General features: G+C 39.2%; 4 protein-coding genes across 7 annotated transcripts; 2 read left to right on the forward strand and 2 right to left on the reverse strand.

Annotated features, from left to right (window-relative positions):
- Positions 1-3,851: 3,851 nt before the first annotated feature.
- LOC130914660 (protein Aster-A-like) lies at positions 3,852-72,224 on the reverse strand. 2 transcript variants are annotated; one of them, XM_057834071.1, is made up of 21 exons: positions 72,128-72,223; positions 72,003-72,045; positions 59,548-60,099; positions 48,255-48,474; positions 46,171-46,191; positions 46,005-46,089; positions 45,797-45,900; positions 41,641-41,736; positions 41,429-41,509; positions 41,228-41,346; positions 40,867-41,149; positions 29,226-29,379; positions 28,997-29,143; positions 26,431-26,552; positions 22,876-23,018; positions 17,478-17,581; positions 17,166-17,387; positions 17,000-17,084; positions 14,635-14,742; positions 7,554-7,674; positions 3,852-4,809 (listed from the first exon to the last, which is right to left on the reverse strand). In XM_057834071.1, exons 3-21 carry the CDS (start codon positions 59,919-59,921, stop codon positions 4,726-4,728), a joined length of 2,673 nt encoding a protein of 890 aa, XP_057690054.1. In that variant the 5' UTR covers positions 59,922-60,099; positions 72,003-72,045; positions 72,128-72,223; the 3' UTR covers positions 3,852-4,725. The 2 variants fall into 2 exon arrangements, 1 of the variants encoding a protein (XP_057690054.1); XR_009062980.1 differs by lacking the exons at positions 3,852-4,809; positions 7,554-7,674 and having other exon boundaries at positions 14,896-17,084; positions 72,128-72,224.
- LOC130914662 (sodium channel subunit beta-1-like) lies at positions 64,368-86,712 on the forward strand. 2 transcript variants are annotated; one of them, XM_057834075.1, is made up of 5 exons: positions 74,720-74,916; positions 77,905-78,071; positions 82,851-83,085; positions 85,045-85,204; positions 86,670-86,712. In XM_057834075.1, the coding sequence occupies exons 1-5, from the start codon at positions 74,847-74,849 to the stop codon at positions 86,710-86,712; spliced, it is 675 nt and encodes a 224-aa protein (XP_057690058.1). In that variant the 5' UTR covers positions 74,720-74,846. The 2 variants fall into 2 exon arrangements, with proteins under 2 accessions (XP_057690059.1, XP_057690058.1); XM_057834076.1 differs by lacking the exons at positions 74,720-74,916; positions 85,045-85,204; positions 86,670-86,712 and adding an exon at positions 64,368-64,494 and having other exon boundaries at positions 82,851-83,716.
- Positions 86,713-87,410: 698 nt separating this feature from the next.
- Positions 87,411-90,177, forward strand: LOC130914663 (potassium voltage-gated channel subfamily E member 1-like). Its single transcript, XM_057834077.1, has 2 exons — positions 87,411-87,421; positions 89,601-90,177. Exon 2 carries the CDS (start codon positions 89,629-89,631, stop codon positions 89,980-89,982), a length of 354 nt encoding a protein of 117 aa, XP_057690060.1. The 5' UTR covers positions 87,411-87,421; positions 89,601-89,628; the 3' UTR covers positions 89,983-90,177.
- A 332-nt stretch (positions 90,178-90,509) lies between these two features.
- Positions 90,510-102,934, reverse strand: LOC130914661 (dnaJ homolog subfamily C member 28-like). Of its 2 annotated transcripts, none has more exons than XM_057834074.1 (2): positions 102,888-102,934; positions 90,510-94,526 (listed from the first exon to the last, which is right to left on the reverse strand). In XM_057834074.1, the coding sequence occupies exon 2, from the start codon at positions 94,508-94,510 to the stop codon at positions 93,377-93,379; it is 1,134 nt and encodes a 377-aa protein (XP_057690057.1). In that variant the 5' UTR covers positions 94,511-94,526; positions 102,888-102,934; the 3' UTR covers positions 90,510-93,376. The 2 variants fall into 2 exon arrangements, with proteins under 2 accessions (XP_057690057.1, XP_057690055.1); XM_057834072.1 differs by lacking the exon at positions 102,888-102,934 and adding an exon at positions 99,772-99,826.
- Between the last annotated feature and the right edge of the window lie 41,245 nt (positions 102,935-144,179).

Here is a 144,179-nt window from a genome sequence, read left to right on the forward strand (position 1 = left end):
TACCAAAAAAAAAAAAAAAAATACAATTAAGCGATAATTATGAGGTAGATATCCATGACTTTTTTACAGACGGCAAATTTTTCATTGTGACGTAATTCATTTAAAATTTTAAAATATGTGAGTGAATAATTTTTTTAAGTCTTTTTTTTTTTTCAAACTAAAATTTAGACATCAATTAATGATTCAAAGCTAAAAATGACAGACATTTTGAATAATAAATATAATTACCTTTTTATGGCTAGGTTGAAACAAAAGCGGTTGCGCGACGTCTGTAAACGGGGGTTTTCAGGGTAAAACGGACAAACTAAAAATATTTTGGTGGCTTAATGCACCATCAATCTGCGATGACAGCATATAGACATATTGTTCTATAAAACACAACAGTTCTTTTGGCTTAAAATACTGCAGTTTCTTTTAAAGAGGAGTGCAAGAGCAGAAACTGCTTTTTTAGTCTTGTCACAGGCTGTTTACAAAAATATATATATTTTAAAATGCCTTCCTGTTCAAAATTTTTTTTCCCCCAGAAAATTGAGATTTTAAGCCTTCCAATGATGTATCACATGTGCATACAGGACAATTTTGATATTTGGCCAAATTGGGGGTCTCAGAGACAAGACTGAAAAGCAGTTTCTGCTTTTGCACTCCTCTTTAAAATAAAACTGCTGTATTTTAAGCCAAAAGAACTGTTGTTTGATAGAACAATATGTATATATGCTGCCATAGCAGATCCCCAAACTATTTTTAATTTGTGCGTTTTACCCTGGAAACCCCCGTTTACAGACGTCGCACAACCGCTTTCGTTTTAACTCAGCCACAAAATGAAGGTAATTAATGAGATTATTCAAAATGTCTGCCATTTTTAGCTTAGATTCATGAATTGAGGTCTAATATTTCATTTAAAAAGAAATAACGACTTTAAAAAATAATTCAATCGCGTATTTTAAACTTTTAAACAAATGACATCACAATGGAAAAAAAAAATTGTGTCTGTAAATAAGTCACGGATATCTACCTCATAACTATCGCTTGTTTTGTTTTTTTATTACTGTCGCATTTTCCCCGATATGTTAGATGATAATCGATCCAAACAAAGAAAAAAAAACATTTAAAAGGGTAAATATATGAAAAAGAACATCTCGACCACTCTTTAATGTCTGCGATTTCTGCAACACGACCCTTGTTATATTACCATGATTCACCCATAAAATCCCCCCAAAAATCCGGCTGTGGCCATTTACAGCTGTAACTTGACACTCAGTGAAGCATGCTGTATGGAGGTTTTGAATTGAAACAAGGTAAGTACGCAGTAATATCTTGTTAAAGTCATGGCGTCTTTAATTCCGCTCTTTCATGCTCTCACCTCCAGATAGTGTTTTGCGGTTTTTCTGTGTTTCTGCCAAAAAGTTCCATTTTGGTTTCATCTGACCATAACACATTCTCCCAGTCCACTTCTGGATCATCCAAATGCTCTCTAGCGAACCGCAGATGGGCCTGGACGTGTACTTTCTTCAGCAGGGGGACACTTCTGGCAGTGCAGGATTTAAGTCCCTGGCGGTGCATTGTGTTACTGACTTTGTTACTGTGGTCCCAGCTCTCTGTAGGTCATTCACTAGGTCCCCCTGTGTGGTTTTGAGATTTTTGCTCACAGTTCTTGTTATCGTTTTGACGCCACGGCGTGAGATCTTGCATGGAGCAACAGATCGAGGGAGATTATCAGTGGTCTTGTATTTCTTCCAATTTCTAATAATTGCTCCCACAGTTGATTTCTTTACGCCAAGTGTTTTACCTATTGCAGATTCTGTCTTCCCAGCCTCCTCTGGTGTCCTTCGACAGCTCTTTGGTCTTGGCCATAATGGAGTTTGGAGGGTGACTGACTGAGATTGTGAACAGGTGTCTTTTATACCAATAATGAGTTAAAACAGGTGCCATTAATACAGCTAACGAGTAAAGCCTCGTTAGACCACGTTAAAAGAAGTTCGACATCTTTGACAGCCTTGCTTGTTTGTAGGTGACCAAATACTTATTTTCCCACTCTAATTTCCTTAAAAATCAAACAATGTGTTTTCTGTTGACGTTTACCCATGTTGACAATTACAGGCCTCTCTAATCTTTTCAAGTAGGAGAACTTGCAAAATTGGTGGTTGACTAAATACTTATTTGCCCCACTGTATATATGTGTGTGTGTGTGTGTGTGTGTGTGTACACAGTATATATAATAGGCCAGCACTGTGCATTTTACAAAAAGCACAATTAGAACGTTGAAAAAAAAAAAAATCATGTTATATATTACGATATTATAATCAGGGGTGCACATAAGTGGTCCGCATGCACGCATGCGTAATGGACATAGACAAACGCGCTGGCCCTCAACGGCTTCCATACGCTTTTGCATACCGATGGCTGACCACTGTATTTGCGGTGGACACGAGAAAATAACTTCTCAAAATGTCGAAGAGGCAGGCCACACTGAGTAATTACTTCCGTGTTCCCCCACCCCAGTCAAAAGACAGACAGACGACAGAGACGTCACCGGAGCTACCGAAAAAAAGGACTTTTGCTGAAAAGTGGCTACAGGAGGTACCATGGCTAGAAGCAAATGATACTCGCACGGAAATGCGGTACAAAATGTGCCGTGAGAATCCCAATGTCGCCGATAAGAGCAGCGCATTTTATGTAGGGTCAAAGAATTTCAGCCATCCAAACTTTGAATAGCACGAAAAAAACAGAGAGCATGTGGCAATTAAGCAAACTATCGATGTCAAACAGGACCCCACTCGCCCTATGGACAAGTGGCGGAATAGGGTGGAATAAAGGTAATGAACAGCGACATGCACTGACAAACGTGTTTTTGCTCGCATTTTACAAAGCTAAACATGCACGTTCAATGAGGTCTTATGAGGAGGACATCCCACTTTTAAAAAGGCTTGGAGTTAATGTGGGAGCCGCATAATGCCCTTTATTTTGAATTGGTGCTTTTTATTTCTTTACATTTCACTTCAAAGTAATGGCAATTTTGTTGTGCCAGTTGATGTTAATCAAGCATTAATTGTTAATATAATTAATTAAAGTTAATTGGCTCTAAGTAAAGTTTGTCATAAATTTATCGCATCAGGCGGGTCGGCTCTCAAGCTCAATGAGGACCAAGTCAAAAAAAAATATGTGCACCCCTGATTATAATATATACTGTACATAAAACTCACTCATACAGTAAGTCAGAATATACAACCCCTAGCAAAAAGTATGGAATCACCAGTTTCGGACAAGCACTCACTGAGACATTTTATCATGTAGAACAAACTCAGATAAAAAGCTTGAATTTTTGGGGGGAATTTTTTCAAAAATGCAACTCTTTAGCATTCAGAAACACTAAAATAAATGAATAAAAAACATTGTGGTAGTCAGTAAATGTTACTTTTACAGAGCAAGAGCAGGGAAATAAATATGGAATCACTCCATATTTACGGTCATTGGCAGTGTATCAAATACTTGTTCTGTTTTTCAAATACTGTATGTTTTTTTAATCCAATATAGCTCTTTCAACATTTTGGGCTGCAGACCCCTGATCTAACCTATAAAATGAGCTTCCACAGCTATGTAATTGTATTTTTTTAATATTACTTTTCTACTATTTGTTTTTTTTTTGTTGTTGCATAAAATGTATTGTTCAATATTTAATTAAATACTACTAGAATATATATCTGTTCAATCTACATTCATTTATTTCATAGTGTGTCATTCTATAGTACTGTCTACCATTTATCTACTCACTTCCAAGCAAATTTTAATCATATCTTTGATAAATATAGTAAAGAAACAAGCACACAAAGATGAGTCAAAACTTGTTTTGGGGGGATATTTTTCTTCATTTTTTTCCATTTCTGTCCGTGTGCACAATCAAATCTTCACAGTACATTCTCGTCTCCGCGCCCCTCGCTAAATAAATAATACACCCCTTTTGTTGTCGTGTGCGGGTGGCCTTGCACAGCAGGGCCGTAACAAACGGGGGGATGCGGCAGGGTGAAGTGGTGAAGGTGGGCGGGATTAAATGATTTGGTGAAGAAATGAAACATTTTTTTTTCTAAAAAAGGTGGAAGAAATGTATTACATACAAGATATTCCCTTTCTTTCCTGGTCACAAAAGTCGGATTGGTCCTTTTTGATTGGCAAGCGAATGAGGTCTCAGAGAGAGAGAAAAAAAAAAGGCTAACAATACGAAACATCGGAAATGTAACGTGGACTCTTCGTGAACACGCACACACTAGCTCACTCATTCATTCGCACATCATCATAATTATTATTATTGACATTATATTCTACTATGAAACATTCAAGAACGATCACTACAGTCCGCGTTGGCTGGTTCGCAACAGCCAATCAGAGCGTGAGGAGAGCGGGCCTTGAGGAATAAATACTGTAACGGTCCCGACTAAGTTGTCTTCTTGTCCCATTTTTTTTTCTTTAAAAACACCAAAAGATTGACGCCGTCTCGGAAGGATGAGAAGCGGCGTGAGAAAACGTCGGAGGGAAAAAAGTTGATGGTTCGGCTTTTGGGAGGCCCCACCTGTGGGCCGCCGTCCGGCTGTTATTGCTGGGTTTCAAGTCAAACAGGCGAGAGAGGGATCGTGGGTAATGTGGTTCCCTGGTGTGTATTTTGATGGAATTGTTTTCTTATAGCGGGCCGTCCGAGTGGGCGTGAAGGGGTGGACGGTACCGTACAGATTGGGCTCAGGTGTCCGTCTCGGCTGACTGGTCCTGGTGGACATCCGGGACGGTGATGCCTTGGTGGAGTTTCTCAAGCGATTGCTTCATCTGTGAAAATGGGGGAAAGAGAAGACGATAATTTTTTTTAATGCTTTTCACAAGTTCAAGTTTTTTCTTTAAACTTGATTTGAGTTCTTACACCCTTTTAAATGTCAAATTGAATGCCTTTTAAGATTTGTTTTAAGACCTTAAAGTGCATGTGACACGAAAAAGCATGTTTATTTCATAATACACGCGGTATTCTGTGCTCCTGAATGATATGGACCGCTTGGATGTGTGTGGAAGCGATCGCTATATTTATTTAGTTTTTTTAATCCCGCGCCATGAAAATGAGTGACTTCCGGCTTTGGTCTTGCATTGAGGAGGAGGGCGCTGTGACGTGTACGGGTGAAGGCGTCCTCTTCACTAAACAGCCGTACTGTTGTGTATGAGGACGAAGGATTCAGCTGATTTTGCGGATTAATATGTTTATTTTTCGCATCACGCCAGCCAAACGGCTGCAGAAAAATCTTGCTTTATGAGGGAGAGGCGTGTGCGCCTTTTTGGAGTTTCAAAAGGTACCCATTTACCGTGGATATTGGCCAAAACAAGCCTTACTACTGTGGGACCATTGGACTAACGAGGAAGTGAGTAAACATCTTGTTTTGTATTATGTCAAATATTAATACAGCGATTACAAAGTAAACATTACAAACTTTCTTTAAATAAAGGACTACTTACGTTTGATCATTGATAGGCATGTAAAAACCTCTCCTCGTGCACATTAGCTGCACGTTAGCTGCACAACAACTGCAGCCGCCCTCTTCCGGGGAACGAACTGTAAACTGCTCTCCGCCGGGCGGTTTGCCGAGCCACGAAGACAATCGACAACCCAGTCGTCATGTCAAATAATCCGGGCTAGTTATGTGTGATTTTCCGCTTCGAAGACTTTGAAACATCACTCGGTTCGGGTTATCATGTCGGCTAGCTGTCACGCCTCTTGGTTTGTTTACATTCTCCGAAGCCGGGGAAGGGAAATGACATACGTCCGATTTAGGTGTCATAAAATATCGTTCGGGAGTTGCGAGAATAAAGGTAAAGTCGACAGTTTTGACCATTATGGAGTAATTTTGCCATTTCGTCCTGAATAAGTGCATTTTTATCATTTCATATTCCATTTAGCAAAAGACTGTTATTTGTCATGACCATGCCATTTATTTAGCAATTGGGGAAAATACTTGGATAAAAAGAATATCCTGTAAAAATATTGAAGTAAAGAGACAGAAACAATGACATTTTGCAGCTCTCTTTATCACGTTTTCCTCGTTCTGAATAATTCCCCCTCAATGGGCTGAAAAGTAAAACCGATTGCTGGATAAAACACCAAGTAGCACTGGTCCCTAATGTGCTCCAATACAGCCTGTATCATACATTTATTTTGAAATCTGCAAAAACTCAAAATCCTATCAGGACTTACAGTTTAGACTAACTTAAAACTTAACTAGAACTTAAAAATGGCTTGACACAAATAGAAATTCAACTGAAACACATGGGAAAAAAATCCTTACTTTAAAGTGAAGTGTGTTATCAAGCGTAACAGCTTTTTTAGGTATATATATATATATATATATATATATATATATATATATATATTAGGGCTGTCAAAATTATCGCGTTAACGGGCGTTAATTATTTTTTTAAATTAATCAGGTTAAAATATTTGACGTAATTAACGCAAATGTCCCGCTCAGACAGATTTAAATGACAGTACAGTGAAACGCTCACTTGTGTTTTATGGAGTTTTGCTGCCCTCTGCTGGCGTTTGGGTGCGACTGATTTTATAGGCTTCAGCACCCATTACATTTAGTAAGTAATTATTGACATCAACAATGGCTGGCTACTAGTTTATTTTTTGATTGAAAATTTTACAAATTTTATTAAAACGAAAACAATAAGAGGGGTTTTAGTATAAAATTTCTATAACTTGTACTAACATTTTTCTTTTAAGAACTACAAGTCCCTCTATCCATGGATCGCTTTAACAGAATGTTAATAATGTTAATGCCATCTTGTTGATTTATTGTATAATAAACAAATACAGTCCCGTACTGTACCATACCGTATGTTGAATGTTTATATCCATCTTGTGTCTTATCTTGCCATTCCAACAATAATTTACAGAAAAATATGGCATATTTTATAAATGGTTTGAATTGCGATTAATTACGATTAATTTTTAAGCTGTAATTAATTCGATTAAAAATTTTATTCATTTGACAGCCCTAATAATATATATATATATATATATATATATATATATATATATACTTCTTAATAGGACTAGTTGTTATAGATCCCAAAGTAAATTAATCAGCACATATATATATATATATATACATACACACGTATATATATATTTTTTTATTAAGATCTAAAAATTTTTGAGTGAAAGCAGTGAATTAGTCTTTTTTTAAAAATTCTAGTTCATCTGAGATGCAATTGTTGGCTGTTTTCAACAATATACCTCGAAAATAAAGACATTGATTGACTGAAAATGGTTCAAGATTAGATGAAATGTCTTGCTTTCTCATGTATATTTATAATTGCTCTTCACCTAAAAATACATTTGTTTTATCCGATTAATCGATAGAATTTTCAGTCGATTACTCGATTACTAAAATATACGATAGCTGCAGCCCTAACTGATATACACAAATGTGAGAACTGGACATACCTAATTGAAATTGAACAGTTTGGACAAACCCGGCCTAAGGAATCAGTCCAAATGATCAACATCATTGACAGACACAAACCTGGTCTAGAAGAGCCACGGACGACTGCAAAATCTGCTGCCACTTGCTAAGTTGCGCCTGGTGAAACTGTCTCTGCAGCTGTAACACCTGAGCCCACTCCCCTGCTGTCTGTGGAAGAGGACTGAGAGTGGAAGAGATTTTCATTTTATTTTTTGCCAGGTCTCATGTTTTAAGTATAATGCATAATCAGTTAAGATGAGGAATGACCTATTTCACTGCACATGCAAAGAGGCTAACAAAGTCTGCCACGCTCGTGCATATACTCACATATAGGTCACACGCCTAGTTCTTGGTTAAAAAAAAAAAAAAAAAAAAAAGTATTTTAAGTTGACCTGCGTATAGGTCGCACCGCAATATGGGGGATAAATAAAACATGGCACATTTTATTATTTATTGGATGTATTTTTATTTAGTAACAACTTACATAGGTAATAACTAAGTCCATAATACAAACTAGGCCTGAACGATATATCGTTTAAACATCGCCATCGCGATGTGCGCATGCGCAATAGTCCCATCGCAAGGACGTGCGATAGTTTTTTTCATTTCATTTTTTTAAATCCACAAACGTTTGTTTTGAGGAAGGAGCGCGAAGGAGAGCGCACAGCCTCTCATCTCATTCCCTCCAACTCGCAGTCATCGGCTCCTCCCCCTCCCCTGCTACAGCGGAGTGGAGGGAGGAGGGGCCGAACAGCAGAGCGGAGGGAGGAGGGGCCGTTTTCAAAGTGAAAGCAAGCAACACGTTGAATAGGGAAGACTGTCTCCAAAAGGAGTTTTGGAAGTATTTTGGCTATCGACAAGAATATAAGGAACAAAAAACAGCCCTGTTGAGAGTGCCTCGCCATGGTTGCCTCAACAAGAAGTAATCCGTCGAACATGTGGGACCATTTAAAACGCAGGTATCTATGCATTCCTGCTACGAGCTTCCCATCGGAGGCTTTTTAGTACAGGTGGGAACATTGTTACGTGCCAACGTTGTTGTCTCAAGCCTGCAATGGTGGATAAACTAGTAGTCTTGGCCAAAAACCTATGAGACCCAGTTGAGAATTGCTGAGCAAGGAAGGTGCAGGAATATGCAGACAAATACATAACACAGCTGCAGGAATGTCTTTTCTTCTTTTTATTCATGTGACAGCTAACAGGAAGGCAGGAAATTTGGGAGTTAAAATGGTTCTGTTATTCATCAGTTATTTGCTGTTATTCAGTTCAATTATTTACAAGTTCAATTGAGTTTCTGTTTCTTTTATATTTAAATTAATTGTAAATCGTATTTTTCAAATAACTATAGTACAGCTGCACATAAAGTTTTGATACTTAATATTTTTTAAATATTTTTACAACTTTGTTGCAGTTTTGCAGTTTTATATTGTTATATTTTGTGTAAACAACTCAGGGGACTAATGCACTTGCACTTTTATTTGACAGATTTAATATTTAAGTTCAAATATGTTGACAACTTTATTGTTTTACTTAGGTTTTTATTTATTGTTATAGTTTGTGAACAACTCTTATTTGTCATATTTAATATTTTTGTTCAACTATGTTTACAACTTTGTTGTTATTTTACAGAAGTTTTTATTTATTGTTACATTTTGTCAAAAACTTAGGGGACGAATGCACCTGCTCTTTTATTTGTCATTTAATGTATTTGCTGCTGTTGAAGTGTCAAATATTGTGTTCAATAAATTATCTATTTTGTGCAGACATTGCTTCCTGGATCCCTTCATAATAATACAGCAATCTTAATCATTCACAAATGAAACGGTATTATATGAATACACTGTGGTCACGGTGTGTCATGCAAAGTATTTCCAAACAGCTATTCAAGTCATCTAGTGAAAATTTCTTTAAAAAAAAAAAAAATATATATATATATATATATATATATATATATTCTTACTATCGCAATATAATATCGCAATATATTGCACACCTCAAAAAAATCGCAACAATAGTTTTTTCCAATATCGTTCAGGCCTAATACAAACAATGCCAGTGTGGTAAATATAAAGTTTCTAGTTTTTGATTCTTAACCGTCTTACGGTAACTCTTTCTTATCATGTATGGAAGCCTTAAAAAAACCTGAGCATTTCTACCACTTTCAAAAAATGTTCTCATCTCATCAGTAACAGTCATTTGTGTCAAAACCACGTTTTTTTGCTCCATCCGAGAGCACCCTCTTGAGGTCGCTTGGCAACATTGTTGTGAAAGCCAAGATGGCTCCACAAAGTACACAGATGCACCTATGGCCGTGATCTTGGTCTATATTTCTGAAGTACTGTTTGTCTAAAGTACAGTGCATATTTTTTTAACTGTACGAAATGTTTTTTTTTAAATTTTATATTAGGCATTTGTAGATTATTTTGAGCGTAACCCATCTGTAAAGTTCGCATTTGTAGCAAATGCTAAGTTGTATGCTTTTTCAGCTTTACGACAACCGTATCGGGCTATTTGTCGCACCCGTATTTTTGGGCAAAAATTTTGGTGACAAAATTGCGACCTAACCGTGAGTATATCACGTAATGCAATGTTAAGTGAACATTTAACACTTACCGTTACCGTAAATACTCTTCCAAAAAAATTGAGAATTTTGAAAAATTCATTGCTTGAACATTTTAGATATTTAAATTAGGGCTGTCAAAATGATCGCGTTAGCGGGCGGTAATTAATTTTTTTAACTGATCACCTTAAAATATTTCGCGCAATTAATGCACATGCCCCGCTCAAACAGATTAAAATGACAGCGCAGTGTCATGTCCACTTGTTACTTGTGTTTTTTGGTGTTTTGTCGCCGTCTGCTGGCGCTTGGTTGCGCCAGCACCATGAGCAATGTGTAATTACTGATATCAACAATGGCGAGCTACTAGTATATTTTTTTAATGAAAATTTTACAAATTTTATTAAAACGAAAACATTAAGAGGGGTTTTAATATAAAATTACTATAACTTGTATTAACATTCATCTTTTAAGAACTACAAGTCCTTCTATCCATGGATCGCTTTAACAGAATGTGAATGTTAATGCCATCTTGTTGATTTATAATCGTTTGACAGCCCTAATTTAAATCAAAACCTTTGATTTGTACAAAAATAAAGACCTGTTCTGTGCTTTACTGTTAAAGCGCTACATTTTTCTTGCTAGTTAACATTAAGGGCACACTTTTTACTTGAAATTTATTTGAAGCTATATAATATACCCATATTTGTTTCACCACCTAGACTTTCCGTGGTTCACGGCTCGGTTTTAAACATTTTTATAAACTTTTTTCTTTAATCTGTCTAAAGAACTACAACTCTGTAAAAAGTTTCACAGATTCAGTGTCATAGTAGTTGTATGCTATTTGTAGTGTGTATATAAACATTACATTGTATCTTAAGAGTTAATTTACTGTATAGTGAAAATATAATGAATGATAGCTATTCACTACAACTGTCCATCCGTCTGTAGTTATCATGACTTTTAATGCGTCCGTGAACTTCCGTTTAATTACTTTTCACTTGCTCTTGCCTTGAAAAACAAGTAGGCAGTTGTTATATTAATTGCCCGTTTGAGTTTCTGCACTGTGTTGCGAAAGCAGCTGGATTCATGGAAATGCAAGCGCTAGCAGGAATGTTCAAAATCCTGTATGTTTTTAGGTGCCCGACCTAGTTAGTCATTTTTCTCTAGTATTTCATCTCGTAATGTCAAGATGACCCAATCCTTCCTGCGAAATCCAAAATGTCACCACAAGTTGACTTACTCACAAGAGGAATGTGAAACCTGCCTTCCTCTTTAGCTAACATTTGATGTTACCTTTCACTTGTTCTTGACTTGACATAAAAAAATTGGCAGATATTATAATTATGTCTTGTTTGGAGTTGGCGTTAAGACTTTTATGGAAGAAAAATAGTGTTGCGCAAGTGTGTCATTTCTGGCAATGCTAATGCTAGCATGTGGTTTGTCTTATTTGAAGATTATCTTATCTTTTAACGACATGCTAACGCATCTTTCCTGCAAAATCCAAAATGTTGCCTCACAGACCACTTACAAGAGGAGTGTGAATTCCTCCCCATCAGCTAGCGTTACTTTGACGCGCACTTTAGCATAAACCGTCACACGGGTACCTGGGTGAAATGTAAAACAAAAGTATATCATATTTTTCAAACTACAAGTCGCACCAGCCATAAAATGCGCAATGAAGAGGTAAAAAACAAGTCGTATTCTTGGGGGAAATTTATTTGATAAAACAGGTGACAACAGGCTGAATAAGTGTACAGTATGCTAATGTTACGTGACGCATAAACAACGAACTGAAAACGTGCCCGGTATGTTAACGTAACATAGCTATTTAAAGGGAAGTTCAGAATTTTTGACACTAGGCCTGATTTCAGGTTTTTCTTCGAGGGGTTTAATTAGTCGGAGTTGATTTCAACAAATTCCTTTAAGTTTGTCAGTTATTTGTTAGTTTCAGGGCTGTCAAAGTGGCTAAGCTAGCGCGAGTCAATGGTGCCTGCTAGGCATGCCAATAAAAAAATGATATTAACAGATCTAACACTGTCAAATACATTCAAAATGCAGATCATTGCTCGAAATACCCATGCGGCCAAAACAGTGTCACACCAAACTGCCGCAATTCAATTCATTCTGCAGGACTTTTTTTTTTTTTTTTTAGATGCGTAATGCAACCTTAATAGGGAAGAGTGCTTTAGCCACTCGTGCTCAATCTGCTAGGCAGTCCCGTTTTCCCCTCAACAAAAAAAATATATATACAGTATACGTATATCGGTGAAAAAACCAATGTGATATCAGTCCGCCCAGCTTGACCAGACAGCCTGTGCCCTGCAGAGCTGCTGGATTACAAAGGTTGCTGTTTATACTACAATTATTCTGAAAACATCGCCAACACTATTGATTGCATGGGTCATCAGTGATTCCCATGCATGCATATGTTGTTTTTCATTGGTATGCCAAGCAGGCACCACTGACTTGTGCAAGCTTAGCCACTCCAGAGCCATGACACTACCAAATAACTGCATGGAATCTAAGTTTTTTAAATTTGTTTCTAAGATTAAGCCTAATGTCAAAAATTTTAAACGTCCCCTTTAAGAGTTTAGGTAACTATAGTAGTGATGCAACGATTAATTGATTAACTCAAGTACAGTGATACCTCAGCTCACGAACATAATTGGTTCCCAGAAAGTGTGTGTAAGGCGAAAAGTTCGTCTTCCGAACATTTATTTCCCATAAGAAACCATTAAAATGAGAATAATCCGTTCCCGGGTCCCCATAAAACATAATTTTCTACTAAATAAGCCTTAAAACTACACAAAAATATACCTTATTTTATGTATAATAAATGTGCTATTGTATTATAATTAAAGAAATAAACTGTACTGTATAATAAAGTCGTTTTATTTACCTTTGTGATGGTAGTTGATGGCTTGATGGAATGGAGTGGGAGGAGGAGGGAGGGAGGGAGTTACTGTTTGGAAGGAGAGTGTTACCGGCAAAGTGCGCAGTTAGCGTAGACTCCAGTGCTGTGCCCCCCACGTGCTTTTGGTTGTTAATAAAAGTGCCCACAAAAAGCCATCCGACGCCTCTGGGTGTTTGTATGCACGCCGCCACCTTTCTGGAGAGGAAATCGGGCGAACCGAAGACAAACGACGACAACGAGCCAACGTGACTCGCCAGTCCACTTCTCACTACGGTGGGAAGCTGCAAGCGCCGCCAATTACCAGTCGAGGGCGAATTGGTAACACGAGTCACCTTCCATAAGGACTGTAGGTAACTCTTTTTCGGTCCCATAATAGCAAAAGTACACTCAATATGGTCCAAAATGTCTATCAAACACAAACCACGTCCGCACTCAACGAAAGGGAGGGGACGAACTGGGACGCCGTGAGCGTGCGTCAGCTTCTCGTGGCGCTTTTCGACCGCGTGGTTTGGTTTGTCCGCCGAAAACTAGTTCGTCAGCAGAGACTATATGCTCGCGAATTTAATGTTCTTGAGGCGAAAAGTTCGTGAGCTTAAGCGTTCGTGAGCTGAGGTATCACTGTAATTTGATTAGAAAAAAAGATTCAAGTATTCCTTTAATTAAAGTGGCGTTGTAATGGTTTGTTTTAAATGTTTGCATTTAGTTTTATTGATTTGAGTGGATACACTGCCCTCTAGTGGCGACAGTGAATATGACATAACTCATTCCACATGGCTGAATCCAGCTGCTCCCTGTTAAGACCAACAAAAGCTAAGTTTTTGTTTGAGCTAATGTTTTAATGCACTCGTAATTCCGTTTATAGGTATATTTACCCTTTTTTGTGGGAATATGTGTTTTAGCCATTTGTTAAGAGCATTGTAAGAAAAAAAAAAAAGTTATCATTTTATAGCATTTAGGCTAGCGGACCTTTGCTATGTAAGTTAGTCAATTGTTCCTTTGTTGTACTTCGATCCTCATATATCTATTTTTTTTTCTACCATTTGAGGCTCAGCTCAGCTATTTTAATTTTTTTTGTTCCTTATCCGATTACTTGTTCCTAGTTCATCGATTAATCGACTACTAAAATAATCGTAAACTGAATCTGTAAACTATGGCATAAAGAACATGCTAACAAGTTTATTAAACCGACAGCATCACTCCATTAACGATAAGCTATTTTTTGTTTTCTTCATTTCAGTAAGACCAACTTCCGCATTTCTTGCCAACTCCAAACTTTCATTCTGCTGCTCGATTACAGTTTTCGACTGCATAGTTCAATACATATGATTTGGTTTTCGGTGCCATTTTGTCCAGCCTTTCTCAGTTGTTTTTACAAGTTACCGCCATTGTTGAAAAACAGGCTTTGAGCGCCCTTTTGCAGTTTAGTGTGAAAATAACACGTGAAATGATAAAATAATGTGATAATAATTTCACACATAAATTGCTCCAGAGTATAAGTCACACCCCAAGCCAAACTATGGGGGAAAAAAACGACTTGTAGTCTGAAAAATATGGTAAATAAATATCTTACAGATGACAATGTCAATCGATGCTTTGCGTTTCCATTGGTTGATTGTTTAACCTATCAATTAGATTGATGATTCACGCCACAAAAAGATCACTCTCACCTGTCTGCCACTGAAAACGAGTGCCACGTCTCCAGTGTGTGTGCGGCCCGCTCCAGAGAATACAGTTTGTAGAATAGCAGCATGTTGAGCGCCACCAGCACCACCAGACTGGTAAGAAATACACACACGTTAGCTTAAAATTGCTAGCAGCTGTCAATGTTTACAGTAAATGCCAATGAAAGCAGGGTTTTTGGTGTATTTACATGGTGAGAAACAATCTGCACAAGGAAGTGGCCCACAAACATTTCAGTGTTCACTCACATCACAGTGGAACTTCCTTACAGGAAAATTGAGTACGTTTGGGTTTAATTGCACAATGAGTCCAATTATTTCAGTAAGACGTTTCCTGTAACAAAGCGTGGCTTGAGGAAGTAAAAATCCTTTATTCCGTACCTGATACAGATCCTACACACAAAGTGGAGCCCGAGGAGAGACAAAGGGAGAAACTCATGAGGCTGTTAGTACGCACAAGAGCTAAAAATGCTAGTTGTGATATTCATTTGTATATTTTCTGATGAATTGCGTCTCTTCAATTTAAAGTAGACGGAGTAAAAAATGATATACGACAATATGTACTAATCTAGAGTTATTACATTTCCGCTTATTGGCTGCAAATGACGACAATAGACGTTAATCCATTTATGCTGGGAGGGCTGTGAATGGTCTCCCATTTAAAATGGGTTGGACAGTCATTAACAGTAATAACAGTGAATGAGTTACTTGAATTTTATCTATACTAGGGATGTCCCGATCGCATATTTTTGCACCCAAGTCAGAGTCACCATTATTTTGAGAATCTGACAATACTAAGTCCCCATCCTGGATAAAAAGTTCTAAACATGTTACTGTCCCCCACCGTGCCGCCTTCATATTTTAATTATTTTTAAAGCAATAATAAAGTAGAAAAATGTTTGCCTTTATTAAATGCTTCATTGAACGAGTCCACTCAAACCCACTCACGCTGCTGAGAACAGTCTCTCACTTACACAATGAGTTGCCACAGCACACGTATGCAAGTTTAACGATGATTGACACATTAGTGCCTTTGATCGTAGAGCTACTAAGCTTCTATAGCAAGATCAAAGCTATAAACCTGTCAATCATCATTACTTTAAGTACCAAACGGAAACTGGACAGTTTGGCCGCACTGCTTAGCAGGAGGGAGGGTGACAGGCTGTGGCAAGCATGAAGCAGAAAAACAAATATATTTCTTGAATTAAAAACGATCCCTTTCACCCGATTCTGATGCTCTGGAAAAATGGCGTGATCACATGAACGGATCGAGACATCCCTAATCTATACTTTTACAGGTACTCCCCGGATTACGAATGAATTCCGTTCCTACGCTGGTGACGTAACCAGAATTTCCACGCGAGACAGAATTAACCCTTTAAGCACTCCTAAATAACCCTTATATCTCAAAATAACCATCCAGAAACATACGTCATTTTACTGCCCTCGCCAAGACGTTGGAGCTAAATCCTTGCTAGCCAGCGAGCTAAACTCCGAAATGACGATGTCAGACGTCCGTGTGGTTTGCTGACATGACATCAGCTATTACAGAATGAAACTAAAATAAAAACTGAATTAAATCAGTTTCATCTTCAATAACAGCAACTCAAATTGGCATTCATAACTAGCTGCTGATACAGCGATAACATTCCACACAAACATTTAGCATTTATCAGTTAGCATCCACACATCATCAAAAACAATCACATGAACTCTCTCCAAGTATTAGACCACAATTGAAAACACAATAAACAGTACAAAAGGTGTTGCTTCTGTGGTTGCTTCACAAGCAATAAATGGGCGCGCAGGCTTGCAGCTCTCTCCCCTTCTTCGTGGGAGCAAATGGCTCTTCCTTGTGTGTACACTCTTCCTTGTGTGTGCGCAATTACGTTCTTTGTGTGTACGTGCACTCTTCTTTGTGTACGCAATTAAGTTCTTCGTGTGTACGTGCACTCTTCTTTGTGTACGCGATTACGTTCTTCGCGTGTAGATGTTCCTTTACTCGTGTGCGGAAGTACTACCTGCTCTACCCTCCCTGCGCCAAAATAAAAGCATGCATCACAATACCAAAAAAGTCAACATTTATAAAAAGTCGAAATCACGTAAGTCGGGTACGTTGTAACCCGGGGACTACCTGTATATAAATGGAACTGTCTGTGTGTGTAGTGTCTGCGTGTGTTTGTTCCCTATAGACTCCGAAACGGCTGGACTGATTTTGGCACAAGTTTACACAGTTGAACTTTTTTCCTGGGAGTGTTCTTAGATGGCTTTGATCTCTTAAGGCCTCTATTTAGTGTGGAAAATTAATTCATAACTCCAAAAATTAGCGTACTCAATCCTTTCTGATACTTACATGAAACTGACGATGAGTAGGATAGTAGAGACGCTGTTCTGCGCTGCACCACGTGCACGCTCTCCCAGCTTCATGTACTGAGCACCTTTTGGAAAAAAAAAACAACACTTAAAAAAAACTTTAAAAAGAATTTCAAAATTCAGTAAAAATAAATTACCACACTGACCGGCGTCCCTGCGCTCTCGCTCCTCCCCGATACTCCTGTCTCCGCGCTCGTTGGCGGCCCCTCCGTCCCGCTCGCGGTCCCCTTGGCGGCGTGAGCAGGTGCGCTTGCGTCGTCGCAAGGCCGTCGGTGTCTTAGCGGCCTCGGCAGCGCTGGTGCCGTCTCCTGCCGACACCACGGTCACCTCGGACTGAAGCAGCGTTTCTAATTTGCACACCTCGCTTTCTGTTGTTTGAATGGAAAAGAAATGTGATGCTTTTAAAAAAACAGGGTTGTTCCTGCTTCAAATAGAGAAATACTCATATTATCCCTTACCCATGTGGCGGTAGTACTCCTCGATACCGCTCCATGTGTTCTTCTCAATCAGAGTTTTGACCAAACTCCATGGTTGCTTCCTATAGCAAATGTCGGAGGAAACTCTGGGGCGAGAGCAGTAGAGAAACTGTTAACCCTTTGAAGTCTTGGGCTGGTTTTGTCCGATTTTGCATGTCTTTAATGTTGCCTAATGGTGGACAATTATTCGCGGGTCTCTCCAGAAAACTGGCAAACCAGTATATGGCGGAAAACACAGACAAGACTGAAAAAGCTGTTTCTGCTCTTGCACTCCTCTTTAAAAGAAACTGCTGCATTTTAAGCCAAAACAACTATTGCGTTTGATAGAACAATATGTCTATATGCTGCCATAGCAGATTCGTGGCGCAGCAAGCCCCCGAACTATTTTTAATTTGTCCGTTTTACCCTAAAAACCCCCGTTTACGGACGTCACGCAACCGCTTTTGTTTCAACCCAGCCATAAAACGAAGGTAATTAACGATATCTATTATTCAAAATGTCTGTCGTTTTTAGCTTAGAATCATTCATTGACGTCTCATATTTTGCTAAAAAAAAAAAAAAAAAACTTTAAAAAAATATTCACTCACATATTTTAAACTTATAAACAAATTACGTCACACAGAAAAAAATGGCGTCTGTAAAAAAGTCACAGATATCTACCTCATAACTATCGCTTAATTGTATTTTTTTTGTTACAGTGGCATTTTCTCCGATGTTAGATGATAATCGATCCAAACAAGGAAAAATTGGAAGAAAAAAAAAAACGTTTAAAAGGGTAAATATATGAAAAAGAAAATCTCGACCACTCCTTGATGTCTGCGATTTCTGCATCGCGACCCTTGTTTTATTACCATGTTTCACCCATAAAATCCCTCAAAAATCCAGCTGTGGCCATTAGAGGTGTGCAAAATTTCCAATTCTTAGATTATTCGCGATTCGGCCGTGGAAGATTCGAGAACGATTCACAAACATCCAAATTCCGATTATTGAAATATGCCAAGTAAAGCGGAAGTACAACACACTCAGCGCGCCGCACGGTCTTCGGGACAATGAGGAACGGAGCGACAGTAGCTAAACATCATGCTTCTCATTACCTGGCCCCTCGGGTAATGCCAATGCTCAACTCACGGCTCTAGCTCAACTCATGCCACGAGATAAAAAAACACAACAACATACCTGACTGCTGCCGAAAAGCTGCTACAAAGTACATCCACATAATGTTACGGTAGATATCATTTATATAGGACTAGTTGCAATATAGATTTGGTAGTGTTAGCAGCACATCTACAAAAAGCTAGATGCGGGCTTTAGTAGACGGCCGCCATCTTAAAGCAGTACACTTCCCTGCAAGACTGTTGTAGCGAACCTTCCAAGCGAACCTAATTAACTTTTTATCTAAAATACTCCTAAATCGGTAAAATATTGACTTGAATCCATCTTTAAAATAGTTTTAAAACTTTCACATGTCGAAAGTAGACAAAAGAGAAATGATGGAATAACGGGAGCAATTTTAACAACTTTAACGGTTGATTGATTCACAACATTAAATTAATTGAATGTAGTTTAAAGCTGCTGATACAGAATGGGGGACTTCAGTTTTTTATTTACTGTTATTTTTGTATATTTTTTTTACTGCTATTGTTAACTTGATACTGAAATAGTGGTTTGGTTTAGCCTGAGAGTATTTTTGAACAATTTTGGAACTAATGTACAAAACATTTTAAAAAATAAATAAATAAATAAAAAATAAATAAATAAAAAAAAGGGGGGGGGTGCATCAATAATCGTTTTATAATCGAATCGGAGCCTCTAAATCGTAATCGTAATCGAATTGTTAGGTGCCCAAAGATTCCAGGCTCTAGTGGCCATTCACAGCTGTGTCTTGACACTTGGTGATACATGCTACATGGAGTTTTTGGATCGAAACAAAGTAAGTATGCGATAGTATCTCATCAAAGTCATGGCGTATGTAATTCTGCTCTCGCGTGCTCTCACTTCCAGATAGGGTTTTGCTGTTTGAAAAACATTTTTCTTTTTTGCCCTCCTGTTCAAAGTTTTTCTTCCCCCAGAAAATTGGATATCGGACAATTTTGAAAGTTGGCTAAATTGGGGGTCTCAGAGCGGAACTTCAAGTCACTTTAGTGCGTTCCGCCACATATTAACGATATTTTAACACTTAAACACTATATTACATCTCCACGCATCATCTTACCTTTCTATTTGACCCTCCCCCCACCAAACCACTCTCGTTTACAGGCATGCAAACTGGTTAGGGGTGAAAAAGGTGACAAAGTAACATGGACACACGGCATGAGCGGAAAAGTGCATTTCATAGTGCAACCAGAGACATCTCGAATTAAACACAGTACATAAAAATTTAACATATACAAGTCTAAATCTCTCAGCCTGAAATCAGAACATATAAGACACATTAAGTAGCAAATTATACAAAATCTAAATTATAAAATATACAGTATGTCCCATTTGCATTAAGCAGAGAACAACTGTACTCCCGTCTCTCACTTTTGTCAGTCATTTGTTGTCACGAGAAGAGAGTGGCGGTGATAGGTCTGGGTCATCGGACTAGAGCAGGGGTCCCCAACCTTTTTTGCACCACGGACCGGTGTTATTTGGGTCTTTTTTTCACGGACCGGTGTTCCGACAAATTTTGAACCCCATCAAAAATTGCAACGACGTGGTTATGCGCACGTTAAACATACCTGCAAAATGCGCAAATGCAGCGATTCCAAAGTAAACACTACAAACTTTCTTGAAAGAAAGGAATATTAACTTACGTTTGATCATGGAAGGACTTGTAGAAAAGTTCTCCTCAGATTCATCCTGCCATGTAAGCTGCACACAACAGCTGCACACCGCGCTCACCATTAACAACTTCGCCTTGTCATTAAACATTGCTTAAGAAGCCCGCTTCACAAAGATACGATGTTGGACATTGTAGCAAGGTTTTCAAAGCTCTTGTCGCGATGTCAGGATATTCCAGAATGACTTTAATCCAGAACCTCGGCAGAGTTGTTGTCTCAAATGTACGTTTAATAAGGTCGCCGTCATTTGCGATCTCTCTGTTTATTCACAAACGGGTCACGAATCCACTTCTTCGCAGTTCGTGGGTCTTCGAGGTTGTAGGCTCGTCAGGTGTCCTTTCCGCCGTAAAAATATCCTTTTCGTCGTAAAAATATCTCCAAAGACGTCCGTTTTCCAGTTATCTTCGCTCGTGTGGGGGCTAATTATTTCCGGGAACAAATGTGCTGCGCCCGCGGCTAAGCCTGTCGCAATATGCAATAATTCCATTTATCGCGCGATATATAAAAATGAAGGCGGTAATTTTTTCCGCTGCGATTTATCGCCTCGCGTGCACGTGTGTGCGCGCGTGCGGCAGACGTGCTGTTAAAAGTACGTTACCAACTGCGCAAAATGCATCTTCGTTCCAGGTCCGGCAAAAACTAGCGCCAGAGCCAATCGTTCCCATTATAGCCTGTTGTTCAACGTATACCGGCCGCGTCAGTGCTCCGGAGTGACTGTAGACCATCTATGGCGCGCCGGTGTTGTTGACGTGTGGGCGCTCCCGTCAGGAGTGACATTTCACGCGGGGCGGCTATTTTTCGGCACAACGCTGGATATTTACAACGAAGTCCTCCAAAACATTGTTACCGACTTGGCTGCTACGAATAACCTCACTTTGACAATGAACAGCTGAATGAAATTAAAAGCGCTGTGCTTCAAACTCGTCCTGTTTATGAAAGCCGTCATATGCTGGTGTAGTAATGAGCAGACGTGACTCCAGCGGCGCTTGCTAACTTTTTTAATGCGCGGTTGCGCGCACGGACACACTAGATATCATGTCCCATGCCATTGGCTACGTGAGCCCAGAGTGATTATGGGACATGTAGTCCATATACTACATCGATGAATTCTAAACTGTCATTTGTCACATGAGGTTAAGAAGGCCAAATCAATCCATAACAGTGACTATAGATAATGTTGCAAATATCGTGAATTCAGTACGTGACACAGATGGATTCGGACCATAAATAGGATGTCTTGCTCATGTTGTAAACCTGGCTGCTAAGAGAGCTGTAGCAATCAACGGTGTGCCCTGCCTCACTTTACAAACAGTAAAGATTGTTCTCAGCACTTTAATACAAATTTTTTTCATATCTGTAAGAAGTAAGCACGTAAATATTATGCACTAAAATGCATGTTTATATGATGGCAATTTAATTTTTGCTCGATAGCAAGAAAAAAAAAAAAAAAAAAGAAACAAAAAATACAATTGTTATTTTTTTTGCAGAGCATTAAATGTATTGAATCGGATCGAAAATCGTGTCCCCCGTATCAAAATTCGTACCGAACCATGACTTAACTGTATCGTTGCATCCCTGTGGAACACCATTGCAGAAGCTATGATGGGAAATGTTTTCATTTTCCTAAATGCTTAAGTTATTAAGTGCAATTTTTTTTTTTTTTTAAACACATTTTATTTATTCTGTGTTTCTGTGCGGTATCAATATTGTTGTTTTTTACTTAAGAGGCAGGGTCTATTGTTTTTAGTTGTGATTTCTTAAAAAGTATATTTGAATTTAAGAGTTAATATTTATCGTGTTTAAATGGGTGTACTTGATCGATTAATATATACTGTATTCGCACTGTGTTATTGTAAATTGGTTAAAAAAAATTGGGGGGGGGGGCGCAATAATATCGCATATCGCAATAATTTATGAGAATAATTATCGCACACTAAAATTTGTTATCGCGACAGGCCTACCCGCGGCCTAGTAATACGTTATTATCGAGGACAAGCGCACATAGATATATTGTATACACAAACAAGATGTACTGCCTGCTGTCCAATCAATGGATTTCTGTGACGACATTTTAATCTATTCCGTAGTATTATATCTAGAGTAGACAGGGATATTGGTGTGTTAAGCAGGGGCACAGGGTTAGTTCGGCCAGAATGCGGTCGTTATTAGATTATTATTTCTGTGCGGCCCGGTGGCAAATGCGCACCGGAACCGGTCCGCGGCCCGGCAGAAGGGGACCCTTGGACTAGAGTGTAGTTTTGAGCATGGACTACGGTTTTGAAGTTAACGGTTTCACTCGCTCGTTGACAGAACCCCCCCCCCCCCCCATCGCCCCATTTTTTTCTCCTCGGATCTACGTGATTCAGAAAAATGACCCATTTTGATTTCAAAACGGCGAAATTTCGCCGAAAGGTGGCAAGTTTGCATGCCTGGTTTAATGCCCGCAAACTGGGACTCTAAACCCAGGTGCGTTCGAACCCCCAGCACCCCCCTCTCTGGCCACACTTACAAGCTGCTTTAATCAAAACAGCATGACCAAAACAACAAAACAAAGGCACCTGAGGCGGCTCTTGTTCTTGTTGATGGCAGTGAGGCAGTATCTATGCACGGTGTAGAAGTAGTCTTGGTATGGAATGCCCGACGTGATCACCTCCGAGTCCACCACATAGCATTCACCCTGAGCGCTGTTCTTGTGCAGTGTCTAGAAAGAGGATGAGAACAAATCAATACTCAGGGTAAGGCGAGTCAGTTGGGAAAATGAATGACATTAGTCGTAGGAACCTCTGGGGAGCTCATGATACGTTAAGGTTTGCGATACAAGGATTACGATGAGGACTGCAGATATCGATTATTTTAGTTGGTTGGTTGGTTGGTGTTGGTAGTCGATTAATATATGAACTAGTTCGAATAATCGAGTAATCGGATAAGGAACATAAAAAAATAAAATACCTGAGCTGAGCCTCAAACGGTATAAAAAAAATAATAAATAAGAATCTAAGTACAACAAAAAGAACCATTGGCTAAATTACATAGCAAAAGTCCGCTAGCTTAAATGCTATAAAATGCTAACGTCTATTTCACATTGCTCTTAAATGGTTAAAATCCATATTCCCATAAAAAAAAAAAAAAAAAAAGACTAAATATTTCAATAAACTAAATTATGAATGCATTAAAAAACAAGCTCAAACAAAAACTTGGCTTATGTTAGTCTTAACAGGGAGCAGCTGCATTCAGCCATGTGAAAAGAGTTATATTCACTGTTGCCACTAGAGGGCAGTGTATCCAACCAAATCAATAAAACTAAATGCAAACACTTTCAAAACAAACCATAACAACACCACTTAAACAAATTCTCGAAGCAGCAAAATTTAATTTGAATCTTTTTTCTAATCAAACTACTCAAGTTAATCGATTATTCCTTGCAGCACTACTTACGATACCGATCTCAGTATATTGCGATACAACAATTATCGATACACGGGTCAGGAGGTCATTCTAGGTTGTTCTACAAAACAACAAATAAATACAAAAAAGCTAATTTAAATCTTTCTGCTGTGGTTTGGAATGGGTTTATCCCTAGTAGAGGTCCAATCCATTTGAACTGGGAGGGTGGCAACCAATAAACAAAGTTCAATTGCTGCCATCCCTCCCACTTCAAACTGATTGGACATTAGTTTATTTTGGGGCATTTCACGTCATTTCCTGTTGATTTTTGGTCACTTCCCTTTCTTTTTGGGGCATTTTAAGGTCACTTCCGATTGATTTTGGGTCACTGAAAAGGAAGTGACTCAAGAATGTCCCAAAATGAATAGGAAGTGACCTGTAAAAGCCCAAAAAGGAAAAAGAAGTGACCAAAAATCAACAGGAAATGACATTAATGCCCCAAAGTGAACTCATTGCCTCGGTATTGGGTGCCACTGACGGCCATAGACGTCCAATCCATCCAAATCCAATCCAAATCCAAATTGGATGTCTACGAGTGATAAACTCATTCCAATTAAAAGCAAAAGCAAATTTCACTACGTGTTGATTTTGGCTTACTGAAAAGGAAGTGACTCTATAATGTCCTCAAATGAATAGGAAGTGACTCAAAATCAACAAGGAAGTAACCTGTAAATGCCCACTTAAAGACTGGTTGTGAAGGCTCTATTTCCAGTGCCATTGACTGCGCTAGACGTCCTATCTAGTCAAAAAGAATTGGATGTTTGGCGCCGTCAATGGTAGCGAGTGAGCTAACGTAGACACTATTCTGATGGAAAGATTTTGGTTGCAACATTCTTTTTTGTTTTAAACAGTGACCCTTTAAAAAAAAAAAAAAAACGATACACTGGTACAAAATTACATGGTTAATTAACTGGTTCTAGAAGTAGTATCTTAAACTGAAAATTCCGTAAGTGACGCATTTTCCATGAAAATGCCCTAATCTGTTCCAAACGCCCGCAAAATTCAGACTTACAGTGGGGCAAATAAGTATTGAGTCAACCACCAATTGTGCAAGTTTTCCTACTTAAAAAGATTAGAGAGGCCTGTAATTGTCAACATGGGTAAACCTCAACCATGAGAGACAGAATGTGGAGAAAGAAAAACAGAAAATCACATTATTTGATTTTTAAAGAATTTATTTGCAAATCATGGTGAAAAATAAATATTTGGTCACCTATAAACAAGCAAGATTTCTGGCTGTCAAAGAGGTCTAACTTCTTCTAACGAGGTCTAACGAGACTCCACTTGTTAGCTGTATTAATGGCACCTGTTTTAACTCATTATCGGTATAAAAGACACCTTTCCACAACCTCAGTCAGTCACACTCCAAATTCCACTATGGCCAAGACCAAAGAGCTGTCGAAGGACAGCAGAGACAAAATTGTAGACCTGCACCAGGCTGGGAATAGGTAAAACACTTGGTGCAAAGAAATAAACTGTGGGAGCAATTATTAGAAAACGGAAGACATACAACACCACTGATAATCTCCCTCGATCTGGGGCTCTATGCAAGATCTCACCCTGTGGCGTCAAAATGATAACAAGAACGGTGAGCAAAAATCCCAGAACCACACGGGGGGACCTAGTGAATGACCTACAGAGAGTTGGGACCACAGTAACAAAGGCTACTATCAGTAACACAATGTGCCACCAGGGACTCAAAACCTGCACTGCCAGACGTATCCCCCTGCTGAAGCCAGTACACGTCCAGGCCCGTCTGCCCTTCGCTAGAGAGCATTTGGATGATCCAGAAGAGGACTGGGGGAATGTGTTGTTGTCAGATGAAACCAAAATAGAACTTTTTGGTAGAAACACAGGTTCCCGTGTTTGGAGGAGAAAGAATACTAAATTGCATCCGAAGAACACCATACCCACTGTGAAGCATGGGGGTGGAAACATCATGCTTTGGGGCTGTTTTTCTGCAAAGGGACCAGGACGACTGATCTGTGTAAAGGAAAGAATGAATGGGGCCATGTATCGAGAGATTTTGAGTGAAAATCCCCTTGCATCAGCAAGGGCATTGAAGATGAGACTTGGCTGGGTCTTTCAGCATGGCAATGATCCCAAACACACAGCCGGGGCAACAAAGGAGTGGCTTCGCAAGACGCATTTCAAAGGTCCCGGAGTGGCCTAGCCTGTCTCCAGATCTCAACCCCATAGAAAAACTGTGGAGGGAGTTGAAAGTCCGTGTTGCCCAACGACAACCCCAAAACATCACTGCTCTAGAGGAGATCTGCATGGAGGAATGGGCCAAAATACCAGCAACAGTGTGTGAAAAGCTTGTGAAGAGTTACAGAAAAGGTTTGGCCTCCGTTATTGCCAACAAAGGGTACATTAAGTATTGAAATGAACTTTTGGTATTGACCAAATACTTATTTTCCACCATGATTTGCAAATATATTCTTTAAAAATCAAACAATGTGATTTTCTGGTTTTTATTTCCCACATTCTGTCTCTCATGGTTGAGGTTTACCTATGTTGACAATTAACGTCTCTCTAATATTTTCAAGTGGGAGAACTTGCACAATTAGTGGTTGACTAAATACTTATTAGCCCCACAATATATCACCTTCTCGATACATTGTCACACTCCTAATTAACATAGCAAAGATTGGCAGACTTATAGTCACCTGTGTCTCCACCACGGGGGCGGTCTTAGGTCCGAGCGGGTTGTTGAGTGCGATGGTGTAGCTGAGCACACGGCTGGTAGTCCCGCTGCTGCCGTCTCGCTGCCATTCACCCACTGTGAGGTCTGAAAGAATTGGACAGCGAGATGTTGCAGAAAAATCACGTTTTGGAACGAAAGACGGAGGAGGGCCTCCAGGGGCGAAAAAAAAAAACGGGGTCGCTCTCCATAAAGAAAACAGTCGCCAATTAGTGTGACACAATGTTGCCTACTGGCCAAATTCACTCATGTTGTCCTCATTTGAAAGAACACTAAACAAGTGGCAACGGAGGGAGGTTAATATCGCGTGACATGCTCGTCAGTCAAACATCTCATGCATTTAAAATTTATATCAAAGTTAGAACTGGAAATTTAGGTGATTTTTTTTACTTCTCAAACAAGAAATACTGTTGTTGAATTAGATTTAATTTTTCAATGGGTTCCCTAAAAAATCTCTCATTTCTCTGACAAAATTATGGGAAAATTGTCTCCCCTAAAATGTACACATCTTACACATTCATTACTTTATTTCAATAAAAAAAACTATCATAATAGTGTCCTTATGGTCTGAACAGCTTTATCGTATGAAATAGTTTGATATACGCCCATTGTGTTTAGTCATGATGTTTTAATTAGGAAAAAGAAGCGAATAGGAAGGGGTTACGAGGGGACAGAAAGGAAGGAAGCAGACGGAAGAGGAGAAGAACCACCAACAACAACAACAACACATACATTACACGCCTATGAACATATTGGTGCTACCATTAGCTAATTGCTATTACAGCTCTAAAATGTGTTACTTTGAGAGTGAGAGTGAGGATTTCTATTTTTCAAAACATATTACCAAATTGGAATATTAGTATAATTTTAAGTTAAAAAAAAAAAAAATAATAATAATAATAACTAAAATATTCTTAATAAAATTAAAATAAATGCAGTCCTTTAGGTGAACCTAATCTTACAGCAACAGCTCAACATTATTACCATCAGAACAAAAATAATGGAATTATTTTCCATAAAAAGCATGTATGACTCAAAAGTAAAAGTATGACTCGTATTGTGTTTACATTATACACACATACTCTTTCTCAACACAGTTACCAGAGAGAAAAAAACACCACGATTTACCACCGCTAGACAAACTAAACACGCTGGAGTGTTTACTAACCTTTAATTTTGTACAAACGCTAAATTATATTGGAGGTAATATTGCCTCCCCGGCAGCCACCCTCCGCAAACATGTTTTACATATCGTTTGGCCCTCCTCCTATAAACCACGGCCGTCTAACTTTTCTGTAGCTGAATTATTCCCATACCAGCGATTTCGTTTTCTTAGATTGGGGGAAAAAGTTCAGGAGTTTCACCTCCTCCAGCCATTGTGTAGCACAGCTGACTCAATGACAATGAGCAACAACCTATGGGGGAGGGTTAAGCCTTGCAGCTGAAAGCGAGGGATTTCTCCCTGCAGTTTGGGACAAAAAAAATAGCCAACACCGTAGGGATGGTATGATGGAATTTTTTTGCGGTTTTTAAACAGTGATTTTCATACCACGGTATACCTTGAAACCGGTAATCGGCACATGTCTAGTGAGGTGGGGAACCTAGTATGTAATGTGTTATGTCAATCACTTGTAAGTGTGGATATGTTCACATCCTATTCTATGCTACCTGATCGCTAATCCTGGCACCGTGACGTTTTCATACCACGGTAAACCTTGTAACTGGTAATCGGCACATGCAAGGAATCCAGTAGTAGTGTGTTGTGTCAATTACCTGTGGATATGTTCACATCCTATTCTATGCTACCTGATCGCTAATCCTGGGACCAACAATCTGAGTGTTTCTAATTGCACCCAGTCAGATAGTCCTGCAGAGAAGTGGAAATGCTGCGCGGGGGCCGACCCAGCCAATAAGGAGGGGGGTGCCGAGCACAGCCCCCCCCCCCCTCCCGCAGCTCCACAAAAGGGGCCACTGTCATCCCCCGGTACCCAAGACGGTCCCCCGGAGCATCTGCTCCATTAACCAGCCCTCATGGAATGGATGAAGCGATGCATCACAACCATCCACGCTCATTCCCACCACAGCCTGCCTAGCCGGAACCCCAGCCACCGCCACAATCCTCAAACCGACACGGCACACCGAGGGACCCCCACGGCTCACTAAGCACAGAGCAGGAAAGGATCCCCACCCGGAGTGGGCGACACCACGGCGAGGCCCAAGGTTTATGCCCAGGTAGAAAAGAGAGAGGAGGCGGGAGCAGGAGAATCCCTCCACCCTCCAACCCCCGCACTCAACAGCCCACACGAAGAGGAGGCCCCGCACCGGGAGCCCTTCCATATAGAAAAGTAAGACCCACCTACCGCTCTATTACTGTGGCTTCTCAAAATACTTGAGGTAAGTCTCATAACATAATAAATTGTTGCCCTCTTTCTGAGAACAAAATCTGGAACTAAAGGCCAAAAGAATCATATTCAGCAAATGTATTCAGCAACTGTTGATGTTTTGCCCTGGATTTATTTGTGTGTTTGTACCAGTAAAGTGCCGCTGCGAGAAGAGGTGCTGAATAAAGTGTGTGTCAGCAGAGAAGAGCAGGTCGTGTAGCTTGTCCACGCTCATTCTCACGGCAGCGTTGACGTGCAGCCGCCCGTTCAGGTCGGCGCAGAACGACTCCACCTCACCTGAAGATTGTGAGGATATAATGTTTATATTTTTTTGGACAGTTCTGATTGTTGTGATAAAGAATGATGACGCAACACTCACTCTCCTCCTGTGTGTCGGACGAGTTGCTCGGGTCGGTCGGCAGGTCCTCGTCGTTGGTGATGTCCAATGAGGAGAGATTTCCCAGGCTGGTGTTAGGCAGGGGCGCCAAGTGATTGGCCGACTCGGACAGACTGTCCCCGCCCTCCTCTGGGTTCTGATGGGAAAGGGAATCAGGCCACCGTCATATGACTTTTAAGAGGATGTGAGTTGTAGTTGGGACACCACACTGCGATGAGGGTGAGTGAGTTCACATGTATACAAAAGCACAGTGGATGCTTGCAGGCAAATTTCTGAACAGATTATTTTGGTCTTGCTGTTTACTTTTACATACATACATAAAAAAAGAAACAAAAACAATGGCTTACACATTTCTTAGTTCTAGCATGCATAAGGTCATTCAAAATAAACACATATACACTGCTGGCCAAAAGTATTGCTATTCTGTCAGATAATGCTCAATTTCTCCCAGAAAATAATTGCAATTACAAATGCTTTGGTAGTAATATCTTCATTTATTTTGCTTGCAATGAAAAAACTCAAAAGAGAATTGAAAAAAAAAAAAAATCAATATCATTTTACACACAACACCAAAAATGGGCCGAATAAAAGACTTGGCACTCTTTGAAAAATCATGTGATGCTTCTCTAATTTGTGTAATTAACAGCACCTGTTACTTACCTGTTGCACATAACAGGTGGTGGCAATAACGAAATCACACTTGCAGTTAAAATACATTGAAGTGTCCTTGTGGGTGACACATTGCGCATGGAGAAAAGAAAGAAGACCATAGAACTGTCTGAGAATTTGAGAAGCAAAATTGTGAAGAAGCATGGGCAATCTCCAGGCTACAAGTCCATCTCCAAAGACCTGAATGTTCCTGTGTCTACCGTGCGCAGTGTCATCAATAAGTGTAAAACCCATAGCACTGTGGCTAACCTCCCAAGATGTGGACGGAAAGGAAAAATTGACGAGGGATTTCAACGAAAGATTGTGCGGATGGTGGATAAAGAACCTCAACTAACATCCAAACAAGTTCAAGCTGTCCCGCAGTCTGAGGGTACAACAGTGTCAACCCATATTTTCCGTCGGCATATGAATGAAAAGGGACTCCATGGTAGGGTACCCAGGAAGACCCAGAGACATAAAAAAGCCAGGCTGGAGTTTGCCAAAACTTACCTGAGAAAGCCAAAAACATTTTGGAAGAATGTTCTCTGGTCAGATGAGACAAAAGTAGAGCTTTTGGGGAAAAGGCATCAACAAAGAGTTTATGGGGAAAAAAAACGAAGCCTTTAAAGCAGACATGTCCAAAGTCCGGCCCTGGGGCCAAATGCGGCCCGTGGTCAAATTTCATCCGGCCCCCAGCCTCTGTCATAAAATCAATAACGTCTGGCCCACTTTACCCACTAAAAGGCAGCAGAACTTTAACCCTTTACTGCCAAATGTATCACATTTGATACACCTAAAATATCATGATTTTGAGATTAATTTAGAATTTTGACATTTCTTTTTGAAAAAAAAATTGATGGTTGCAAGTCAACACATGCATCTGCAGGTTCCATGAGAAAAAAACATGATTTAGCATGGGTTATAGATATTAGAGCACTTATTACACATATTCATTTTGACATTTCGTTTTACAAATTTGAAAAAAAGGTTTCATTAGGACCTTATTTTTCAAATTTTGGGATTCTCTGATAATTGCTTCATGTTGCAGGTATTTAAGGGCTAAGCAACATTACTCCGTGTGACCCATTACTTCCATTTTCTAAAATGGCGACAATCAACAAAAAAAAGAAAGTTGTGACGGCCGACGCTTCAAGGATAGGTGGAAATTGGACTATTTCATCACTAAAATACGCAACAACTGTGTCTTGCCTCATTTGCAAAGAGACAGTTGCTGTTTTTAAAGATTTCAATGTGAGGCCATATTACCAAACAAGACACGCTGACATGTACGACAAGATTAAAGGAAAGATACTAGGGCTGTCCCAAACGACTAATTTTCTCCCGATTAGTCAGCCGACTATTTTTACGATTAGTCGACTAATCTAATAATAATAAAAAAATTTATATATATATATATATATATTTTTTTTTTTTTTTACTAATTTAGCAATGAAATTTTTGTTGACGCTTATCAATTCACAAAAACATATTGGAACACTCAAATTATTTATTAAAGTACAAATAAACACGTACATAACAATAATAAATCACAAATAAACAATGAGTTGAAATGCTAATAGAATTAACTAGTGTAGCATCCCGATTGAAAAGATGGTCTCTTAAACTGATGGTTTACAACTTTTATTCCATCCTTGATGTAAACACACTGTAAGAGCTACGGTGCACACAAATAAAGCAACACAATTAGAAATTAACAAAAACTTTTCACCTTTTTCCTTTTAAACCTTATTTATATATCAATGAATTGCCTATATGAATTGCCTTTACCTTAATTTATTACCTTATCATTGACAATCTCTCCCTTGAGTGCAATCACTGTATATACTGTATATATTTATGACCTTTTAACCTTATATAATTTTCTATGCCATAAAATATACCTTTCAATTAGCATTAAGAACAATACTAATAGCACTTATAGGCCCGTTGTCAATGAAACATTATTATTTAGTAAGGCGACAGCACCCTCTGGTGTACAAAAAATGAAGAAAAAAAATTACAAACCGCGTGAAGGCGCTTGAGGTGTTTATTCACGGCCGACGTGCAGCCAAGCTTTGCATTGAAGAGACAGGACAGAAGAGTGTACTCTCCTTTGTTTCTTTGAAATAAGTCAATGTTTTGGACACTCTGGTGCGCTTTTTTTGGCTTTGTGCCGCTTTCCCCGCTTGCAAACAGCATCCGACATTCTAACTTTCCACGCATATATATTTTTAACCCTTCATTAACCGTCGACGGGATGTTGTGCTCGTCGACGGATTTACGTCATCGATGACGTCGACTATGTCGACTAGTCGGGACAGCTCTAAAAGATACGCAGTGAGAAATTGAAGCAACTTGAAGTTAGTTTAATTTCACAGCAGTAGTATTTCGCAAGAGCCTGAGAGTCGAAAGAGAACGCCACAAAGGCTAGTTGGGAGATTGTTGAAATTATTTATTTAAAAAAAATAATAAAGCAAATGAGACACACTGAATGACTAGCTAAATTTTGCTTAGATATATTGTTCTACGTAAAGGACGTCAGCCAAGGTCGGCCCCCCACATTTTTACCACGCCAAATCTGGCCCCCTTTGCAAAAAGTTTGGACACCCCTGCTTTAAAGAAAAGAACATGGTCCCCACAGTCAAACATGGCGGAGGTTCCCTGATGTTTTGGGGTTGCTTTGCTACCTCTGGCACTGGACTGCTTGACTCTGTGCATGGCATTATGAAGTCTGAAGACTACCAACAAATTTTGCAGCATAATGTAGGGCCTAGTGTGAGAAAGCTGGGTCTCCCCTAGAGGTCATGGGTCATCCAGCAGGACAATGACCCAAAACACACTTCAAAAAGCACTAGAAAATGGTTGGAGAGAAAGCACTGGAGACTTGATACTTGAATCCAATAAAACACCTTTGGAGAGATCTGAAAATGGCAGTTTGGAGAAGGCACCCTTCAAATCTCAGAGACCTAGAGCAGTTGGCCAAAGAAGAATGGTCTAAAATTCCAGCAGAGCATTGTAAGAAACTCATTGATGGATACCGCAAGTGGTTGTTCGCAGTTATTTTGTCTGAAGGTTGTGCTACCAAGTATTTGGCAGAGGGTGCCATTACTTTTGTCCGGCCCATTGTTGGAGTTTTATGTAAAATGATAATGATTTCATTTTTTCTTTTTACCCCATTCTGTTTTGTGTTTTTTTATTGCAAGCCAAACATACGAAGGTATTACTACCATAGCATTTGTAATTGCAATCATTTTCTGGGAGAAATTGAGCATTATCTGACGGAATTGCAGGTGTGCCAATACTTCTGGCCAGCACTGTATACCAACCATCACAGCAAAGCAACCATCGCAATTTCTCCAGAAATTGCCTTTTTTTAGCTTGATTTTAAAAGTTGTGTCAATTTTTAGACCACCCAAAGAGAGGGCTCAAAATCTCACTCGCTTTGTTGTTGTTTTTCTTGGTGAGGATACTCACTAATATGACTATTTCTCTGTTATTCATGGACTGATCAGAATAAAATTTGGTCAGTCTTTTCTAGGGTTAGGAATCGCACGCATGATGCATCGATCATTGGAGCAAGATTTTCAATTTTTTGTCTCAAGACTGATTATAATGTCTCTGGATGTTTGGAAAGCGATCGTAGTTCATTGATTGTAGCTTTGCATGTAATGCAAAAGCTACTATCTATATTTTTTTATTATTTTTTTTCCCCCCCAATTACGTTTTTCGGCATACCGCCCAGCCGAAATGTTTTGACTGACAGACGCCGTTCAAACACCAAAATGACCAGAATTCTCGCGTGGCACAGGCTCTTTAGTTTGACACCTTCGAAATTTCTGATTGTCCAAAAACACAGGTTTTTTAAAGTGATTGTTTATCCAAATCATATCATTTGATCATATCAAATCAAAAAATTCAGGACGCTAGGGGGCACAAAAGCTGTATTAAGTTTTTGTCAAAAAAAATACCCATTAATTTATAATGAGCAAAATTTCCCATTCATTTCCAATAGCCCATTTGCTATTCATTTCAATGGCACAAAAACTTCCATTCAATCCTATTGATTTCCAACGCAAGTGACTCAATGTCAAGAGGAGGTTTCCCCTTAATGCCGCAAAACCAATAGAAAATGACCAGATATCATTAGAAAGTCACCCTGAAATGACCTCAAATTAACAGGAAGTGACCCAATATGAACAAAAAGTGAAATGATGAAATGATTCCAAATCAACATGAGGTGAGCAAAAATCAATATGAACAAAAAATGACCCCGAAACGCCTCCATATCAATAGGTGAACCAATATGAACAGGAAGTGACCTGGAAATGCATCAAAATCAGCAGATAGGGACCAGTTACACCAACCACCACAAAATACAGTTCCTATTTTACACTTGTTATTTTGAAGAGAAACTAATAATTAAAAAAAAAAAAAAAAAGAAAAAAGTGGTGTCATTAAAAAAAAAAAAACCCCAAAAAAACGAGTAACTATTCCTTTTTATTTTTCATTTCTCTAATGGAAACAAGTAATAAAGAAAATTATTTCATGTTTCCTATATGTGGAGTGGCATACAGCTAAAGAGCTTAAAGTGCATGTGACACGAAAAAGCATGTTTATTTCATAATACACGCGGTATTTTATGCTCCTGAAAGATATGGACCGCTTGGATGTGTGTGGAAGCGATCGCTATATTTATTTAGTTTTTTGAATCCCGCGCCATGAAAATGAGTGACTTCCGGCTTCGGTCTTGCATTGAGGAGGAGGGCGCTGTGACGTGTATGGTAGAAGACGTCCTCTTCACTATACAGCGTACTGTTGTGTATGAGGACGAAGGATTCAGCTGATTTTGCGGATTAATTCGTTTATTTTTCGCATCAAGCCAGCCAAACGGCTGCAGAAAAATCATTCTGTATGAGGGAGAGGCGTATGCGCCTTTTTGGAGTTTCAAAAGGTTCCCATTCACCGTGGATATTTACTGTGGGACCATTGGACTTACGAGGAAGTGAGTAAACATCTTGTTTTGTACCATGTCAAATACGAATACAGTGATTACAAAGTAAACACTACAAACTTTCTTTAAATAAAGGACTACTTATGTTTGATCATTGATAGGCATGTAAAAAGCTGTCCTCATGCACATTAGCAGCACGTTAGCTGCACAACAACTGCAGCCAACCTCCTCCGGGGAACGAACTGTAAATTGCTCTCCGCCGGGCGGTTTGCCGATACGCGAAGACAATCGACAACCCAGTCGTCATGTCAATAAATCCAGGCTAGTTATGTGTGATTTCCCGCTTCGAAGACTTTGAAACATCACTCGGTTCGGGTTAGCATGTCGGCTAGCTGTCACGCCTTTTGGTTTGTTTACATTCTCCGAAGCCGGGGAAGGGAAATGACATATGTCCGATTTAGGTGTCATAAAATATCGTTCGGGAGGTGCGACAGTAAAGGTGAAGTCGACATTTTTGACCATTATGGAGTAATTTTGCCATGTCGTCCTGAATAAATGCATTCTTATTATTTCATATTCCATTTAGCACAAGACTGTTATTTGTCATGACCATGCCATTTATTTAGCAATTGGGGAAAATACTTGGATAAATAGAATATCCTGTAAAAATATTGAAGTAAAGAGACAGAAACAATGACATTTTGCCGCTTTCTTCGTCGCGTTTTCCTCGTTGTGAATAGTTCCCCCTCGACGGGCTGACTGGTCTTTCTCAAGCCATTTATATAGCTATTGGGGAAAAATACTCTGATAAAAAAAATATCGTGTAAAAATATTGGAGTAGAGAGACTGAAACAATGACATTTTGCGGCTCTCTTCGTCGCGTTTTCCTTGTTCTGAATAATTCCCCCTCAATCGGCTGAATAGTAAAACCGATGAGCCCAGTCTACCGCTGACGTCATCCACCTGTTGGGGACGCTAAAGACCTATAATGGTAGGCGTGGCTAACCGGCAGATTAAATGACTAATTTCTCGTCATCTGCGCTTTGCTAAATTGTTGTATATAGTCGAATCGTCTCAAAATATGATTCTAATTCGCATAATAATGCCATTTAAGACTTTTTTTCTCCTGTCGTATGCTCTTTAAAGCAGGGGTCCCCAAACTTTTTCCTGTGAGGGCCACATAACTCTTCCCTTCTCTGATGAGGAGCTGGGTTAGTTTGTAACAGAAAAAGTGTGACGATTGCAGGAGTGCCTAAATGAAAAAAATTATTGTTTTTCAGAAAGCCACAATCAAAAACAAAAGTAAACTAGAAACTGCAATTTCGGGAGAAATTACACACCTTGGTCTTTCCTCTGTGGAGATACAAATCTTAGCCCCACTCAGGTCTATCAATAGAATGGACCATAATGCCAGTCATTGGCACTAAACAAAGTTAAAGCCATTAGAAAAGATTGGGAGAATTGGACGTCCATGTCCGTCAATGGCAGCACCCTCCATAATTGTTAATGGAATCGGGGAAGTTTGGGGGACACGTCCTATTGATATCTAGTCATTTTCTGTTGATTTGGGAAAAAAAAAAAAAAATCCCATTGAAAATGAATGGGAAAAATTTTGGACGTCCATGGACGTAAATGGTATCAACTTACATAAGCGTCAATGGAATCCAAGTACATTGGCATCAATAGAATGAACAAACATGAAGAAATGCCTTTGGAAATGAATGGGAAGTTTGGACGTCCATGGACGTCAATGGCATCACCCCCCATAAGCGACAATGCAATCGGGGACATTTGGGGGACACGTCCTAATGATATCTAGTCATTTTCTGTTGATTTGGGGAAAAAAAAAAAATTCCCATTGAAAATGAATGGGAAAAATTTTGGACGTCCATGGACGTCAATGGTATCAACTTACATAAGCGTCAATGGAATCCAAGTACATTGGCATCAATAGAATGAACAAACATGAAGAAATGCCATTGGAAATGAATGGGAAGTTTGGACGTCCCTGGACGTCAATCGCATCACCCTCCATAAGCAGCAATGCAATCAGGGACATTTGGGGGACACATCCTATTGATATCTAGTCATTTTCTGTTGATTTGGGGGGAAAAAAAAATTTCTCATTGAAAATGAATGGGAAAAATTTTGGACGTCCATGGACGTCAATGGCAGCACCCCCCATAAGCGTCAATGGAGTTGGGGACGTTTGGGGTATACGTCCTATTGATATCTGGTCATTTTCTGTTGATTTGGAGAAATTTAGTTTTTTCCCCATTGAAAATGAATGGGAAAATTTTTGGACGTCCATGGAAGTCAATGGCGGCACCCTTCATAAGCGTCAATGGAATTGGGGAAGTTTGGGGGACACGTCCTATTGATATCTGGTCATTTTCTGTTGATTTGGGGAAATTTTGTTTTTTCCCCATTGAAAATGAATAGGAAAAATTTTGGACGTCCATGGCCGTCAATGGCATCGACATCCATATAGTCAATTGAATCCAAGTACATTGGCATCAGTAGATTCGACATGCATGGCCGTCAATGGCATCAATGCAATGTAAATTCCATTGGAAATCCCATTTTAGTGAATGGGAACTTTTCCCATTCGAAATGAATGGGATAGTTTTTGGCAAATTTCCGAGGAAGCGTAATTTTTTTCCAAATTCTGTATACAACTTTTATGCCCCTCACCGTCCCGGAATTTTTGATGCCCAAATTATGTGATTTGGTCAAAAATTGTAGGACTAGATACATTTTGAAACTTTTTTTTTTTTCACGGAAAATTGCCGTTTACGGACGAACGGAAAAATTTTCGGGGCTATTTGTAAAGTTTCCTGTGTCACGCGAAAATTCCGGTCGTGCCGATACTTGAACGGTGCCGATCGGTCAAACGGTTCGGGCTGTGAAGCGCGCATTTTTTTTCCATTCAAAATGAATAGGAAAGTTTTTGGCAAATTTCCGGGGAACCGTAAATTTTTGCCAAATTCTGTATACAACTTTTATGCCCCTCACCGTCCCGGAATTTTTGATACCCAAATTACGTGATTTGGTCAAAAATTGTAGGACTAGATACATTTTGAAACTTTTTTTTTTTTTCGGAAAATTGCCGTTTACGGGCGAACGGAAAATTTTTCGGGGCCGTTTGAAAAATTCCCATCGTCGCGCGAAAATTCCGGTCGTGCCGATACTTGAACGGTACCGATCGGAGCTACGGTTTGGGCTGCGCGGCGCGCCGAAAAAAACGTCAACAATTATTGAATAATAATAATAAAGAAAAAAAATAATAATAAAAAGTACAATAAAGTTGTACAACAACATAACCTTGTTCTTTCCCTTGGAAAGACCAAGGTAATAATATAATCAGGGGTGCACATAATGGGTCCGCATGCGCGCCGGACATAGACAAACGCGCTGGCCCTCAACGGCTTCCATACGCTTTTGCGTACCAATGGCTGACCATAAGACTGTCGCAATATGCAATAATTCCATTTATCGCGTGATATATAAAAATGAAGGCGGTAATTTTTCCGCTGCGACTTATCACCTCGCGTGCACGTGCGTGCGCGCGTGCGGCAGACGTGCTGTTAAAAGTTCGGATTCCTCGTTACCAACTGCGCAAAATGCATCTTCGTTCCAAGTCCGGCAAAAACTAGCGCCGGAGCCAATCGTTCCGATTATATCCTGTTGTTCAACGTATACCGGCCGCATCAGTGCTCCGGAGTGACTGTGGACCATCTACAGCGCGCCGGTGTTGTTGACGTGTAGGCGCTCCCGTCAGGAGTGACATTTCACGCGGGTGGCTGTTTTTCGGCACAACGCCGGATATTTACAACGAAGTCCGCCAAAACATTGTTACCGACGAGGCTGCTACGAACAACCTCGCTTTGACAATAAACAGCTGAATGAAATTAAGAGCCCTGTGTCATATGCTGGTGTTGTGTAGTAATGAGCAGACGTGACTTCAGCGGCGCTTGTTAACTTTTTTATGCGCGCACACACTAGATATCATGAAATGGCACACTAGATGTGCTACGTCCCATGCCATTGGAGCACAGAGTCATTATGGGTTACGTAGTCAATATACTACATCGATGAATTCTAAACTGTCATGACTGAATGGAAGTTAAGAAGGCCAAATCATTCCATACCAGTGACTACAGATAATGTTGCAAATATTGTTATTTCAGTACATGACACAGATGGATTCGGACCACAAATAGGATGTCTTGCTCATGTAGTAAACTTAGCTGTTAAGAAAGCTGTAGCAATCAACAGTGTGCCTTGCCTCACTTTACAAACAGTAAAGATTGTTCTCAGCTCTTTTGTACAAACATTTTTCAGATCAGTAAGAAGTAAGCACATACAGTAAATATTATGCACTAAAATACATGTTTATACGATGGCAATTTAATTTTTGCTCGCTAGAAAAAAAAAAAAAAAAAAAAAAAAAAAAAAAAAACGAAACAAAAAACTTAATTGTTATTTTTTTTTTACAGAGCATTAAATGTATTGAATCGGATCGAAAATCGTGACCCCCGTATCAAAAATCGTACCGAACCGTGACTTAACTGTATCGTTGCATCCCTATGGAACACCATTGCAGAAGCTATGACGGGGAAAAGTTTTCATTTGCCTAAATGCTTAAGTTATTAAGTGCAATTTTTTTTTCTCTTTTTTTTTTTTTTAAAATTTTTAACACATTTTATTTATTCTGTGGTGCTGTGCGGTATCAACATTGTTGTCTTTTTTTACTTAAGAGGCATGGTCTATTGTTTTTAGTTGTGATTTCTTAAAAAATATTTTTGAATTTATCTATGAATGTATACTGTATTCTCACTGTGTTATTGTAAATTGGTTGAAAAAAAATTGGGGGGGCACAATAATATTGCATATCGCAATAATTTATGAGAATAATTATCGCACACTAATATTTGTTATCGCGACAGGCCTAACTGACCACTGTATTTGCGGCGGACACGAGAAAATCACTTCTCAAAATGTCAAAGAGGCGGGCCCCACTGAGTAATTATTTCCGTGTTCCCCCACCCCCGTCAAAAGACAGACAGACAACAGAGACATCACCGGAGCTACTGGAAAAAAGGACTTTTGCTGAAAAGTGGCTGCAGGAGGTACCATGGCTAGAAGCAAATGATGCTCGCACGGAAATGTGGTGCAACATTTGCCGTGAGAATCCCAATGTCGCTAATAAGAGCAGCGCATTTTATGTAGGGTCAAAGAATTTTAGCCATCCAAACTTTGAAAAGCACGAAAAAAATAGAGCATGTGGCAATTAATCAAACTATCGATGTCAGACAGGACCCCACTCGCCCTATGGACAAGTGGCGGAATAAAGTTATTGTAGAACAGCGCCATGCGCTGACAAACGTGTTTTTGCTCGCATTTCACAAAGCTAAACATGCACATTCAATGAGCTCTTATGAGGAGGACATCCTACTTTTACAAAGGCTTGGAGTTAATGTGAGAGTCGCATATGAATGCCCTTTATTTTGAATTAGTGCTTTTATGTTTATTACTTTACATTTCACTTCAAAGTAATGGCAATTTTGTTGTGCCAGTTGATGTTAATCAAGCGTTAATTGTTTATATAATTAATTAAAGGTAATTGGCTCTAAGTAAAGCTTGTCATAATTTTATCGCATCAGGCGGGTCGGCTCTCAAGCTCAATGAGGACCAAGTCACATCTCCAGGTCCTCCTCTGAGAACCTGGGCAAAAAAATGATGTGCACCCCTGAATATAATATAATAATAACACTATTAATTAAATAGATAATAACCAAATAACCCTCTCTGGGCTCTTCACAGAAAAAAAGCCAGGAAATAAACACTATTGGAAAAAAAAAAAAAAAAAATTCAGGGGGCCAGACCAAATGTGGAGGCGGGCCGAACCTGGCCCAGGGCCGTAGTTTGGGGACCCCTGGCTTAAAGTGTATCAACTGAGTTTTCATATGAGGCGGAAAACAGTGTTTTCTGCCATGAATAAAGCTATGCAAAATTACTCACAGAGGAGACGTTGGTGGGCGCGGCAGATGCCGCCGAGCCGTGAGAGTTGGGCGGGCTGGGTTCCGAGGGATCCGAGCTAAGACGGCGACCCGACGAGGAGGGCACCTCGATGGGCAGGCAGCAGGTCGTGGATGGCGGGGACAAGCCTACCGCACCGGTGGTCGTTGAGGGTGGGCTAGCCTGACTGCAGGGCACCAGTGGCGGAGGGGAGCTGCCCGAGGAGGGAAGTGACACCGAACTGAGGTCCAGAAGATCGCTGACGGACACAGACTCTTCCCCAGGCCTGGTGAAACAGAGGGAACAGTTGAAATTAATCTATTGAATTATAAAAGTGAGGGGAAACGTGTTTCAAGGCACCCACAGCAGGCCGTTCATGTGTTCGGCGGTTGGCGAGACGTAGTCGTCGTCTTCGCTTGTGAGGCCTAGCTCGGTGCCGTAACACTGGTGCACGATGTGCCACAATTCTTTGGGGGACAAGGACTGAAAGCACGTATATAGAAAAAAAAATGACTCGTGTAACAAGACAATTTTTTAGTCATTAATCTGTTAGCTGTTATCTCACTTTGTCCATCAGCGCGTTCTGCCACAAGCGGAAAATCATCATGAAGCTGCGATCCCGTGCCCCGAAAGAAGTGAAGAAGTGCTGAGAATTTCAATGGAAAGGAAGGAAGGAAGAAAAGGACACATTAATGGATTTAATGGAGCCGATTCAGCACGCTTTTTTTTAAAATACTAAGTATTACAAAGTAAGTTTCTGTGCATGTAATAGCGGACCTTCTCATTGTCGGTGCTGATCTGGATGGCGTTTGGAATGAGCTTGGCAGTCTTCTCCTTGGTCATTGAGGTTACGTCTTTCAGCAGGATAGTAATCTGCAAAGGCACATAAGAAGCTATTTTAAATAAAAAAGGTGCCATATACAGTGAAGAAAATAAGTATTTGAACACCCCGCAGTTCTGCAAGTTCTCCCACTTAGAAATCAAGGAGGAGTCTAAAATTTACATCGTAGGTGCATGTCCACTGTGAGAGATGATCTAAAAGGAAAAATCCAGAAATCACAATGCATGATTTTTTTAACAATTTGTGTATTACAGCTGCAAATACTTATTTGAACTAGAGCTGTCCCGATTAGTCGACGTAATCGATGACGTAAATGCATTGACGAGCACAACATCACGTTGACAGTTAATGAAGGGTTTAAAAAAAAATATATATATATATATATATATATATATATATATATATATATATATATATATATATATATATATATATATGTATATATATGCGTGGAAAGCTGAGAATGTTGGACGCTCGGTATGTAAGCGGCAGAAAGCCAAAAAAGTGATCCAGAGTGGTCAAAACATTGACTTATTTCAACGAAACAAAGGAGGGTACACTGTTGCATCCTGTCTCTTCAATGCCATGCTTGCATACCAAGCTGCACGTGAGCTTTGAATGAACACTTAAAGCGCTGTCACCCAGTTGTAATTTTGGAAGACGACAAGAGACAACAAGCTGGCAGATCGTAAGTCCATCTAACTAACTACAGACATGTTTTATTGAAGTTGCTAAGCCTGTCGTGATATCCAAGGAGTCCATTTATGCACGGTAAATATAAATGAGGGTAGTAATTTTCACGGCTACGTTTTATTGTCGCGTGCCTGCGTGCACACATTTCTGCGTGCGTGTTGATGGCATATGAGACTCCGGTTCCTTTCACAGATGTTTAATGGTCATCAACACGCCGTAGAATTTAAAGTTCAGACATTCTATATCAAAATCTGTAAATGTTAGTATTGCTACAATGAGGCTAATGGGGAAAAAGACAACCTACTTTAACCTGCTATAAAACATTGGCAGTGTTCTCCAAAACCCAAACTTGCGGTGAAAAGGTGACACTTCAAACATGAAAAATCGCTGGTTAACAGGATATGCAAACAAAAAACTGAAAAAAAAATTATGACTGACACCACACGCAATGACGAAAAGTGCTTTTTTGCAGAGTGTAAAGCTTACGATTAGCGGTTTAGCGAACGTATTTCCAGTGAACATTTCAAAATAAAAGCATGCCATGTTCGTCATATAAATAACGATATCTGGAGTTAATCACACATACTTCAGAATTCAGATTCTACACTAATAACAGCTTTAAAATGACACCCCTTATGAAAAATCTGATTGGCAATAAAAAATTATTATAATACTATTTTATATAGTGCTATACTATAATATTAATGCTAGATATTTTTTTAAGAATTGTTTTGAATCATGTTGGAAAGGCAAAGTCAGTGTTCTGAATCTGTTTACATTCCATTCTTTTGCACTAGTAAATGCTATCAGCATTTGACCTTGTTTTTATTTGTGATTTACTATTGTTTACCAACGTACTTATTTGTACTTTAATCAAGTTTAAGTGTTCCAAAATGTTTTTGTGAACTCATAAGCGTCAACAAAAATTTCATTGCTAAATTAGTTGAAAATAAAAAACAAAAAACAATTGAATTAGTCGACTAATCGTAAAAATAGTGTGCTGACTATCCGGGAGAAATTTAGCTGTTTGGGACAGCCCTAATTTGAACAGCTAGAATTCTGACCCTGACACCTCCACTCCATGTATTGTACTGAATCAGATGCACTTGTTTGAGGTCGATGGTAGCATAAAGACACCTGTCCACCCCATACAATCAGTAAGACTCAAATTTGTAACATGGTTAAGACCAAAGAGCTCTCCAAAGACACCAGAGACAAAATTGTTCACCTCCACAAGGCTGGAACTACGGAGCAATTGCCAGGCAGCTTGGTTAAGCTGCTGATCTGAAAAGATCTGGGACCACCGTTTTTTTTAAGGTTACTGTTGGTAATACACTGGACACTAGAGGTCGGAATCTTTGGGGAACCAAACAATTCGAATACGATTCAGAGGCTACAATTCGATTTTAATCGATTATTGATGCCCCCCCCCCCCCCCCCCCCCGCTTTTAATTTTTCGTACATTAGTTCCAAAATTGTTCAAAAATCCTCTCAGGCTAAACATAACTACTACTTCAATATGAACTTAACAGTTCAAAACAGTAAATAAAATACTCAAGTCCCCATTCTGTATCAGCAGCTTTAAACTACATTTAATTTTATGTTGTGAATCAAATTGTTAAAGTTGTGCTGCGTCACCAGTAGGTAGATGGCGATGTAGTGTAAAGCGCTTTGAGCGCCTTCAAAGGTGGAAAAGCGCTATATAAGTATAACACCATTTACCATTTAAAATTGCTCCCATTATTCCATAATTTCCCTTCTGTCTACTTTCGACTTGTGAAAGTTTAAAACAGTTTCATCATTGAAAGATAGATTCAGTCAAGATTTTGCCGATTTGGGAGTATTTTAGATAAAAAGTTAATTAGGTTCACTACAACAAAGCCTTCCAGTGAAGTCTATACTGCTTTAAGATGGCAGCTGTTTACTAACGCCATTAAGTCTGTAATTTCGCATCTGGTTCTCTATACATGTTCTAACGCCGCCATCGTCTGTCATTTCACATCCTGCTCTACATATATGTGATATCTACCTTAGCATTATTGTGGCTGTACGTTTGTAGCGGCTGTCGGCCGCAGTCTGGCATTTTTGTTTTTTTATCTAGCGGCATGAGTTGAAGATGATATTTTATTCTCTGTCCGTTGCTCATTGCGTCCCGAAGACCGCGCTGACTGTGTTTTAGTTCCACTATTCCTGGTATAATTCAATAATCTGAATTTGGATGTTTGTGAATCCTTCTCGAATCTTCCATAGCCGAATCGCGAATAATCAAAGAATCAGAAATTTCGCACGCCTCTACTAGACACCATGGTTTGAAATCATGCATGGTACAGAAGGTTCTCCTGCTTAAACCAGCACATGACTTAAGTTTGCCTATGACCATTTGGATGATGCAGAAAAGACATGGGAGTAACTTTTAAGGTGAGATGAGAGTAAAATAGAACTGTTTGGTCATTATTTCACTAATGTGTTCGGAGGAAAAATAATGAGTATTATCTCAAGAACACCATCCCTACTGTGAAGCATGGGGGTGGTAGCACCATGCTTTGGGGGTGTTTTTCTGCGCGTGGGACAGGACGAGTGCACTGTATTTAAGAGGGGATAACTGGGAGATTTGGGGGGAAAAACCTCCTTCCTTCTGTCAGAGCATTGATAGTGCCTGGGTCTTCCAACATGACAATGACTCGAAGAACACAGTCAGGAAAACCAAGGAGTGGCTCCATAAGAAGCATAACAAGTTTCTAGCATAGCCTAGCCGTTCTCCAGACCTCAACCCAATGGAGAACCTTTGGATGGAGCTCAAACCCACTATTTCTCTGTGATAGCCCAGAAACCTGACTGATGGGTCGACTCCGTACTGCAGTGTGCGCAAACGTGGCGAAAAACTACAGGAAACGTTTGACCTCTGTTATTGCAAACAAAGGCTACTGTACCAAATATTAACATTTGTTTTCTTAGGTGTTCAAATACTTATTTGCAGCTGTATCACACAAATAAATCTTTAAAAAATGATACATTGGGATTTTTCTTTTTAGATCATGTCTCTCACAGTGGACATGCATCTACGATGAACATTTCAGACCCCTCCATGATTCCCAAGTGGGAGCACTTGCAAAATATCAGGGTTTTCAAATACTTCTTTACTTTACTGCTCAACGAAAATTCATATGAAAATTATCATTTTTTCCCCTTTATGCTTTCCATTTTTCTACCTTTGTCATAAAAAGCACTACCTACTGACCCAGAACAGGGGGAAAAAAGCACATTCTTGTGGTCTCTTGCATGAATTAGAAAATCGCTGCCAGACATTTTCCCAACCCTGAGGCAAACATATTGTAGATATTTTGACGTATGTGTGTGACTTGTGCAAACAGGGACTTTTAACACAAAGCAGGTGCTCACAGTGGTTTCCCAGCGGAATATGTTGCTGTAGAAACAAAGCCAGTTCTCAGACAGATAAAGGCGGCCTTGGAGCAGGATGTCCTTCTGCAGAGCGCACGAGTAGTCTGGAAAAAAAAAAGAAAAAAAAAAACGGACAAAATGTCAGCAAAGCTCTACATCACGCTCGAATCCTCCAACTCCAATCAAGGATGTTCTTTCCTCAGCTTACCCACGATGAGTCGTTCCGTGTCTGGAAGCTTCTTGAAGATCTTACGGAAGTCCTCGTTTCGTTGCTTGTACGTGGGGCTGAGGACCTAAGGGAGAGGAACATTGGTACCAATGAGATCATGTTGAATAAAGCACCACAGACTGAAGGGCTAGAAACGGATACTCACATTATACCAGCTTTGCATTTTCTGAAAAGACAAAAAAACTAGGGCTGTCAAACGATTCAAATTTTTAATCGCGTTAATCACAGCTTAAAAATTAATCAATCGTAAATAATTGCAATTCAAACCATCTTTAAAATATGCCATATTTTTCTGTAAATTATTGTTGGCATGGAAAGATAAGACATGATGGATATATACATAGGTACTGTATTTGTTTATTATAACAATAAATCCACAAGATGGCATTAACATTATTAACATTCTTTCTGTTAAAGCGATCCATGGATAGAAAGACTTGTAGTTCTTTAAAGATAAATATTAGTACAAGTTAAAGTAATTTTGTATTAACACCCCTCTTAAATGTTTTCGTTTTATTAACATTTATAACATTTTCAATTAAAAAAATAAACTAGTAGCTCGCCATTGTTGACGTTGCCGAGCGGTGACGACACACAGGCTCCCTGCCGTTCTTCGACAGTGTCTTTAACTACGTAAGGAAGTGATTGAAATACACCACAAGGTGTCAATGGCAAGTTTTAAATTACTAGAAATCAAGCCAATGAGTGTGTTTTGTCCCTCCACTAACGCCGTAGTTCCCTGTTTACTGATCCATGCATTTTACTTCACGGTCATTTGAGTGCTGGCTTCACAACGTACGAGACCTCTGATAGTTTGTATATTGTGACTAAATATTGCCATCCACTGTATTTGTTGAGCTAAACGAAATGTTAGAATAGAGTTTGACCAAAGCCTGAGTAAGTTTTATGTGTATTTTGCATAGCTATTTTGATTGGGAATCCCAGTTCCCTTTGCATTGTTGTTTAACTGTGTGAGGATAGGGCCTCATTAATACAGATTGAAGCGCTTTTCTTTTTGTGAACATTCTTTTTTTTTTAAAGATAGGAATATTATTTTTGTTGTGCTTTCACTAAATGATACTTACTGTAATTTTCGGACTATAAGCCGCTACTTTTTTCTCTCATTTTGAATCCTGCAGCTTATAGTCCAGCGCGGCTTATTTGTTGATTTATTTGGGTTAACAGGTAACCCTTTATTTGACAGTGGGGTTATAAGACTGTCATAATCATGACACTATCATGGGCATTACTAATTGCTTATGACAGATGTCATTCAGTGTTATCCAGCATATTATGTCTAACTATCTTCATGTCCAGCTCAGATCTTTTACATCCATTCAAAACCGAGATAATTTACCAGATGACACTAAAAGATATCTGTTATAAGCATTCAATAATGCTCATGAAAGTGTCATGTCATAATAATGATTGTCTTATGCAGTCTTATGGCGCCACTGTCAAATAAAATGTTACCAAATACCATAACGAGCAATTAATGAAACAACTGAAACGGTAACTGAAGAAATAATTAGCACAGAACATGAATTTTGATTGTTATTTACATCTGCAGTGCTGCAATGCATGCTAGGAGGCATGTTGGACAACAACAGTGTTGACAGCAGGTGGCAGGAGAGGTTGACTGTCTCAGTGGCCAAATGAAGCTTCTTGGAGTAATGTAGCTTTGCAGCCAATTGTTTCAAAGCTTCATGGTGGTTCATTTGGTCTTACGACAGTCTTATGATGCCGCTGTCAAATAACGGGTTGCCGGTTAATATCTTTTGGGGTAAATATCCCATAATACAGTGAGGGCAGCTGCATCTTATAGTCCAGTGCGGCTTATCTATGAACAAATGCTACTTTCGTGTCAAATTTGGTGGGTGGCGGATTATAGTCAGGTGTGCCTTATAGTCCAAAAATTACAGTATGTTTGTTGTGAAGGAGTTGCCGAAGCTCATGCCAATAAACGGCGCAGTCCAGTGAACGCCTGTGTCCACTCGCCTTTCTCTGCCTCTTAGCTCTCAATGTGCAAAAAAACTGCTTCATTGTAATCGGTTTGAGGCAATGCATGAGCGGGTCATTCCGCACATGCGTTGAATGCGTTGAATATTTTAACGTGATTAATTTTAAAAATTAATTACCGCCCGTTAACATGATAAATTTGACAGCACTGAAAAAACAACAATTGTAGTGAGAAGACAACAACAAAGATAGCAATAATCGTAGTATTACCTTTGCATTGCTCCTGAAATGTCGGGAAGCGATCGGATAGGCTGACGAGAGCGAGGACGCCGACGGTATTGACGGCAGGGGGCTGTCCGAACCACCTCCTCCCCCTCCGCTGCTTTTGTCCCCCACTCCCTCGTTCTCGCTCGTCCGGCCGCCCCCCAGGACCCGTCGCCGCAGGGAGGGTGAGCTGCCCGGAGTGCTGCGTGGAGAGTTACTGGCGGTGCTGCAAAAAGACAAGACTAAATGTTACATTTTCATAAGGCGAGACGGCAGAAGGGGGAATTTTTCTAGCGCAAGAACAAGAGTCATATCAGCTTGAACCTCTTTTGACTGATAAAGCAGCCAGCCTCGGTTAAGGTTGGTGATGGTCATTACAAAACACTGTACAACAATAAAAACACTAAAATACCTTTGGATATTTTTCTCATTCGTGGATATCTTATGTTTTACTTCAAAAGTGAGTACCTGACAATTAGAGGAGTTCACAAAAAAAAATTGATTATTACATTCATCGCGATTCGACACGTGACGATTCACTAAGATTCAAAAACGATGATTTTCCCACATAACTTTATGACAGCCGCTTGTAGCGGAACGAAATTCAAGACACGTCTGCCGCCCGGACACCTTTAACGGACGCATGGATAACGTTATAATGGATGCTGCCTGTAACTGAGTGAGAGATTTACTCCTTTTCAGAAGACTCTAAAATAAATTTGTGTATGAGACAGGCAGTCAAAGAAGCGCGATGGAAGAGAGATAGTTCGCTGCTCATTGTCTTTCAGATGTCCAGCTGTAGTTTCAAGTCATTTCAATTGAAAAATGTCCTGAGTGTGTTGCTAAGACCCATGTGCATCTGTAAGAGGTGAGTACACGAACCCTCTTGAACTGTTCAGCCTGTGTTGTTGTTGTGTTTGAGGTGTTAATAGTTAGTGCCGAACGCTAAGCTAATTAGCTAACGTGTATTTCATATGCAGAACCTGTAAAACCATGATTAAGTACAGTGGCAACACTACGAACATGCAAAATAGTACAGAAATCTGTGAAAACAAAGTATATTGTTTAAAAGAAGTCTTACTTCTAAAGACACGTTGTTTCCAGAAAATGTGGAATTCATTCCACCTGTGTAAATTTTATTGTATTGCTGTGAGAAATAAGTACTCCCTTTAAAATGGTTAATGTTTTTGCTAGGGCTGTCAAACGATTAAAATTTTTGATCGAGTTAATTACAGCTTAAAAATTAATTAATCGTAATTAATCGCAATTCAAACCATCAATAAAATATGCCATATTTTTCTGTAAATTATTGTTGGAATGGAAAGATAAGACACAAGATGGATATATACATTCAACATACGGTACATAGGGACTGTATTTGTTTATTATAACAATAAATCAACAAGATGGCATGAACATTATTAACATTTTAAATATTGTTAAAGCGATCCATGGATAGAAAGACTTGTAGTTCTTAAAAGATAAATGTTAGTACAAGTTATATAAATTTTATATTAAAACCCCTCTTAATGTTTTCGTTTTAATAAAATTTGTAAAATTTTCAATCAAAAAATAAACTAGTAACCCGCCATTGTTGATGTCAATAATTACTTACACAATGCTCATGGGTGCTGAAGCCTATAAAATTGATCGCACCCAAGCGCCAGCAGAGGGCGTCAAAACTCCATAAAACACAATTAACATGTGGGCATTTCACTCTACTGTCATTTAAATCTGTCTGAGCGGGGCATGTGCGTTAATTGCGTCAAATATTTTAACGTGATTAATTTTAAAAAATCATTACTGCCCGTTAACGCGATAATTTTGACAGCTCTAGTTTTTGCACTTTCTTGTAAAAATAATTAAATAACAAAGCAATTTAAGAGCAGCTTTTTGTTGTATGGGGATGTTTCCATCGTTCCTGTTGAATCATTAGGATATTTTGAATAAATAATGGACAAAATGTATCTAATATATTAATTAATAATGTACGATGCATCGATAATCGTTATAATCGTGAAAACCGTGACCATCGTCAATACCGTGATCATCGTTCAAGAATCGAATCGTAGCCACCTGAATCGTAATCGAATCGTGGGGTGCCAAAGATGGCACACCCCTACTGACAATGTACAGTCTGCCTTTTCAGTGGAACTTCGCTGAAAAAGTCAAGTATTCTTTCTGTGTCAACAAAACATTGTTCTGTCCATTTAGACATTAAACGTCAGGTTATTTCATGTATTTTTCCCCATTCTTCCAACATGGTCTTTTTAATACTTTAATATCTCCAGCAACGTGTTCGTCTCATATAGAGACCAGTTTAGTCTTGCGCAAGTCGCGCCTACCCACGCTTCTGCTCGCTCTGCTTCAGTAGGGGAATGCTCTTCTTTCATTTTGCTGCCTTCGCATGATGTGGGAAAGATGAACCTTACCACATTGGTAATTACGAGTACGTCCTGTTCTTGTGCTTTTGTTGTCATGGCAAAATTTCACAGACATTGACTTCATTTTGGTTTGTTGTGTGGAAAAAACGTTTATGACCTATGAATTCATCTACAACAACAAAAGAATGCATCAAAATTAGGCCTGTACAATATATCGTTTAAACATCGCCATATGTGCGTGCGCAATAGTCCTATCGCAGGACGTGCAAGAGTTTTTTTAACGTTTTTTTTAACACGTAAACTTTTATTTTGCTTCATAAAAGCAGCAAGTGTACATACATCAATCTTCATAATTCACAGATAAAGCCCCTTAGCCTGGAGTAAACTGTATTATATGAATACAGTGTGGTCATAGTGAGTCAACCAAAGTATTCCCAAACAAAGCAATTCAAGTCAACTGGTGAAAATTCTTCTAGTTCAGGGGTGCCCAAGTCCGGTCCTCAAGAGCCCCTATCCAGCTTGTTTTCCATGTCTCACTCCTCCAACACACCTGAATCAAATAATGAGGATCGTTGTCAGGCTCCTGCAAAGTTTGCTGATGAACTGATCTTTTGATTCAGGTGTGTTAAAGGAGGGAGACATGGAAAACAAGCTGGATAGGGGCTCTCGAGGACCGGACTTGGGCACCCCTGTTCTAGTTTTAATATTGCAATATATATCGGAACATATTGCAAACCCCCAAAAATTCGCAAAGTTTTTTTCATTATCGTTCAGCCCTAATCAAAATACAAAGTTACATACAATATGTTTTTGTTTGCAACTAAATATTTTCGTGAACACTTGGTTCAAAAATAAGATTTCAATAAATGTGTACACTACATCATCATACTGGTGTTAAAAAATGTGCAAATTTACTAAAAATCTTCTTTAGGACTAGAACTAGTTAGTTCGAATAATTGAGTAATCGGATAAGGAACATGAATTAAAATACCTGAACTGAGCCTCAAACAGTATGAAGAATTAATAAATGAGGGATATACTGTATGTACAACAAAAGAACAACTGGCTAATTTACCTTGCAAAGGTCCGCGAGCTTAAATGTTATAAAATGCCAACGTTATTTTTTACAACGCTCTTAAATAGTTCGAACACATATTCCCACATAAAACGGCTAAATATACCTTTAAACTAAATTATGAATGTTTAAAAAAAAAAAAACATTTGCTGAAACAAAAACTTAGCTCATGGTGGTCTTAACAGGGAGCAGCTGGATTCAGCCATGTGAAATGAGGCAGACTACAGAGCAGTGTATCCACCCAAATCAATAAAACTAAATGCAAACACTTTCAAAACAAACCATTACAACACCACTTAAACGAATACTCGAAGCAGCAAAATTGAATTCGATTTTTTCCCCCCGATCGATTAATCGTTGCAGCACTAATCTTCTTTAAAAACTTGCATGAACACGCTATAGACCCCAATCACGTGACGTCACAACTCCGCCCCCCTGACTGGTGCCGCCATATTGTCCGTCAGCTCATCGTGTTTACATATTACCGCTATGTACATTCCTCCTATTACTGAGTGTTTTTCTGATTGTCTAAGGAATCACCGCCTAGTAAATGAACCCAAAAACCTTCCTGACAATCGTTAACATTGATTAATCAAAATGGTGAAGGCATGTGTGGCGGTTGGTTGCAGTAACAGAGAAGATAAACGGTCATTTTAGTAGTTGCTGTGTGCCCATTGTTGAAGGGCAAATCTCGAAAGCAGTACGGTTTGTTTATTTCGGTCCATGATGCGTTTGTGTCTACAGCCGTTAGACAGCGGCGAAAACATCAATATGATGCCAACACGATCGCAGACATCATCAGACGGAGACTACGAAGCTCGTCGCCACGATCGCACAGCAAGAAGATGAGCACAACAACAGGTGTTGTGCTGAAAAATAGCCGCCCTGCGTGAAATGTCCCCACTGACAGGAGCGCCCACACGGAAACGACTTTCTTGTACCGTGAATATGTATTATTCTACTCTGCTTGAACTAATAAATGTCATACCTGTGTGATTGTCATTGGGATATGGTCGTGAAAACCTGTAGACTAATACATTTCTGTTCAAAGATGCTTATGTGGCCCAGTCCACGATTTGTTACTAAAATACAGTACTAATATTTTGTGTAATTTAATTATTTAAAACTGATCTTACAGTCGTAAATCCATTACTGTAATGCGTCCATGAAAACATTTGATGTTTTCACGTCAATAAAGCGTTATAAATAAGCGCTCCTGTCAGGGGGGACATTTCAGGCGGGGCAGCTATTTTTCGGCACACATCGGCCCGTTGTCGATCAAGTTTAATTTTACAATCGTGACAACGGTGACGCTCAACTGACCAAATGTCGGTTTAAATTCGGGCGGGTGACGATTTTGGGTACCCGACTCCTCATCGTGACATAAACTGGAGTATGATTGGAAATTTTGTGGTCTCAGGACGAGCTCTGACGCACGGGACAGGACCGGACGGGAGGAAACATCGGTTTGGGCATCAAATATGGATCTGGCGACTGGATCGACCGAAGCTTTTCCAAATAACGGCTTCCATGCAACTCATCCAATGAGTTAACAGCATCTGAAAGCACCGGGGCTTCCATAATTAGCTAGTGAATCCACCTTGAGAAACTACGATCAATGACAACACGGACACACAATGACTGACAATATGGCTGCACAATACAGCGATCACGTGATTGTGTGACGTTGGTGATTGGGGTCTATACCTAATGGCATCAATACATTTATAGTAACCATGAACACAGTGCATCAGATCATAATTTTAATCCGAACGCTGATTGAATAGATTTTTTTCCTATGTAAACATACCCAAAGTGTTGACGTTGAAGTGACATTCAGATTTGATTTCTACAGTGAATTTAACAAGTCTACAAATCTAATTTTTTTCCCGAAATTTCCAGGTTTGCGGTGAATAAGTAACAGGCATTTTCTTTTCAAAATAAACATTGTCTATTTTGCAAAAGTGTGCCTGTTACTGATTCACCGCAAACCTGGAAATTTCGGAAAATATCAAGAAAACACGAAAATTTCAATCAAAACAATAAATGTGAGACCTTGTGCCTTTTTAATATTTTTTCAAGTAGGCTTTTCCAAATTTTTTTTTTTTTTTTTGCTTTATTTTAAAACTATCTTGAAATGTGATTTTGATTCACATGGTCATAAATGTCAAAGACAACAAAAGTTATTATTGAGTATCACCGCATCCTTGGTGACCTTATTCATTAATATATTATTTAATGCCATGTTAACTAGAAATAATCAGTCACAAATGAGTGATCCTACCACGGTCCCGAGCATTAGCCTATTAAATGGGCTTAGTGTTGAGAATCTGTGTCAGCGTTTGTTTACAAGGCGCTCCAGCGACACTTGGCTAATTCAACGACAACAAATTATTAAAATATCTTTAAATTATAACATAATTCATCATATTTAATGTCACCCCTGTAGCGTGAATTCATTCATTCGCAGCCAACTAGTGACGGCTAGCGCGTTAGCACCATGGCTACTTTAGCATCAATCACGTCAAGCTGCGGGGACCCGACAAGCTAACAAAAACAACCAGAGTAGGAGGCACTAGACGCGGCGGGAGCTAGGTTCGTTCGCTCGCTGGCGGTTGAAAAGCAGCCGGTTGTGGGTGGATGGAGGCTGCCTTGTTTATTCGGCGGGGAGGGAGTAAGTGAGAGCAGCCTGTGACCGGATGACCGCTGAGCGACCGAGATTCACTTGAACGCACCACCCTTTTTATTCTGAATACACCAGAATGTCTTGAAATAGAATAAAAATGTTACGTTTTATCGTAATTACACGTGTATCGCAATAAAAAGACGAGTATGGTAAACGCTCCGTCGAATGACTTACTCGAACATGTCATGGGGCGTTCGTGGTCCCGAACGGGGGTCCGAGAGAAAACATACGAGACCCACGCGTCTCCTCCTCGATGTACCCGGCCAGAAACTATCCTGCGGCGGGGAGAAGAGGGATGCTAGAATCCCACCATCGTGGACAGACGACGGCTGCCTGTGCAGGATGAGCCGCCGACGGGCTGCCGTCCATCCGTAATCCCCTCAATCTACAGATGGGGGAGGGGGTGCAGCTTTATGCCCAGGAGGGAGGGAGTGGGTCTCAGTTAAAAAAAATATATGGCTGGGGGGCATAGATAAGAGACCACTTCACGGGGAGCTTTGAAGGAAGCATTAAAACTCCCTATTTAACGCATTGGCAGGCGAAATGTATTGGACATCTATCGTCGTCAATGGCAGTGAATGACTTAAGACTTGTTCACTTACATATTTTCCTCTTATTACAACTTGAGAAGCCTTCGTGTAATACCAGCAATGTTACCTTGTTTCCTGTTTTTCAGTTTTCCCCCAAATTTTTTTGAAACTGTTATAACTCACATATTACAAGTGTCATTTTTTCCCTTAGTTTAAAAATATAGCTTTCCCCTAATAATCAGTCCTGCTAAAAACAAGTTATTATAATTTTCGGACTATAAACCGCTACTTTTTTCCCTCATTTTGAATCCTGTGGCTTGTAGTCCACTGTGGTTTATGTGTTGATTTATTTGGGTTAATAGGTAACACTTTATTTGACGGCCATAAGACCTTTATAATTATGACATGACATTATCATGGGCATTAATGAATGATTATGACAGATGCCATTAAGTGTCATCTGGCAAATTATGTCACTAACTCCATTTATGTTCAGCTGGGATCTTTTACATCCATTCAAAAGTGAGATAATTTGCCGGATGACACGAACTGATGTCTTTCATAAGCACTTATTAATGCTCATGACAGTGTCATATCATAATTATGATGGTCTTACGACAGTCTTATGGCACCACAGTCAAATAAAGTGTTGCAAATTCCATAACTAGCAATTGATGAAACAACCAACTAGAACAGTAACTGAAGAAATAATTAACACAGAACATGAATTTTGATTGTTGTTTACATATGTAGCGCCACAATACATGCTAGGAGGCATGTTGGACGACCACAGTGTTGACAGCCCACTGCTGTCAACAGGAGAGGTTGACCTTCTCTCCCAAGAGAACAGTGATGACCAAATGAAGCTTCTTGAAGCAACGAAGCTTTGCAGCCAATTGGATAAAAGCTTGATGGTGGTTCATTTGGTCTTATGACAATTGTATGATGCTGTCAAATAAAGTGTTGCCGGTTAATATCTTTTAGTGTAAATGTCCCATACAAATATCCCATAATACAGTGAGGACATCTGCGGCTTATAGTCAAGTGCGGTTTATCTATGTACAAATGCCGTTTTCATGTCAAATTTGGTGGGTGGTGGCTGATAGTCAGGTGCGCCTTATAGTGCGAAAATTACGGTACAGAAAATTATTTGATAAAAACAGTTGTCGGATTAAAATGTTTCATGTTATTTTATTTGAAAACCCTTATAAAACAATGAAGCTTTGAGCCAAGTGGCTGCAAAGCTTCATGGTGGTTCATTTGGTCTTATGACAATCTTATGATGCCGCCGTTGAACAAAGTGTTATCTTATAGCTTTAATCCGGTGCGGTTTATCTATGGAAAAAAATCCCGGTTTCATGTCAAATCTGGTGGGTGGCGGCTTATACGCAGGTGCGCCTTATAGTGCGAAAATTACGGTATTCTTTAAAAAAAATGTATATTTTGTCAGAAGAATTGTAGCAATATTGTGACTTTTGTCATAAAACACACATTTTTCTATGCAAGTCAACTGTCACTATTTTGAAATCCAGATTAATCATGTTCATAATATAACTACTTGACTTTTTTGTATGTTTTTTTTTCTTGTAATATGACCTTTAGTAAAATTGCGGTACTTTTGGTATGAGATATTATTCTCAAAATGTTAACTTTTGTAAAATATTTAGTTTTCAGATAACTACAGGTTGGCTGGCAAACATTGCTATCATTGACAGCGATAGACATCAAATCCATTTGAACTGGGATGGGCTGGCAGCCCAAATGAATTGAATGTCTATCACTGTCAATGGCAGCCAATGAGTTCACTACCATTTTATTTGAGAGCCCGGTTAACTGAATTCCTCTCGAGCATCTTTGAAAATTAGCAAGCGACGCGTCTCCAAAAGTAGAATCCACCCGATCCCCAGATTACAGCGCACATCATAATCCAGAAACCTCAATCTCGATGCGTTTTATCTTCTTTACCGTTGCGCGCCCTGAGTTGTGTCAAGCTAACAGGAAATGAGGAGTACCTCTTCCTTCCTGCCAGTTGAGACAGGAAGCCAAAAAAGGGTCTCTAATCGGCTATGTGTGGTTTTGGTAAAAGTAGCATCTACTTCCTGTGGTTTTAAAGCAGAAAGTTTAACTTCTTGCCTTGACAAAACCCAGATCAGATGTTGAGAGGGGAGAGAAGATGGTGAGGGGAGTGGAGGGAGCACCCTCACCATACAGGGCCTCCTCTGATTGGGTCTTTGTGACATCATCAGATGAGAGGCAGAGTACCATTGGCTGGGGGTGATGTCATGATTCTGAAGCAGGGTAAGTGGGGAGCGTAGGAGCTCCGCCTCCCGGCATGTTGTGAGTGCTCAGTGAATTGACTGTCAATAATAAGCGTGTTGTTGGGATTAGTTCTGATTAGCGGATTTGTATTGATACACATTTGAACAACTAGGCAATGTCGGACTCATGTCTATGGATTTTGGGTTGTGTAATTTTGTTCTCAATCATGTATTTTTTTTTGGGACACAAATCATGCTGTGCAGACCTTGTGTTTCCAACTAGCGGACCTTATGCTGGACGAGAACCACCAACCTAATGAATCAAGACTAAATCAGTGTTAAAAAACACTGAGTTAGTCTTAATAATATATAATAATATAATAACAATAATAATAATTAGGGCTGTCAAACGATTAAAATTTTTAACCGAGTTAATTACAGCTTAAAAATGAATTAATCGTAATTAATCGCAATTCAAACCATCTATAAAATATGCCATATTTTTCTGTAAATTATTGTTGGAATGGAAAGATAAGACAAGACGAATATATACATTCAACATACGTTACATAAGTACTGTACAGTGATACCTCAGCTCACGAACATAATTGGTTCCCAGAAAGTGTGTGTAAGGCGAAAAGTTCGTCTTCCGAACATTTATTTCCCATAAGAAACCATTAAAATGAGAATAATCCGTTCCCAGGTCCCCATAAAACATAATTTTCTACTAAATAAGCCTTAAAACTACACAAAAATATACCTTATTTTCTTTAATGTCTTCTTAGGCTTAACACTAGCCTGTGGTGGGGTCTTTTTCGGTCCCATAATAGCAAAAGTACACTCAATATGGTCCAAAATGTCTATCAAACACAAACCACGTCCGCACTCAACGAAAGGGAGGGGACGAACTGGAACGCCATGAGCGTGCGTCAGCTTCTCGTGGCGCTGTTCGACCGCGTGATTTGGTTCGGTTCGGTTGAAAACTAGTTTGTCAGCAGAGACTATATGCTCGCGAATTTAATGTTCTTGCGGCGAAAAGTTCGTGAGCTTAAGCGTTCGTGAGCTGAGGTATCACTGTACTGTATTTGTTTATTATAACAATAAATCAACAAGATGGCATTAACATTATTAACATCCTGTTAAAGCGATCCATGGATAGAAAGACATGTAGTTCTTAAAAGATAAATGTTAGTACAAGTTATAGAAATGTTATATTAAAATCCCTCTTAATGTTTTCGTTTTAATAAAATTTGTAAAATGTTCAATCAAAAAATAAACTAGTAGCTCGCCATTGTTGATGTCAATTATTACACAATTCTCATGGTGCTGAAACCCATAAAATCAGTCACACCCAAGCGCCAGCAGAGGGCATCAAAACACAAAAAAACACAAGTAACAAGCGGACATTACACTGTGCTGTCATTTGAATCTGTTTGAGCGGGGCATGTGCGTTAAATGCGTCAAATATTTTAACGTGATTATTTTAAAAAATTAATTACCGCCCGTTAACGCGATAATTTTGACAGCCCTAAATGATAAAAATAAATAATAATAATATATAATAATATAATATTACTACCAAAAGCATTTGTAATTGCAATCATTTTCTGGGAAAATTGAGCCGTTATCTGACAGAGTTGCAGGGGTGCAAATACTTTTGGCCAGCATTGAAATGACAAATGCTTTCGATTTGTGCTGCAACGATTACTCGACTTACTCGAGTATTCGATTATAAAAAAAATATTCGAATTAAATTTTATTGCTTCGAGTATTCGTTTAATTAAAGTGGTGTTGTAATGGTTTGTTTTGAAAGTGTTTGCATTCAGTTTTATTGATTAGGGTGGATACACTGCCTTCTGGTCTGCCTCATTTCACATGGCTGAATCCAACTGCTCCCTGTTAAGACCAACGTAAGTTTTTGTTTATGTTTTTTAATGCATTCATAATTTAGTTTATAGGTATATTTAGCCATTTTTTTCTTGAAATATGTGTCCGAACCATTTGTCAAAAGCATTGAAAAAAAAAAAAAAAATTTAGCATTTAAGCTAGCCGACTTTTGCTATGCAAGTTAGCCCATTGTTCTTTTGTTGTACATAGATCCTCTTTATTTTTTTATATCGTGTGATGCTCAGCTCAGGTATTTTAATTTTTCATGTTCATTATCCGATTACTCGATTATTGGAACTAACTAGTTCATCGATTAATCGACTACTAAAATAATCGATAGCTGCAGCCCTACTTTCTATACTATTCTGGTCAGGTCGAGTTGAGTCTATCCTCTCCATCAATGATCCCCGAATGAGTTAATGGTTTATTTTAATATCAGTTCTTTGTAGATATGGGGCTCCGTAATCCAGTGCACTAACCTGCAGCTTTCCCAGTCAGAATCCCTTCCCAGCAGGCTCCTAAGGGACCACCGGGAGCGCCGGCTGGGAGAAGGACTACGTGACCAAGATTGGGAAGGTGGCAGAAGGAGGTCCTGACCCGGATCCTCCCTCCTGGAATCAGGGGCCACAAGTGGGGAGAGTGCAGGGGTAATTTCCTCCTCAATTACAATCTGCGGGGTTACAGATCGCTTGTCGGAACTCCGCTTTTTGGTTCGGCTTCGGCCACGGTAGATACGCGGGTGGCGGCCGGAACGAGTGGGCCGGGGGCTGGGTGAGCGGGACCAGGACTCGGTATCGGAGGATGGGGGCAGAATGGTCAGGGTCGGGACGGGGCGAGAGGAGGACATGGTCATCTCTGAGAATGTCAGCTATACGACCCACAAGAAATGACTCATTCCGGAGAAATATCAATTCCTCTGAGAGCGAGGCATATTCAGGACGCCAGTCTTTCCACACCTCGTTTCTTCATGGTTCCTCTGCAGTCCTATTTGCTTTACGTGGCTCATCTTTGCGAGCTCAGCGGTAAAACACCTGAGGGGGGTGAAAAGACTTTGCACTCAAAAGGCAAGCTGACATCTGACTTGCTATAATGAGACACTTCATAAAAAGAAATTGTCAATCAAGTCCTCCACTGAGCAAACTAGTACTAGGCTTAGAGTTATGCGTGCGTAAATTTGTATTAAATCAATCGACGGCCCTTTAATCAAATTGAATCGCAGCAAACTTTGCAATATGAAATTGGTTATTTACATCCCTAATGAGTTCACAATAAAAAAAACTGGGAATTTAAAGCACTCTGAGGTTGTATGTGGCAAAAGGCACTCGTACATAATACTGGGACCCCATGACACTTATCTAATAAATCAGGGTCCCCCCAGGATTGATAAATCTAAATTCAAGACTTTTAAGACCTTTTTTAATGCCATTTCAACTGAAAATTAATACTTTTCTCGCACCCATTATTTAGATCATATTGAATCATATTAAATAAATAAAGCACTGAACATCAAATTTAACCTCAATTACTAAGTGTGTTTGACAAAATATATTGAAGATACAATTAAAACACATTTAAAGTAACTAGAGATGTCCCGAAGTCCGATATTTGGATCGGACCGGACGCCGATATGGGCAAAAAATGCGCATCGGTATCGGATCGGCCAACACGGAAACATTCTGATCCAGACTTCCGATCCAGTTCTTTTGAAAGTCCGGTCCGGGTTTTCCAGCGCACCGATTTACAAAATCCATTCCAGTTTTTGCTTCGGTTTCCATAAAATCCGGTCCGCATTTTACAGCACACCTTCAACACACTACATTTACATTACCGTCTCCCAATTTACCGAGAGACTATCGGTAAAAATGTCAGCTGTGTGGGATCATTTTACCTTAAATGACGACAAAAACGAAGAGGCAGAGTGCAACATATGCCACAAGAGAGTCAAGCGTGGTGGTAAAGCTGTAAGAAGTTTTAATACAACCAACCTAATCAAGCATTTAGCGAAATACCACCACAAACAATATGAGGAGTATGTTAAGAAAACGAAGACAAAAAGAAAGGTCCTACGCAACTAACACTGGCAGAAACTTTTGCTATGCGTGACAAACTGGCACTCGACAGTCCCAAAGCCCAGGGAATAACAAGAGTCATTGCCGAAGAATTAATTCTGGATGACGAGCCATTATCTCTCGTGAGTCAAGACGCACCATCCAACACTTAGAACCGCGGTACAACATGCCCAGCCGTCATTAGATCCTTGAGCGATTCGGCCATGGAAGATTCGAGAACGATTCACAAACATCCAAATTCCGATTATTGAAATATGTCAATTAAAGCGGAACTAATACACTGCGCAGTCTTCGGGACGCAATGAGAAACGGACCGCATTGCGTCCTGAGAGTAAACATGCTTGTCATAGACCCGGGTAATGCCAATGCTCAACTCACGGCTTTAGCTCAACTCATGCCGCTGGATAAAAAACACAAGAATACCTGACTGTTGCTGACAGCCGCTACAAACTACGTCAACATCGTTTTACTGTAGATAATAGATATCATATGTATATAGAACTAGATGCAAGATGACAGACTCAACAGCGTTAGCAACTTTGAAGGATTGAAAACTAGTTGCGTTAGTAAACAGCCGCCATCTTAAAGCAGGACACCTCCCTAGTAGGCTGTTGTGAACCTTCCAAGCGAACCTAATTAGCTTTTTATCTAAAATACTCCTAAATCGGCAAAATCATGACTTGAATCTATCTTCAAAACAGTTTTAAAACTTTCACATGTCGAAAGTAGACAGAAGGGAAATTATGGAATAACGGGAGCAATTTTAACAACTTTAACAGTTGATTTGTAAAATTAAATGAATTGAATGTAGTTTAAAGCTGCTGATACAGAATGGGGACTCTGAGTATTTTATTTACTGTTTTAAAATGTTAGCTTGATACTGAATTAGTCGTTTATTTAAACCTGAGAGGCTTTTTATACAATTATTGTAACTAATGCACGAAACATTAAAAGCATCTAATAGCTTGGTGGGTTTGTGGGATTTTCCACTGAGGTTGTTTGTGTGTTTTGCTTTTTTAAGACAGTTTACAATATTATTTGCACGTTTTACTGACTGACTATGCCATTTCTGTTTGTTATTTGTAATGTTTTGTGTTTGTCACTGAATAACCAGGTCAGTTTCTTGTTACCAACCGTTGTGTGTTATTCAAACTCACCTAATTCAGCTGGCTAGTTGTTATCAAGAGTACTAAAACCTTTTTCAACATGAGTCTGACAACTAAGTAAGGAGGCTAAATAATTTTAAACTTTAACACATGCTCAGATTGGCCAGTATCGGTATCGGCCAGTATCGGTATCGGATCGGACGTGCAAAACAATATCGGATTGGAAGTGCAAAAACCTGGATCGGGACATCCCTAAAAGTAACATTATAAACTCTGTCAGAATTTTTTTAAACACACACACACAATAATTATGGACAAAAAGAGGAGGAGGACAGGACTCAGACCAGCTATCTTTTGTAACAGGCTATAGTCGCATGTGCACCTGCCAAGACCCCAATGAACAAGGCTAACTCTTGAGTTAAAACGACGAAATTCACATTCATTCAAAAGGCAAACCGAAATGTTTAAGCACGTCCACTACCTTCGCATGACCCATAAACTGCAACCTAAAGTATCTGGATGCAACTTGAGCCCCTATCACATACTCCAAAACAACGGAAATATCGCGGGACTTACCCGTGCAGCAGTTGTGTGTGAAAACAATTTCCCGTGTCGACTGACATGTGAAGCAGTGTGCGTGAAAGCAGCCGTTAATTCCCGGGTCACAGCAGCTGACTTAAATATCATAGCGGTGGCTGATGTAACTTCCTCCCTCTTCGCAGTAAGACAAAAAGCGGTAAACAAACATCGCAATTATAAACATAGCAAGCTGGAAACAGCTAAATTAAACTGAAAACATGACCAAAATTAAAATGTCAATTATTACGTCGGGCCGGGCCAGGGTTCTTTCTCGCTAACTTTTTGTAACAACTATATATTAACGATGTATGAATGATAAACTAAGGAATACTTGTTATAAAATAAATAATTTGGATAAAAAAAGAAGGCGCTGTATGGTCATTGCAGAGCCAGAGCGTGCCTATACGCCCTTTTTAATCTTCCCCTCTGCGAGTCCGCAAAACCGCATCTGTTTATTTATATTTAACAAACTTCTCCAGCATTATTTCGTTGTGTAAATAAATTTATAATGATCATAAAAATATGTATTTTATTTAAACATTAACAAAATGTGCGTTTTTTTTTTTTTTTTCTGCCAACTGAGAATTTGTTACAAAAGACAGGCTTTTATGCAGACATCGTCACAAATGTTATGACACAAAATGCGTGTCGGGCTTTAATACCCGCGGACCAGGTCGGGTCGGGCTGGATTTTTTTAGGCCCGATTTTACCTCTATCTCAAAGTCTTGTTGAGCTTAAATTGGCTGCAGTTACGAAGTCGGGAATGCTCCCTCCGGAAAAAAAAAAACACGATTTGACCAACATTATGTTTAACAAACTTTTCCAGTGTTATTTCATTGCGTAAATGCATTTCTAATGATCATGAAAATATGTAAACTATTTAAACATTAAGAAAATGTGCGTTTTTTTTTTTCTGCCAACTGAAAATTCAGTTACAACATCGGGAACGCTCCAGCTGGAACAAAACGCAATATGACCAACATTGTGACAGCCGATGCCGACCATAAATGACGTAATATCCGAAACAGATCACCAATGGACTCATTTGAAGTATATGAATGGTGGTCTGTTTTGGTGTTCAGAATCCACAATACTTCTGCCTGCAGGGTTTTCGTTCCACCGACAAACAGATGCATTCCCGATGCAGAGGTGGATGGATTCTCCGTTTTGCCGGTTGTGGTGGTTTGGCACGCACGAGTTGCCTTTCGATTTGTAGTGCAGTGCATCGTAAAAATACTATGCGTCATCTTCGTTATGGATTTTAAAAAAGACAAAAAACTTTGTCACGGATATAATTTAGGTTGAACTGAGATGTTCTTGAAAATTAAGACCACCTTGAAAAAATTCCAGACTTACAACAGCTAATTCAATACTTTTAATACCTTTAGTAAAGGAAAACTAAATTCAATGCTTTTTTTAATACTTTTAATAACCCGCGGGTACCATGATGTATCCTACTTTGTTCTCTATTAAAGGCAAATAGATAAATTATGTATTGACGGCTTTGTTCCCCCCCTCTCACGTAATGTTCCTGATTTTGTTCAAAAGCTCCTTATCTGGCTCACAGGCTTGAGTTGCCAACACCACATGGATTTTTTTTTTTCTGCATTAAAATATCGCTCCTGGGCTAATGCTGGGAAAGGGGGAAATTTGAGAGTGCCCACTTCCTGTTGTGAGTATTACATGACATTTGATGACATTCAAAACAAGTGCGAGAAAGACCCAAAGCGCATGCCGGCGATGCGGGAGAACACTCAGGGAGGTCATAGGGGAACATTCCAGCAAAAAGTAGCATACGTAACAGTGTTTTTGAAAGATACGAGCAATGGACAAGCTTTAGAAAAGACAAAGAGTAGTACTTCCACTTATGAGCAACTCTTTTCAACATACAAGCCATCATTGGGACTTTTTTTCTTAACCACATAATTTTGTTGTTGATTTAAGTGAATTACGGTAGAATGTATTCATAGGATTTGCATTCATTTCAAAGGGAAAGTGTGGTCTTGGAATGACTTGAACACATAGGTCAAGACACCACTCTTGTTTTCAAGCATTCAAACTTCCCCCAATTTTTTTAGAAATAAGTTACTTCACCCAAAATTATAATATTTATGATCTTTATCAGTGTTGTTTTTGGCAGCCCTTTTAATTTTTGTCTTGGTCTTAGTCTTTTGGACTATAATACAGTGATACCTTAACATACGATCAGTTCGACATACGATCTTTTCGACATCCGACGAAAAAATTGACTCGCCATTTGTTTCTACATCTGACGACATGCTCGAAATACGCCGATTTATGACACCGCCGCCGTTTCTTTGTTTTCCCGCAAGACGGACGCACGGCGGATTTTCTTGTAAGAGAAATCAACATAGGTTCTAAGAATGTTAGTGTAGGTGGTGAAAAAAAAGGAAAAGGGTGAGGCTTACCATTGAAATTAAGATGGAAATGATAGAAAAATATGAGCGTGGTGCGCGTGTCCGTGAACTGGCTCGACAATATGGCCGTAGAATATCTACGAACTCGAAGGTCCTCCTCCGACCTCCGTTTACCTGTCTTTGTAAGTTAAGGTGACCATTATTATTGTGGTAACATCGCCAAAAATTTGCCATGTTTGTCAGGATTTTAAATAATTTATTTCGGAACTGGTGCAATACAAATTGCCTACTGTCAGCCGCAGCTGAACATGGATAGTGAAAGTAAAAAGTCCTCTCTCACTCTGTCAAGTCAGCCACACGGTGCGTTCAGGTACACCACGCAAAACACATCCGCCACATTAGAACCCAATTCGTTACATTATTACAGGTATTATTACTATTTTTATTCATAATTCATTTGTTTTGCTCTGTGTAATTGCTATTTGCAACAGTAACAGCAACATTTATTAGGATATAGTGTAGGTTTTCAGGCTGTATAATGAATTATAATTGTAATGAATTCTTATGGTAAAATCCTGCTCTACATACGACCATTTCGACTTAAAAAAAAGGTCCTGAAACGAATTAACTTCGTATGTAGAGAAGAGCAGGGCGGTAAACCGAAAATTTACAGTACCGAAATTCTTCATGATGACTGACGTAATTTTGACCAAGTCGGTAAATTTGGTAATTTAATGAGACAAGAAAATATCTTTTCATCCCTCTTTGACTCTGTGTTGTTCGGCTATGTTCATTCCCCTTTAAGAAAGCAGACAGTGTGCTTACGTATGGAGTCACATGGTTTTCAGGAAGCCAAACAAACAGAAACCCTGTCGGCTAACGCTAGTGGTTAACGCTACCAGTAAACGGGATGGAGTCAGGCTTAAGTTAGCTTCGCCAAACTTTCACCAGACATTAAGTAAACTCTTGGCGGGTTCCAGACGGGCTTTCACCCGCTGACCTCCCTGGTTCTCACGATTTCAGGAGAGGATGCTTTAAAGTGCTTTCTTCTGGTAGCCAAGCCACAGGCTAACGCTAGCGGCTAACAGCGGCTACAAATGAACGTGATGGAGTCGGATAGCGGCTCTAACCTTGTTGAAACGGCTGAAATTAATGAATGAACTGGGCACTGACTTCATGTAGCAATCATTATGTAGCGTTATTTGGTGTCTGATTTCTCTGAAAGCTTTCAAGATGGTAAAGCACTCAGCATAAAGTATAATCCAACAGTGAAGCCTATATATAATATAACAGTTTAATGGCCACAGCTATTTTTCTGTATGTGTTTGCTTTATTCTGCCATCATAAAATCTTAAATGTTTCATTGGCATCAGAGCAATACAGCTTTAATGTGGTTGTGTCTGTGTGGGGGTGCATGTATCAAAAAAATGTCCTGGAAAAAAAAAAAAAATCTAAAACCTTGACGTAAACACTTGAGTTGAATAATCATGTCACAGCAGCCATTACCAATGAGTTGTCTGAAGTGTACTGTTAAAGCTGCAAGTCATTTGTGTTAGAATGACATGTTTGCACAGTCATCATATTGATTTTTATAATGTTGTACATTTTTCAATTCATACAAGCTGTTATAAATGTTCACACTAGAATTCTTATTGTTTACAAGATTTTTTTTAATACTTAATGTTTAGACTACATGTGCAATTGTTAAATTGAAAGCTGGTAAATAAATTTAACGAGAAACGGTTAATTTGTATTCCATGCATTGATTCAAATTTTCAAATTATATAACAGTCTGCTTGGGTGAATTTATCGTCATTTATCGCTATCGAGGTAAATCTGCTCAATTTATCGTGATACGTACTTAAGGCCATATCGCCCAGCCCTAATGTAGAGGTACCACTGTACTTAATAATCTTAAATCATATTTTAGTCATCTCGAAATGGGCCCTCGTCTAGTTTTTGTTGACAAACACTCACTCATTTCATTTAGTTTTCGTCTACGTTTACTCAGTCTGTAAAATTTGAAAGTTTCACAACAAAAATAAATCAAAACATTTCGAATGAACATTGACAGACAAGCACATATTATAGCATCTACAAGCATCTACAACTATATGACGTGGTAACACACCCTCAGCAGGAAAACAGTCCATTATTTTCAGTTATACCCACCTGGATGCTACGAACTGTATGTAAAAAACAAAGTTGCCTGAGAGTTTAATAGGACGCTCGCCGTTAACAATAGTCTAATGCTAACATGAATACTATGCTAACACTACAAGTTACCAGACACTGCTAAAATGCAGGCTAACTACACATCAAATGTCACACACTGTGAACATGTGATGGAAACTATGGCGCATTTTCGTCTCGTTGGCATTCGAGTTATTATGTTTTCGTCCCCCAAGACACGTTTTTAGCTCGTTATCGTCTTGTCATTGTCATGAAAAATTGTTTGTCAACGAAATAATTTCGTTATAGTCATCGTTGATGAAAACAATACTGATATTCATCATGTACATCCCAGCGGAACGAATGTCGTTTAATTTTTCTCATATGTATTTGTTAAGAAAAGAATAAATGAAAGTGAGTATTTCTAGGACGTATTGTTGTCACAATTCTAAAATTTTCAATTCGAAATTGATACTCAAAAAAAGTACTCGACACCATTTTCGGCACTACATGAATGAAAAGCCCCAAATTATGCTTATTTTTTTTAATTAACTCATCCATTGCCTTTGACTATGAAAGACAAATCATGTGGCTCTTAAAAACTAAATCAAAACTAAGTTTATCACTACGGGACGTACAAATACATTTGAAGTTAAATGGATTGGACGTCAAGGAACATCCCAAATTATACTCCATTACTATTAAAAGTGGTGCAAAAATAAATTTGACAAACAAATTTCTGGCGAGTTGTGGTGATGTAAATACAAAGAAAAGAGTATTGATACTATTGTAATCTAATATCGTATTAGGGATATGTCGTTTCTGCATCGATACTTTTTTCATACTTCTGACAAACCAATGAGCAAGTGGCCGCTGGACATGATGTAAAGAATTTAATCAACGTCTGTAGTAGTGCTGCAATGATTAATCTGAGTAAATCGATTAGAAAACAGCTTCGAGTCAAATTTTGCTGCTTCGATTATTCGTTAAATTAGAATAGCGTTGTAATGGCGTTTTGAAAGTGTTTGCATTTTGTTTTAGTGATTTGGGCGGATACACTGCCCTCTAGTGGCAACAGTGAATATGATATAACTCATTTAACATGGCTGAATTCAGCTGCTTCCTGTTAAGACCAACATACTGTAAGATAAGTTTTTGTTTGAGCTTATGTTTTTCAATGCAATGGTAATTTAATTTTTATGTATATTTAGTAGGGCTGTCAAATGATTAAAAATTTTAATCGAGTTAATTACAGCTTAAAAATTAATCGTAATTAATCGCAATTCAAACCATCTATAAAATATGCCATATTTTTCTGTAAATTATTGTTGGAATGGAGGGATAAGAAACAAGAGGGATATATACATTCAACATACGGTATATAAGTACTGTATTTGTTTATTATAACAATAAATCAACAAGATGCCATTAACATTATTAACATTCTCTTAAAGCGATCCATGGATAGAAAGACTTGTAGTTCATAAAAGATAAATGTTAGTACAAGTTATAGAAATTTTATAATAAAACCCCTCTTAATGTTTTCGTTTTATTAAAATTTGTAAAATTTTCAATCAAAAAATAAACTAATAGCTCACCATTGTTGATGTCAATAATTACATCATGCTCACTCATTGTGCTGAAGCCCATAAAATCGTTTGGGCCCAAGCGCCAGCATAGGGAGCCAAACACCAAAAAACAAGTAACAAGCGGACATTACACTGCTGTCATTTTAATCTGTTTGAGCGGGGCATGTGCGTTAATTGTGTCAAATATTTTAACGTGATTAATTAATAAAATTAATTACCGCCTGTTAACGCGATAATTTTGTCGTTTTTTGTGGAAATATGTTTAAATGATTTGTTAAGAGCAGTGCAAAAAAAAAAAAAAAAAAAAAAAACACACACAAAAAAAAAACATTAGCATTTTATAGCATTTAAGCTAGCGGACTTTGCTATGCAAGTTAGCCAAATAGCATAGTTTGAAGAAACGTTCGGGAATTTTATTTTGCATTCGCATTTAATGCTCTTTTGGAAGTGCAATCTTAAAAATAATTTGGTTTACATCTCCTAAAATTTATTCTGCAACACATTTAATGGTCCTAATCAGATTATTCAAACTAACTTGTTGACAAATTGACAACTACAATAATCGATAGCTGCAGTAGTAGAATCCGTAGTATTTTAGCCAAATTGAATGCAAGTATCGCAAATTCCCTGCCGTACATCGTGATGTCATTAATACTCATTTTCACAAGCCCTTGTGCTGGAGTATTAGTATGGGTTTGCGTGTGTGGGTACAACTGACGTCACAAGAGCCGACTTTTTTTTTTTTTCAAACAATATTTTCTACATTGCTAGAGGACTAAGAAACTCATCATCAGCATATTTCAATTCTATGAGCATCCACCTTTCACACATTTAAACTAGGTGTTGTTCTTCCCTTTAAAATTGTGTCTTCAACTTTGATCTTATTTATTAAATCTAGAATAACTATGGAATGGCCGTTAGTATGTGTTTGCAACTGTAGGGCATTGCAGGGCAACAATGTTTGCTCTCGTGTTTGAACAAGAACAATCTTAGCACGGACATGTTTGACCAGGCTAATCTTGCAAATAGACTTTACAATCAATGAACATATACAACCCGCACACCTTTTACGCCACGTTAATATTTCACCCCCAAACATTAAACTCGACTTTCATCTCTGTGCCCTACCTGCCGTTGGACGAGTTGCCCCCATTCCGTTGGTCGTTCTCGGCCTCAAAGACGAGGCGAGCGACAGTACGCGAAGTGATGTTAAAATCCACTTTCTCCACGGAGCACATCAACATGTTGGTGCGGACGCTCGCCCCGCCGAGGACGAGCGCATCCGCCGGTGCTAAACTTTCGCTAAGCAACACGGAGCGAAAGTTTGGGCCAACTTTTTCTTCTCCTAAGCCGCCGCGTCGACTTCTTTCTTTGGCAAGCCCACCGTCCCCGGTCTCCCTATCCGCCAAAGGACGGAAGACGAACTAAAGGCCGTTAGCTTCGTCCATTTTTATATTTAAAACATAGATAAAATACACTTATGCAAAAAGCAATAAGGACAGACTTAAATGGATGGGGGTTTATTGTTGTCGGTAAATGGAAGGAGGTGGAAGAGCAAACTCGAAGATTTAACGTTCAAGTAGGGGGAACATAATAACGAACAATTAACATTTTTTTCTTTTTAAACATATATCACTACATTTGCATTTTTGAGAAACATAACACCTATTCATATGAACAACGAGTACACTAACAGATTGAAATTTTATCAGTGGAAAAAGCAAAAAGCAAAATCTGAAAAATCTCTCCCCTCCAATAAACTTTATGGTTTGGCCCGGAAAATAACTGTCCGCCGCGAGCCTCCGCAGAGGACGAGATTAAATGTTTGTGAAGGGGGAACTCGATGGTAAATAATTATCGATTACACTTCCTTATTAACTTTACTCACCGCATATATTTCTTAGGAATGATAAAAATTATATAAATACATAGATTAATTAAATCCACGTTATCTAAAAAAAGAAAGTGAAATTTCACCAGATGAATCGTAAATGACGACGACGAACACCCGTTTTTGGAACTTTGTGGTTCAGGCCGGGAAATAACAGTCCGCAGCAAACCGTGACAGTTTCCATTAGCTAGGTTAGCAAAGATATGCCATCATCCAACGAAAAAACAAATTGCGCAAATTTAAATGCATGTTAATCCTTGAAAAACATTCTTTATCAAGAAATGGAATGTCGTAAAGCTGTAGTTTAACTATGCTGTTATCCATCAAAATGGAAATGACGAAAAGACGTTGAGAAAATGGCGACCCCTGGAGCTCAAACCGATGTCGCGCAACCACGATACTGTAATTGCAATCCTCGTCATGTGAATATAATACGTGGTAGTGGGCATATGGGAGCCCACGTGAACAGATCTTCATAAATAGTCTATTTATGATACACACGGAGCCTTTCAAATGTCAACACAGTGGTATCACAATGCCTTTAATCCAAGGGGTGGTCAACTGAAGGCGCGTATGCAGAATGTCGTCCCGCAATAGTTTTTGATAGAAATAGTACAATTCATACAACCTCAGAGGAAGAACTTTAAAATTTTATTTTTGAATACCTTTCGTAGAATGCATAATTCATTGAAGCCGTTTATCTAATACTGGGTTGTTTATTTTGGGGGAAAAAATAACTTAAATTTTCTTAAAAATGTATTTTTACTCTCAAACCTTTGGGTATTATTCCACAAATATTAAAAGAGTCAAAAAGAAATTTTGTTTATTACTCTAAAAAATATCAGCCTTTTCTCAAACGTTAAGGTTTTATATTATAAAACTGCAAATATTGGATGTGTTTCTAATCTTGGGGGGTGGGTTATATAAAAATAGATTTTAAAAAATGCATTTATGCTTGTTACGTTGACAAGCAAAAAAAAAAAAAAGTAATAAAAATATAAAAAATTTCCCCGCAACGTTTTAGTACGCAACTTTTCCTCGAAATGCGAGCAAAAAAAAAAACTCTAACCTTTGATAAAAACTTATTTAATCATTATAGTTTTCATTCATGACCAGTGGAGGACTTTATAGTGGAAATGTCGCTCCTCACCTTCATCCTGCTTTGGCATCACTTCACATCTACTTCACCTTGTCTGAACAGGAGAACATCAAACAAAGGCAATATGATACATACATGGACACATAGAATGTCAAAAATTCCCAAAGAAATCATACCTGCCACAATGTAGTATTTCAAGTTGAAATAATCACCAGCAGAGCATCACAATGACTTGGCACTTTCCCTAGTGTCCGTGCGCCATCCTTCCCGACGTGTGCGCCACTCAGGCTGCCAAACGCTCGGGAGTTGCTCTAGGATGCCGGGGGGGCTGTGGAAACTCGATCTGGGCTAAAAATAAGGAACATCAGCAGGATTGGAGAGAAAGAGAGAAAGGATATGTGCTGTGGAAGACAGTGATGGGCAGACATTCCCCTCACACAAACACACTAACACAACAGGCCACGTACACATAAACCAACATTGCCTTGAGTTGTGAGTGCGTGTGTCCAAGGTTCTGATGTCACTCTAACTGGACTCCTCATTACAGCTCGCAGGGAATGAGAAGGTTAAAAGTGACAAGGACCCCCCCCACCCCACCAACAGTCCTCTGTCATCTAGTTGCATCACATGACAACAACCCTGACCCATAGTGTACCCAGTGTACATACACAGACACATACATGGTTGAACACGTACAAGGCAAGGGCGTAGGTTTGGTCTCAACATTGGTAGGGACGATATAACAGCATAACCTGCATGTAAACTTTTTGCTGAAGACTGGACATTAACTCATTTGCTCCCAAAAACGTATAAATACGTTCTATTTTTAATTGTTTTAGTATCCCAAAGACGTAGTTGTACGTCTTTTACGTTTTTTTTCACAAGAGACATCTCTGGGTTCTGATTCAACTTAGCTCCAAAGCACAACGCTGAATATCCATTTTAAAGCAATAAAACTGGCCACTGGAGGGCAGTAGCACATTTGGAGGTGCTTTTTTTGAGGTGCAAGATTGAGCTTTTTAGGACCAAACACTCTAAGTGGGTCTGGCGTGCCACGAAAGATGCGCATGCTGAAAAGCACCTCATACCCACTGTGAAGTATGGGGGTGGGTCAGTGATGCTGTGGGGCTGTTATGCTTCCAAAGGCCCTGGGAACCTTGGTAGGGTGCATGGCATCATGAGTGCTTTGAAATACCAGGACATTTTAAATCAAAATCTGTTGCCCTCTACCCGAAAGCTGAAGATGGGTCGTCACTGGGTCTTTCAGCAAGACAATGACCCTAAACACATGGCCAAATCTACACAGAAATGGTTCACCAGACACAAAATCAAGCTCCTCCCATTGCCATCTCAGTCCCCAGACCTTGTTTTGTTGGCAAATGGGGGTTGTACATAGTATTAACACCAGGGGTGCTCATAATTGTGACACACATTGTTTGATGTCAAATAATTATTTCTTTATGTGGGATTTTTTCCCCACTGAATAAATGCACTTGTATTGAAGGTTGGATTTTTCTCTTTTTTTCCCTTAAGGTCCCATATTATTTGAATTAAAAAAAATATATATATTTGAAGCTAAAAAACACATCTTAACCAGGGGTGCCAATAATTATGGAGGGCACTGTAATGTAAATAGGGTTGCTTATAAGCCTCACCCTAATTTGAGCATCCTGAAAAGTTGGTAGTGGTGTGTCCCTACCGTTCTTATGCAAACCTACGCACTTGGACTACAAGGCCTGTACATGTTGCATATTTATTTACTTTTGTCTGATGAGGTTATCACTTTTGCACATGTTGTATCTTCCACGTCAATCTTGCGTAAACCAAATCAGGCCTTCACTTACTGGCCATAAAAAAACAATAGTTTGTGTATTTTCAAGTGTAGCAGATCTTTTCAACATAAATATTTTTTTCTTCAAAAAGTAGTGTATTTTTGAAAGAAAGTCATATGGTGCTTATTTCAAGCTCTTGAGAAAGAAAATTCTTTACTTTCTCAGCACACACATGCAGAGAGTTAACTGAAAATAAGTATTCCATATCAATCATGAAGACCACCCAATACACCGCATACATTTTACTCCACGGGGGGGCTTTGGCGAGGGGTGGTGGGATGCGCGGTTGGGAAGAACTTTCATGCGGCAGTCCAACTGCCCTCAGCCAGGCTCTCCTATTTTAATGCATACACTGCAATAGCCTCCCCACACAATCGCATCACGGTGCTGGGGTATGGCCGCCAGCAGTGATAAGGCGTAATTGCAGCTCCGGCAAAAGGGGCCACCGTCATCCCCCTTGGACGCAGGGCAGTCCCCTGGACCATCCGTGCCCCCGTTAACCAGCCCTCTGCGAAAGGACGAAGGGATCTTGTGAAATCTTGTGTATGGGTGCAAAAATGGGCTAACACCAAATCGGAGTTTCATGAAAGGTGCTAAATAATTTACACAAAATGATGTAGAATTATCACTTCCCAGGTTCCCAATGGTTGAGTGTCAAGTCATTTGACACAAATAACAGTTCATTTGAGTCTCTTGAGCCGTGTGTGTTAATATGTGGGCCACGTAGTGACATTCTTCTACAATATCAAGAGGATATTCCAAAATATCCAAGTAGTTACGTGCACGTTGACATGCACTTGAAGGCCACCCCTCTATCTACTGTATTGGTATATTCTGTGAAGACAAGTGTTATGGAGACGTCGTATGGGGGTGCCGTCATCTCAAGTTCCCCACCGGCTTTCCGGATTATTCCCACCTTCTAAATATAACCTCCTTAAAGTGAGAGCAGCCAGCATCCCGGGAGACGACAAACAACTTGCTAAACAACTTTTAGTTTTTAATGCAATTTTTAGGGGACCAATTTTCAAAATAAAGCGTAGGTTTATGGAGGCTGGTGATCTACATGAGTGGAAGTTGTTTAATGGCTCTCGCACAAGTCCCGTGGCCTCTTCTTGTAGTCATCGGTCTTTTTGGTGAGTTTTCAAGTTACCGGTATTCTTTTTTTTACATAGGAAGTAATAACAAATTGGAATTTAAATCAATGACTGCTAGGGTTGTTCCGATCATGTTTTTTTGCTCCCGATCCCGATCGTTTCAGTTTAAGTATCTGCCGATCCCGACATTTCCTGATCCGATTGTTTTTTTTTGTTGCTCCCGATTCAATTCCAATCATTCCCGATAATTTTTCCCGATCATATACATTTTGGCAATGCATCAAGAAAAAAATGAATAAAACTAGGACGATTATATACATTCAACACACAGTACATAAGTACTGTATTTGTTTATTATGACAATAAATCCTCAAGATGGCATTTACATTATTAACATTCTTTCTGTGAGAGGGATCCACGGATAGAAAGACTTATAATTCTTAAAGGATAAATGTGACTTTGTATATTGTGACTAAATATTGCCATCTAGTGTATTTGTTGAGCTTTCGGTAAATGATACTGCCGCCATTTAACGTCTGCCCAAATGCATGATGGGAAGTGCAACCATGACTGTGCGTAGGGGCACCAATTGATATATCTTCTCTGCATTGGGAAAGAACATAGGGTGTTAAGAAAATGATCAACAACTACCTTTCTTCCCCACATTGCCTCCCACATTATTTTTTATTGCTGAGAGAGGTATTGTAAGGCTTTATACACACAAAAATAAAATAGCTCCAAAGGCTGTCAAAATTCTCTCTACTCATTATACGCTGCCTTTTAGCGCTATCTATAGGTAAAACGGCGTCTTTATAGATTGAACGTGTCAATGCGTGAGTGGGTCGTGCAGCGCATGCGTTAATTATTTAACGTGATTAACTAAAAAAAATTAATTACCGCCGTTAAAGCAAAAAATTTGATAGCCCTACTTTAAGCCAAAACTACTCTGGATGAGTGTAAGACATTTTGTCTGTAACGGTAAATACAATTAGAAAACAATTTAAACCAAAAAAAAAAAAATTTAAAAAAGGCATCTCCGATATTTTTTGCCGATTCCGATACTTTGAAAATGACGTGATTGGACCCGATCAATCGGCTTAGTGACTGCCATTGCTGGTAATTGACGTTCAATCTATGTGGATTCAAACACTGCCAAACACTGATCGGACGTCAAGCCAGTGAAAATTAAATTAATTAAATTAATAATTAATTTTAATTTACAGCAGTGGGATGAAAAGAGCTACAAGCGTCTCTGGAGTCACAGGTTGCAAGCCCGATTGGATTGGACGTCTGTCATCGTCAATGGCACTGAAAGAGTTCATTCTTGTTTGTAACGGTTTTACAGTGGTATGAAAAAGTATCTGAACCTTTTGGAATTTCTCACATTTCTGCATAAAATCACCGTCAAATGTCAAAACCACACAGATGAAAAAAAATGTCTGCTTTAACTAAAACCAACCTTACATTTATAGGTTTTCATATTTTAATGAGGATAGTATGCAAACAATGACAGAAGGGGGAAAAATAAGTAAGTGAACCATCACATTTAATATTATGCGACAATTCTTACTAGGTGTGTGTTTTATAGTGGGTAGGGCAGCTTTCAACCAATCATCAGTGATTGGGCACACACCTGACTTAAAATGTTTGGTAAAAATTAGGGGTGTCTAACGATTAAAAATTTTAATCGAGTCAATTACAGCTTAAAAATTAATTAATCGTAATTAATCCCAATTAATCGCAATTCAAACCATCTATAAAATATGCCATATTTTTCCGTAAATTATTGTTTGAATGGAAAGATAAGACACAAGATGGATATATACATTCAACATACGGTACATAAGTGTTTATTATAACAATAAATCAACAAGATGGCATTACCATTATTAACATTCTGTTAAAGCGATTCATGGATAGAAAGACTTGTAGTTCTTAAAAGATAAATGTTAGAACAAGTTAGAGAAATTTTATATTAAAACCCCTCTCAATGTTTTCGTTTCAATAAAATTTGTAAAATTTTCAATCAAAAAATAAACTAGTAGCCCGCCATTGTTGATGCCAACAATTACTTACACAATGCTCATGGGTGCTGAAGCCTATAAAATCAGTCGCACCCAAGCGCCAAGCGCCAGCAGAGGGCGACAAAACTCCGAAAAACACAACAAGTACACATTTCACTGTGCTGTCATTTTAATCTGAGCGGGGCATGTGCGTTAATTGCGTCAAATATTTTAACGTGATTAATTTTAAAAATTAATTACTGCCCGTTAACGTGATAATTTTGACAGCCCTCGTAAAAATTGGTTTCAATTGCTCTTTAAGTCTCTTTAGGCAGAGGGTTCACTTACTTATTTTACCCCCTTCTGTTGTTGTTTGCATACTATCCTCATTAGAATACGGAAACCTATAAATGTTTGGGTGGTTTTTGTTTTGACACTTTTTTTTCATCTGTGTGATTTTGACAAAGATCAGATCACATTTGTTGGTGATTATGCAAAAATGTGAGAAATTCCAAAAGGTTCAGATACTTTTTCATACCACTGTACGGTAGTAGTAGTTGTTGTAGTTTTATTCTTTATTGAACCATATCAAGTCATTGAACTTATTTGGATTTTTAAATAAATCTTAATATAATATATTGTCGTATATTATATTGTCAAAATTTATTTGATTGACCTTTTAAAATATATTATTTATATTTTACAGTGTATATCACATTTTTTGAATTACAGAAAAGTGTATCTACATCTAATTGTTGTATTTTTCTTCATTAGTTCCTAAAATAAAGTGGTTTGTTTTCTTATCGCATTTCTTATTTAACAAAAGTAAGATTTGAATTATTTGATAAGAACATTTGTTGGGTTAAAATGTTTCAGCTTATTTTATTTAAAAACCCTTATGAGGACAAACGGCTCTGAAGATGAATGAATGAATATGTCTCTCCTATTTTTAATTATTCAGAATCATCTTTGTTTTCTACTTTTGAATTTTTTTAGTGCTATATTTTTGTTTTCTTTTTTGCAGTGTGTGAGTGTATGGGAGGCTGCGCCGAAGTGGACTCAAAGACGGAGGCCGTGCGGGGCGAGGCTTTCGTGTTGGGCTGCATTTCCTGTAAGAGACGAGAGGAAGTATCAGCCATCACCACCCTGGACTGGCACTTCAAACCTCAAGGAGAGGAAAACTACACACACGTGAGCTCGCAGCTGACAATTTTGTATCGCAGGGGTGGAGCTTAGGGGGGGGTGCGGCATCTTGCTTGTTTGGGCAAGGAGAGGGTCAAACAGAAAGGTAAGATTATGTGCGGAGCTCTCATTTACAGTAGTCTTTAACTGTTAATATATCTAAACACACATACAAACAACGCCGCTCTGGGGCCTCTAGAGCAGTAGTCCCCAACCTTTTTTGCACCACGGTCCGGTGTGATTTGGGTCTTTTTTTCACGGACCGGTGTTTTCAAAAACTGCAACTATGCGGTTTTGCGCATGCGAGTAACATTAAAAATGGCCGCGAATGCAGCGATTCCATAGTAAACACTACAAACTTTCTTTTAAAAAAAAGGAATATTAACTTGTTTGATTGTGGATGGAAAAAAGTTCTCCTCAGACCCATCCTGCCATGTTAGCTGCACACCGCTCTCTCACCGTTAACGCCTTCGCCGTGTTGCTAAGCATTATTTAAGAAGCCCACTTCACAAAGATGCGATGTTGGAAATTGTAGCAAGGTTTTCAGTGTTCTCGTAGCGCTGTCAGGATATTCGGGAACGATTTTAATTGTCTCAAATGTACGTTTAAGGTCGTCGTTAAAGATGTCGGGATGCCGATCGATCGGGTCCGATCACGTCATTTTCAAAGTATCGGAATCGGCAAAAAAATATCGGACATGCCTTTTTTAAATATATATATATTTTTTAATTTGATCGTTCTCTAATTGTATGTAACGTTACAGACAAAATGTCTAACATTCATCCAGAGTCTTTAGTTTTGGCTTAAAGTAGGGCTATCAAATTTATCGCATAAACGGCGGTAATTAATTTTTTTTTAAAAATTAATCACGTTAGAATATTTAATGCAATTGATGCATGCGCTGCACGACTCACTCACGCATTGTCGCGTTCAATCTATAATGGCGCCGTTTTACCTATATATATAGAGCTAACAGGCAGCGTAAAATGAGTAGAGAGAATTTTGGCAGTCTTTGAAGCCTCTTTTAAATTTGCTAAGGCCTTAAAATCCCTCTCTCAACAGATAGGAACATCGTGGGAAGCAATGTGGGGATGAACGGTAGTGGTTGATCTTTTCCTTAACACCCTATGTTACTTCCCAAAGCAGAGAAGATATATCAATTGTTGCCACTACGCACAATAATGGTTGCACTTCCCATCATGCATTTGGCCAGAACAGTTAAATGGCTACAGTATCATTTACTGAAAGCTCAAGAAATACACTAGATGGCAATATTTAGTCACAATATACAAAGTCACATTTATCCTTTAAGAATTACAAGTCTTTCTATCCGTGGATCCCTCTCACAGAAAGAATGTTAAAAATGTAAATGCCATCTTGAGGATTTATTGTCATAATCAACAAATACAGTACTTATGTACTGTATGTTGAATGTATCTATTCGTCTGAGTTTTATTCATTTTTTTCTTAATGCATTGCCAAAATGTATATGATCGGGAAAAATTATCGGGAATGATTGGAATTGAATCGGGAGCAAAACAAAAAAGCAATCGGATCGGGAAATATCGGGATCGGCAGATACTCTAACTAAAACGATCGGGATCGGATCGGGAGCAAAAAAACATGATAGGAACAACCCTAGTCGTCGTCATTTGCGATCTCTACTAGCTGATCCTCCTGTTGCACAGACATGCTCGAATCACTCGGTTTATTCACAAACGGGTCACGAATCCACTCCTTCGCAGTTCGTGGGTCTTCGAGGTTGTAGGCTTATCTTCTGGCTCGTCAGGTACCCTTTTTCGCCGTAAAAAATCTCTCCAAAGAGTCTGTTTTCCAGTCATTTTCGCTAGTGTGATGGAACAAATGTGCTGCGCCCGGGGCTTAGTCAGACATTGTTATGGAGGACAAGTGCACATAGATATATTATGTATACAAAACAAGATGTACTGCTTGCAGTCCAATCAATGGATTTCTATGACAACATTCTAATCTATACTGTAGTATTATATCTAGAGTAGACAGGGATATTGATGTGTTAAGTAGGGCACAGGCCAAAGTTAATTCGGCCAGAATGCGGTCCTTAATAAAATATTATTTCTGTGCGGCCCGGCGGATGGTCCCCAACCTTTTTTGCACCATGGACCGGTGTAATGTGGGACTTTTTTTCACGGACCGGCAATGTGTAGCAGAAAATGACAGTAAATATAAAATAACACGTAGAGGCTAAAAACGAATATTAAGTGTAGGGAAAATGTCACTCACCATACACTGAATTAACCGTTTTTTTAAACAGTGGCCTCGCTGAAAATTTGTCGGCAAATATCCGTGGTCGCAAGCATAATGACTTCAATCCAATCGTGAAAGGTTTCTTAGCTTTAGCAATACGGTTTGCCACGAGGTTTGATGCTCTCAGTGCATTCGCTTTTGTTGCCTTGTTGGCTAGCTTTTAGCCACAAATTACGCAGAATGGACTTGGTTGTAGGCTCCTCTTCTGGCTCAGCAGGTGGCCTTTTCCCTGGTAAAAAGCTGTCCAAAGACGTTGCCGCCCGCAGCACATAGTCAACAGCAGCTAAAGTTACTGTTTACATTGACTGGCGCTGGGCTGCTATACAGTAGGTGTGCAAACACCCTAGTAATTGCGGCCAACCACTAGATGGCGGCGTATACGAATCTTTACTCGAATTAGTCTAAAGCAGGGGTCCCCAAACTACGGCCGCGGGCCGGATACGGACCCCCTCCACATTTGGTCCGGCCCCCTGAACAATTTTCCCCCCCCCCCCAATAGTGTTATTTATTTCCTGGCTTTTTTCTGTGAAGAACCCAGAGAGGGTTATTTGGTTATTATCTATTTATTAGGGCTGTCAAAATTATCACGTTAACGGGCGGTAATTAATTTTTTAATTAATCACATTAAAATATTTGACGCAATTGACACACATGCCCGTTCAAATAGATTTAAATGACAGTACAATGTAATGGCCACTTGCTACTTGTGTTTTTTGTCTCCCTCTGCTGACGCTTTGGTGCGACTGATTTTATGGGTTTAAGCATCATGAGAATTGTGTAATTATTGACATCAACAATGGCGAGCTGCTAGTTTATTTTTTGATTGAAAATTATTACAAATTTTATTAAAACGAAAACATTAAGAGGGGTTTTAATATAAAATTTCTATAACTTGTACTAACATTTATCTTTTAAGAACCAAAAGTCTTTCTATACATGGATCGCTTTAACAGAATGTTAATGTTAATGCCATCTTGTTGATTTTTTGTTATAATAAACAAATACAGTACTTATGTACAGTATGTTGAATGTATATATCCGTCTTGTGTCTTCTTTCCATTCCAACAATAATTTACAGAAAAATATGGCCTATTTTATAGATGGTTTGAATGGCGATTAATTGCGATTAATTGATTTTTAAGCTGTGATTAACTCGATTAAAAATTTTAATCGTTTGACAGCGCTAGTATTTATTAATAGTGGTATTATATTATATTATGTTATATTATATTATATTATATTATATTTTGGGCTGTCAAATGATTAAAATTTCTAATCGAGTCAATCACAGCTAAAAAATTAATCGTAATTAATCGCATTTCAAACCATCTATAAAATATGCCATATTTTTCTATAAATTATTGTTGGAATGGAAAGATAAGACACAAGACGGATATATACATTCAACATACTGTACATAAGTACTGTATTTGTTTATCATGACAACAAATCAACAAGATGGCATTAACATGAGTAACATTCTGTTAAAGCGATCCATGGATAGAAAGACTTGTAGTTCTTAAAAGATAAATGTTAGTACAAGTTATGGAAATTTTATATTAAAACCCCTCTTAATGTTTTCGTTTTGATAAAATTTGTAAAATTTTCAAACAAAAAATAAACTAGTAGCTCGCCATTGTTGATGTCAATAATTACACAATGCTCATGGTGCTGAAACCCATAAAATCAGTCGCACCCAAGCGCCAGCAGAGGGTGACAAAACACTAAAAAACACAAGTAACAAATGGACATGACACTGTGCTGTCATTTTAATCTGTTTGAGCGGGGCATGTGCGTTAAATGCGTTAAATAATTTAACGTGATTAATTCAAAAGATTAAATACCGCCCGTTAACACGATAATTTTGACAGCCCTATATATTATATTATATTATATTTATAGTATATTATTATTATTATTATTATTTGTTCCGTGAAGAATTTAGAAAGGGTTATTTGATTGTGGCTTTCTGAAAAACAAATTTTTACATTTAGGCACTCCTGCAATCGTCACACTTTTTCTGTTACAAACTGACCCGGCCCCTCATCAGAAAAGGAAAAAGTTATGTGGCCCTCACAGGAAAAAGTTTGGGGACCCCTGGTCTATGGAGTAGATTGATGTGTCAAGAGCGACAGGCCAGATTGCAGTCGTTAATAAATTATATATTTCTCTACGGCCCGGTAGCAAATGTGCACTAGATGGCCCGGTTTGTGGGCGTGGCTTGACAAGGGGAGTGTCAAATGGAGAGGTAAGATGGTGCTGGAATCTAATGTTTAAGTGTTTAAATATCTTGAATTTCTCCCTGCTCGTCTGGTTGTCTGAGACAATCCTCTTGAAGGGCCTACAAAAGTGTGGAGGGGCCTGTGAATAATTATCCTCTAGGACCCCAACTCGCCACACATTCACCTCGGGGGCCGCATTTTTCTCATCGCACCAGTGCCCTGTTCACATTTGTTCCGCCACTGCTCTGAGTGACACTAAATACCAAACTTCTTTCTCTAGATCTTTCACTATGAGCACCCCACTGCTGAAGTTTTGGACGAGGCCTTCATGGGTCGTCTGGACTGGCTGGGTACTCTTGGCGAGGACGTCCAGGCGGGCACTGTCGCCATGCACAACATTAGCTATGACGACGCCGGCACATACCGCTGCACCTTTACCCGAACCCTCCTCCTGGCAGGCTTCCGGCAACATGTCACTGTCGAAAAAGAGGTGGAGCTCAGTGTGGTGGACGTTGGTGAGAATCAGTTATTCGTTTTACTGATTTTTACGTTCACAAGACGTCTGAAGTTAAAATTTGTGGAGGAGAAACGAGTTTTAAGGTAAAGACAAAACCTTGTAGTATAAATAACCTTCATGTGAAAGACAGTTGGAAGTTTAGTATTCTTTAGATATATATGAACTGCAAATTTCTTAGGCTTCTGAGAATGGAGAAAATAATGTTTACACACAAAAAATGACACGAGTGCAGCCATTTTCTGCTCTCCATCACTGAGTGCTTTTAAACGAAGCTAAAAGCTAATAATAGCTAAGCATAAGGTGACAGTCATAGACAGAGAGGAGAGAAGAGAGGAGCTGCCTGTAATTTTTTATTTGTGTCACTCTAAACAGCTGTCTGGATATTGTTATCAGAAATTGTTCAGATTTTAATGAGATTTAGATTTAATACAATACTAATACTATATAATGAAATACAGTGATCCCGCGTTTTATGCAATTAATGGGGACCAGAACCCGCCGCAATAAGTGAAAAACCGCGAAGTAGCGCTCCCTGCCTACAATTAAAAAAAAATTTTTTTTGTGTGTTCAATGTATTTATTCAGATTTTGCATTGGAAAGAGATACATATAAGACATGTTTTTTCACATTTTTTCCCCCAAATTATAATTAAATTTTTTTTTTTAATGTATATAAATATTTTAATAAATGGTCATAGACTTCATAATGTACTGATGGGACACGGGGCGCCGGGCCGATAAATAGGGAGCCTGCATTGTTGGCGAGGCCGTCAAAGCTAACTGAGTGGAATCACAGACAGAGCTTTTTTTCGTTGAAAATTCTTTTGAATAAATGCTTAAATCCCTGAATTCTTGATAGAGATGGACGTAAAACAGTCTCGATTCTTGGTTAAAAGCAAAAAATTTTTTACGTATTTTACGTAAATATGTCGAAGAACAATGCTAGTCTGTTAGTGAATGTAGCTAGCAGCCGCCTGATGTAAACAGAGCTTTTCTGGTGAAAATTCTTGTTAATAAATGCTTAAATCCCCGAATTCTTTATAGATTTGGACATAAAACAGTCTCGATTCTTGGTTAAAAGCAAAAAAAAAAAAAACTGTGCAGTTTGCGTTTATTTTACGTCAATATGTCGAAGTACAATGCTATCCGGTGGAAATTCTTGTGAATAAATGCTTAAATCACTGAATTCTTTATAGATTTGGATGTAAAACAGTCTCTATTCTTGGTTAAAAGGAAAAATATATGCAGTTCGCTTTTATTTTACGTAAATAGTGCGAACAATGATGCCAATGCAGTAGCGGCTAATTTCTCCCATTGATTTTTTTCACAACATTTCAAAATGCATGCATGGTACGAAGTATATAATAATTACCTAGAATCCTCTAACAAAGCACTCCTGAGACTATCCTTCCTGTGTGTATGCGGTGCAGCTTTTGTACCTTTTCAACAGAAATCTGGCATTAGATTGCTGCGTGCGTGTTTGTGAATAGCACCTCTTGATGTGGGTGGCACCCTACTTAAATGCGAGGCGCAGTGCATGACCGATCTGAGCCGTCAATACCTTATGAAGTCGATGAAATGGTTTTGAAACACTTGAAATGTATTAATTATGATAAGTTTTTAACATGTTTCTGTCCCACCGAATTATTTTTAAACAAGAATAAAGTAGAAAAATGCTTGTCTTTTTTGAATGCTTCATTGAGTGAGTCCACTCAAATCTGCTCGAGCTGCTCACTTACATACAACGAGTGTGCATAGTGTAAGCATTTTTGCTACTATACTTGCAGGAAAGTTAAATACACTAAATATTTTTTATCTTTACCACCACTACCTACTTTCCAAATATTGCGTAGGTGTGTTTTAGGTACCCTAAATACGCCTATATTTTCCAGTGAGATACAGCCACTCCAAAATAATCTTTAGGTTATTTTGTTGAACGGTCGTGTTCTTTTTTTAAGCCAACCGTGAGCTGGCGGCGGTGGTGTCGGAGATGATCATGTACGCACTGATCGTGCTGCTGCAGCTGTGGCTCATTGTCGTGGTGGTCTACTGCTACAAGAAGGTGTCCGAAGATATGGACGCCCGCGAGGCTCGCAGAGCGCTCAAAGAGCACAGAGAGTATGTCCAATTGGTTCAATCGTACTTGCTGTGGTGGATTGGAAAGCAGTGTTGTTTTCGTCAACGATGACTATAATGAAAATATTTCCTCAATGAACAGTTTTTCATGACGATGAGGAGATGATAACAAGCTAAAAAAATGTTTTGGGAGAATTAAACATAATGAAACTAATGCTAGTTTTCATCTGACGAGACGAGAACGAGACAAAAATGTGCAATCATTTCCATCACGTGTTCACAATGTGTGACATTTTATGTGTAGTTAGCCTGCATCGTAGCAGCGTCCGGTTGTGTCACTCATGTGACATGCTGCGCCCCCTGCTCACAAGTGTGTCCTCTCCGGTCTCCAAGCCTGAGTTGATTTGTCTTTGTATCTTGGCCAGAAAGACTATGCGATGTTGCTTTAGCCTTTAAATGTCTATGCTGAATGATCATCACACACTAAATGTAACTCATAGCATTAGCATAGCATTCACGCTAGCATTACGCTAAGTCTATTTATTTATTTTTTTTCATCACAAAATCTTTTTGCTCATAGACCAGAGTTATTTTTCGGAATTTGTTAACTTATTGGCTGCCATTGATGGAGATACACGTCCAATTCATCACGACTGGGAGGGCTAGCAGTGATTATATATTGGATGTCAACCACTGTCCATGGCAGCCAATGAGTTAAATGCAAGAATGATGAGAAATTTATGAGAATTAATCATTTGTTAAAAAATGAGTAGAAATTTGATGAGAACCATTTGGAATTTTGCAATTTTTTTGCCACTTCCTGTAAGAGTAGTGAGTGAAATATGTATGTATTTAGTTAAACCTTTTGAAACCACCTCATCCTTTTCTGAGTATTGATTGTCATTTAAAAATGAAAATATCTTAATGTGTCTTAATTTGAAAAAAATGGAGTCAGCATGTTACAGGATTAGGTCTTAAAAACAAAACTGCAGGTGATATTCTATAGCATTTAAGATAGTGGATTTTTGCCATGCAAATTAGCCAATTATTGTAAATATTAGCATTGCATAGCATTTAAGCTAACAGATGTTTGCTTTGCATTTTAGCATATTGCAGCAATGCAATAATTGGCCTAACTAGCAAAAGTCCACTAGCTTAAATGTTATATAATGCTGATCTTTACCAGATATTTAAATTTATTTTATTTCTGTTAATTAAATTAAATTACAAGAATAAGTCATAAATTGGAATATTACGAGAACATGTCGTACTTTTTATGAGCGAGTTAAATTTTCTGTCAAAATTTGACAAAAACTGCTTTAAATATTACGAGAATAAGTGCCAATTAGCATGTTTTCTCATTTTAACTATTCTACTAATCTAGATGCCGGTGCGTTAGTCATTTTAGGCAAATCAATAATGCATTTACTTTATTTGTTTGTTTATTTTCTTTAAATTGTGACAGGTAGCAACACGATAAACATGTTTTTTCTGTTTGTGTTTGCAGACTGCTGGACTGTGACGGCGTCAGTTTAGAAGAAGGCAAATAAAATTAAAATATGATAAAGCTGTAGCCTTGGAATGATGGCTACAAATTTCCCAGTTCAAATGAATTGGACACTTTTTCTTCTTTTTAGTGTAAATAAATAAAAATAATAAGATTTTTATTAAAATACTAAAAGATAACAGTATTTTTTTTCCTATTTCATTTAAAAAAATACATTTTTACTGTTTTACAAGATAATTTTGCTATTGAGTCAATGGCTGATAGATGTCCAATCCATGTCAACTGAGAGGGTTCGCAGCCCCATTTCAACTGAGTTGGACGTCAAACCCATTTCAATTCATAATAGAAGGTGAAAAGAGCCACATGATTGGACGTCTATCATCGTCGATGGCACGAAAAAGTTAAGAAGCTCAAAAATGAAGGATTTGGATTGAATTTTTCAGATCAACAACGTCTGCAAATGAGTTCCTAATACCGACGAGGACTGCAAAACGTGGGATCAAGGACACTTTGAGGTTGCAGTGGCTCTGGCACAGTGAAGACATTGTTCTGCTGTCATTTTACACTGGTCTTAATTATACGGGCAGGTCGGAATGGGTTCATCATGAAAAATATATCAGCAAATGCTTTGATTAAACGTGTTGACAGCTTGCTATAGGAGGGGTTTCGGACCTGGAGGGAGGATATATATTTTTTTTATGTTGAGTTAAATCTTGTCCCATAACAAGAGGACAACCAAAGGCATCAGATAGGTAAGTTTCTCCTAAAATTTACTAGCATTATCTTCTTTTAAAATTAAGACAATGTGCACAGTTTTAGCCTTTAAACATTGTAGGGTGATAAAAATGATGTGATAAAATTATGCAATTTTTTACAAATTAGTTAATTATATTATTCTTTGTTCGTTTATTCGCTGCCAACTCCCACTTCAAATGGATTAGATGTCTAGCGTTGCCAATGGCAGACAATGAGTTAAGTAGTTTCTGACCAACCCATGATAACATTACTTTACAGTCAGGTGAGTACTGTATGCAGTAGTTTAGTATTAAAATATTTTATTTTCAAAAACCGTGGTGCAGTAACGGCAATGGCCGATACCATGGTTGTCTGTATTGGGAGGCAAAAATAGTATCGGTGCAACACTAGACATAAGATCCATCAAATGTCCTTGAGTTAAATATCATATATTTTCTTCATAAAATTCTTAATTTATAACCTTTATATTTTTTTGGTATATGGAATTTTTGCCGGCCATGCACATCGATGCCAGCTGCATGTCAATGCGCTGTAATGGTAAGTGTACGGTAAAAAATCACAACAAAAAGTTTTCTACCATTAAAAACGAATGGAAAATTTGGACGTTTATAGCTGTTAATGGCATGGACGTGCATGGCCTGCAAAAATGCCATGGACAAGAAAAAAAAAGCCACATACTAAAACAAAAAAATGCCACATGGCAAAATCAATTTTGCTACATGCCAAAAAATGCCACATACCAAAATCCATTTTGCCACATACCAAAAAAAAGCCACATGCCAAAATGCAATGTGCCATATGGCAAAAAAAATGCCACATGGCAAAATCAATTTTGCTACATACCAAAAAATGCAACATACCAAAATCTATTTTGCCAAATACCAAAAAAAAAGCCACATGCCAAAATACAATGTGCCATATGGCAAAAAAAAAAATGCCACATGTCAAAAAAAGGCCACATGGCAAAAACATGCTACATGGCAAAAAAAGGCCACATGGCAAAATCAATTTTGCCACATACCAAAAAAATGCCACATGCCAAAATACAATTTGCCATATGGCAAAAAAATGCCACATGGCAAAAAAAAAAGCCACAGGGCAAAGTCAATTTTGCCACAAACCCCAAAAAAGGCACATGGCAAAAAAGTGCCACATGCTAAAATTCATTTTGCCACATAAAAAAAAAAGTCCACATACCCCCCAAAAAATCCACATGCCAAAATACATTTTGCCACATACTCCAAAAAAATGCCACATGGCAAAAAAAAAAGCCATGCGCCAAAATACATTTTGCCACATGGCAAAAAAATGCCACATAGCAAAATCAATTTTGCCAAATACCAAAAAATGCCACATACCAAAATCCTTTTTGCCACATACCAAAAAAATTCCATATGCCAAAATACATTTTGCCACATACCCCAAAAAAATGCCACATGGCAAAATAAAAAAAAAAAAAAAAGCCACGTGCCAAAATACATTTTGCCACCAGGCAAAATCAATTTTGCCGCATACAAAAAAATGCCACATGTCAAAAGTGCCACATGCTAAAATCCATTTTGCCACATACCCTAAAAAAAAAAAAAAAAAAAGAAAAAAAAAGAAAAAGCCACGCCCCAAAATACATTTTGCCACATGGCAAAATCAGTTTTGCCACATACCAAAAAAAAAAAAAAAAAAAAATGCTGCATGGCAAAAAAGTGCCAAATGCAAAAATCCACTTTGCCACATACCCCAAAAAATGACTCATGGCAAAAAAAAAAAACCAACAAAAAAAAAAAAAAAACTGGCACGTGCAAAAATACTGTATACATCTTGCCACATGGCAAAATCAATTTTGCCACATACCAAATACCACTTTTTGTTCTTGCTGTCTCTCTAGCTGGGATCACAAAAAGGAATTGGCTTTATTATTCTGCCAATTATTTGTGCACTTCCCCCCTATAACTTTCTTTCTGTTTGGAATTTTTGAATGAAATAAAAAGGGACATCATTGTGTCTGGCATTGTAGTATTTAAGCAAAAATTTGTGAAAAAGATGAATTTTAAATAATTGTCTACCTAATAGACAGCCATTGTGACGGGCCTGGCTAACACAAGCGAGCTAACAAAGGTAAAATTATTACTGTTACTATTACTGTACTACACAACGTACATTGTTGAACACACCTTGCAGTTCCCGGTGTGTCCAGCAGACGGCGGTCATGTCTCTCATCAACAGCACTGAGCTGAGTTCCTCGCTGTTGCGCCTCTGCCTCAACAGAACCACTGCAAACACCAACATCTCCACGCCGACCCTGGATGTCGTTTACATCCTCCTGGTGCTCGGCATGTTCAGTTTCTTCTCCTTCGCCGTCATGTTGAGTTTCATCCGCTCTAGGAAGTTGGAGAGCTCTCAGGACCCTTACAACCAGTATATAGCCCGAGACTGGAGCCGGAGGAGGACTCCTTCCGCGGACGCCGTGGCTCGTGCTCGACGGGTCGTGGAGGCGTCGGTGTCAGTGGTCATCTGTAATCCGGCGACGGACGAGGAAAGGCCACAAGTTCCACAACATTAGTGAAACATTCAAGAGTTATTTTTAAAAAATGCCGAACATAGGGATTTTTTTTTTTTTTTAATGTTTGTAAATGCATATTTTTACTTTTACTCTCAAACCTGAGATTGGGTCTGGTATTGGTAGGTTGTTATGGTTGGAAATATGTGGGATAAATTTAACTTTAATTCATCGATGATGAGACTTACACCATTCAATGATGACCAATCGATGAATAAAAACTATTTTGATAGTCAAATAATCGTATTTGTTGACCTTAAAATTGTCCAAATATTTTTGAGTCCCTTTTAAAGTGTATATTCTTTTGAATTTTTTTTCTTTTAAAGAAAAATGCAATAGGTAAAAAAAAAACGTGAATCTATTAATCACTAGATTTTATCCAAAATATGTCATTTTCTTCAAAAAAAAAAAAAAAAAAAAAAAAAAAAAAAAAGGAATAAAACAGTACTCTTATTATTTTTTTCTAGTTAAAAAAATGAGAAAAGCAATGCAAAGGAGAAAACAGTAAGTACTGTATTTATTCCCTGATACTTACATAATACTCATCATCCAACTTTTCTTAGCTCATAGTTCTTGGTTCCAATGCATATTTGTAAAATATATTGCACCCGGAATAAAATAATAATGAATCACATGATTTATGAGCTGATTAGCTGCTTAATCGCAAAAAAAAAAAAAATCTGATTATTTCAACCATCACATTAATCGTTTTTTTGCAACCCCAATAACAATGATAGACATCCTATCGTTTTAAACTGGAAGGAGTTGCCAGCATTCATTAAATTGATTGGATATCTATCACCGTCGATGTCATAGAAAGAAAATACAGTGGTACCTCTACATACGAAGTTCATCCGTTCCAGGACCTTGTTTGTAAATCGAAATGGTCGTATGTCGAGCAGGATTTTCCCATAGGAATACATTATAATTCCATTAATTCGTTCCACAGCCCAAAAACCTGCACTAAATCCTTAAAAAATACCCCTGATACTATTACAAATGGCAATTACATATAGCAAAACAAATAAATAATAAATAAAATCGGATTAATAATATAATAATTCCTGTAACAGTGTAACGAAACGGGTTCTAATAAGGCGGACGTTTTTTTCTGTACCTGAAGGCACCGCGGGGCTGACGTGACAAAGAGGGAGCGGAGCGGGTGACAGTTTACTTTCGCTTTCAATGCTTTCTTGAGAACATCGTCAATTGCGGCAGACAGCAGGCGTTTTGTGTTGAATAAGTTGTGAAAGAAATGATGAAAACGTGGCGAAGCTGGCGATTTCTTTGGAGATGTTACCACAATAAGAATTGTCAGCTTAACTTATAAAGACTGGCGAACGATGGTCGGAGGAGGACCGTGGAGATGTATTGTTGAGCCATTTCACGGATGCCCACCCTACGCTCATATTTTTCTGTCATTTGCATCTTCATTTAGAAGGTAAGCGTCAACTTTTTCCTTGTTTCACCACCTGTACCAACCTTTTCTGAAACCTGTGTTGATTTGTCACACAAGAAAATCTGCCGTGCATTCGTCTGCGGTGCTGCCATTGTCGTGGTATTTCGAGCATGTCGTCGGATGTAGAAACAAATGGCGAGTCAAATTTTACGTCGGATGTAGAAAAGTTCGTGTGTCGAAGCGATCGTACGTAGAGGTACCACTGTAATTCACTGCCAGTTAAAGATTCGATATCTACCACCAGGGGCGCTGGAAGTCTCTCACAGCAGGGGGTGCTGAGGATCTTACAATGTTTTGCCCCATCAAAAAACAGCTGTTTCGGTCCTAAATTGTTATGCTCGCGTCTTTTCTCCATGTAAAGCGTGCACAATGGCAGTACACATGCATGCTGGACAGTTTCCGTACTACAGTACTCTTAGGCTACTACAAAGCCAGTATTCTATTGCACCTACAGTACAGTGTGTGTTTGAGTTTTTGCACTGGAAATTAAAACACCCGTGTATAACAACGTGAATCCCCGCAGCTAGACGGCGCAACGATACACAAACACATTTGAAATCTAAAAGGTCCAACAAGCCTCCAACACCCACTTTTCAAAACCCTCAAATAAATTGCACTCGAATATCCAACAGCACTTTGCACAGCGGCAGCTCAACAGCAATAACAAACAATATGGCTACAACGCAACCATGTCTTACCTATTTGCCACGGCACATTTATAAACTATCATAATCATCATTTTCGACCTCAAATTAAATTTTAGAAAATGTTTTTGTAAAGAAAAAAGCGCTAATTCGTTTTTATGCCATGTTAATGCCTACTCTGTCAAGTTAACTTTTCCATTCCAGTTGTGCCTTATTCAACGTGACCTGGTACCCCTCAACCGAACTCGTCAGCGTAGCCACACGGTTGCTAAACGTCATATGCCATTGTTTAGCCACAACTGAATTCATTACCTTATTATTATTCATCTTCACACAGCCGCTGGACACAGAAATGTTTAATTCATCTGCAGGCGAGATTGAATTTTGATTGATTTTACGACACTGTGCGGGTGTGTACTGGTCCTCATGGGAAACGCAGTCTTCTTTAAGGCAAAACATAACTGCTTTTGTCTACCATCGTTGCTAAAATCGACCAAAACTGAAAAGTTACCAAGTGGTTGCTTTAAATTATAATTTTTTTTGTCGATTGTTTTTTCTGCTCACGTTGTTTGCTGCTTTTCTTTAACTGTAAAGCATCAAATTGCTTCTGTAATAGCACTCTATATATAAAATGTATTATATTTAGTATTCTTAAAGCTAAATTAAATTTAGGCACTCATGGAAATAAAGTGACAAAAAAATTATGGCTGAAACTTTTTAACATTGCCAAAACTAAACATTGTAGGGACAATACTGTCGATGTGCCTCATTCAGTTAATGTAAATCAATCTATTTCCCTATAACTGGACATTCATCATGAAGTTTTCAGAATAAAAATACAATACGTCAATAACATAGGCAGTAATAAACAAGAAAAAGTGCTGTTGCAGACCAATTGCAACTGTTATAATAATAGACTAATCAATCAGAAATTAGAAGTTAAAACCCAGCAGAGCGTTGCAAATGCACAAACCTATCGTACAAAAAACATGACAAGACAGGATTAAAACACTATCACTATGCTTGTTAAATTTTAATCATGGGCCACTATTCCCTTATGCATTCCTACTCAACAGCACCCCCTGCTGATGAATTTCAGTCACTACGACGGAGAACTTTAACCCATGAGCACTCACGTATGCATTTGCATCCATTTCTCATAGAAAAGAACACTGAGAGCCACAAAAACTTTTAAAGTGATGCACCACATTTGATATTGAATATTGTATGATTGTTTTGTTGTCGTACATCTGTTTTTCTGTGCTGTCAAGAAGAAACGACGGTTTCACGTCTTTTATTTGAGCCAACTTTGCAACCACGACGCGAGTCCTCGCTTCGCGCTAACAGACCTAGCGGCAACGTTAGCAGCATTGACCCTCTTCTTCTCCTCCTTCCTCTTCCGTCGCTGCTCAAGTACACGCCGTCCTGCCGCCTCCTCCGCACGCCGCACCTCCCGCTCCAGGTTGAAGTGCACCATTTGCATCTTTAGCATGGGCACGATAAGGTTGTAGCTGTCCACCTTCTTGTTGAGGTTTGCTAGCTCCTCCCCGGCATGGGCGCACAGCTCATCCCAGCGGAGGTGCTCCGCCGGACCGAGGGGTTCACCCAGTCCGGCTCGACCGTCCAGCAAGTTGGCGCGGAGACGATTGGCGGTTTCGCGGATGTCACGCTGCGTGAGCACCCAAGGCGGTTGGTAGCCATTGTCCAGGAGGATGCGATTGAGGTTGTGCGTCATGGGGTCGGCGTAGGGGTTGTGCTGGAACTTGTTGAGCGGCTTTCCAGCACCGCTCAGGTTGCGGAAGTCCCCCCTAGCCATGGATTCCTGGATCAGGTCCTCCACCAACCGCTCCACCGCTTGCGTGATTTTGATACCTCTGCTGCGTTGCCGCACGTCCCGCTCCACAAGTGCACCCTCGCCCGCCGCCGCCCTTTCCTGCGCCTTCTGCCGGTAGTCCAGAACTTGTTCGGCGGCCCTATCGGCACGGAAATGGCGGTACTGGCGCTCGCGTTGACTAGGGGTTCCCGAGCCCACGCCCTCGTAGCTGAGGTAGTGCCGATGCTGAGGGGCCACACCCGACAACGGGTCTTCATCCTCGTCCCGCGCCGCATCCCGACTCTGGGTACTGGTGCGGTGTGCAAGCACGGAACGGTAGGCTTCTTCCACTCGGGCAAAGACTGCTGCATCTGCTGTAGGTGCGCCGGAATCCGGGTGGTAGAGTTTGGCGAGGCGTAGGTATGACTCCTTCGCCCGCTCAGGACTGATGGGCTCACCTTCGGGCAACTGTAGCAGCCGGTAACTCTCTCGAAGGCTGGCGCTGATCTGAGCTCTGCCGCTTAGGGTTCTGAGCCAGCTGGAACGGCCAGAACGGATCAGCAGAAAGGATCCGTGATGCGAGGAGTTGAATGAAGACAGGATATGCATATTCATTTTTATGTGGACACTCCTGGAAAGACCAAACGCAACAATTACAATGCGCCCCACGAAAAGAAATTAAATGAAAGCTGCAAGTAAACTAATATGGTTAAAATTAAAGACGTCCCGAACGATCGGGATGCCGATCCATCGGGTCCGATCACGTCATTTTCAAAGTATCGGAATTGGCAAAAAAATATCGGCCATGCCTTTTTTATAATACAGGGCCGGCCCAGCCTATACACAGACTATGCAGCTGCTTCAGGCCCCTGAGCACTAGGGGGCCCCTAATCTGGCAACTGTTTAATTTATATTCGATTTTATTCATTACATTTTGCTTTATTTGACTTTTCTGAGTTTTGACACTTGATTACAACCTTAAAAAAATAAAAGTTCTTCCTTAACTTCTTTCTTTCCTCTTTTAGAAAAAGGTTTGGCGCTTTCTACTGTAAGTACTGACAATCATTTGGGGTGAGAAGTTTGAAGTATGCAGTGCAACAAAATCTGAATAATATACAAAATATGCACGTATGGGTTGGATTGCATGTATGGGTTTCACAGTACATTGTGAGGAGATGGTGGGCCCAAAATTATGGGTCCCTTTGCATTATTTTGCTTAGGCCCCCAAATGGCCTCAGTGTTCTTTTCTATGAGAAATGGATGCAAATGCATAATATATAATAATATATGACATAATATATGCAAATGTTATAATATATACAGTGCCTTGCAAAAGTATTCAGCCCCCTTGAACCTTGCAACCTTTCGCCACATTTCAGGCTTCAAACATAAAGATATATAATTTTAATTTTTTGTCAAGAACCAACAACAAGTGGGACACAATCGTGAAGTGGAACAAAATTTATTGGATAATTTAAACTTTTTTAACAAATAAAAAACTGAAAAGTGGGGCGTGCAATATTATTCGGCACCCTTGCGTTAATACTTTGTAGCGCCACCTTTTGCTCCAATTACAGCTGCAAGTCGCTTGGGTTATGTTTCTATCAGTTTTGCACATCGAGAGACTGACATTCTTGCCCATTCTTCCTTGCAAAACAGCTCGAGCTCAGTGAGGTTGGATGGAGAGTGTTTGTGAACAGCAGTCTTCAGCTCTTTCCACAGATTCTCGATTGGATTCAGGTCTGGACTTTGACTTGGCCATTCTAACAACTGGATACGTTTATTTTTGAACCATTCCATTGTAGATTTGGCTTTATGTTTTGGATCATTGTCCTGTTGGAAGATAAATCTCCGTCCCAGTCTCAGGTCTTGTGCAGATACCAACAGGTTTTCTTCCAGAATGTTCCTGTATTTGGCTGCATCCATCTTCCCATCAATTTTAACCATCTTCCCTGTCCCTGCTGAAGAAAAGCAGGCCCAAACCATGATGCTGCCACCACCATGTTTGACAGTGGGGATGGTGTGTTCAGGGTGATGAGCTGTGTTGCTTTTACGCCAAACATATCGTTTTGCATTGTGACCAAAAAGTTCAATTTTGGTTTCATCTGACCAGAGCACCTTCTTCCACATGTTTGGGGTGTCTCCCAGGTGGCTTGTGGCAAACTTTAAACCAGACTTTTTATGGGTATCTTTGAGAAATGACTTTCTTCTTGCCACTCTTCCATAAAAGGCCAGATTTGTGCAGTGTACGACTGATTGTTGTCCTATGGACAGACTCTCCCACCTCAGCTGTAGATCTCTGCAGTTCATCCAGAGTGATCATGGGCCTCTTGGCTGCATCTCTGATCAGTTTTCTCCTTGTTTGAGAAGAAAGTTTGGAAGGACGGCCGGGTCTTGGTAGATTTGCTGTGGTCTGATGCTCCTTCCATTTCAATATGATGGCTTGCACAGTGCTCCTTGAGATGTTTAAAGCTTGGGAAATCTTTTTGTATCCAAATCCGGCTTTAAACTTCACCACAACAGTACCTCGGACCTGCCTGGTGTGTTCCTTGGTTTTCATAATGCTCTCTGCACTTTAAACAGAACCCTGAGACTATCACAGAGCAGGTGCATTTATACGGAGACTTGATTACACACAGGTAGATTCTATTTATCATCATCGGTCATTTAGGACAACACTGGATCATTCAGAGATCCTCACTTAACTTCTGGAATGAGTTTGCTGCACTGAAAGTAAAGGGGCCGAATAATATTGCACGCCCCACTTTTCAGTTTTTTATTTGTTAAAAAAGTTTAAATTATCCAATAAATGTTGTTCCACTTCATGATTGAGTCCCACTTGTTGATTCTTGACAAAAAAATTAAATTTCATATCTTTATGTTTGAAGCCTGAAATGTGGCGAAAGGTTGCAAGGTTCAAGGGGGCTGAATACTTTTGCAAGGCACTGTATATATTATAATATTTGCATATATTGTGTCATATTATTATATATTATGCATTTGCATCCATTTCTCATAGAAAAGAACACTGAGGCCATTTGGGGGCCTAAGCAAAATAATGCAAAGGGACCCATATTTTTGGGCCCACCATCTCCTCACAATGTACTGTGAAACCCATACATGCAATCCAACCCATACGTCCATATTTTGTATATTATTCAGATTTTGTTGCACTGCATACTTCAAACTTCTCACCACAAATGATTGTCAGTACTTACAGTAGAAAGCGCCAAACCTTTTTCTAAAAGAGGAAAGAAAGAAGTTAAGGAAGAACTTTTATTTTTTTAAGCTTGTAATCAAGTTTCAAGATTCAAGGGGGCCGAATACTTTTGCAAGGCACTGTATATTATACATATTATTTAAATCGTTTTCTAATTGTATTTAACGTTACAGACAAAATGTCTTACACTCATCCAGAGTAGTTTTGGCTTAAAGTAGGACTGCACGACCCACTCACGCATTGTCGCGTTCAATCTATAAAGACGCCGTTTTACCTATAGATAGCGCTAAAAGGCAGCGTATAATGAGTAGAGAGAATTTTGACAACCTTTGGAGTCAGTTTTTATGTGGCTAAAGCCTTACAATACCTCTCTCAGCAATTAAAAATAACGTGGGAGGCAATGTGGGGAAGAAAGGTAGTAGTTGATCATTTTCTTAACACCCTATGTTCTTTCCCAACGCAGAGAAGATATATCAATTGCTGCCCCTACGCACAGTCATGGTTGCACTTCCCATCATGCATTTGGGCAGAAGTTAAATGGCTTCAGTATCGTTTACTGAAAGCTCAACAAATACACTAGATGGCAATATTTAGTTACAATATACAAAGTCACATGTATCCTTTAAGAATTACAAGTCTGTCTATCTGTGGATCCCTCTCACAGAAAGAATGTTAATAATGTAAATGCCATCTTGAGGACGAGGATTGTCATAATAAACAAATACAGTACTTATGTACTATATGTTGAAAGTATATATTCGTCCGAGTTTTATTCATTTTTTTCTTAATGCATTGCCAAAATGTATATGATCGGGAAAAATTATCGGGAATGATTGGAATTGAATCAGGAGCAAAAAAAAAAAAAAAAAAGCAATCGGATCGGGAAATATCGGGATCGGCAGATACTCAAACTAAAACGATTGGGATCGGATCGGGAGCAAAAAAACATGATCGGAACAACCCTAGTTAAAATATGCGCATTAAATATAAACAAACATTATGGGATGGCTCTGCGTCAATGTGAAATTTATATAGGCAATGTCACAGAATACCCAGATGTTATGTTTCTGATTGCTAGGCGTGTCAGTGGCTAAACAAGTACAGTGGGGCAAATAAGTATTTAGCCCACCACCAATTGTGCAAGTTCTCCTACTTGAAAAGATTAGAGAGGCCTGTTATTGTCAACATGGGTAAACCTCAACCATGAGACAGAATGTGGAAAAAAACAACAGAAAATCACATTGTTTGATTTTTAAAGATTTCCAAGTCAGAGTGGAAAATAAGTATTTGGTCACCTACAAACAAGCAGATTTCTGGCTGTCAAAGTGGTCTAACTTTTTCTAACGAGGCTCCACTCGTTACCTGTATTAGTGGCACCTGTTTTAACTCATTATCGGTATAAAAGACACCTGTCCACAACCTCAGTCAGTCACACTCCAAATCCCAGAACCACACGGGGGGACCTAGTGAATGACCTACAGACAGCTGGGACCACAGTAACAAAGGCTACTATCAGTAACACAATGCGCCGCAGAGGATTCAAATCCTGCACTGCCAGGCGTGTCCCCCTGCTAAAGCCAGTACACGTCCAGGCCCGTCTGTGGTTCGCATTTGGATGATCCAGAAGAGGACTGGCAGAATGTGTTATGGTCAGATGAAACCAAAAATAGAACTTTTTGGGAGAAACACAGGTTCTCGTGTTTGGAGGAGAAAGAATACTGAATTGCATCTGAAGAACACCATACCCACTGTGAAGCATGGGGGTGGAAACATCATGCTTTGGGGCTGTTTTTCTGCAAAGGGACCAGGACGACTCATCTGTGTAAAGGAAAGAATGAATGGGGCCATGTATCGAGAGATTTTGAGTCAAAATCTCCTTCCATCAGCAAGGGCATTGAAGATGAGACGTGGCTGGGTCTTTCAGCATGACAATGATCCCAAACACACAGCCACGGCAACAAAGGAGTGGCTTCGTAAGAAGCATTTCAAGGTCCTGGAGTGGCCTAGCCAGTCTCCAGATCTCAACCCCATAGAAAATCTGTGGAGGGAGTTGAAAGTCCATGTAGCCCAAAGACAGCCCCAAAACATCACTACTCTAGAGGAGATCTGCATGGAGGAATGGGTCAAAATACCAGCAACAGTGTATGAAAAGCTTGTGAAGAGTTACAGAAAACTTTTGGCCTCCGTTATTGCCAACAAAGGGTACATAACATAGTATTGAGATGAACTTTTGGTATTGACCAAATACTTATTTTCCACCATGATTTGTAAATAAAATCTTTAAAAAAAAATCAAACAAGGTGATTTTCTTGTTTTTTTTTTCTTTCCACATTCTGTCTCTTATGGTTGTGGCTTACCCACGTTGACAATTACAGGCCGCTCTAATATTTTCAAGTGGAAGAACTTGCACAATTAGTGGTTGACTAAATACTTATTTGCCCCACTGTAGGTTTGCATAGGGAAGGTAAGGACATAACACTAGCAACTTTTCAGGATGCTCAAATTGCCCCCACCAACTTTTAAGCAACCTTATTTGTATTATATAATGACTTAAGTTATATAGGTAATTTAGATCGTCTTCCCATGTGATCTAAGGATAGAATTGACCCTACCATTATTAAGTGAAGTACTGTATTTTCTTTATATGCAGACTTACATTTCTCGTTTTTCACTTGCTGAAAGTGGCGGTCCAAACGCACATTTTTTTGGCTGATGACTAGAACCCCCACATTCACACAATCCCGCCAGAAATACATGTGAACATGTCGCCTCTTCCGTCTGCTTTGAAGAGGAGGGATATTAGTTTTTTTTCAGCCAGCAGCAGCAGCAGCCACTGTACATAATGTAAAAAAATGTCAATGTTGTCTAGGTAGGGAACACACCACTAATTTTGCTACTGTAAGTCCAACCTGCATCAGAATCTGTATAACAATAAACTGTATGAACTTGCTAACCAGTAAAAATCGAGTAGAAAGCTGCTACTGTTCACGTTAATTCAACCGAGCAATTTGTGCATTTATTCTTTAATTGAAATGTATTTATTTTCTAGATAATTAAAAAAAAAACATTTTTATTGGCAGCCTATGCACATTTTAACCCCCCCCCCCCAAAAAAAAAACAAAAAAAAACACAACCACTGTAAATTTCCTTTATATGAAGCAAGCATTTTGAAAAATGACTTTCTCCCATGAAAATAATTTCAACTTTTTTCATTTTTACGTAGGAACCAGCTGTTTGTGAGAAATTCACCTAAACTGTTTGGTCTTATTAATGTCCCGTCCCCAGCAAATAATGTACACGCAGGTTATGCTGTAATAGCATCCCGACCAATGTTGAGACCAAACCTACGCCCTTGCAGATTGCCATTTCGGAAATACATTTTAGCCGGGGCCGGATGTATGGGTGGGCCGGGGTGGGCACGGCCCACCCAGACGTGAGTCGTGCCCACCCAATCAAAATGTCGGGAATATCTATTGTAGCGTCGCACTGGATATAGAGAACGCACGGAGAGTTGGTCTCACCTACTTTTTTTACAGCAGGATTAACGGTTACTGTTGGCCGCAACAACGCCGAACAAGCAATCACCTAAACAAGCTGTTTTTCCAACCTCGTTTGTTATCCGCGCGCTTCCTCTCTCTCCTCCAGGCACATACACACACGCACCCTCGCTCGCCCCGCCCACTCCTACTCATCCAACCACACACACCCATCCGTACCAGAGGCGTTCGCTGACCGTAGGAAGCTGATAGAACAGTAATAATAGTGTGGGGTCGTTACACTAAATATTCGGTCAAAGAAAGTAAAAATATATCACAATATCTGTACCAATACCATATTACTGGGTAGGCAGCCGTTTTCCTCCCGACAGAACATAAAAAGTGTTTTTGCTTGTCGCTGCAAAAGCTGTAGTAGTACCAAGTAGCTCTACCGATTTCACCAATGAGACGTCGCAAAAATAATCACATGACTCCATTATACAAATCAGACGCAACCTTGCCGTCCTAGCTTCACGCCAGCCTGCTCAATCATGTGGTCTTTAGTACCGTAAAAAAATGAAGTATTTTATATTGAGCGCTGCTCTCAACAGGACTCAAAAGTGCGGATTTCAACCTCTATGCCAGTTTTTATTTGGCATTGATTGACCAAGGATAACCGGATATATGCTCCTTTTAATTTCTAAATAGTAATAATGAAGAAACTCTTCATTATTCAAACGAGGAACTATTTTTTCCACCAGAAGGCACTCATGCTCTTTGGGCGAAGAATGTCTCGTTTATGGGTTTTTTTCTCTCATTGGAATACATTTTTATTGTATTTCTTTGGCTTTATGCGGTTATGTAATGTGTTATTGTCCAGTATCATTATAACAACGGTTCATATACCATTGTAAAAAAAAATAATAAGCAGTTACTCAAAATGTCACTCTTAATTGAGTATTATTTTCACTGCATACTTTTTTATTTGTACTTGAGTACATTTTTTGGATGACTACCTTTACTCTTACTTGAGTAATATTAGTTTGAAGTAACACTACTCTTAGTTGAGTAAAAATGTTGGCTGCTCTACCCACCTCTGCGTTTAAATATTGCAATTTAAATTTGCTTATAAAATCCAGACACTTATTCTGGAAGTTTTCAAAATGTTTCTTAAGTAGTTTTTAAAAACAAAGGTTTAATCAAACGGTGTACCAATGAACCCATTACATATGCACTGCAAAACCCAAACCAAAAAAAAAAAAAAAAAAATGAAAAGCTTCCCTTGTTTTTAGTGTAAATATACTAGAAATAAGTGAAATGATCTGCGAGTGCTTCAATTAAATTGACTCACTTAGATTTCGTGAAATAAGAAAAACATCTAGCTCAAAATAAGCTTAAAAAACTTGTCAGAAATGTTTTTAAATTCAATGATAGATATTGTTCAAAACATTATTTGAAAGCATTTTTCTCTTGATTTAGGTGAAAAATGACCAACTTGTAGTTGTATGGCCTTAATAAGGACAAATACTGTAGCAATAGTAATATTTACTTAAAGTAAGTGGAAGAATCTGATTCATTAATCTGTTAACCAGCCGTTAACACACAGAACAAGATGGAGAAAATTATTCGACTAAATTTAAGAAAAATTAAAGAAATGCAGAGGGTAAAAAAAAAAAGCCTGCATTGGGGGTGCCCCCTCAAGATTTCTTAGTGCCCACTCAGGTGGGTAAACCTAAATCCGGGCCTGCATTTAACATTTACATTAACGATTTAAATAAATATTTAGTTCTGGATTTACACATTCAAGTCCAATACTTATTTAAAAAATACTATTTAAGTTGCTAAACAATGTTATAAATGTGCAAAAAAAAAAATAAGTGACTAAAAATTTCAAACCACGTTTTTAACACTGTGTAGCGCTAAATGTGAGAAAATGTTTACAAACGGCGCCCCATTTGAAAGTTCGTATCAGTCAATAGATTTATTTTGCATTAATCATTTAGCCTATCAATTAATTTGGTTCATATTGGTGAGAAATGTAGCCCTGACCCCCGTTCACCCAATCTGTTTGGCCATATTATTGTCCTGTCCCCAGCAAAAAGTGTACATGCGGGTTATGCTGTTATATCGTCCTTACCAATATTGAGACCAAATCTACGCCCTTGCTATATTCTTTCCAGTAAAAACAAAGCAATATCAACGCTGCCTTCCACGTAAATGTGTACATTAACATGTCACTCCATGTAAATTGTTAGACATTCAATAACAAATACGAGGTGAAAGATGGGTCACTTGCCTGTGCGTTTGTTGTCAATCTGAGTCTTCTTCGTTTGACTGTTTTCTGACTGACGGTTGGTAAAATAAAATGCACTGGGGACATCTGGTGGACCAGAACGTAAACAGCAGTCTCAAGATGACGCAGTTTACATTTCTAATAAAAAAGATAAATGCATTTGAAAACTCGAGTAAAAAAGAAATACAAAAGTGAAGCATAACATACATAAAAGACGAAACAAAATACCATGCTATGCAAAGTGAAACAATAATAATATAATAAAATTAAGCCTTTCATGCATGAATAATGATTTTGTCATATGGCGGGAAACACTCAGGTGACTTAAAGTTTCGCTCTGAGACCCCCAATTTGGCCAACTTTCATAATTGTTCGATATGCATGTGTGATACATCTTTGGTAAGCTTAAACTCCCATTTTTCTGGGGGAAGAAAAGTTTTGAACAGGACAGGATTTAAAAAAAAAAAAAAAAAAAAAAAAAAAAACTATCTGGAGATGAGAGCATGAAAGAGCAGAGTTAAAGACGCCATGATTTTTAACGAGATATTATCGCGTACTTACCTTGTTTCGATCCAAAAACTCCATGTAGCATATATCACTGAGTGCCAAGACACAGCTGTGAATGTCCACAGCTGGATTTTTGGGGGATTTTATGGGTGAAACATGGTAATATAACAAGGGTCGCGATGCAGAAATCGCAGACATCAAGTAGTGGTCGAGATTTTATTTTTCATATATTTACACTTTTAAACTTTTTTTTTCTTCAATTTTTCTTTGTTTGGATCGTTTATCATCTAAGATATCGGAGAAAATGCGACAGTAACAAAAAAAATACAAGTGATAGATATGAGGTCGATATCCGTGACTTTTTTACAGACACCATATTTTTCCATTGTGATATAACTTGATTAAAAGTTTAAAACATGCGGGTGAATAATTTTTTTATTTTTTAACGTCATTTTTTTTTAAACCTTTGAGTCCCTGGTGGCGCATTGTGTTACTGATAGTAGCCTTTGTTACTGTGGTCCCACCTCTCTGTAGGTCATTCACTAGGTCCCACCGTGTGGTTCTGGGATTTTTGCTCACCGTTCTTGTTATCATTTTGACGCCACGGGGTGAGATCTTGCATGGAGCCCCAGATCGAGGGAGATGTCAGTAGTCCTGCATTTCTTCCATTTTCTAATAATTCCTCCCACAGTTGATTTCTTTACACCAAGCATTTTACCTATTGCAGATTCAGTCTTCCCAGCCTGGTGCGGGTCTACAATTTTGTCTCTGGTGTCCTTCGACAGCTCTTTGGTCTTGGCCATAGTGGAATTTGGAGTGTGACTGACTGAGACTGAGTGAACAGGTGTCTTTTATACCGATAACGAGTTAAAACAGGTGTCATTAATACAGGTAACGAGTGGAGCCTCGTTAGACCTCGTTAGAAGAAGTTAGACCTCTTTGACAGCCAGAAATCTTGCTTGTTTGTAGGTGACCAAATACTTATTTTCAACTCTAATTTGGAAATAAATTCTTCATCAATCAAGCATCTGTGGGATTTTGACAACGATCAAAGCACATTTGATTGTGATTTTATGCAGAAATGTGAGAAATTCCACAACGTTCAGATACTTTTTCATACCACTGTACATCCGTATACCTTACTGCTGCCACATGTTGCGAAACAATCATGTATGGATTATGTAAATTAGCCAAATCGATGAACTACAACAGGACCGACCGTCTTTTTACTTCTGGAGGTCCTCCACGAGGTATGGCTCATAGTCCTTGAGGAGTCCAAAGAAGATCTCCTTGGCGGCGACGCCAGACTTTAGAGCCAACTTGTAGATCATCCTCATCTTTTTCCGGTTGCCCTTCGTGTCGCTTATTTCATCATGCACCTCTTCTAGGATGACCCTCTTGTCTTGCAACGCGTCCAGAATGGGATTGATATTGACCACGCGATTGATAAGCTCCAGCTTGTGCTTGTCCACAAAGTGCTCCTCTGACAGAACAAACAGCCAAAACACATGATTTTTGAAAATCACTTGAGAATAGAGACGATAATGCTAAAAATGTGGTGACAAATGTCCAGAAATACACCCCAAAAAACCACAAACATTAGATGTACAAAATACTGTAAATATTTGGAAAAAATATGGTTTATAAAATTGAAAATGGGGAAAAAAATAACGATTTCTAATATTCGCAAATACATTATTAGTAGGGTTGTTCCGATCATGTTTTTTTGCTCCCGATCCGATCCCGATCGTTTTAGTTTGAGTATCTGCCGATCCCGATATTTCCCGATCCGATTGCTTTTTTTTTCTTCTCCCGACTCAATTCCAATCATTCCCGATAATTTTTCCCGATCATATACATTTTGGCAATGCGTTAAGAAAAAAATGAATAAAACTCAGACGAATATATACATATTCAATACATTATATACATTCAACATATAGTATTGGTTAATTATGACAATAAATCCTCAAGATGGCATTTACATTATTAACATTCTTTCTGTGAGAGGGATCCACGGATAGAAAGACTTGTAATTCTTAAAGGATAAATGTGACTTTGTATATTGTGACTAAATATTGCCATCTAGTGTATTTGTTGAGCTTTCAGTAAATGATACTGCAGCCATTTAACTGTTCTGCCCAAATGCATGATGGGAAGTGCAACCATGACCGTGCGTAGTGGCACCAATTGATATATGTTCTCTGCGTTGAGAAGTAATATAAGGTGTTAAGGAAAAGATCAACCACTACCGTTCTTCCCCACATTGCTTCCCACAATTTTTCTAATTGCTGAGAGAGGGATTTTAAGGCTTTAGCCAATTAAAAAGAGGCTCCAAAGACTGCCAAAATTCTCTCTACTCCTTTTACGCTGCCTGTTAGCTCTATATAGAGGTAACGCAGCACCGTTTTAGATTGAACGCGACAATGCGTGAGTGGGTCGTGCAGCGTTTGCGTTAATTGCATTAAATATTTTAACGTGGTTCATTAAAAAAAATAATTAATTACAGCCGTTTACGCGATAAATTTGATAGCCCTACTTTAAGCCAAAACTAAAGACTCTGGATGAATGTAAGACATTTTGTCTGTAACGTTAAATACAATTAGAAAATGATTTAATTTAAAAAAAAACATATATATATTAAAAAAAGGCATGTCCAATATTTTTTTGCCGATTCCGATACTTTGAAAATGACGTGATCGGACCCGATCGATCGGGTTATTAGGATTTTTTGATGTAACCAGGGTTGTTTTCGTCAACGTTGACAAAACAAAAATATTGTGTCGACGAACACTTTTTTCATGACGATGACGAACTAAAAATGTGGCTTGGGAGAACATAATGAGACGAATGCCAGTTTTCGTCTGACGAGAAAATGCGACATTGTTTCTGACGTACAGTCCCTGACAAAAGTCTTGTCGCTTATCCATTTTGTAGAAACAATTGCTAATAACTAGAGATGTCCCGATTGATCAGCATCCCGATCGATCGGGTCCGATCACGTCATTTTCAAAGTATCGGAATCGGCAAAAAAATATCGGCCATGCCTTTTTTTAATATATATATTTTTTAATTAAATCGTTTTCTAATTGTATTTAACGTTACAGACATAATATGTCACACTCATCCAGAGTCTTTAGTTTAGGCTTAAGGTAGGGTTATCAAATTTATTCCAATAACGGTGGTAATAATTTTAAAAAAATGTATCACCTTAAAATATTTAACGCAATTAACGCATGCGCTGCATGACCCACTCACGCGTCCAATCTGTAATGGTGCCGTTTTACCTATATATAGAGATAAAAGGCAGCGTAAAATAAGTAGAGTGAATTTTGGCAGCCTTTGGAGCCTTCTTTTAATTGGCTAACACAATCCCGCTCCCTACCATTAGAAATATCGTGGGAAGCAATGAGGGGAAGAAAGGTAGTAATTGGTCTTTTTCTTAACACCCTATGTTACTTCCCAACGCAGAGAAGATATATCAATTGGTACCACTACGCACAGTCATGGTTGCACTTCTCATCATGGATTTGGGCAGAACAGTTAAATGGCTACAGTATCATTTACTGAAAGCTCAACAAATACACTATATGGCAACATTTAGTCACAATATACAAAGTCACTTTTATCCTTTAAGAATTACAAGTCTTTCTATCCGTGGATCCCTCACAGAAAGAATGTTAATAATGTAAATGCCATCTTGAGGATTTATTGTCATAATAAACAAATAAAGTACTTATGTACTGTATGTTGAACGTATATATTCGTCCGAGTTTTATTCATTTTTTTCTTAATGCATTGCCAAAATGTATATGATCGGGAAAAATTATCGGGAATGATTGGAATTGAATCGGGAGCAAAAAAAAAAAGCAATCGGATCGGGAAATATCGGGATCGGCAGATACTCAAACTAAAACGATCGGGATCGGATCGGGAGAAAAAAAAACGTGATCGGAACAACCCTACTAATAACCTGACTTTTAATCTTTCAATTGGTTTCAGAAATGGCTCATATGAAACCTAAGACCCTCCCAAATGATGTTGAATGTACAAAAATAGATTTGTTTCTCTGAAAAAAGATTCATCATTTGATGAAGACATAAATGTCAAATTTTGGCAAGACAAAAGTTTTGTCGCCTACAGAAAGTATTGCGAAAATTGAACAAAAAATGTACTTCAAATTCAAAAATATGTTACATAACATAAGCGAATGAAGTAGTCGTGCTGTGAGATACAAATTTAATGTTTTTGTATGACTTCCGTGGGCTTGAAGGACTGCATCCATGAAGTTCGGCAAGAATTCATACAATTTATTGATGAAGTCATCAGCAGTGTTGTCACAGATTACTTGAAAAAGTAATTTAATTACTGATTACTGATTACGCCTCAAAAAAGTAATCTAGTTACTTTACCGATTACTTCATTATAGGGCTGCAGCTATCGAATATTTTAGTAATCGAGTAATCGACTGAAAATTCTATCGATTAATCGAGTAATCGGATAAAACAAATATATTTTTGGGTGAAGAGCAATTATAAATATACATGAGAAAACAAGACATTTCATCTAATCTTGAACCATTTTCAGTCAATCAATGTCTTTATTTTCGATGTATGTTGTTGAAAACAGCCAACAATTGCATCTCAGATGTAACTAAAATTAAAAAAAAGAGACTAATTCACTGCTTTCACTCAAAAAACCTTTAGATCTTATTAAAAAAAAAAAAAAATTATATATATATATAATACCTAAAAATGCCGTTACGCTTGATAACACACATCACTTAAAAGTTAGGATTTTTTTCCCATGTGTTTCCATTGAATTTCTACTTGTGTCAAGCCATTTTTAAGTTCTAGTTAAGTTTTAAGTTAGTCTAAATTGTAAGTCCTGATAGGATTTTGAGTTTTTGCAGTGTTCAAAATAAATGTATGATTACAGGCAGTATTGGAGCACATTAGGGACCAGTGCTACTTGGTGTTTTATCCAGCAATGACTACTGAGCTAAAATTGATAGTTAGCATTATTGAGTTTTTATTTTATACCCTCATCACTCCACATCGCTATGTTATGTTAAAGCCTGTATGTAAGACACGTTAGCCAAGCATCGACAGTGGTCATAATTAATAGAAACCTAGCCCTCCGCAGGGCTAACGTTACGTTAAGCTTATTTATTAGCGTTTAGCGCTCTTTATTAGCGCTTAGCGCTCTACTGCTTTAAGATGGCGGCTGTTTACTAACGCTGCCCAGATGCGGCCGAGTCTGTCATTTCGCATCTATTTCAACATACATGTGATCTCTATGAGACTCATCAGACACTACCTGCTACCAACTAGCATCGTGCGGGCTCGTATTTAGCAACGGCGGCGGCGTTTTTCGCGGCTTTCGGCCGCAGTAAGTTTTTTTTCTCTTCTTCTTCCTCTACGTACGTGACATCAGCGCGTCCCGCATTAAAAGTAGTCCAAGCAAAACATGATGCTTAGAGCTGTCAAAATAAACGATTACTCGAGGTGAATAAAACTACTCGGATCAGTTTTTAAACTCGAGTTACTCGAGTTGCTCGAGTATTCGTTTCAGTTCTACTTCATTATCAAAGTAACTAAGTTACTTCAAAAGTAATCTGTTACTTTTTACCCATTTTTCTCCCTTTGCCGCCTCAACATAAGAATGACAACAGAAAAATGTCATCACATGTAATTGACTTTCCGATGATTGAATTTAAAGGGGAATATCAGAATTTCGCGCTAGCTTAGCCACTCTGGAGAGCTGAAACAAACAAATATCTGACAAACTGCTTGGAATTTGTTGAAATCAACTCCACCGACCAATTAAACCCCGCTAACGCTAAGATTAAGCCTAATGTCAAAACTTCTGAATTTTGGGTCATGGTTAACAGCACATCAGAGCCAATGTAATTGGTCATTTTGAAATGACTAAAATATGAAAAAGGCTAAAAAGTATTTTCGTACAAAAGACAAAAAAAAAAAATCAAAAGGGCTTCCAAAAACAACACTGGTTGGAAAAAAAAACCTTACCTTTGGAGCATGTTGTTACACCCGCAGCTTCAGCTTTGCTTGCTGATGGAAACAAAGAAGGATTACGGCATTTAAAACAATATGAAATTAAATGGAAATGACAGCAGGCTGCAAAACCCCTTCAAGGGCAATTGGTAAAGCTGAGAATCTGATGAGTATTACAAAATAAGCAATGACTTCACGGGAAAGTGACACACACGCAGCAGCATCATGCTAAAAGCATTATCGCTACACTTATGGTTACAACTAGGGCTGTCAAACGATTAAAATCTTTAATCGAGTTAATTACAGCTTAAAAATTAATTAATCGCAATTAATCGCAATTCAAACCATCTATAAAATATGCCATATTTTTCTGTAAATTAGATATATATTCTGTAAAATAAATTGTTGGAATGGAAAGATAAGACACAAGATGGATATATACATTCAACATACAGTACATAAGGACTGTAGTGGGCATTTCACTCTACCGTCATTTCAATCTGTCTATGCTGTCCTCACTCCGAAGCGTCTACTTTTTCCAAAGCTCGACAGCTAGTGAACGACGCCTTAATAATTAGACTTCTGCCTTTTTCATCTGATTTATTAATAAAATGGCCTCAAACCATTTTCCTCTTTAGACCATCGTAAAACTACCAAAAAAAAGTACGCAAGCATTGCATTAGCAACAACGTTAGCTTAGCACGCGATACAGGTTCACTAAACATAAACAAAAAGCGTCTCATACAAAAAATATAACATTTCGCTTACGAACATAATATGTACATTCTTTACAACAACCATACTTACGGACAAATCTTGTCCAAGGATCATATAGGCACAACATTATCAGCCCGAGACGTCGTGCAGCCATGATGCACTGGCAATAAAACAATAAACCATGTCGCAAAGCGACCACAAGAGTTCGCTGTTGGACAGCACAAAAAGCCTTGCTGTAAAACTTACCAAAAGGCAGAATACTTTCTGAGCGGGACATGTGCGTTAATTGCGTCAAATATTTTAACGTGATTAATTTTAAAAAATTAATTACCGCGCGTTAACGCGATAATTTTGACAGCCCTAGTTACAACTATTCATTCATTACCGTTGACGTTTCCAGTGCAAACTGTTTCCTTTTTGGGTGGATCGAAAACTTCAGCTGGATGTTCTGGTGCCTTAGAAGGGTCTTTTCGTTCGTTTTTGTTCCAATTAATCTCCTCTCCTTGCGCAGGTATTTGGGATGTACTGACTCCAGCGGACGGGTCGTCTGCACTATGGATTGGTTGCCGGTCAGTTGCAGGGCAAACTTTGGAAACAAATTAAATGAAAGGTCAAGATCATATTTGGCAAAAACCACAGCAAGAGAAAGAGAAAATAATGAACTCACATTTGTAAGGAGTTGCATTCAACAGCTGTTTGTCAATTTGAGGAATTTGGGCATCTACGAAACAGAGATAGAAGTACTCAGTTTTTTCTGACTTAAGTAAAAGTACAGATACAGGTGCAAAAAAATACGTAAAAGTACAAGTATCTAAGAAAAAAATTACTCAAGTAAAAGTACAAAAGTACTCGCTTTAAATTGACTTTACAAGTAAAAAGTACAAGTATTTTTTTTGATATACATAGAGAGATCTGAGTCAATACTCAAAGGAAGAACCAGCAAATTCATTGACTGCTCAGTTTTATTGACAAGAATTTCCATCGTAAAAGCTCTGCTTACATATGTCGGCCGCCACATTTGCTTACTGACTAGCATCATAGTTCGCAATATTTAGGTAAAGTAAATGCTAAGTGCACCGTTTTTTGTTGTGTTTTGTTTTTTGCTTACAACCAAAAATCGAGACTGTTTCACGTCCATATCTATAAAGAATTCAGGGATTTAAGCATTTATTCACAACAATTTTCAGCGGAAAAGCTCTGTTTACATATGGCGGCTGCCACATTGACTGACAGACTTGCATCATACTTCGACATATTTACGTGAAATAAATGCTAACTGCACGTTTTTTTTGCTTTTAATCAAGAATCGAGACTGTTTCACGTCCATATCTATAAAGAATTCAGGGATTTAAGCGTTTATTCACAACAATTTTCAGCAGAAAAGCTCTGTTTACATATGGCGGCTGCCACATTGACTGACAGACTTGCATCATACTTCGACATATTTACGTGAAATAAATGCTAACTGCACGCTTTTTTTGCTTTTAATCAAGAATCGAGACTGTTTTACGTACATACAGTGCGGCAAATAAGTATTTAGTCTACCACTAATTGTGCAAGTTCTCCCACTTGAAAATATTAGAGAGGCCTGTAATTGTCAACATGGGGGGACAGAAAATCACATTGTTTGATTTTTAAAGAATTTATTTGCAAATCATGATGGAAAACAAGTATTTGGTCAATACCAAAAGTTCAGCTTAGCACTTTGTTATGTACCCTTTGTTGGCAACAATGGAGGCCAAACATTTTCTGTAACTCTTCACAAGCTTTTCACACACTGTTGCTGGTATTTAGGCCCATTCCTCCATGCAGATCTCCTCTAGAGCAGTGATGTTTTGGGGCTGTCGTTGGGCAACACGGACTATCAACTCCCTCCACAGATTTTCTATGGGGATGAGATCTGGAGACTGGCTAGGCCACTCCAGGACCTTGAAATGCTTCTTACGAAGCCACTCCTTAGTTGCCCTGGCTGTGTGTTTGGGATCGTTGTCATGCTAAAAGACCACGTCTCCAGCCACGTATCATCTTCAATGTCCTTGCTGATAGAAGGAGATTTTCACTCAAAATCTCTTGAGACATGGCTCCATTCATTCTTTCCTTTACACAGATCAGCCGTCCTGGTCCCTTGGCAGGAAAACAGCCCCAAAGCATGATGTTTCCACCCCCATGCTTCACAGTGGGTATGGTGTTCTTCGGATGCAATTCAGTATTCATTCTCCTCCAAATGCAAGAACCTGTGTTTCTACCAAAAAGTTCTACTTCGGTTTCATCTGACCATAACACATTCTCCCAGTCCTCTTCTGGATCATCCAAATGCTCTCTAGGGAACCGCAGATGTGCCTGGTCGTGTACTTTCTTCAGCAGAGGGACACGTCTGGCAGTGCAGGATTTGAGTCCCTGGCGGCGCATTGTGTTACTGATAGTAGTCTATGTTACTGTGGTCCCAGCTCTCTGTAGGTCATTCACTACAGGGTGACCCAAAAAAAAGTTTACACTGCCATAATACAACTTAAATGCCATGTTTTTTCATCTTAGAATTAGAATTTAATCACAAATTATACATTATTGTAAAGAACATGTACAGTATACTCTATTTTTCAATGTGTCCTCCCTTAAGTGACACAACAGCCTCCAGGCGCCTGAAGAACGCTTGACAGGTCTTCTTTATGTAGGATGCGGTCATCTTTTCCCAAGATCTAACAATGGACCTCTCCAAGGCTGCCACAGAAGTTTGTGGCTTCTTACAGGCACTGTCCTCCACAGTTGCCCATATGCTATAATCCAGGGGATTGAGATCTGGACTCTGGGGTGGCCACATATCACCTTGTCAATCAACTTTTTGGTCCGCACAGATCGGCACTTCCAGACCCAGGTTTTCGTGAGGCTGTTCCAGTATCTTTCAGCTTCTTTTTAACTTTGTAGACTGCACATCTGGATATTCTCAGATTTGCTGCAATCTCAGTAGGTGTCAGACCGGCACGCAGCAATTCAGGTACAGCTAAAGTTTTCTTCATTTTCAGCAGAAGCACAGGAATTGTAGAGATGAGAGATTACCAGCCGCATTGAGTGACGTTAATGAATCACTTAAGCATGACAACCTATTTAGATATGTTTCAATGGCTTTTAAACAAGCAGTCAACTGAGTGTAAACTTTTTTTGGGGTCACCCTGTAGGTCCCCTCGTGTGGTTCTGGGATTTTTGCTCACCGTTCTTGTTATCATTTTGACGCCATGGGGTGAGATCTTGCATGGAGCCCCACAACGAGGGAGATTATCAGTGGTTTTGTATGTCTTCCATTTTCTAATAATTGCTCCGACAGTTGATTTCTTTACACCAAGCGTTTTACCTATTGCAGATTCAGTCTTCCCAGCCCGGTGCAGGTCTACAATTTTTTGTCTCTGGTGTCCTTCGACAGCTCTTTGGTCTTGGCCACAGTGGAGTTTGGAGTGTGACTGACTGAGTTTGTGGACAGGTGTCTTTTATACCGATAATGAGTTATTAACAGGTGCCATTAATACAGGTAACGAGTGGAGCCTCGTTAGACCTCGTTAGAAAAAGTTAGACCTCTTTGACAGCCAGAAATGTTGCTTGTTTGTAGGTGACCAAATACTTATTTTCCAGTCTAACTTGAAACTAAATTCTTTAAAAATCAAACAATGTGATTTTCTGTCTGTCATGGTTGAGGTTTACCCATGTTGACAATTACAGGCCTCTCTAATCTTTTTAAGTAGAGAACTTGCACAATTGGTGGTTGACTAAATACTTATTTGCCCCAATGTATCTATAAAGAATTCAGGGATTTAAGAATTTATTCACAAGAATTTTCTACGAAAAAAAGCTCTTTGTCTGTGATACCACTCAGTCAGCTTTGACGGCCACGCCAACAATGCAAGCCCCCTATTAATCGGCCCTGTGTCTCGTCACTATCATTTTGAAGTCTATGCTCTGACTTCACTTTGTGGAATTTGACCACTTTTGCTGGCTACAACTTTTATTTATTCATTACCATTGACGTCCCTGGAGAAAACTGCTTCCTCTTCGGTAAGAGCAGCAAAATCAGCTGAATCTTCTCCTACTGTAGAAGCATCTTTTGTTTCATTTTGTGTCCCACTCATCTCTTTTTCTTCCTTGGGAAACCGGGGCGTCTCACAAGTGACTCCAGGTGAAGAGCCAAATGCATCCTGGTGTTGTCGCTGGTCATTTACAAGGCGAACTTTGTAAACAAAACAAATCAAAGTTTAAAATCAAAATTAGAGAAAGAGCAATTCAAATGAGATACAAACCTTTACTGACAGTCGTGCTAAATTTTAGCTTTGTTGCTCCCCTGCGTTCAAAGTCAGTAAAGGTACGGTTATCTGAAAAGTTGATTCTGATTGATTATCATGTGGTAAGGGGTTTCTAAAATGTGAAAAAAGTGATGAAACCTACTGATTATCATCTAGTGTGTTGTATGTTAAAAGTAAATTTGTATGTTAAAAGTTATTTCAAATAATAATAAAAAAAATAAACCAGTAGCTCGCCGTTGTTGACGTCACCAAGCGGTGACGTCACATGGGCTCCCTGCCATTCTTCCACAGTGTCTTTAACTACGTAAGGTAGTGATTGATATACACCACAAGGTGTCGATGGCGAGTTTTAAATTACTTAAAAATCAAGCCAATGAGTGTGTTTTGTCCCTCGACTGACGCCATAGTTCCCTGTTTACTGGTCCATCCACGTCATTTGAGTGCTGGCTTCACAACTTACAGGACCTTATCAATTTGTATGTTGTGACTAAATATTGCCATCCAGTGTATTTGTTGAGCTAAACGAAATGTTTGAATGGAGTTTGACCAAAGTCTGAGTAAGTTATGTGTATTTTGCATAGCTATTTTGATTGGGAATGCCAGTTCTCTTTGCATTGAGTTTTTTTTTTTTTTTTTGTGAACGTTAATTTTTTGGAGAGATAGGAATATTATTTTTGTTGTGCTTTCACCAAATGATACTTATGTTTGTTGTGAAGGAGTTGCCGAAGCTTATGCCAATAAACGGCGCGGTCCAATAAACGCATGTGTCCACTCGCCTTTCTCTGCCTCTTAGCTCTCAATGTGCAAAAAACGGCGTCATTGTAATCTGTTTGAGGCAATGCATGCGCGGGTCATTCCGCGCACGCGTTAAATGCGACAAATATTTTAACGTGATTAATTTAAAAAATTAATTACTGCCAGTTATCGCAATAAATTTGACAGCACTAATATATATTTTTTAACCCTGACATCTCAAAATAACACATTTTAGAGCTGTAATTGCAATACCGTGAAACCGTGATATTTTGGCTTAAGGTTATCATACCGTCAGAGTATCACACCTGCACATGCCTATGCGACCTCCAGTATACTCAGGTGCGATTTGTACCGTATATCATTTGGCATAATTACCTTTCATATCCAGAGTGCAATCGGCTTCCTCTTTGGTTAAACCAGCAACATGAGCTGAACTTTCTGCTGCAAAAGAATCATCCTCTCTTTTGTTTTCCTTCCCACTGATCTCCTTTACCTTCCCAGGTAAATAGGATGTATTGCAACTGACTCCAGGTGATGGGTCGACGGCACCCTGTACCATACACTGATTGGTCGCAGAGCAAGCTTTGGAAACAAAAAGGGTTGAAATGGTTTAGAAACAATGTTAAAAATCATGATACAGTTGTGGTCAAAAGTTTACATACACTTGTGAAGAACATAATGTCATGGCTCTCTTGAGTTTCCAGTTATTTCTACAACTCTGAATCTGCTGGGTCAAAAATATACATACAGCAGTGCTAATATTTGGTAACATGTCCCATGGCCATTTTCACTTCAATTAGGCGCTTTTGGTAACCATCCACAAGCTTCTGGCAAGCTTCTGGTTGAATCTTTGACCACTCCTCTTGACAGAATTGGTGCTGTTCAGTTAAATTTGATGGCTTTCTGACATGGACTTGTTTCTTCAGCATCGTCCACAAGTTCTCAATGGGGTTTAAGTCAGGACTTTGGGAAGGCCATTCGAAAACCTTAATTCTAGCCGGATTTAGCCATTCCATAACCACTTTTGATGTGTGTTTGGGGTCATTGTCCTGTTGGAACACCCAACTGCGCCCAAGACCCAATCTTCGGGCTGACAACGTCAGAAGAACTTGAAGAATTTGAAGGTAATCCTCCTTCTTCATTATCCCATTTACTCTCTGTAAAGCACCAGTTCCATTGGCAGCAAAACAGCCCCACAGCATAATACTACCACCACCGTGCTTGACGGTAGGCATGGTGTACTTGGGGTTAAAGGCCTCACCTTTTCTCCTCCAAACATATTGCTGGGCATTGTGGCCAAACAGCTCGATTTTTGTTTCGTCTGACCACAGAACTTTCCTCCAGAAGGTCTTATCTTTGTCCATGTGATCAGCAGCAAACTTCAGTCGAGCCGCTTTTGGAGCAAGGGCTTCCTTCTTGCACGGCAGCCTCTCAGTCCATGGAGATGCAAAACACGCTTGACTGTGGACACTGACACCTGTGTTCCAGCAGCTTCTAATTCTTGGCAGATCTGCTTTTTGGTGATTCTCGGTTGAATCTTCACCCTCCGGACCAATTTTCTCTCAGCAGCAGGTGATAGCTTGCATTTTCTTCCTGTTCGTGGCAGTGACAAAACAGTGCACAATTGTTTGCACTGTTGCTCTTGGGACCTGCAGCTGCTTTAGTTTTTGTGGCACTTACACGCTCAAGTGGGGGTGCCCTTGCGCTTCCTCACGCGAAGAAGAACGCGCTCACGTGAAGAAGAGCGCGCTTACACCCGAAGAAGAAATGCCGCATCCAAGCGAGTGAGCGAGGGAGTTAGTGAGAGAGGGAAACACTTCTACGAGCCTACGTTCTTTGTTAATGTTAATATCTACAGAGGCAACGCCTGTATGTATCATCTTTTGTGTTGTTGTTGTGTTTCCACTCGCGATCGGACACTTAAATCCAGTTGTGTAGTGGTTTGAACAATGTGCTAATGCTAGCGAACGAATGCTAACCATTTGTTATTATCTTTGCTTTTTGGCAAAGCCAGATAATGATATTCTGCGACTTTATTACCTGGTCTTTCCTTTGGAAAGATCAGGTAGTAAGATTCTACAACTTCCTCCCTATATGTTATTCTTTTTTTTTTAATGGGAATCCTTCGGCGCGCTGCGCAGCCCGAACCGCTTGACCGATCGGCACCATTCATGTACCGACACGTCCGGAATTTTTCAAACGACCCCGAAAAATTTTCCGTTTGCCCGTAAACGGCAATTTTCCGGAAAAAAAGGCAATTTTCAAAATGTATCTAGTCCTACAATTTTTTTACCAAATTACATAATTTAGGTATCAAAAATTCCGGGACGGTGAGGGGCATAAAAGTTGTACAGAGATTTTGGGAAAAAATTTACGGTTCCTCAGAAATTTGACAAAAACTTACCCCGTACGCCCGTACCTCTGCACCGATCGGCACCATTCAGGTATCGACACATCCGGAATTTTCGTGCGACTGTGGCTTTTTGTAAAACGGCCCCGAAAAATTTTCCGTTTTCACGTAAACGCCGATTTTTTGATTTTTAATAATTTTTTCAAAACGCTACTTTTCTTACAATTTTTGACCAAATCACATAATTTGGACATCAAAAATTCCGGGACGGTGAGGGGCATAAAGATTGTATACAGAATTTGGAAAAAATGTACGGTTCCCCGGGAATTTGCCAAAAACTTTCCCATACATTTTTAATGAGAAATGTCCCATTCACTTTCAATGGGATTTCCAATAGAATCTACATTGCATTGTTGCCATTGACGGCCATGTATGTCATATCTATTGATGCTAATGGACTTGAATTCAATTGATTATATGGATGTCAATGCCATTGACGGCCATGGACATCCAAAAATTTTCCCATTCATTTTCAATGAGAAAAAAACAAAATTTCCCCAAATCAACAAAAAATGACCAGTTAATGACCAGATATCAACAAGACGAGTCCCCCAAACGTCCCCGATTCCATTGACGCTTATAGGGGGTGCTGCCATTGACGGCGATGGACGTCCAAATTTCCCATTCATTTCTCATGGCATTTACTTTGTTTATTGCCATTGACGGGCATGTTTCTCCATTGTATTGATGCCAATGTACTTGCTTTCCATTGACGCCTATGTAAGTCAATGCCATTGACAGCCATGGGCGTCCAAAAATGTTCCCATTTATTTTCAATGGGGAAAAAAAACAAAATTTCCCCAAATCAACAGAAAATGACCAGATATCAATAGGACGTGTCCCCCAAACCTCCCCAATTCCTGTGACGCTTATGGAGGGTGATACCATTGACGGACATGGACGTCCAATTCTCTCAATCATTTCTAATGGCGTTTACTTTGTTTAATGCCATTGACTGGCATTATTGTCCATTCTATTGATAGACCTGAGTGGGGCTAAGATCTGTATCGCCACATGGCAAAGACCAGAAGTAATTTCTCCCGAAATTGCAGTTTCTAGTTACTGTTATTAGCAGCTAATCATTGCTGATTTAAGTTGATGCAAACTTGTTTGTTATTGGGGACGAAATTGATGTGTTTCATTTCTATTCTTAGTTTCACTCTTCAAATGATGGTTGAATAAAGTCAGCAAATTATACCAACGTCTTCTGCATTGTCATTTGGGAGTTTAGCTAGCTGTATAGCCAGGACTGAGCCTTAGCCTCTCTGTGAGGACAGCGCAGTCGTATTCCCTCCCGATGCAGTTATCTCCACCTTGCAATGACTGCAAGTCGCTTTGTTGTAATTTTTCCTCGTGAAGTGAAGACACACTTTCGAGCGTTTGAACCTACGTGCTGTCATTGTTATGTTTATGGCTGCAATGCTCGTGCTTCCCCGTCGTAACCGTTCATTTTCACACTCTTTCCTGGTGAAGTGTAGTCCAACTTTGGAGCGAGTGCTTCTTGGCGCCATGCTAGTTTGATGCGTCTGGACAACAAGACACGTCACGACGCAATACGCGTCTTTAGGAATTGTTAAAGGGATCGTTAAGGCTTTTTCATTGTGATGTCGAGGCCTCGAAACACTCGGAACCGGTTCCGAATTGGAATCGGATTTCGATTCCCATCTCTAATCACTCATGATAAAATACAGTATATTTGGTGAGTAAAACATTCCTCATTCTGGGCCTTATTGAAGAAAATGTTACCACTTTTGCAACCTTTCGCTTCGACTAAATAATTTGCTTTCATTACCGTTCACATCCTGAATGAAAACAGCTTCACATAGAGAATGTTTGGCGATTGAAGCATCCTCTATTCCCTTTTCTTTACCAGGGGAAGTGCCAGCTGCATCCTGGAGTGGTCGTTGGTCAGTTACTGTGGAAAGAAATGGTTAGTTGAAATTTACCAAAAATGTAAAAAAAAAAAACAACAACAAAAACAAGAATAAACTCACGTTTGTCAGGATTTGCTTTCAATGTCTTTTTGTCAATTTGCTCAATTCTGGCATCTGCAAATCACAGAGATTTAAGCACATACCTTTCAGACAAGCGGTTTGAATTTGAGCTTTTTTCCTCCCTTGTGATCAAAATTACCAAAGTTCGATTATCGGATGTATATACAGTATTTTTAAAAAATGAAGTTTTTCTTAAGTGATTCTCATGTAGTGTAGGGTGTTTTAGGAGTGATTAAAAAAAAAAAAACAACAAAGAGAAAGGGGGGGGTTCCTGCGTGATAACAATGTGGTGTTGAGAGTGATGAAAAAAGATGAATGTGATCAATTATCATGTGATGTATGGTGATTGGCGAAAACAAGCATAATCTAATTTTAAATTGTGTTCAATCTGATTTATACACAGTGATATAATCAGTTAATCGATGAAACAACCTTTTATTAATCACTAAATGCACCAACACCACATGATAATCAATTAGGATCATCACAGATTTTTTTCACTCACTTCTTAATCAGTTTCAACTAGGGCTGTCAAAATTATCGCGTTAACGCGGGGTAATTAATTTTTCTAATTAATCACGGTAAAATATTTAACGCAATTAACGCACATGTCCCGCTCAGACAGTATTCTGCCTTTTGGTAAGTTTTACAGCAGGCTTTTTGTGCTGTCAAACAGCGAACTCTTGTGGTCGCTTTGCGACATGGTTTATTTTTTTTCTTGCCAGTTCAATATGGCTGCACGACGTCTCGGGCTGACGCCTACGTTGTAATGTTGTGCTTATATGATCCTTGGACAAGATTTGTCCGTAAGTATGGTTGTTGTAAAGAATGTACATATTATGTTAGTAAGCGAAATGTTCTATTTTTTGTATGAGACGCTTTTTGTTTATGTTTAGTGAACCTGTATAGCGTGCTAAGCTAACATTGTTGCTAATGCAATGCTTGTGTACTTTTTTGTTGTTTTAGTTTTACGACGGTCTAAAGAGGACAATGGTTTGAGGCTATTTTATTAATAAATCAGATGAAAAAGGGAGAAGTATGATTATTAAGGCGTTGTTCATTAGCTGTCTAGCTTTGGAAAAAGTAGACGCTTCGGAGTGAGGACAGCATAGACAGATTTAAATGACAGTAGAGTGAAATGCCCACTACAGTCCTTATGTACCGTATGTTGAATGTACTATATATCCATCTTGTGTCTTATCTTTCCATTCCAACAATTTATTTTACAGAATATATATATAATTTACAGAAAAATATGGCATATTTTATAGATGGTTTGAATTGCGATTAATTGCGATTAATTACTATTAATTAATTTTTAAGCTGTAACTAACTCGATTAAAATTTTTAATCGTTTGACAGCCCTAGTTTCAACACCTTTTTTAATCACTGTAGTCTTCACACACCATACACTAAATGATCATTTCTAAATATGCAGTGAGGAAAATAAGTATTTGAACATCCTGCGATTTCGCAGGTTCTCCACCTTAAATGAAGGGTGAGTTTGAAATGATCATGGTAGGTGCCTGTCCACTGTGAGAGACAATCTAAAAAAAAGAAAATCAAGAAATCACAGTATATTATTATTTTTTTTTTTTACAATTTATTTGTGGTAGAGATCCGATCGATCGGGTCTGATCATGTCATTTTCAAAGTATCGGAATTGGCAAAAAAATATCGGCCATACCTTTTTTTAATACTATATCTACTGTATATTTTTTAATTAAATCGTTTTCTAATTGTATTTAACGTGACAGACATAATATGTTACACTTATCCAGAGTCTTTGATTTAGGCTTAAGGTAAGGTTATCAAATTTATCCCGCTAACGGCGGTAATTAATTTTTAAAAAAATGTATCAGGTTAAAATATTTAACGCGAATAATGCATGCGCTGCACGACCCACTCACGCATTGTCGCACTCAATCTGTAATGGGGCCGTTTTGTCTATATAGAGAGCTAAAAGGAAGTGTAAAATGAGTAGAGTGAATTTTGGCAGCCTTTAGAGCCTTATTTTAATTGGCTAAAGCCTTACAATCCCTCTCCCTTCGATTAGAAGTATCATGGGAAGCAATATGGGGAAGCAAGGTAGCAATTGATCTTTTTCTTAACACCTTATGTTATTTCCCAACGCAGAGAATATATATAAATTTGTAGCACTACGCACAGTCATGGTTCCACTTCCCATCATGCATTTGGGCATGGCCTTCAGTATCATTTACTGAAAGCTCAACAAATACACTAGATGGCAATATTTAGTCACAATATACAAAGTCACAAGTCTTTCTATCCGTGGATCCCTCTCACAGAAAGAATGTCAATAATGTAAATGCCATCTTGAGGATTTATTGTCATAATAAACAAATAAAGTACTTATGTACTGTACGTTGAATGTATATATTCGTCCGAGTTTTATTCATTTTTTTCTTAATGCATTGCCAATATGTATATGATTGGGAAAAATTATCGGGAATGATTGGAATTGAATCGGGAGAAAAAAAAGCAGTCGGATCGGGAAATATCGGGATCGGCAGAAACTCAAACTAAAACGATCGGGATCGGATCGGGAGCAAAAAAACATGATCGGAACAACCCTAATTTGTGGTATACTGCTGCAAATAAGTATTTGAACACCTGAGAAAATCAATATCGATATTTGTTTACAATTACGGAGGTCAACCGTTTCCTGTAATTTTTCACCAGGTTTACTCAGACTGCAGCAGGGATTTCGCACCACTGATCCACACAGATCTTCTCTAGATCAATCAGGTTTGTGGACTGCCACTGAGAAACATGGAGTTTGAGCTTCCTCCAAAGATTATCTATTAGGTTTAGGTTCTGGAGACTGGCTAGGCCCCTCCAGAACCTTGATATTTTTTTATTATTATAGTATTTATTATTCTTTTTACGAAGCCACTCCTTGGTTATTCTGGCTGTCACTGTCTGGTTAGTCACTACCCATTTCCGTGCTCTAACTGAAGGAAGAAGGTTATTCCCCTAAATCTCACAATACATGGCCCTGGTCATCCTCTCCTTAATACAGTGCAGTCGTCCAGTCCCATGTACAGAAAACACCCCCAAAGCATGATGCTATCACCGGATGCTTCACAGTAGGGATGGTGTCCTTGGGGTAGTACTCATCATTCTTCTGTGATGATCCATATTGATTATCATGCAGAGTAGGTACATTAAACGATTAATAAAAGGATGTTTCATTGATTATCATGTCTGGGGTGTTTTAACAGTGTCGATGTCAGTCTCCCAAGTTACATAGTGTATTTCACCTCCCGAAAGAATAGATAATCGCACAGGCAACAACTTAGAAATAGACCCCAAGCTCTTAACAAACTACCGATCAAAGTTATCGAGGTACGTTTATCCAATGTACATATTATGAAGTTGATCCTGAATGAAGTTCATGTAGTTTGGAGTGTTTTAAGATTGGTTAAAAAAATAAAAGGATGATCCTGAGTCATATCCATGTAGTGTTGAGAGTGATGATTGTGATCAATTATCATGTGAAGTATGGTGTATTGAGTGAGTGATGGGGGGGGGGGGTGATCAGCATGCTCTGAGTTTGTTTAAGTTGTGTTAAGTCTGATTTATATACAGTATATTTAAAAATGATCCAGAATGATCATCGTATGGTGTGTGAAGAGTGTTTTAAAAAATGTGATGAAACTGATTGAGGAGTGATTGGAAAAAATCTCTGATGATCTTGATTATCATTTGGTGTTAGTATGTTGAGTGATTAATAAAAGACTGTCTTATTGATTATCGTGTGGTCTGCGTTGTGTTAATAGTGACTAAGTCAGTCTTCCAAGTCACCTCCCAAACTCTACACCAGAAGATAATCGCACAGGCAACAACTTAGTAATAGACCCCTAAAACTAAAGATGTCCCGATCGATCGGGACGACGATCGATCGGGTCCGATCACGTCATTTTCAAAGTATCGGAATCGGCAAAAAAATATTGGACATGCCTTTTTTAATATATTTATATTTTTTATAGGGCTGTCAAATGATTAAAATTTTTAATCGAGTTAATTACAGCTTAAAAATTAATTAATCGTAATTAATCGCAATTAATCGCAATTCAAACCACCTATAAAATATGCCATATTTTTCTGTGAATTATATATATACTCTGTAAAATAAATTGTTGGAATGGAAAGATAAGACACAAGATTGATATATACATTCAACATACGGTACAAAAGGACTGTAGTGGGCATTTCACTCTACTGTCATTTAAATCTGTCTATGCTGTCCTCACGCCAAAGCGTCTACTTTTTCCAAAGCTAGACAGCTAGTGAACGACGCCTTAATAATCAGACTTCTTCCTTTTTCATCTGATTTAGTAATAAAATGGCCTCAAACCATTGTCCTCTTTAGACTGTCGTAAAGCTACCAAAAAAAAGTACACAAACATTGCATTAGCAACAACGTTAGCTTAGCACGCTATACAGGTTAACTAAACATAAACAAAAAGCGTCTCGTACAAAAAATATAACATTTTGCTTATTAACATAATATGTACATTCTTTACAACAACCATACTTACGGACAAATCTTGTCCAAGGATCATATAAGCACAACAGAGACATCGTGCAGCCATATAGAACTGGCAAGAAAAAAATAAACCATGTCGCAAAGCGACCACAAGAGTTCGCTGTTAGACAGCATAAAAAGCCTTGCTGTAAACCTTACCAAAAGGCAGAATACTGTCTGAATGGGACATGTGCGTTAATTGCGTCAAATATTTTGACGTCATTCATTCATTCATTTTCCATGCCGCTTTTCCTCACGAGGGTCGCGGAGGTGCTGGAGCCTATCCCAGCTAACTCGGGGCAGTAGGCAGGGGACACCCTGAACTGGTTGCCAGCCAATTGCAGGGCACAAGGAGACATACAACCATTCACGCACACACTGACGTGATTAATTTAAAAAATTAATTACCGCGCGTTAACGCGTTAATTTTGACAGCCCTAATTTTTTAATTAAATCGTTTTGTATTTGTATTTAACGTTAGACAAAATGTGTTACACTCATCCAGAGTCTTTAGTTAAGCTTAAAGTAGGGCTATCAAACTTATCGCGTTAACGGCGGTGATTAATAATCACGTAAAATTATTTAACGCAATTACCGCATGCGATGCACGACCCACTCATGCATTGTCGCGTTCAATCTATTATGGCGCCGTTTTACTTACATATAGAGCTAAAAGATAACGTAAAATGAGTAGAGTGAATTTAGGCAGTCTTCGGAGCCTGTTTATAATTGGCTAAAGCCTTGAAATCCCTCTCTTCACAATTAGAAATTCCGTAGGAAGCAATGTGGGGAAGTAAGATAGTAGTTGATCTTTTTCTTAACACCATATGTTATTTCCCAACGCAGAGAAGATATATCAATTGGTGCCCCTATGCACAGTCATGGTTGCACTTCCCATCATGCATTTGGGCAGAGCAGTTAAATGGCTACAGTATCATTTACTGAAAGCTCAACAAATACACTAGACGGCCATATTTAGTCACAATATACAAAGTCACATTTATCCTTTATGAATTACAAGTCTTTCTATCCGTGGAGCCCTCTCACAGAAAGAATGTTAATAATGTAAATGCCATCTTGAGGATTTATTGTCATAATGAACAAATACAGTACTTATGTACTGTATGTTGAATGTATATATTCGTCCGAGTTTTATTCATTTTTTTCATAATGCATTGCCAAAATGTATATGATCGGGAAAAATTATTGGGAATGATTGGAATTGAATCGGGAGCAAAAAAAAGCAATCGGATGGGGAAATATCGGGATCGGCAGATACTCAAACTAAAACGATCGGGATCGGATCAGGAGCAAAAAAACATGATCGGAACAACCCTACCTAAAACCTAATAAACCAATATGACAGTTCAAACAAGGACTTCGTGAGATGAGACGAGTAAAAATGAAAACAAAAATTAACCTACTCCATTCAACAAGTTCATGCATGCACTCCAAACTGAAAGTTACTTTTATCATAATAGCCTTAAATAAAAAAATCAAATCAAATAAAGAAACAATTTCCAAATTCCTAGTCAAGTTTCACACATACTCAGATTTTTGGCCTGTTCGTAGCATCCGATGAGCCTGAAGAGCTCAATGACAACAGCCGGAGCTCTGGCTCTGCTGAAGGTAGACACAAGCAAGTTGGTCATCTCAGTGCGATTCTTTAACGCCACCTGTCGGTCTTCCAGACTCTTCATCTCGCCCCGGTGCAACAAAACCATGTAAAACCTGGTGTAGTCGACCCTTGATAAGTTCTCAAGTGATTCTAGTACAGCCAACCTTTTGGTGGACATCTTGGCGCGTCAGTGGAACAGTGGATACTCAGTCAAGGTGTATAATAAAACACAAAGGAGCAAAGGTTGCTTGTAGAGGTTGCAGATAAACAGAATCTGAAATCTGCTTCCCCTTCCCTGTCTGCTAAAGCAGATCATCATGGAGTAAAATGTATAGAATTTGAAACGGTTTGACTTCCAAGACAATTATACACCAAACCACATCACTTGACATTTTTATCTTCAGATCAAATACAAACACCTATTTTATTTTGAAATTCTATTTTTGAATGAAATACAGTTGCCCCTTCCTGAGCGCTCTCAGGACCTGAGTACTAGCCTAATTTATTCTTCTGCGTTGCGGTGACGGATTAGCAACGGCGTAGACCCGACGTCATCAACGAGCATTCGAAATTCTTCGTCAAAATAAGGCGTTGTTCTGTAACTCGTCGCCAAGCCACTAGAGGCGTTGCGTTTTTTTGTGCAGTTTTGGGGGACTCTTGTCGAATTCCTTGAATTATCTTTTGGTTGGACAACAATGGCAACAGAGATGGAACGGTTGAATGTGCATCTTCAGCTCATCAACATTGAACAACAAATGTTGATTGTACTGACTGATCCCTGTTCTCAGTCTAGTACTGGATGATAGTTAGGGGATTGTAGTGATGACGTGCGCTCAGTGCAGTTGGAGACGCGAAGCAAACACCAGCGAGTCCATTTCTCTGTTCAACTAGTTTATTCTGGTGGCGTTTAATAAGTTAACTCAAAAGCACTTTGTCCAAATAAAAGTAACAAACCAAAAGACTCAAAACGTATTTACAACAAACAACCAAAATGAGTCCATTCCTTCCTGCATGCTGCTACTAAGCCACAGTCAAAAACTGTTTGCCCTCCTAACTGCCAACACCTGTGACATGATTAGCTGTCATTTTAAACATACCTGGGCTGATTCGAGGTCAGTGGAAAGACGCGATTGACAGCCTCTAGTGGCGAGGAGTAAAATTACAGATAATAAGACAAATCAGGAATATGGCTCTTACACACCGGCCCCTAATTGCTCCTTTTAAAGCAATTACATTACCATTCAAAATGAGCCATAGATATACACATGCACAAAAAAAAAAAGATTGATTGCTCCCAATCCCATATTGTAGTCATGCCATGATCATAGACCACCAAACGGTGTTTATTTTTGAACATATTTTAACGCTCGTCTCGAAACTGAGCGTTGCGGGATGTATTTGAGCTTCCTGTAATTTCTGTCCCAGTTCCATGCTTTCTCCTATTTGACAGGTTGTCAAACATTCGTCCAGTAGAGGGAGTGTTTTGCTCCTTTTCAGACTTCAACTGCTGCCTGTGGTGGCAAGTCAGAAGGTTTGTGGCGTTGCTTCATCGGAGGAGAAATGTCAGGAGAACCTTTGTTTCCTTCTGGTAGGGGAGGCGTCCAGAGAAACCTGGCGGACTTTTATGCCTGGTGAATTCTCAATTAAATTTCCTGATTGGATGCCCCTTTTCTTTTCATCTGTCCTGTTGATTTTCCATCTGGTACCACCTCTGAAGACCAGCATTTTCATGTCATCCGGATGCTCCATCTTCACTGGATCCATAAGACATGGACTGACAGCACGACAAGTTTGCATTCTGTCGCACGGCATAGGCCGCTCGCAGTCATTTGCGGTGTTGGCTTGTTGCCCGACACCACGTCCATTGTGAAGTTCCTGGGACTCAGAGGAGAGGGGGATGGTATTGGCTTCTTGGGGATGGATGCGGCCAGGAAGCGTCCTCACAAAGCCCTGAGCTGAGAGCGGCCCATCCTTCCGACCGCTGCCGTAGTGCGAGCTCCGGCGCCGGGTAAAAGCACCTGGTAGCTTGCCCAACTTCTGGGGAATGCAAAGAGGCGACAGCGACATCATGCAGGGGGCAGAGCCAGTGCTCTTGAACCATTCGGCTTGGACTGTAGACTTCTTCACCACCCATTCCCTCTGGTTCTCCGGCTGAGCCCTGATCAGCTCCCGCTTGTCCTGGCATTTTCTATTGACCATCTCCACATGGACCCCCTCTCCCTCTGGAAGCTCTTGCTTTTTCCGCCACCTTTTAGCAGACCTTTTCAATTTTCCTTTCCCTGGATGGTATATGGCATGATGTGAAATTGTGTTGGCGTAAACTGAAGGATGCTCTTGTTCACAGTCGCTACTGCCCCATAACGGACCATTTATCACCCACCCCAATAGGGTTCTAATCGCGTAGGGTCCATCTTCACGACTGTTAATCACATCCCAGGGTTCTAACAACTTGGATGCATTTGTGCCAATCAACAAGTCAACAGAGGCATTTAGGTAGGGAATCTTTACGTTATTTAAATAAGGCCATTTTCTCAGCTCCCTCTCACTGATTATGTTGGTGATCGAAACTGGCATCTGATCATGGGTGCAAACTGTGGGAAGCGAATAAAATTGCTCAGGAGAAATTCCTGAAATCTCAAGACCATCAACCAGAGAACTTTCCACTATGTTGTAATGCCCCAAGGTGCGGATTTTGATTTTAGCTTTCCGTCCTTTGGTGTTCAGCTTTTCAATGAGGCTCCTGGTGCAGAAGGTTCCTGTACTCCCTGGGTCCAGAAAGGCATAGGTTTTAACCACCTTGTTCCCTTTTGAGCACTTCACTTTAACAGGCAAAATTGGAAGAATTTTATTGCAGTCTCCGGCCCCTGTAAGACCACATGTGGAGGATATTGTACAACTGTCAGAAGTATTTGGTTGTTCACTTGTGCTTTGTTGACCATCATTATGATTCACCATTTCCTTTTGTTCTATATGCAGTATGCTGGGATGCATTCGGTTGCACTTGTTGCAAGTGATGCGCCTATCACAGCTCTTGCTCAAGTGTCCTGTGGTTAAACAACTAAAACAAAGACCTTTCTCCTTTAGAAAGTCCAATTTCTCCCCGTGGGTCTTTTTTCCCAACTTAAAACATTGCGCCAACACATGACCACCCGTGCTACAATACAGGCAGGATGTGGAAGTAGTTATATTAGAAGTCCCTTTGTTCTGTGCCTTTTCCTTTTGGTCATCACCTGGTTGGGTTTGTTCATCAATGACCACCTGTGTAGAAAAACTGCTTTTCAATTGTGGTTTCAACGGTAACTTAATTGCCTTTGTAACCCCTTTGATGGCAGGTGATGTATCTTGTATGTCTCCAAAAACTGGATCAGAAATTATTCTGACCTGTTGCTCGACGAATTTGACTAAATCTGTAAATTGTGCTCTCCTGTTTGTTTTCTCCAGTATTTCACATGCCTTTGTTCTCCACTTGTCTCTCAGTTTGTAAGGAAGTTTTTGGACCAAAAGTTTTATATTTGTCGGCATGTTAAGTTCTTCCAAGTGCTGAAGATCAGCCATAGCATTGGAACATTCACGGAGAAAAAGTCCATATGCTTGGAGTGCTTTGGGGTCTTCCGGCTTGATACTTGGCCATACTGTGACCTTCTCCATGTAGGCTGCGGTTATCCTGTATTCATTTCCAAAATGTTCTTTGAGTAATGTTTTGGCCAGAGCGAATCCTCTATCTGCAGTCATGTGCAGGCAACTGCGAACAATATCCCTTGGCTGCCCTTTGGTGAATTGTTCGAGGTAGTATAAACAGTCTCCTTTGCAGGTGGTCTTTGCTTCAACACAGTGCTCGAATGCCCTGATGAATGAGTTGTATTGTAGAGGATCACCATCGTAAGTTGGAATTTCTCTTCGTGGGAGTAGTTGTGCTGTTTGCATTTGCACAAGGTGAGCCGTTATGTCATTTTGTTGCTGCAGCAGACTGTAGAGGCCTATTGTTGGATTTTGTTCTTGTAGGGGTTGAAACAAGTGTTGGCCTTGCTGTGATGGAATTCCTTGAGTGAAGGTTGCATTTGGTTTTAATTGAAGTGTTTGAGAGGCTTGACTGACAATTGGCTTTGCCTGTGATTGAGAATAGGTGGGATACAATGTTGAAGGATCAACTTGTGGTTTCCTTGAGTTGGATATGGTTGTGGGCATGACCATTGATGACACATCTCTTTGTAGAGGTAGAAAAGCTTGCTGCTGCGGTGGTGGAGGCACATATGTCGCAGCCTCTGGATTGAGGGAGGCGAGGTCGATCTTAGGTCTAGCCCCCTTTTTAATGTAGGAAGCCATTCCATCAGATCGCCTTGAATGGACGCTGCTCCCTTCCTGAAGCACCGCTAGCTTAGCCGAGGTTGCAGCGATTTCAGCCTCCAGCTGAAGCTGCTCCCTTTTTCTCCTCAATGCAAGCTCCTGCTCCTCTAATGCTCTCTTCACTGCAAGCTCTTGCTCCTCTAACGCATGCTGGTCCCTTAAAACAGCAGCTCGAGCCAAGAGAGCAGCTCGTTCTGCCTCTGCCCTGAGCCTAGCTGAAGAAGTGGAGGATCTGCTGCTCGATGATCTGCCACTTGATGATCGACGGCTTGAGCCATGGTGCTGTGACTGCACATTTGAAATGCTGTCTTGTGGTTTTATTTGATTTTCCTCCTCTTCATCCTTGACATCCGCAACTTTATTTTCATTGCCATTGTCCACAGTACTTTGTGTTTCTGTTGGTCCCATTTCATTTTCAATTTGTACCGTTTGTGTTTGCTCACGTTGTGTTCCCATTTCATAACCAACACCATGGTAATCACGCACTGAACCAGTCCTATTGTCAGCTAACCACTGATTTGTATACTCAATAAAATCATTAACATTCAACATTTTGGCTTGGTACCATATATCATGTTTGCCTGCCTCGTCAGCAGGTAGCAACCCTAATATAGATGTATGAACCATTTGTATATTGTCACACAACTCATTAAACGTGTTAAATTCATTTTCAACCTCATTTACGTGCCTTTTATCGCACATCAATTTTGCAATATTTTCCTTTACTTTTGACAGTTTAACAAACCCAGACTTCCTTTGTTTTTCTAAGCTACTTATTTTTTCCATTAAAACCTTCGGTGTAATTTTAATCACACGCTTTTCCCGTACACCCGCACCTTCAGTAAGTTCGGTCTCATGACGAAGCTGTCCTTTTTCCTCTTCGGCCATTATGACCACGAATGTTTAGATGGCTTTTAATTAGCCCGCAAAGAAGTGTTGCGCAACTCGTCTCGACGCAAAGTTTTTAGACGATCGCGAGTTCGTGACGTCACCAATGCATTGGATTTATGCGAATGTGTGCACACAAATTAAAATGGCCATTCAAATAAGCGCTGGTCTCCACATACCCCAATCGAGCGTTGGCCGGCTTGATGAATGGTGCTCCTTCGCGATGATGATCCGCCGCTGGTCTCGTAGGAAGCTCCCGTACGGCTCCAGTCAGCAATCGGCGATGTCAAACGCTGCCCAGCTGACATCCGCTGCTCCCAAACGAGCTGGTAAAAATCTACACGCTGCGTGCAGCTCCCCGTCCTCTTGATGATAGTTGTCCCAATTAACGATCGGTGTCCACATCAAAAAAGCAAGTTTTTGACCTTAAGTGTACTGACTGATCCCTGTTCTCAGTCTAGTACTGGATGATAGTTAGGGGATTGTAGTGATGACGTGCGCTCAGTGCAGTTGGAGACGCGAAGCAAACACCAGCGAGTCCATTTCTCTGTTCAACTAGTTTATTCTGGTGGCGTTTAATAAGTTAACTCAAAAGCACTTTGTCCAAATAAAAGTAACAAACCAAAAGACTCAAAACGTATTTACAACAAACAACCAAAATGAGTCCATTCCTTCCTGCATGCTGCTACTAAGCCACAGTCAAAAACTGTTTGCCCTCCTAACTGCCAACACCTGTGACATGATTAGCTGTCATTTTAAACATACCTGGGCTGATTCGAGGTCAGTGGAAAGACGCGATTGACAGCCTCTAGTGGCGAGGAGTAAAATTACAGATAATAAGACAAATCAGGAATATGGCTCTTACATTGATCATACAAAATGTTGAGGCATAGGCGAAGCAGAAGAAGTTGCGGAGGTGGTCTGTCCGACTGTTGATGCCGCACAGAGACTGGCGGTCACATTACGAATTCTAGCATCGGGTGGAAGATAGCAAGCTGCGTTGTCCTGGGTTTTGTCCGATTTCTTTGCCGTGTCCTACAACGAGCCAATGAGAAGCCGTAACAGATTTCTGGCGGGTATGGAACTTCCCAAACTGTGTTGGAAGCCTTGATGGTACACGTTATAATAAAAGCACCGGGGGACTCTTAATCAGTGATGATGTATCAATAAGGGTGTAATGGTACATGTATTCGTATTGAACCGTTTCGGTACTTGGTGCTCGATTCGGAACGGAGTCGTACTGAACGAGTTTCTGACGTGATGTAACCCTTACTTTTCGAGGCTGTGAGTCGATCGGGTTACAGTTTCTTTGTGGTTATTATATTTACTCCTTCTTCTCCACTAGAATGAGGACCAACACGGTAGGACAGTAAATTAGAAACGTCAACGGCGTGACAACTTGGCCGCCACGAGAACGCAGTGAAACGCAGCCGTTAAAGTCAATCAGCCAATAGACCCTACTCACGTGACGTCACAGCCACGCCCCCGCGCCATGTTGTCCGTATACTCGTCATGTTGATGCATTAGCGCTTCGTAAATTCCTCCTATTATGGCGTGTTTTTCTGCTCGTTAACATTAATAATCAAAATGGTGAAGTCGTGTGTGGCGGTCGGTTGCAAAAACAAAGTTTTACCGTATTTCGAGAGACCCGGAGAGGAGAGTGAGATTGACTGCTGCAATCCGACGAGAAAACTGGGCTCCAAACGACTACCACAGATTATGTAGTAGTCATTTTATATCTGGTAAGATGCATTTAATATATATTTAGAGGGTTTTGGGCTGACAACCACAATTAAAATCATTGCTAGGCTAATCGCCGACAACGTACACTCAGACGTTGTGAATGAACGACCTGAAAATATATAATTATAAGGGGATAATAAGACAGTTGTCATACAATTAATTTACAATTTCACTATTGAGGTCAAAAGCCAAAAAATAAATTCAACTAGGGACAATCTGGAGTAGTGCTATTGCACGTCATATTTATTACATATTATATATGTATGTAGTGAGAGTGCTATCGCTAGACCATATAAACATTAAAAGCCCTAGCTCCATTGACAAATGACATGAAATACATTAGACTTGACAGTGGATGTTAGCAAGAACAAAAGACTTTGAATTGAAAATTTCGTAACTCACCTTCCCGAGATAGGGATAGAGATATTCCTGCTGAATTTTCCTGGACAAGGACCTGTTTCACCCAACCAGCAATGAAGTATTTATAAGCCTCCAAGCTCTTAAAGTTTTTCAAACTTTCGTGAGAATAGGCTGATTTTGTGTGGACAAGATAGTTGTAAATATCAGGGTAGCTAGCAGATGTCAGGCAAAGACGGCGAAGACAGCGGGTCGAAAAACATCGATTTAGGCATCAAATATGGATCTGGCGAATGGATAAACTGAGGCTTTTCCACATAACGCCTTTTATGCAACGCATCCAATGAGTTTACAGCGTCAGATAACACCGGGGCTTCCATGAATTGCTCTATAACTTGCGCGACTAATTGAAAACAATGAGAATAAGTCTAAAAAATATGGACAATATGGCGGCCGGTTACAGCGACACGTCATTTTGTGACGTAGGTGAGTAGGGTCTATACACACCAGTCGCAGTGCGGCCGCGTGTTAGACATGTCCCAGAAGCGGCTCAACGCGATGCACGTGAAAGGAACGGCAGAGTTTATTTATTTGACGCGAGATGCGGCCCTCCGGCGTCAATACTACTAGCTAACAAACCGGGCAGACCGGAAGTCACTCGTGTAAAAATACGGTGGATCCGGTCGATTTTCAAACTAATATGCAATCGTACCCCACTTTTTGAGTCCATCAGATCTCTTGAGTGGTAGATCGGGGCACAGTTGACTTGTCTTTGTTGATTTACAGTTGTCTTCTCTGCTATAATAATAACCAACACGGCCGCGTGTTCAATACAAAACCCTCCTACCACAACAAAACAAGTAGGAACTAATATTCACATAGGAAATAAAGTTATACAACATAAAATATACGAATGAATACTACATCTCATTTGTAAAATACAAACACATAATAAAATAAATAATAGCCCATTTAAATAAAATAAATTGAAATGAGCTAAAACACCTCTAATTAAATAATAAGAATAATACACAGATCCTGCTTACACAGTAGGGAATGGGACGTACTACGTCACTGTTTGGCTAGGCCGCCATGCTGGCAATATCCTTCCGGCAGACTCAACGGGGATTGTAACGTGTGGTAGTGCTAACCTAATTCCTTCGGTGTATTAGAAAGAAAATATGGGTGTGCATTGTTGTGTTACCGGGTGCAAAAGTACGGAGCCCCCCGGGTGCCAGGATGGAAAAAATAAAAAATCCTAGCTAATCTGTACCCACAGTTTACTAATCTGTGGGTACAGTTTAGTAATCTGTACCCACAGTTTACTAATCTGTACCCACAGTTTAGTAAACTGTACCCACAGTTTAGCAATCTGTACCCACAGATTACTAAACTGTACCCACAGTTTAGCAATCTGTACCCACAGTTTACTAATCTGTACCCACAGTTTAGTAAACTGTACCCACAGTTTACTAATCTGTACCCACAGATTACTAAACTGTACCCACAGTTTAGCAATCTGTACCCACAGTTTACTAATCTGTACCCACAGATTACTAAACTGTACCCACAGTTTAGCAATCTGTACCCACAGTTTACTAATCTGTACCCACAGATTACTAAACTGTACCCACAGTTTACCAATCTGTGCCCACAGATTACTAAACTGTGCGCACAGTTTTCTAATCTGTACCCACAGTTTACTAAACTGTACCCACAGTTTACTAATCTGTACCCACAGTTTACTAAACTGTGCCCACAGTTTAGCAATGACCCGGAAACAGTAGTCACCAATGTTTGGCGGGGACTCCGAGTCCAAACGCCGAGGAACCGACCGAGCAACCATCTGCACCATTTGCCCTCGGCGAACAAAGGGGTTCTAAAAGGGAGCTATTGCACGTTTTCTTTGGTAGGCGTCTTTCAGGTGTCATCAATCACTATGGCAAGTTGTGTTTGCACATTTTCTGTGCTGCTGTCGTGTCCGTGCGTGCTTAATTCAAGCAGTGTTCATTTGTCAGTTAGCTATTTTTAGTAGCCGCATTAGCGGCTACTAACACACAACATGCCATATTGATTGATGACACCTGAAAATGTAGACAGCTACCAAAGAAAATGTGAAATAGTTACCTTTTAAAACCCCTTTGTTCGCCGAGGGCAAAAGGTGCAGGTGCTTGCTCGGTCGGTCCCTCGGCGTTTGGAGTCCCCGCCAAACATTGGTGACTACAGTTTCCGGGTTATTGCTAAACTGAGGGTACAGATTAGTAATATGTGGGTACAGTTTAGTAATCTGTGGGTACAGATTAGTAAACTGTGGGTACAGTTTAGTAAACTGTGGGTACAGATTGCTAAACTGTGGGTACAGTTTAGTAATCTGTGGGTACAGTTTGGTAAATTGTGGGTACAGTTTAGTAATCTGTGGGTACAGATTTGTAAACTGTGGGTACAGTTTAGTAATCTGTGGGTACAGATTAGTAAACTGTGGGTACAGATTAGTACTCTGTGGGTTAGCAAATTAGCTATGACTTTTTTTTTTTCTACCCTGGCACCCGGGGGGCTCCGTAGTGACTTTTTTTTTTTTCTACCCTGGCACCCGGGGGGCTCCGTACAACAGTGTCTCCTGCGACAAAAAAAAAAAAAAGGGCGAGGAAAACTGGACTCACTTCTCACCGTTTTCCTGCATGGAGGACCAAATATCAGATCACGAAGGCACGACGGATGGCTGGTTTGCAGCGGTTCGTCGGAAAAGCATTTCTTTTGATCATATTTCTGCTGGAATGAGAGCGTGTTCCCGTCATCTCGACTCTTGTAAGTTGAACGATTTATCCGTTTTGGTTTCAAAACGTTTTTTTATTTTTTTTACCGTTGTGTAAATCTGCCTCGGTAGCAATGCTAACCTACTCCTCCTCCTCACCTACCTGTTGTGTTACTAGGAAAACCTGCATATGAAATGCTGACAACACATCCCGATTGGTCACCATATCTCTTCTTGGGTTATTCTGAGGTCAAGCGCACCACATCGGAGCGTTACGAGAGGTTGGAAAGGCGAAGAGTGCACGCTGAAACTTCAGTTTGCTCTGCTCTTACAAACACGATCCCAAGTGTTGTTGTGAAAAGTCAATAAAATATGAATACCAAAACATGACTTGAACAACTTCTTGACAAACTGTAACTGCTTGTTGTTTACTTCAGGTCTTCATAATAAACAGGTGTAATAATTACAAAGTCAGGTGACTTAATTTTGTTATTCTATTTGGAATATGCATTGACAATGTGTGGACAGTGTTGTAGACAAGAACTGGGACTGATAAGTTGCAATAGATTTATTTCAAGTAATGCAATGCATTAGGCTAATGCTTTGTGATGATAATGCTAATCCTCTTAATCTCTCGGACAGCTTTTTTTTTACATATAGTTAGTGGCGTCAAAGTGGATGTAATTAATTGAAAATAATGCTTTCCTGCTGAGTGTGTATTATTACCAAGCTGGCGATAAACATTTACAACAATTGTGTGTTTAGTCAAAATTAGAATTTGAAAAACAATACAACAACAATAATAAAACAACACATTTATTTGTGATACAAAGGAAACATAACATGCTCTATAAAAGGTGACACAATCTGATTTCATGTAAACTAAAATTAATTATTATATCTTAAAAATTATTGTTTAAAAAAATAAATCCAATTTAATCTACTACTATTATTTATTTGCGTGTTTTAATACATTTATTTGTAATGCATACATTAAGAAAAGACATTAAAACTTGTGCTACTTTCATAATTTTTTTATGACATACAAATAAAAAAATATTCATAAAAAATATATAAGAAATTATTTCAAAATTCCAAACACTGAGCATCAGTAAAATTTACAATTTATGCACAGTAAACATTATTTCAAAGAATTTGTTCTTAAATTCGATTGCACATTTTAAAGTAATGAAATGAAATTGACTTGAACACATGCAATACTGTTAACATAATTTTTTTTTTTTTACCCTTACAGAACTTCGTCGATGAATTTTTGGCCAAATTTGGAAGCCTGGATGTACATTTTCTTCATCTTTTTCCGACACACCGATGCGACCACATCAACTACGTTTTCGTCACTGTCGTAAGTATCGTCGCTGTCCTCATTGCTTTCCTCACAGCTTTCCTCATCGCTTTCGTCTTCCTCGCGAGTTGGATTGAGAACAGTAACTTCAAGTGGCCGTTCCCCTGCTGCGGAAATAATGGCAAAGATAATTCAGGTTCTTTATATTTAGTTGGATACACAGTATTTTCCTGTTCATGGAAAAATATCTTGTTCATTCCCATTTCAGTTAAAACCATTAATGATAATGATAAAACATTTTTTGGGTAGCCCAAAAAATTCTCATTCCGGGGTGTCATTTTACCCTTTCATGTGAAAAATTATGATATTTTTTTTCTTTCTTAAAAATTTTCATTATATTCATATTCAATTGCGGCCCAGGGGACTATATTTTGCAGCCACCATTTATTGTCCAATTATAATATTAGTGTTGCTCGCACATGCATATTTTGAGATGGGCAGTGAAAAACTATATAAACAATTTTAAATTAAAAAAAAAAAATTGAAATGAAGGATCCATTTCGGAATAAAAAAATAGGTAAAAAAAAAAAATACACATTAATAAAAAAAAAAAAAAAAACATGAGTAATAAAAAAATTTATATGAATAGTTCATAAGTTTTAAGTAAAACTTTAAAAAAATTTAAAATTAAAACAAATCGTAAATAATATTAAAAAGAAGAAGAAGAAAGACATAAATTAAAATAAGAGTGGCCCATGTGTATTTTGCTCTGGGAATTCTAACTATTTTTTGGGCTTGTTTTATAAATATTTTGTGAACTCACATTAGTTAACCCTTTAGCTGCCATCGGGGAATCATCATTCGATGGTTTCCAGCCCCTCCCAGTTTAAATGGATTTTATTAATATTATTTCCTCTCTTTTGCTAATTACCACTAATTACCATTGTTTTCATCAACGATGACGATAATGAAAATATTTCGTCAACGAAAATTTTTTTTCATGATGATGAAAGAACTTAAAACTTCTCTTTGGAGACTAAAACATAACGAGACGAATGCCAGTTTTTGTCTTAACGAGACTTAAGTGCGGCATAGTTTCTGTCACATGCTCACAATGTGTTACATTTTCAGTGGTAGTTAGCCTGCATCGTGAGTGTGTCTGGTTGTGTCACTCATGTGACGTGCCCCAACTAACCAGTGTCCTCTCTAGGCTTGCTTGTTTTGAATCACACACGGAAAGATTTCTTTTCTTTTCTTGGCAAGAAAGAGTATGCAAAGTTTCCGAGTGATCATCACACACTAAATGTAACTCGTAGCGTTAGCATAGCATTAACGTTCAAGTTAGCAGTAGGCTAATGCTAACGGTGAGTGTCCGATTTCTGAAACTGTTAGACAACCTTTTTTTTTTTACACACGTCCACGTGGGTATAATTTAGGGTGACCAAACGTCCTCTTTTGCCCGGACAAGTCCACTTTTCACATCCTCTCTGTTGCGTCCGGCCGGGTTTAATAAATTCATGAAAATGTCCAGCTTTCATGATTTTTCACGAGACCGATTTGAAGAGAATTCCTCTGGCCGCTGGGGGCAGCGCCTGCTTGCGTTGACGTGGCTCCTACTAATAGGGGGAGAAGGAGTAGTTCTTCTTGTTTTTTTTGTTGGCAGTTTACCCCTTGTATGTTGGGGCTTTACCGCCATCTACTGGGTTGACGGTTTGGCAAGTGATCAGGCAGTTACAGACTAGAATAAGGAGTAGTTTTAAGAGACGTTTATGATGTTGGAATCTATAAAAATGTTTAGTTGGCAGATAGCCTACTGTGTGTATTGACTCGACTATATTTCCATGAGTCTGCAATATATATATATTTTTTTTATCATTATTCGTTTTTTTTTGTTGTTTTTTGCGTTTTTATTGTTTGATTATTTTTCCGGAAAAATAAAGCCTGTTGAGTAACCTGTAGCCTGTTGAGTAAAAAAAAAATCCATATAGTATATCTACTATATGGCAATATACATATCTTTTTTATAAAATTGAATTTTTCTATACAGACGGAGAAGGTACACCTATTACATATATTAAAGTAATATAGGCGTCTTTGAGTGAACGTCGAGTAAAATTCAAGTATCTCGAGGCCGGGCTGAGTGTCCTCTTTTTTGGAAATCAAAATATGGTCACCCGAGGATAGTTACTTGGAATTATCATATTGTTTTCCTGCTGAGTGTGTATTATATTCAGGAAAATGGCAATGTCCTTTTTGACGCGACAATACAGGTAGTCCCCAGTTTACGAATGATGTAACCAGATTTATGCGCAAGTTATTAAAAAAAAGTTTAAAAAAGTAAATCCAAAAATATGTATTATACATCATTGTACTATCCTCCTCAAACCATTGGAGCTAAGTCCTAGCTAAACAGCTAGCTAAGCTCGAAAATGACGACGTCAGACGTCGGTGTGGTTTGCTGACTTTATTCAGCTGCTCATGACATCAACAGTTGCAGAATGACACTAAATAAAAATGAAATGAAATCAGTCTCATATTCAATAACAGCAATTCAACTTTGCGTTTATAAGTAGTTGCTGATACAGCAATAACAAACGATTAGCATGTATCAGTTAGCGTCCGCACTTAATCTAAAACAATCACATAAACATAAACCAATATTCGACCAAAATTGAAAACGCACAATAAACTGTCCAAAAGGGGTTATATACAGTGTGGATGCTACACAAGCAACAAATGTGCGCGCAGGCTGTCACCTCTCACTCGGCTGCGCACTTCCAAATGTTTCGCTTGTGGGTTTGGCGCGTGTGTACATGCGCTCCCATGCGAAAGCACTACCTGCTCCACGCTTCCCTAAATAAAAACATCCAACACAAACAAAAATCAACATAAAAAAAGAAAAGAAAAACAACAATACTCAGGTTTCGTAAAGTCGAAATCGTCGGGTATGTCGTAACCTGGGGACTACCTGTATGTGCTTGTCTGTCAATGTTCATTTGAAATTGTAAAGGTTTCCAACCTTTTTTCATTTATTTTTTGGAGGGGACTAAAAATTGAATTGTACAGAAAAAAAAACATTTTCTGGTACCCCGCGGGCAGGGAATGAGTTAACCTCAAGATAACTTTTGAATAGACGTCCGCTATCCCTGAAAGAGTTAAGAGAATTTTTTTGACCTCTTTAGCCACCTCTGGCTAAAACTTTATCATTTGCTGTATTTACCGTCAACGTCCCGAAAGCAAATGGGTCCACGTTTGGTAAGAATATAAACTTCAGGTTGACGTTCTGCCGCTGTGGAAGCGTCTTTTCTTCTGTTTTCTGTACCACTGCTCCTCCTTCGAGTCTCGTGTCGCTGGGGCCTATCACTGCTGACTTCTGGTCCGACTCCACCCTGGATTGGTCGCCGGTTGGTCGCAGAGCATGCTTTGGAAGCGAATTCAAAACTTAAAATGGTATTTAACAAAATAGCAAGCAAAAAAACAAAGACTCAAACTTGCCAGAAGTTGCACGCGATGACTGTTTGTCAATTTTAGCAATTTGATCATCTGCAAACACGGAGAGCAGAGTACACACCATTAGCGACAAGATGTTGAAAATCAGAAAAGATCATCCTCACTCAATATCATGTCATGTGAGATGAGTATACAGTGGGGCAAATAAGTATTTTGTCAACCACCAATTGTGCAAGTCCTCCTACTTGAAAAGATTAGAGAGGCCTGGAATTAACTTGACCATGAGAGTGTAAATTGTAAACTTGTAAATCAACCATGAGAGACAGAATGTGGAAAAAAAAACAGAAAATCACATTGCTTGATTTTTAAAGAATTTATTTCCAAATTAGAGTGGAAAATAACTATTTGGTCACCTTCAAACAAGCAAGATTTCTGGCTGTCAAAGAGGTCTAACTTCTTCTTACGAGGCTCCACTCGTTACCTGTATTAATGGCACCTGTTTTAACTCGTTATCGGTATAAAAGACACCTGTCCACAATCTCGGTCAGTCACCCTCTAAGTTCCACTATGGCCAAGACCAAAGAGCTGTCGAAGGACACTAGAGACAAAATTGTAGACCTGCACCAGGCTGGGAACACTGAATCTGCAATAGGTAAAATGCTTGGTGTAAAGAAATCAACTGTGGGAGCAATTATTAGAAAATGGAAGACATACAAGACCAGTGATAATCTCCCTCGATCTGGGGCTCCATGCAAGATCTCACCCCGAGGCGTCAAAATGACAACAAGAACGGTGAGCAAAAATCCCAGAACCACACGGGGAGACCTAGTGAATGACCTACAGAGAGCTGGGACCACAGTAACAAAGGCTACTATCAGTAGTAACACAATGCGCCGCCATGGGCTCAAATCCTGCACTGCCAGACGTGTCCCCCTGCTGAAGAAAGTACACGTCCAGGCCCGTCTGCGTTTCGCTAGAGAGCATTTGGATGATCCAGAAGAGGACTGGGAGAATGTGTTATGGACAAATGAGACCGAAATAGAACATTTTGGTAGAAACACAGGTTCTCGTGTTTGGAGGAGAAAGGATACTGAATTGCATCCGAAGAACACCATACCCACTGTGAAGCATGGGGTGGAAACAACATGTTTTGGGGCAGTTTTTCTGCAAAGGGACCAGGACGACTTATCTGTGTAAAGGAAAGAATGAATGGGGCCATGTATCGAGAGATTTTGAATGAAAATCTCCTTCCATCAGCTAGGGCGTTGAAGATGAGACGTGGCTGGGTCTTTCAGCATGACAATGATTACAAACACACAGCCAGGGCAACAAAGGAGTGGCTTCGTAAGAAGCATTTCAAGGTCCTGGAGTGGCCTAGCCAGTCTCCAGATCTCAACCCCATAGAAAATCTGTGGAGGGAGTTGAAAGTCCGTGTTGCCCAATGACAGACTCAAAACCTCACTGCTCTTGAGGAGATCTGCATGGAGGAATGGGCCAAAATACCAGCAACAGTTGGTGAAAAGCTTGTGAAGAGTTACAGAAAACGTTTAGCCTCTGTTATTGCCAACAAAGGGTACAGAACAAAGTATTGAGATGAACTTTTGGTATTGACCAAATACTTATTTTCCACCATGATTTGCAAATAAATTCTTTAAAAATCAAACAATGTGATTTTCTGTTTTTTTTTTTTTTTCCACATTCAGTCTCTCATGGTTGAGGTTTACCCATATTGACAATTACAGGCCTCTCTAATATTTTCAAGTGGGAGAACTTGCACAATTAGTGGTTGACTAAATACCTATTTGCCCTACTGTGTGAGATGTGATTAGAAACAATTCTGGGTATTAAATCATGTCTTATATATCACTTCTGTTCTTTCTTTCTGTCCGTCCCCATAACTCATTATTTGCCCGGAGGCATTCTTTAAATTTAGAAAAGAAAGAAAAAAATCATCATTATTGATCCGTGCTGCAATGATTAATTGTTTAACCGAGGTAATTCGATTAGAAAAAAGTTCTGAATCATATTTTGCTGCTTCGAGTAATCGTTTAATTAGAGTTACATTACAATGGTTTGTTTTTAATGTGTTTGCGTTTAGTTTTATTGATTTGGGTGGATACACTGCCCTGTAGAGGCAACAGTGAATATGACAAAACTCATTTAACACGACTGAATCCAGCTGCTCCCTGTTAAGAACAAAATAACGTACGTTTTTGCTATATCTTATAGGGTTTTTTATGCATCTGTAATTTAGTTTACAGGTATAGTTAGCCGTTTTTGTGTGTGTGTGTGTGTGTGTGTGGGGGGGGGGGGTTGTGGACAATATATTTGAACGGTTTGTTAAGAGCATTGTAAAAAAAAAAAAAAGTTAGCATTTTATAGCATTTAAGATAGCAGACTTTTGCTATGCAAGTTGGCCAATTGTTCTCTTGTTGTAATTAGATCTAGAATAATCACCATATAATGGTTGGAGGTGGGTCCGTTGGGAAGTCAAATCTATAATTGGGAGGAGCAGTGTGGTTTTCGTCCCAGCCGTGGAAAAGTGGACCAGCTCTACAACCTTGGCAGGGTCCTCGATGGTGCATGGGAGTTTGTCCAACCGGTCTACATGTGTTTTATGGATTTGGAGAAGGCGTTCAACCGTGTCCCTCGGAGAGTCCTGTAGTGCATGTTATAGGAGTAGAGTACCGAGCCCCTTGGTAAGGGCTGTTCGGTCCTTGTACGACTGTTTTCAGAGTTTGGGCCGCATTGCCAGCGGTTAGTCGAATCTGTTCCCAGTGAGGGTTGGACTCCGCCAAGATTGCCCTTTGTTACCGATTCTGTTTGTAACATTTATGAACAGAATTTCTAGGCGCAGCCGAAGCGTTGAGAGCATCCGGATTGGTAGGCTCAGCATTGCATCTCTGCTTTTTGGCGATGATGTGGTGCTGTTGGCTTCATCAAGACGTGACCTCGAACTCTCACCGGAGCGGTTTGCAGCTGAGTCTGAAACGGTTGTGATGAAAATCAGCACCTCCAAATCCAAGACCATGGTCCTCAGTCGGGAAAGGGCGGCATGCCCTCTCTGGGTCGGGGATGAGATCCTGCCCCAAGTGGAGGAGTTCAAGTATCTTGGGGTCTTGTTCACGAGTGAGGGTAGGAGGGAACGGAAGATGGACAAGCGGATCGGTGCAGGGTCTAAGAGTAAAGAGCCCTTTCCAGGTAAGGGCTCTTCGGTCCCTGTACAACCAATGTCAGAGTTTGGTCCGCATTGCTGGCAGTAAGTCGGATTCGTTCCCATTTACTGTTGGACTCTACCAAGGTTGCCTTATGTCACCAATACTGTTCATAACTTTTATAGACAGAATTTCTAGTCGCAGCCAAAGCATTGAAGGGGTCCGGTTCGGTTGCCTCAGCATTGCGTGTCTGCTTTTTGCAGATGATGTATTGCATTGAGCGTCATCAAGCTGTGACCTCCAACTCTCACTGGAGCGGTTTACAGCCGATTTAGAAGCGGTTGGGATGAAGATCAGCACCTCCAAATCCGAGATCATGGTCTTCTATCGGAAAAGGGTGGCGTGCCCTCTGCTGGTCATGGATGAGATCCTGCCCCAAGTGGAGG

This window comes from Corythoichthys intestinalis, chromosome 4 (genome assembly GCF_030265065.1).
Source record: "Corythoichthys intestinalis isolate RoL2023-P3 chromosome 4, ASM3026506v1, whole genome shotgun sequence".
Classification (NCBI taxonomy): domain Eukaryota; kingdom Metazoa; phylum Chordata; class Actinopteri; order Syngnathiformes; family Syngnathidae; genus Corythoichthys; species Corythoichthys intestinalis.

Excerpts from the sequence above, each read along its gene's own strand:
- LOC130914663 (XM_057834077.1), top strand. The coding sequence starts at position 89,629 with ATGTCTCTCATCAACAGCACTGAGCTGAGTTCCTCGCTGTTGCGCCTC.
- LOC130914660 (XM_057834071.1), bottom strand. The coding sequence starts at position 59,921 with ATGACCATGTCCTCCTCTCGCCCCGTCCCGACCCTGACCATTCTGCCC. Across the intron at positions 41,510-41,640 it reads TCAGCACCGACAATGAGAAG|CACTTCTTCACTTCTTTCGG; the intron begins GTCCGCTATTAC and ends TGAAATTCTCAG. Across the intron at positions 7,675-14,634 it reads TCGTTTTCAGTGGCAGACAG|TCCTCTTCCACAGACAGCAG; the intron begins GTGAGAGTGATC and ends TTCCACTCTCAG.
- LOC130914662 (XM_057834075.1), top strand. The coding sequence starts at position 74,847 with ATGAGTGGAAGTTGTTTAATGGCTCTCGCACAAGTCCCGTGGCCTCTT. Across the intron at positions 74,917-77,904 it reads TGTAGTCATCGGTCTTTTTG|TGTGTGAGTGTATGGGAGGC; the intron begins GTGAGTTTTCAA and ends TCTTTTTTGCAG. Across the intron at positions 83,086-85,044 it reads GCTCAGTGTGGTGGACGTTG|CCAACCGTGAGCTGGCGGCG; the intron begins GTGAGAATCAGT and ends TCTTTTTTTAAG.